This window comes from Sus scrofa, chromosome 14 (genome assembly GCF_054392235.1).
Source record: "Sus scrofa isolate SSC_HxYL_T2T_F1_AM1 chromosome 14, Sscrofa_HxYL_maternal_Yorkshire_Landrace_v2.0, whole genome shotgun sequence".
In the NCBI taxonomy this organism is placed as follows: domain Eukaryota; kingdom Metazoa; phylum Chordata; class Mammalia; order Artiodactyla; family Suidae; genus Sus; species Sus scrofa.
The window spans coordinates 20,094,580-20,238,369 of NC_139396.1; the positions used below are offsets into that span (position 1 = coordinate 20,094,580).

Here is a 143,790-nt window from a genome sequence, read left to right on the forward strand (position 1 = left end):
AGTACACAGAATAGTTACCAAAGAGAATGAAAGAGAGAAGTGTTGCAGTTCTCATTGTGGCTCAGAAGTTACGAACCTGACTAGTATCCACGAAGACTTGGGTTCAATCCCTGGCCTCTCTCAGTGGGTTAAGGATCCAGTGTTGCCCCAAGCTATGGTGTAGATCGCAGATGTGGCTTAGATCCAGCATTGTTTTGCTGTGCCTGTGGCATGGGCCAGCATCTGCAGCTCCAATGATTCAACCCTTAGCCTGGGAACTTCCATATGCTTAGGTTGCAGCCCTAAAAGAAGAGAGAGGGAGGGAGAGAGAGAGAGAGAGAGAGAGAGAGAGAGAGAGAGAGAGAGAACCTGTAAGAAGACAGTTCTGTACTGCAGACCACTAAATGCCTTGGAAATATTAAAATGGATGAACACTGTGTAAGTCACTCCCTTCAAGTGGCCAAGAAAACACTCTCTGAAAGTACCAAACATATACCATTTTCAAATTTAGAGTTAGAAAAAAAAACCCTTAGAAATCACAAGTAAATTGGTCAGGAGTTTAGAAATGCCTTTCCTACACAACTGTTAGAAAGAAGAGGAAAGAACCTGGGCCTGGCTTCAAAATTCAATGCCTTTCTTCAATAGCCACCATTTTGCATGCAACTTTTTTTTTTTTTTTGGAAGGAGCAAGAAACATTTAGCAGACAGTAAAGCTTGAAATTCAAGAGATTTGCTTGCAATCCTCTGAAGTCTTCACCTCTCATCTCCCTTGACCAATTTCCTACCAATCTTCTTCTATGAAACACAAATACTCTTTCATTTTGACACATAAACCCAGTGCTGAATGATAGCTCTTCCAAATCCCATATCATCAAAAGAGGCTGAAGGGGTGTGTGTGTGTGTGTGTGTGTGTGTGTGTGTGTGTGTGTGTGTGTGCAACTAGGGTGTCTTCTATTGGAGCCAAGTGGCACATTCAAGAATCTTTAATCCAGTTAAGGATTCTTACAATGAGTAATTAAAAATTTAGTTTACTGTGCTATACTTTTTTTTGAAGAGTTGCCAGATAAAGTACGAGATCTAAGTTTAATAATAAATTTCAGATAAAAATGAAAAAATGTTCAGTAAAACTATGTCCAAAATATTGAATGGGAAATGATTATACTAAAACACAACATATTGTTTACCTGAAGTTCTAATTCATTTGGGTACTTACTATTTTAATTAAATACACCTGACCATCTTATTCTTTCCAAAACGTTTGATTTTAAGGGGTGTAGAAATTCTTGTTCTGGAAGTCTACTCCCATCTAGAAAGGAATCTCATTAATGTAAGAAGAGAGTCATTGTAAACATCTGCAAATGTATTGAAAATATATTAAGTTTTAATCAGAGAAAACCCTGCATTTTAAAAAATGCAAATATATTGCATTCTAAATTCTTTGCATAACACATCTATGGAAGGATTTAAGTAAACACTAGCTCCCTGTGGGAAAGAGGACTGGGTGGACAGGGGAAAGAGGTGGGAGGACGCATGACTCAACACTGCATATTCCATTTTGCACAACTGGATTGTGATCCATGAGAAGGTATTATTAGTTTAAAATATTAAATTATTTACAGGGAAAAAGTTAAATATTTAACAATAATAATTTCTGGTCTTGGACTTGTGGGCTGCACAACCACGTTTTTGATGCACTGGGGCTCTCCAGAACAAAGGAATATTAGGCTGGTCCTGCTGGATATTGGTTGGAGCACAAGGACTTCTTCATTAGGAATTATATACCTACAGCCATGCACATATTGGATCTGCTGAGACGATCCTAATTTCAAATACTTTGTTCCATGGCACCATCACTACAGAAGTGTTTATCAGATGATAAATTGTGAATTTTGTTCAGAAAGTCTAGCCTCTGTTGAAGTAAGTTAAGAGCCAGATAGGAAGCAGAGTGGGTTGAGGGACAAAAAATTGTGTTGATGGATAAAGAAGTGAAAGGAAACATCAAGTCAAACCTTGGTGTTTGACTCTGAAAACCAATTCATAGATTGCCTGAAGAGGCACTCAACAATTTATGAGTGATTTTTTTTCTATTTCTTTAATTTTGTATCTATATGAGTGATAGATGTTCACTAAATTTATTGTGATGATCATTTTATGATTGTATGTAAGTGAAATCATTAAGCTCTATGCCTTAAACTTTAAAAAAAACTGAAAAAAAGAGAGCTAATGGATTGAGTTAAATTTTTTTTTTTTTGTCTTTTGTTCTTGTTGTTGTTGTTGCTATTTCTTGGGCCACTCCCACCGCATATGGAGGTTTCCAGGCTAGGGATTGAATCGGAGCTGTAGCCACTGGCCTACGCCAGAGCCACAGCAACGTGGGATCTGAGCCGCCTCTGCGGCCTACACCACAGCTCACAGCAACGCTGGATCGTTAACCCACTGAGCAAGGGCAGGGACTGAACCCGCAACCTCATGGTTCTAGTCGGATTCGTCAACCACTGCGCCACGACGGGAACTCCGGATTGAGTTAATATGAATGTATCAATATTGGCTCACTAGTTGTGACAAATGTGCCGTAACAATATAAGATCTTAACAAGAGGGGAAATTGGGTAGGGGGATACGCAAAGTCTTTGTATTATTTTGCAACTTACTCATACATCTAAAACTCTCCCAAAATAGAAGATTGATTTAAATACAAACATAAACAAATGAATGAAGAAAAATGTACTGGAAATCATTGAAACGTCGCTTGTGATACGGGAACTTCATGGTATAGAAATAATTTTTCAGTGGAGTTATTTTAAAAGTTAATAGGGGAGTTCCTGGTGTGGCTCAGTGGTTAATGAATCCGACTGGGAATCATGAGGCTGCGGGTTCCATCCTTGGCCTTGCTCAGTGGGTTAAGGACCCGGTGTCGCGTGAGCCGTGGTGTAGGTCGCAGATGCGGCTCGGATCCCGTGTTGCTGTGGCTCTGGTGTAGGCCAGCGGCTACAGGTCCAATTGGACCCATAGCCTGGGAACCTCCATATGCCACGGGAGCAGCCCTAGAAATGGGGAAAGGACAAAAAAAAAAGTTAATAGGAAGGTCACGTGGGATCAAGGCTGGGTTGGGGCGGGGTCAAGGCGTGGTGGGGGCGGGGTCAAAGCCTTGGCCAGGGCGGGGGCAGGGTCCAGGCCCAGGGCTGAGTCAGGCCAGGTTCAGGCCCAGGTCCACAACACTGACAATGGTCTCAGAGGCGAGGCTTCGGCAAGTAGGAGGCCAGCCTGCCGCCCTCCTCTGGCTGCAGCTGGTGCTGCTGCCGCCATGGTCGCCCACCACCACCCTAAACCTGCGAGGGTCCTGGGCCGACCCCGGCCCAGCTCCTGCAGCCGTGCGAGCGGTGGAGGGTGGGCCTCTGACTCCGGAAGCACAGCCATTGGCCTGGGCAGCCACAGGTGCGTGGGGGCCTCTGTGTGGGGCTGAGAAGGTGGGCCTGCAGGGCCTGAGGGGGCTTGACTGTGACCAGGGCTTGGTGCCCAGGGTCACTGAACCTCTTCTTTTGTTTGCGGTCAGGTCCATCTAACCAGGCAGCCCAGAGACCACCTTAACACAGGTGGGTCACAGGACCCCTACTGAGGGGCCTCTGGGATGGAAACTGCCCCAGGACCCTTGTGGGGCTGTGCAAGTGGGCACTGGCAGGGTCCAGCCTGAGGCTGGGTGGAGGAAAGCCCAGGACTGCTGAGTGAGGAGCCCTGAGTCCCTGGGGCCCAGGCCCTAGAGCAGGATGCCTGCTCTAGGGGCCCTGGCCTCACCCCTGCCCTCAGGTGTGGGTCCCAGAACCATGGCTGTCTTCATTAGCCCACTCCCTCTTATTTATTTAATTTTTTGGCCACTGCATAGAGTGTTTTTTAATCAATTAATTTCTTTTTTCCGCTGCTGGCTGCAGCTTAATGTGGGATTCCCAGTTCCTGGACCAGGCATTGAACCCTGGCCGTAGTGGTGAAAGCACCAAGTCCTAACCACTAGACCACCAGGGAACGCCCACCCCTCTTATTTATAAATGGAGAATCCTGAGTCAGAGGCAGGGAGGGAGTGACTTTCCCCAGGTTGATGCTGAAGCTCAGTCTCTGTGGACATGCTCTGAATTGAATCTCAGAGACAGAGTTGTGGGTGAAGTAGAAAAGAACAGCTTTATTGCTTTGCCAGGCAGAGGGGGCCACAGTGGGGTAACAGCCTCAAGGCTGTGTGCCCCCACCTCGAGGGCTGAGTGAGGTTCAAAGAGCAGGGCTTGATCAGCTTGTAGACTTTCTTCGGATTGGTGGGTGGTGAGGTACTTGGGAGTCAACCTCATCCACCTTCTGGTTCCACCTTGTTTGGGTCTATGTGCTTGTGTGCAGCATATAGGTAACTTCTTCCACCTGGTGGGGTTTCAGTATCTGCAAAACATTTCCAAGGACATGGCTCAGAATATTATCTATAGTCCTTGAGGAGGAGCTAAATATTCTTACTCTGTTTAATCGTTAAAATATTATTTTGCTTTGCTTGACTATTTTCCTTTCTTCCTGCACTTTTCCACTTCTCCAGGTAAATGTACTCTGTGACTAAAGTTTTCTACAGAGAAAAGGCAGGCAGAGGACATGGGTGGGGGTCTATTAGGGGAGGGCCTCATGGGGTCCTGCTAAGTTACACGGTCACACATCACCACAGACTCCTGCCTGCAGATCTGCTTCTCTAAGATACTGGGGCAAAGTGGAGGGGCACCAGCCCTTAGAAGCTATGATTTGAGTGCATAATGTTGGCAACTTCGGAGACCTTGAGTTGTTGTGGTGTGTTAGTTCAGGGAAATAAGGCCTGGCACATGGCCAGCCCTTTGCAGACTGCCTCAGTGATGTCCAGCTCAGCGGAGATGCTGCCATGAGCTGTTGCCACCTTTGGTCACCCTTGGCATCTCACCACAGCCCTGGGCCTTCATGCTCAGAAAGCCTGCTCCATTGTGCTCTGCTGTCAAATTCTCAGTGGCAGCTGGTAAAGGCAGAGTCCAGGCAGCCGTGTCATTTTGGCCAGGCCACTGGACACTTGCCCTTGGTTTTCCCATCTGTGAAGTGGAGGGGGCCTCCCTGGTAGTGGCATTTGGGGTCTCACCCATGTCTCTATTGTAGGTGGCAGGGGAGTCTCCACAGCGTGCGGGAAACCCAAGGTGATGTGGCGGATCTCTGGTGGTCAGGATGTGGTGGCTGGCCAGTGGCCATGGCAGGCCAGCCTGATGTACCAGGGCTTGCATGTCTGTGGAGCTGTCCTCATCAACTCCCGCTGGCTGGTTTCTGCTGCCCACTGCTTTCTCAAGTGAGTCCTCTTTCCTAGGGTGCCAGCAGAGGCACTGGCAGGGGAGGAGTGAGGGTGTCCCACCCCAGCTCCTCTGGGCTTTCCTCTGGGGCTGTCTGTGGCCCACAGGTCCATGTCATTCCTGCCTTTGACCTGTGTACCTTCTACCTGGACTGTCCTCCTGGCTCCCTTTCCCAGACCCTCCCCAGACTCTGTCCTCAGCCCCTGGGCCTGTCTCCCAATACAGATGTGCCCCAGAAGAGTAGCAGTGTCCATTCTGGCTGCCATGCAGTGTGGACCAAGCTCAGATCACAGTTTCTCAAGGTCCCCACATTTCCAGGTTTCTGAGTCTAGGCAGGGACATGGGACCTCATGTCTGGCAAGCAGCTGAATGGCTCTACTTTTTACTCTTGCAAAACTGTGTGGCCAGGAGGAATCATGGTCACTAGTGTGCATGTGGGAGATGTGGTGCCAGGCTGTGCGGGTGGGAGATGGGGCACCCTGGGAGAGTGATGTGGCTGCTCAGGAGTCTGACACACCTGGCCCTCCTGGGTCTGCTCAGTGCCCAGCTTGTGAACAGATGAGGAGGCATCCCCAGGGAGTTGGAACATCACAGCCCAGGTCTGGGAGCTGGAGCTTTGGGAGCTCAGAATCTGATCAGCACCTACTCTACGGGAGCAGCTGTGTTCAGGGCAAATGCAAGGTTCTGTTTCCTACACTCAGTTGCTCTTTTACCTTACAGATCTTTGGCAAGTGCTTCTAACTGAGCAGAGAAACAGCTATTGGGCAGGAGGGTGGTTAAAGAAGGGAGGGGTCAGGAAAATTGTGGGGCCATAAGGTGGGTTGTAGGAGCCTTGGGAAGGTAAAAGTAGAGCTGGGATCAATCCAGAACATCTCCTGTAAACACTCCAAGGGCCTTCATTTGATGAGCCCACCAAAGACCTTTCCAGCACAAGGATTCAATGCTCCTCTGATTCTTGGATATGGTGGAGAAACCATATGTCTGAGGTTGTAAGTAGAATATCAGTCTCAAGAAAGAAGTGCTCCTGAACTTTAGGAATGCAGAGACCAAGGCTGGCACCATGGGGGGGTGCAGGGGTCCAGGTGGATGTCAGCAGTTAGATTAATGTGCAGGGGAAGAGACCTAGCCCACACTCAGGGATGATGGTGACAGCATGCTCCTCCTCCTCCAGAAAATCCCATGCTCCAGAGAACTACCGGGTCCTGTTAGGAAGCACGCAGCTGTTTGAACACACTCAGCACACCCTGGAGATGTCTGTGAGCCGGATTGTCATGCACCCAGACTTTGAGAAGCTTCATCCCTTCGGAAGTGACATAGCCATGTTGCAGCTGCTCTTTCCTGTGAACTTCACTTCCTACATCATCCCTGCCTGCCTCCCAGCCCCTGGCTTGCAGCTGCTTAATAATGCATCCTGCTGGATAACTGGCTGGGGGATGCTCAACGAGGAAAGTGAGGGGGTAGGGGAGAGGCTGGGATGGGAGGGCAGATAAGGGGGAAGCGGGGAGGAGGAAGAAGGGAAGGAGGACAGAGGAGGGGAGGAGGGAAGTAGGGGTGCCCAGGCAAAACAACCGCTGGACCTTGGTCCACTGTGCCTCATTTCCAGAGGACTGAACCATTCTGGTTCTAGTTCTGAAAGTGTGTGATTCTAAAATTCAGTGTTCCCTAAGTGCAAAGCTCTGAAAATCTGGGAATCTTTGACTGTTGGATGTTAAGAACTCAGGTTCTTGGAACCTGTCAGCTTCTTGATTTCAAGGCTTTAATCAACTATAGATCTAAAATGACTTGATTCAACTCAGAGGTCATGCTTGGGGCCTGGCCCCTTCTAGGCCACGGAGGAACCAAGATTTCCCATTGGAGGCACTTAGGAAAAATGGAAAGAAAACATATTTATGACTTCTGACCTGTGAGCCTCCAAGGTCAAGTTAGAATGACTACAACTTAAGAGTGTTTCACTCTTTGAACCTCACTTTGCTCTTCTCCCAACCCAGGTCAGCTGTCTACTTTGTGGGTGTATTAGGTGAACTGAGTAACAGAAAAAGTTTGTGTTTTTCTGAGATTGAAAGGGAAGAAATGCAGGCAAAAACTCATGAGTAAGAGTCTTTATTAAAGAAAAGAGTGTTTATGGTTTGGCACAAGCTTATGTGGCAGAGTTAGGGGGAAAAGAATGTGTATTTGCAATTATTTGTAAGGTTGTAATTTGGTAGGTGTTTCTCAGGATAGGAGATCAGGAGAGGCATTTTGATCAGAACTTGTCTTCACTGGGTGGGATGTGCCAGCATTGCTGGCCCTTCTCAATAGTGTATCAGTAACAATCCCCAACCACAGGACAGACAACCAGGTCCCCAGCATTGTCACATACACACACACACACACACACAGTCTGGTTCTTCCTTGAGGACAGGGACTCTGTCTTTCTTGTTTTAATATCCCAGCCTATGCCCCAGGGCCTGGCAGCGGGGTAGGTGGCAATGCTGCCACCCTGGTCCTGTAGACCACCCGTTCTTGCATGGACCTCCAGACTGGTCTGCTAGCTCCCACCCTGTGTGCCCTACTTTAGTCTCCACACAACTGCCTGAGTGTTTGCTTTGAAGCAGGTGTTGTGCCAGTTCCCTGCTCTTTATCCTCAGTGCCTTCTCATTTATGCTTAGAAAACTGTCCAAATGTCCCACCTTGGCTCTCAGGCCCTGTGCAATGTTGGCCCCCATTCCTCTCTGCTCAGCTCCTACTGCACCCTCACCCACGCCATCCCAGCCACCAGGCCCCTTCCTGCCTTGAATATCCTGAGGCTGTCCCCACCTCAGGACCTTTACCTTGGCTGTTTCCCCAGCCTCACAGGCTCTCCCTGCTAATCTGGGTGACTCATTTCTTTGATATACAACTCAGCTCCTCCTCTGAAGAGTTTTCCTTGATGTGAAACCTAAAACAGGCAATGCATAATGTCACATTTCCCTGTTGTATTTCCTTACCACACTTCTCAGAGCTAAATAATCCTACTTATTTACTTCACTTACCCTGTTTCCCCAACTAAAAATGTTCCCCTCTATCACTAGTGTCTAAACAATAGCTAACCTGAAGACAGATGAATAAATGAGTGATTGAATGAGAGGATGGATGGGGGATGGATAGGAGGGAAGATGAGTGCCTGGAGGGGAAGATGGTTGAGTGGGTGGGAAGAGGGATGGAGAGAGTGGATATATTGATTGATGGAGGGAGAATGGGGAGATAGATCCAAAGATGGATAGGCCAGCAGATAGATGGAAGGGTGAGTGGATGAATGGGGCATGAGACAAGATGGGTAGATGATGGACGGAGGAATTAGTGGAGGGAAGGAAAGGTAATGACTGACAAATGGAAGTGGAAAGGATGGTTTGTGAGAGGGTAGGTGGGTTGGTGAATGGTTGCTAAGCATCAGTGATTGGCATGCATTGGTAGGATTTGCCTGGGTTGGTGAATGGTTGCTAAGCATCAGTGATTGGCATGCATTGGTAGGATTTGCCTTTTTTCTTTATGGACTACGAGTGGTGTGGTCTATTGCTATGAGAGAGGTGGTGGGAATAGGATGAGTTTGGAAACGTTTGAGAAACAGGGGAGGCCTTATTAGGCATAGGTAGAAGACTGATAGAGAGCTGAAAGCTCAGCTTTGCTGAGAAAACCCTATGATTCAGGGGTGGTGGTGAGCAGTAAGGCAGAAGAGCCTGTAGCTAAGCTCTAGCAAACTTCACTGACTTCCTTCTTATCCTCACAGCGCCTCTGCCCACACCCTTCCATCTCCAGGAGGCTAAGGTGGGCCTCATTGAGAACCAGTTCTGTAATCTGGTATATGGACACAGGCTCAGCAAGAACTTCTCTGTGTATGAGGAGATGCTGTGTGTTGGGGACTTCTCTACAGGAAAGGCCATCTGCCATGTAAGTGAGGTCATTTCCCTTCTTCCCTGGCCTGTTCTCAGGGCCTCAGTTTCCATGGTGGGAGGCTGTGTTGCCTCCACTCTCTTTGTGGAGACCCCTGGTACCTTCTGTTTCGTCCCTCTACCTATGTTCCCAGGCTCTATCTCTTGGTAGTGTCCCCCAGGCTAGCCCCTTCCTCAGCCCATTGCACAGGAGGACATCTACTACTGGCAGGACACTCCAGCAGCATCTATTCTGGAGGCATATTTTAAAACCCTTATTGAAATATACATACAGAAGAAGACATTCATACTCTTTCCCTACGTGTGTAGTTGGATGAACTTTCACAGTGCTACACCCCAGGTGGCCAACACTCCTCTCCCCTTCTTGTCACCAACACTCAATGGAAACTCTCATCTTCACCTTAACACTTTATATTAGATTCTGAATTTTCCATAAGTAGAACTTATTTCCAGTTGTCAGATTTTCACGTCTTAACATTATGTTTGTGAGGTCCATCCACACTGTCACACGTAGGTATAGTTTGTTCAGCCTCATTGCCCTGCAAGACACTATCGTGTGAATTGAATTCGATGGGCAGTTCTGCTCTCGATGGATATTTTTGTAGCTTCCAAGTTTTTCATTTCATTTCACTTCCAGAGGTTTTCTATTTGATTTCACAGAATCCCCTGAGGAGAATTGTTAGATTAAAAGCTATCTGCATGTTCAGCTTTGGCAGATGTTACCAAACATCTCCGGAGGGGTTGCACCAGTTCCACACATTCCAGCAGTGGCTGAGAGTTTACAAGCTCACCAACACTTGGCACTTTCCATCCTTCCTAATGGTGATGATTTATTGTGGTTTGCATTTTCCTGATGACGGATGAAATATACTTCCGTACGTTTACTGCCGTTGAATATCTTCTTCCTAATTTACCTTCCGTTTTTTTCCCCCTGTGTCTTTTTCTTTAGGGGCTCTTGGTACATGTGTCTATTATGTACATTCCAGACATGAGTGTACTGTTGAATTGTGAAGATGTCTATCCACTCTCTGTAGTGTCCTATTTTAGAAGTGGGCAAACAGGCCCAAAGAGGGAAAGCACTCCCGTAAAATAAGGAGGGCCTGCGTGTTCTGACTCCAAGCTTCACCTGGCCTCCAGGCCTTCACCACATCCCCTCAGGGCCCAGCACCCTGAGCTGGCATTGGGTGCCAAGCTCTTACACAGATGGCATTGTGGAGTGGAGGGCAGAGGGTGAGGGTTCTGGAGTTAGAGGCACTGCTCTGCCCTTGGGTGGTCTTTTCACCATCTGAGCCTGTGTCTTATTCACGGTGTAGGAGTCTGAGGCCTCCTTCATGGGACTGTTGAAAGGGTGGTGTAGGGGGTTGGATAGTGTCCCCTAAGTTTGTATCCATTTGGAATCTCAGAATGTGACCTTCTTTGGAAATAAGTCTTTGCAGCTGTGATTAGTTAAGAATCTTGAGATGTGACCATTGTAAATTTCAAGTGGGCCCTGTACCAATGACTTGTGTGAAGAGGGCTAGACACAGAGACACTTGCTTTCAGATTTCCAGCTTCCAGAACCATGAGAGGATACATTTGCATTGTTTTTATAGTTACCCAGTTTGTGGCACTATGCCTTGGAACCCCAGGAGATGCACACAGGAGGGACAAGATGACTGGGATTGTGACTTTGGCCTAGCCCATGAGAAGGCCACATGGATAGATATCTTCATGGCAGGCCAGTGAGCTGCTGGTAGAAGGCAGACCCATATTTCTTGGTTCCCAGTTCTTAAACAGTAGTATAGAGTTGTAGCTGCCTGGCCTGGTCTGGCCTCCTCACAGAGCCAGCTCCACCCAGAAGTGGAACAAGTGTTCAGCCCCCACCCTGCCCAGTCCACATCCGGCTGTCACCATGGACCTCCCTTACAGCCTTGTCCACCTCCCTTCTCCTGCAGGAATTATGCCAGTGGAGCTCAAGGCCAGAGCCTTGTGTCTGCTCACCTGCTGGATATTCGTAGTGCCCCTCGACCCCACCCTTCCTCTGGTTTCTCTCCTGAGCTGGACACTCGGGAGTCCCAGCAAATGACCCCCCTCCTGCCTCCCCTTTCACCTACCACCGCCTGACTGAGAGATTCCACCTAGATTCATCTTCTGCCATGTCACCTGCTCTGGACCCCACCCTCCAACCTGGGGCTCCCACCTCTCCCCACAAGGGCCCCTCCCTCTGCACAGGGGGTCCAGAAACAGGTCTGAGGAGAGAGAGCCTGCCAAGGCACTCAATGCTCAGACTGTGGGGCAAGACAGACCTGGTTCCATTGACTGGGATTGTGGCCTTAGCTAAGTCTCCTCACCCATGAAATGGAATTGCTCATGGCCTCCACTGAAGAAGGTTCCTATAGAAATGCAGCACTGTGCCTGGCATTCAGTAGGTACTTAACAAGTTTTGGCTTCCAGTCTCCTGACCTGGTTTGCCTCCCTCTCTCTGGATTGTACCTGGCTTAGACCCAACCTCTTGCTGAAGGTGGAATTCACTGCTCCAGCCCTGCCCAACACAGACACACACACACACACAGACACACACACACACACACACACACACACACACACATACATGCATGCACATGCATACACATGCAAGAGTGCACACGCAAGGTTTGCTTTGTATCTACAGTAGTGCAAACTGTAGCTCACGTTTCATGTGATACCTTAGATTTGGGGTTTCTCCCTTCTTCCCTTCCTTTCTTTCTTCCTTCCTTTTCCTTCCTTTCTTTTATTCCTGCCCTACCTGCAGCATATGGAAGTTCCCAGGCTAGGGGTTGAATGGAAGCTGCAGTTTCCAGCCCTTGCCACAGCCACAGCAATGCCAGATCTGAACCACTTCTAGGACCTATGTCACAGCTTGTGGCAATGCCAGATCCTTAACCCACTAGGCAAGGCCAGGGATTGAACCTGCATCCTCATTTGTACTAGTCAGGCTCTTAACCTGCTGAACCACAATGGGAACATCTCAATTTTTTAAAGACCTCCAGAGTCCACCTTAAAGAATATAGAAACAATAATGAAAAGTCAGGTAGCGCAGTTAACCTTGGAGGAAATTTATTCGTTTAGTCGCATCACCACCTCTCAAGGGGCGCCCCCTGAGGCTATGAGAGCTGTACCGACATCTGCCCTAGAAAAGTGGATGCAGCAGAACAGATGGTCCCAGAGGAGGCTCTCTCCTGCCTTCTGAGAGCTCTCCAGGGGTCAGGAGGCTATTGGAGCCTGACTCAGAATCCGTCATCATTTCCGCAACTGCATGGGTTCCCTGTGTGAATCCCTGAGGGCTGCAGTGAACAGGGAAAGGCCTTCCACTGGCCTCACACAGCTGGGAGGGGGTCCACCGTGCAGAGGGCTGAGGCCACCCCAGGTGGGGACCACAGAGGGGAAGGGCTGAAGTAATGATGGCACGTTCCCAAGAAGGTGCCTTACTTGGAGCTGCTGTGACAAATCCCCTCCAAGTGAATGGCTAAACCCACGGAAATTTATCTTATATTTCTGGAGGTCAAAAGTCTAACATCAAGGTGTTGGCCAGGTGGGTTCCTTCAGGAGGCTTTCCTAGGGGAGAATGTTTTCTTGGTTTTCCCAGCTTTTTAGAGGCCACCCTCATTCCCTGGCTCACAGCATTTCCGTCCTCAAAGTGCAACACCTCTGCCTCTGCTTCCGTCACATCTTCTGCTCTGACTCTGACCTCCTGCGTCTCTCTTTCCTTATGAGGATCTTGATTACATTGGACCACCCAGAGAATCCAGGAAAACCTTCTTAGCTCAAGAGCCTCAACTCCATCACTGCTGCAGAGTCCCCTTTGCCACATGAGCTAATAGCCACAGGTTCCAGGGGTGAGGATGGGCATCTCTGAGGGGTGTTTTTGGCCAGCCACACCATGTACCCTTCGCTCTCCTTCAACCTGCCACTTCCCCCACCCCGCCCTCTCAGCTGGAGATCTTGCTTGTTTCACTGAGAACCCCAAAGCAGCCAATCAGACTAGAGTCATTCGTCCTGACAACCCTACACACCGTCTATCCCAGCGTCTTCCCTCTCTCCTCAGCCTCAAGTTCCATCCCTGCCATGCCCAGAGTCTCTCCTGCTCCATGTCCTCTGACGCCCCTTCCACGGCTCCTGTGTAAATGCGCACCATCTACTGCTCAGTTTCTTTACCTCCCTTCCCCCAAAGACTCCTCCCAACAGTCCTGAATCTAACCCACTCCACCTAGGAGTGTCCCCAGCTTGCTATCCAAAACCTCAAGGCCACCATCCCCAATAGCTTGTCTCACCAGAACCGCCTGTGGATCTGAGTCCTCCTCTCACTTGGCACTTAAGCAAGTCTCCCTCCTGTTTCCTGGGCCCAGGCACTCACCAGATGCTCTGCTCTATGCCTGGTCCCCTCCCCTCCCACCTCTAAATGCTGGGGCCCCAGGGCTCCATGCTCAGCCTGCTTCTATCCCTCTGCACTTCCCCCCATGGTTAATGACAGAAAGGCTCAGATTTGACAGGTCCTATAGGCAGCTTCAAACTATTGTTCCAAATCTGACTGTTCTTACCACCTGGCCCCTCTCCATCAGTAATCTCTCCTGTAGCTGCCTCCCAGCTGGTTCATTCTCCACACAGCACTGGACTGATCCAGGCACTAGACATGACCTAGACAGTTCTCCATGGGGATCAAATCCTACCCTCTGCCATAGGCCCTGAGACCCCTCGTCCCATATACTTTCCTCACTCCCCACATGTCACTGCTCTTCCTCCCACCCACCTGGCATATCCCTCCTTCCCTGGTCTGCACTTACTCCTCCCAGTGCTCCTGCTTCAGAAAGTTCAGTTGTTTCCCGCTTGGAAACTCTGCCTTGTGTTTCCTAGTGCAAGAAGAGTAGCCTTTCACCTCCACTTGATGAAGTGCCCTTCCCTTCCTGTCCTGACCCTCCCATGGCTTGTTTCCACATGTCACATCTGCCAATGGCAGGCTGGTTGGCTTATTTACAAAAGCACCACAAAGGAGGAGACCCTGTGCCCAGGGCAGAGGCTTCCTGGCTGCTTGCTGCACATGTTGGATGGGTAAGTGGAGGAGCAGCAAGCGTGACTATGGCCCCTGCCCCTCTACCCCCAGCCACAAGGACCAGACCCTCCCTTTGGCTGATGACATGAGATTTCCAACCAGATGGCCCTGCCCTGAGAGCATGAACTCTAGTAAGTCCCAGCAGATTTCTTTCTAACCCCCACCGACTCCCTGAGCAATACAGGTTGCCTCCGCCAGGCCAGGGTATGGGCATCTTCTGAAATTGCTCAACCAAGGTGTTGAAAGTAAACCAAATGACTAAATGAATGAAAAATGAAGAGGGTCCAGGTAAGGGGTGTGCTGGTGCAGCCCAGGGTCTTGCCAGAGCTGAGGTCTGCAGGGGCTTGAGCTGGCCAGGCTCCACTCCCAGACCAACTCTCTTGGGCACTGTGGGTGTAGCTGTCCCTTCTCTTCCTTGGACAGTGCCTTGTCAGGGATATCCAGGCTGTCTCTGGGCACAGGGGTCCATATGATCATAGACTGAAACCTGTGATTGTCCTGAGGGTCAATCAGGAGCTTCCTAAATCATGATGCCATTGCCTCCCTGCATGGCTTAAACAGGCTGGTCTGCTGTGGGATGCTGGTGTTTGGACCTTCCCAGAAGTCCACCTGAGGGACCGTAGATGGCAGAGACTCCTCTGACCTAACTCAGTTGCTCACAGTAACTTCCCTCTCTTTCCTAGGGCGATTCCGGGGGGCCCCTCGTCTGTGACCTCCTCAGTTCATGGGTTCTGGTGGGGCTGGCCAGCTGGGGCTTGGACTGCCGACATCCCACCTACCCCAGCATCTTCACCAATGTCAGCTACTTCTCCCATTGGATTGACGAGATCCAGAAGTGCACACCCCTCCCTGAGCCCATGGCCCCTCCTCCTCACACCCAGGTTCCATCCCAGTCTCTGCAGGCTGCTGGCTCGCCTGGGCCTGGCACAGCCTTTGTGCCTTCAGAGACCTGGACCCTGCTGCTGTTTGTGCTCTGGGTCCCGTGGCAGGCCTGGTGCTGACCCGCCCAGCTCCTGTGCTCCTGTCTCTGCCTCAGAGTCCAGTCTCTTCTCTGGAAACTGCGGCCCCTCCCCCACCAGCTCCATCAGCTTTCCATGGCCCCATCTTGGCATTTCCGTCCAACAGTGGCCACCCCACAAACCAAGCCTGCAATCCCAAATAAACAAATGAAAGACTCCTCCTGCTCCTGCCTTGGGGCCCTACAGCCCCTCCTGACCTCCATCCGTACCTCTTCCATTGAGGTCCACTGTCTGACTCCCTGGACAAGGAAACAGGCCCTGGCAGAGAAGCTGTCTCAGGAGGAAGGCAGGGGTGAGGATGCTGGTGGAGCCCAGCTGGGGACAGAGAGGGTGTCTTCACTTGCAGGCTCCATCCTGTGGTGGGAGTGTACAGGCCTTCAGAGAGAGTATATCAGTCAGCTCCAGCTGCCATCACAAATCCCACGGGCAATGGGGCTTAAACAACAAGAATGTATCAAGTAACTGTTGAGATCAAGATATGCGCATGGTTGGTTTGCCCTGAGGCCTCTCTCCTTGGCTTCTAGATGCCCATCTTCTGCCTGTGCCCTCACATCAGCATCCCTCTGTGTGTTTCTGGGTCTAAATTTCCCCTTTTTATAGGGGCACCAGTCATATTGTATTAGGGGCCACCTTAGTGACCTCATTTTAGCTGTTTCTTTAAAAACTCTCCTCTAGGTGTTCCCGTTGTAGTGCAGCAGAAATGAACCTGACTAGTATCCATGAGCGTTCATGATTGATCCCTGGCCTCGCTCACTAAGTTAAGGATCCAGTGTTGCTGTGAGCTGTGGTGTAGGTCACAGACAAGACTTAGAACTGTCATTGCTGTGGCTGTGGTGTAGGCCTGCAGCTGCAGCTCTGATTTGACCCCGAGCCTGGGAACTGCCATATGCTGTACCTGCACCTCTTGAAAATGAGCAAGTTCCCCTAAAAAAAGGACCCTTAGCTACATCCGTGGACCATCCTTGATATCTCCTGCCTGCTGCTGAGTAGGAAAATGTTGGGGATCCAGAACTCCTCCAATGACTGGTGTGCTAGCAATAGCTTCTGTGACAGCAGGAAGCTGCTCCCCCCCAGGCAGAGGCGGTCAGGGGACCGTAGGTGATGGCTCTGTGCTCTGTGCCCCCTTTCAAACCCTTTGCATCCCTGCCATCTGAGGAAGGCAGGCAGTGCCTGGGAAATCACCCTGGTTACAGATGCGTCACTTGGCCTGTGTGGCAAGAGGTCACCCGTGAGCCAGAGGGCCCGAATCCCCTCTGGAACACACTGCTCCATACCCACCACTTAAAAATGCCCTTCAAACAAAGCACATTGGCTGCACAATTGTAACAGCTGTATCGTTAAGATATGATGTCTGTGATTTAGAAAAGGGTTACTCCTTGCCTTGTTCTTAGAGAAACATACCATGATTTGGTAAGGAGAAGAACCCAGACTAGGCGGCCCACAGCCTCTGTCAAGTGTGTTCCTTCAGCCAATGCTCTGGTTCCATGTTGAGGGTTTTGGGGTTGAGCCTTTCCCTGTTGTCAATGGGCAGGCTTCCCCTTGGTGTATATCATATGCAAAGGTTGCCCAGCACCTGCCTCTATTTCAGACAAGCTCCAGTCATGCTGCCGCTGGAATTAGGAACCTCCTTTACCCACCCTGTGGACAGTGGTCATTTCTCTGATTCTGTGAGTGTATCATCCATTAAACCACTATTGATTTTATTTATTTATTTTTTGTCAAGTTAGGCTCCACCTACAGCATATAGATTCCCTGGCTAAGGGTCAAATGTGAGCTACAGCTGATTCTATTGAATGAAATTTCTATTAATTTCTCTTTCATTCTTTTTCTTATTCTTTTTTTTTTGTGTGGGGGGGTGTACTCTCAACATATGGAAGTTCCCAGGCTAGGGTTGGAATTGGAGCTCCATCTGCTGGCCGATGCCACAGCTACAGCAATGCAGGATCAAACCTACATGACACCTACACCACAGCTCATGGCAGCACCCGATCCTTAACCCACTGAGCAAGGCCAGGGATTGTACCCATGTCCTCATGGATAGAAGTTGGGTTCATTACCTCAGAGCTGTGACAGGAACTCCCTCTATTTCATTCCTTTTATGGCTTGAAGAACATTAGTGTAATTCCTCATTTACAGTCCAAGCACCTTAATGTTAATCTTAGACTTTTTTCGGTTTTGTTTTTGTTTTTTTTTTCCTTTTTTGGGGGGCCACATTCATGGCATATGGAAGTTCTTTGGAACAATGCTGGATACCTAACCCTCTTCCCCACAGCAGGAAATCTATTCCTGGTCTTTTTAAAATCCTAGGTCTTGCTCTTCCTAAAGCTATTTGGGTGTTGATGCCAGTAGGCTGGTGAGGTTAGCATCAGGAAGTTTGACAAGATGCAATACTCAGAGTTCCCATCACGGCTCACTGGAAACAAATACGAAACAAATCTCCACCTTGTGGATGTTGGTAATTTCTATGATTCTGTGAATGTATTGTCCATTAAACCACGGTTTGATTATTATATTGATTGACTGGTTGTCATTTTAGGGCCACACCTGCAGCATATGGAAGATCCAGGCTAGGGGTCAAATCAGAGAATGCCAGATCCAAGCCACATCTGTGACTTACACCACAGCTCATGTTAACACTGGATCCTTTAACACATTGAATGAGGCCAGGGATTGAACCTGCATCCTCATGGACACCAATCAGATTCTTCATCTGCTGAGCCACATGGAATCTCCCTAAAATATTATTTGGTTATGGTCTGTTCAACTTTCATTTCTGCAATTTCTATTGCATTCAATTTTGTCTTTTCTTTTTTGGTCTTTTTATGGCCACACTCTTCAACATATGGAGGTTCATAGGCCAGGGGGCTAATCAGAGCTACAGCCACAGCAACACCAGATCTGAGCTGCTATGTGATCTACACCACAGCTCAAGCCAACGCAGTATCCTCAACCCACTGCGTGAGGCCAGGGATCAAGCCCGCATCCTTACAGATGCTGGTCAGATATGTTTCCGCTGAGCCATGATGGGAACTCCCAATTTTTTCTTTTTTTTAAGGCTGTGTTGTGGCATATGAAAGTTTCTGGATAGGGGTCAAATCAGAGCTGCAGCTGCTGCACTATTCCACAGCCACAGAAAAGCAGGATCTGAGGTGTGTCTGACACCTACACCACAGCTGACAGCAGTGACAGAAACCAAACCTACTAAGTGATGCCAGAGATCAAACCCATGTCTCCATGGACACTAGTCAGGATTCTTACAGCTGAGCTACAACAGGAACTCCCATTATTTCATTTTTTATGGATTGAATAACATTAGAGAATTCCTCATGTACAGCCCCTGCACCTTGACATTAATTCTAGACTTTTCAGGGGTTTTGTTTTTGTTTCTTCTTTTTTGGGGGCTGCACCTGTGGCATATGGAAGTTCCCAGAGACAACCCTATATCCTTAACCCTCTTCACCACAACAGGAACACTACGCCTGGTCTAGTGAAAGTCCTAGGCATTGCTCACTTGAAAGCTACCAGGGGGTTGATGCCAGTGGGCTGGTGAGGGTGGGACCACTGAGCTTGACAAGATGAAATACTCCACCCAAGACATTAATAGGCCATGAAATTCCACTCCCCATTCCCTTTGCTTCATCCTCATTGGGACTATGAGGCATCTGCTTTCACCATATTGTACACTGCAGAAATCCAGCTGAGACTATTGGATGTTCTCCCACCCACAAGGCAGTGAAGCAGAAAGTCCCGTCCTGACAGACAAGCCTTTTCTTCTCTGGCTAAGCCACCCACACGGGACACCCTGGATGATTGGAGTATCACCCCAGCCTGTCATCTGGCCACTTCAGAGAGGCAGAGAGAAACTCTCTAGAGGTAAGGGCTGCCTCCAGCCTCCATTCTCATGACTGGTGAGTGTCCAGAGGGCGGAACGGCACAAAAGCAGCTCTCCATGTCCAGTTCCTCAGCAGCAGCCAGGCCTCCACACTGAGCCCGCTTTCTAGACTTGGCAGCTTCCAGGGGGCCTGAGCTGAGGCCCATTCTCTGGGGCACGGGGGCCTGGGAAGCTTGCTGGGCCCTCTGCCCTGCAGTGCAGACAAGCCCCGAGGCAGGGACAGGGCTCTGTGGCAGCCCCCAGGGCAGCCGGCTGTGGTGAAGGCCCAAGAGGAAGGCCAGGCTGGGGAGCTCCTCCTCATCCTCACTGAACCCGTGACCCAGCCCTGGGGCTCCACTAAGAGGAGAGGCCTCCCTGAGAACCTTGCTGGCCCTGGGTCCTGATGGAGGGCCCGAGCGCTTGGTGCCCTGGCGAGGAAATGGCTGTGCAGTTCCAGCCTGAGGGGGCTCCTGATATCCTGGAGAGGGCACAGAGCCTTTGTGCCTGAACAGGCCCCTGTCTGTTTGGGGGTGCCTTAGATGGCCATGGAAATCCATCTGGGGTGTCCAGGTTTCATCTCTGACCCCAGGCTGTGGGCCTTGCTCGTTCCTCTGGGCATCTTGTCGGGCCACAGACTCTGAAGATCTTGAGTCCAGGTGGGGTGCCCTGTGATTGGGAGTGGCTGGCACCCCGTCGTCCTCCTCCAAGGCCAGGACTTGTGTCTGCACCAGCTGGTGGGAGAGAGGCGGACAGTGACTGCTCTGCACCCTCCAGGGAGAGCCGGGGCTTATGGGCAGGGGGAGGTGAGATGGGACTCACATCCACAGACAGAGCCTGTGGCCCTCCTGCCTTCCTCCTGCACCTTCTCCCCAGCAGGGTCCTTGCCCTGTCCCCGGCTCCCCTCTTCCCCTTCCATTCCTCCTGCCCTGCACCCACCTGGGCAGCCTCCCGGGTGCAGGGCCTCTCCGTCAGGGGAGGGAGGGACAGAGCCTTCAGGGCCTCCTGCTCTAGGGCCCTCCCCGGCCCTGGCTGACCTGGGTCCTTTCCTCCTGGATTTCCAGGGTCACCTGGGTTCCCACCCTGCCCCCAGTCTCCCTAGTGTCAGTCCCTCCCCTGGCCACCTCTTCAGGGGAGAGTCCTTCCTCCTGCTCCTCAGCAAGGCCTGAGAGATCTAGCTCTGGTTCTGGGGTAAGCAACTCTGGCAGGAATCATGGGTGAATGAACAACTCCACCTGGAATGGAAGGAAGAGGCTGTGAGCAGCCTTGGCAGGAGTGCCCTGGGAGGCGGGAAGGCTGGGGGGAAATCTGACTAGCAGAGGCCAATCCAGAGCCCCCCTCACAAAGGGGGAGCTTTCAAACTCCCATAGGTATTGTCTACTCTCACATAAACACACACACACACTCACAAGCAGGTGCACATGCAGACACATGGGCTCCAAAGCACAAACACATAGGCACCGACACAGACACACAAAGGCCTACAAAGAGAGAGAGAGACACACATGTACAACTTACACATCCACATATACACATCCTATGCACCAAAGTACACTCAGACACACAGGAAGACACACAGATATCAGGGTCAAGGACCAGAGCATAAATCCCATTATCCTGGGCCAAAGCCAGAACTAGGGTGCGAAGAGCATCTCTCCCTGGAATCCTGGAGTCTCAGACTCCAGGCCCAGCCCACCTTGGTGTCAAAGTCCTCCTGGGAACACAGCTTGTCCACGTAGCTGAGGATACCCGGGTCTGGGAAGCAGCCGTCCTCGTCCTGTGGCAGCTCATATCCATCCTCTCGACATTCCGTATCTGACTCCCCTGTGGCTGAGGGGCCAGGACCCACCAGTGCCTGCGGGAGGTCCCCATGCTCCCTGCGAGCCTCAGGGGGAATCTCCTTGGGGGCCTTGTGCTCCAGCAGCTGCCAGGCTCTGCGTGGCCTTGGGTGGGTGTGCTGGACCATGGGGCCGTGTTTCCTTGGAGCACAGGCTGAGGCAGAGCAGGAGGAAGGGAAAGTGAGGGGACCCAGCGACCAGAAGCTGACCCCTGAGCAGGCACAGGGGAGGGCATTGTTGTGGGGCAATGGATATGCATGTGGGAAGGGGGAGGAGCAGCCAGAGCCTCAGGTTTTGTGGGAGGCCAGATTCAAGTCAGGGACAGGTAAAAGTCAGGTGTGAGAACGTGTGGAACATCTAATGATCAAGGGTCTCCCCACCAGCACACTTGTTAGGTAGATTTCACAGGGGCCCCTTAGACAGGGAGGAGGGTGATGAGGTTCTAAATGGACCAGGTCCACACCCCAGAGGGGAAAGGGGTGACTGAGACTCCCTCGGGGGCTATCCCTGTTGAAAGACCAATGCCCCCTTGAGGGAAAAGGACCAATCTGGGAACAGGGACCAGGCCTAGGCCTCTCTTACCTGTGCCTTGACGTCCAGCAGGAAGGTGATTCACAGACTGAGTGCCCATTTTGCGGGATGTGGGTTCCTGAGGAGCCAGCTTTGGTGGAGCTGGAGGAGGCATGCCCTGTGCCCGCGTTCTGCAGGCCACGTTCCCCATCCTGATCTCATCCTCTGCCTCAAATTGCATGAACCTGGGGGGTGTTGAGGGACAGGCCCCAGTGAGAAAACCACCTGGGCTCTGGAGCCCACCCAGGGCAGCAGGACCGAGGGGGTGAGGAGAGGGTGTCCTTGGGGCTGTCAGGGCCCTGTGAGGTGCTGTCGCAGCAGGGAGCTGCTCTGGTGCAGGTCCAAGATCTGGGCCTCCTCCTGCCTGACCATCCCTGGAGCTGGAGGGCATGGCCCAGCAGAGACCCAGGTCAATCTCTGGGACCAGGCTTAGGGACACCTGGTGGGCGGTGTGGGCCCCTGCTCATGTGCCCCCGGACCTTGTCTGACCCAAACAATGGAGATGGCCAGTGGCCTGGTCAGGCACGTATCCCCACAGAGCCCTTGCCCAAACCCAGAACCTGGGGCTGGGAGGGAGAGTGCGGGAAAGCACGCATGAGACAGGGCCCAGCACAGGCTGGAGTGGGGATCCTACCCTTAGAGGTGAGGCATCTCTTGCCACTGAGAGCTAGCTGCTCCTTTGGTTTTGTTTGGAAACTAGGAGGTTCACATGCAGAAATGACAGGGAGGGCCAGAGACCCGTGGGCTTCCCCAGGGATGGCCAGTTGCCCATTCCAGCCACTGCTGATGAGGAGAGGCCTACCACATGCTAGGTCAGTGATGGCCAGGCACCCAGCATGAAGGGGTGCCAGGCTGCCGGGTGGAGTCCTCACCCCTGCACAGCCCCCATGCCTTCAGGGGACCCCCTCCTGGGCTGCCGTGCTCCCCAAGGCCATCCTGAGGCCTCCCCACATCAGCATCACGGTAGGGCAGAGCTCCTGGGACAGACAGGCTGGAAGAGCCAAGCTCTCCAGGTGGCAGAGGGGATTCTGGAGGCCAATAGGATTTGGGGATTCAGGGAACAGGAGGTGTCAGGTGCCAGCCTCCTCTTGCATCCTCTCTGATTGCTAGCACCAGAGCCAGATCCTGCCCTGGGGCCTGCCCATCACCCACCACCCACCCCACCATGTCGCCCATGGCCCAGGACCCTGACTCACTTTGCTGCCATTTCATAAAAGGCCATCCTCTCAACGGTGCTCATGTGCTGCCATTCCTGCATGGCCTGCCGCATGCCCTCCTCCAGCGTCATGGTGGGGTTCAGGCGAGCCAGGGTGCGAAGCACTGGGCTGTAAGCCCTCAGGGTCAGTCTCTTGGTACAGCCCAGCCCCCAACTGCCCAACCCCACCCAGCTCCAAGGCCTCCATGGGCCCCACCCCTGCCAAACCCAGGCTCAAGAGGGGGAGCCGAGGGTGTCTGGAGAGCAAAGACAAGCCTTCCTGGTGCCTGGTGCCACCACCTCCCACTCACCAGAGGATGCTTGTCCACTCCCTGGCTATAGCTGGGACCCTGTGGCTGGGGGGGTTTGCCATCTCATATAAAATGCAGCCGCATTAATGAGGGAGGGAAGGCGCCAGTCTACCTGCTAACAGGTCTGAGAAGTCCAAGGATTCTTCTGCCCAGGTCTCTGCACTAGATGGCCTAGTCCCCCTTTTCGGAGGGACCTCGGGTCTAGGAGGGATGTTCCTGCCAGGCTCACACCTCTAGGATAGACCCTTGCCCTTAGGACAGCTCGACCACCTCCCCGTTCACACTGGACTTCTTCAGAACAACAAGGACTGGGCATGCAGAAAGCTCCGTCCTGGGCCTGAATGTCCTAAGCCTTATCTGAAGTGATACCCACTGGCTGCCATAGGCCCAGGTCCATGTTGAAAGGAGGTAGCACCAGAGAAGCAGGTCCCATTCACACTCTGGCTCCTCACATCTGAGCAGGACCCTCTCGGACTGCTCTCCTGCACTCAATGTTATCATGGCAGTGCAGAAAGTGAGACAACTGGTCTTGCATGGTGGTGGTAGCTGAGCTAAGGCACGGACGGATGTCATGCACTGGACGTGGGACACATCTGAGTGCAGACGTGCCTCCTCATAGCATGGACATTGCTGTCAACCCTCCTTCTCTCGAGGTGAAAGGATGCCTGGAAACCTAAGCAGGGAGTCCATGCCAAGGTCCTGTATATGCGAAGGCTCCAGCTGAGCTAATGAGGGCCTGAGAGGTCACTTACATGAGAAAGCAGGAGAGAGCTTCTGCATCGGGGCTCTGGGGCAGGTGGCTGCGGGCCAGGGACTTGAAGCGCTGCCAGCGTCGGAAGTTCTGATAGACGCTCTTATGGTGAGACGCGTCCTCCTGAGGGCCCGTGTGCTGGGAGGCATGCAGGCTGCCTGCCCCAGAGGTGCCATGTGGCCACGGCCCAGAGCTCCCTGGGGGCAGGATGAAGGCCATCTGGGCAGCTGGTGGTGCCGCTTGAGGAGGAAGGCCTGGGGCCAAGCCTCCCTTGCCAGCCTGAGCTGCTGCAATAGCTGGGGCAGCCACCCCGCTGTCCCCCACAGGGCTTGCTATGCAAAGGGGTGCAGGACACAAAGCACTCCCCAGGAGGGCCTTGGAAGCATTCCCATTGAGGGGGGCCTGAGGGCGCCCAAAGGCCTGAGACTGGTGGGGCAATGCTGACCTCCCTCCTGACCAGACTGGGACAGGGATGTTGCCAAGCCCTGGGGCAATGGGGCCATGGTCAGCAGGAGTCACCCGAGGTGTCATGGGGTGAGCTGGCTGCAATAGGGTGCTGCCAGGCAGGAGTAATGGGGCCATGGGCGGTGGCAGGTGCTGCTCCCAAGCCAGCTGGGGTTGGGAGCCAGGGGTGGGGGGAGGATAGGAGCGTGAGGCCACAGGGGGCATGACCACATCCGTGCCCAGCAGTGGAGATGCTGTGGAGAGAAAGGAAAGGGGTGAATGGAAGAGGAGAATGGGTGACATGGACGGAAGCTCTCTGGGGACTCAGAGGGCACACCTCAGTGGGAGAGGGCATTTGGCCTGAGGAAACTGTGTGTTGTGCAGATGTCATGTTGGGCTTTTCATGGTCTTCATCACCGCACCATGTTCCCTGCCCCTGTCTACCGAGAAATGCTCAGCTCAGCAGCAGGGATTGGAGAGCCTCCCTGAGGAGCTCCCTGACACCTCGTCCTCACAGGCTGTCCCCACGTCCTGCACCTAAGAGGCCATCTACTCTGAGCATGCCCCTCAGCAAGGTCACTGGCAGGTAAGGGCCTTCTCCAAGGTCCTTCCAGGCACCGTGAGGCCTTTGATGGACCTCCACTGTCTAAAGTCGAAGGGCCTCACATCCTCCTCAACCCTTCCTCTCGGGATGCTCAGAACACATCTGTTCTGTCTTTCTTTCTTGACCTCACACAACACCTCTCAAAGGCTGCGAAGATCACTCTGCACACAGAACCCTTAGACAAACGCAGAGCAGCCCCACCAAGCATGCACCTGCCTCTCCGAACCACTCAGAGTGGACACTTCACGGGGGCTAAGGTGTGCCACCCCATCCCGATGGCCCTGAATCCCTCCCACCATGCAGTTCTGCTCCTCAGAGAGAAGTCTGAGAAGCTGGTGTGTGTCCCCTGCATTTTTGCCATTTCCCATCCAGGGTTGGCTTCCGAAGAGGAGCATGGGTCCAGGGCGGCTCATGTGACTTGGGTCATGGGAGTAGAGGCTGCCTGGGGTCCTTCCCCTTCCAGCTCCCAATAATGGAAAGTGAGGACAACCTGAGAAGCAGGCAGGAGTCAGGTGCCATTGTGAGAAAACCGCCCATTCAGGAGAAGGTTGTACATACCACGAGGCACCGAATTGACCTCCACAGGTATTCTAGGAGGTTTCAGAGTAGCAGACTAGATCATCTTCCTGCTTCTGTGCTACACTGCTTCACCCCCCCCCCTTTACAAAGGAAGCAGCCTTCATAGGCATTCCACCTCCACCAGCCTCTCTCCACATGCAGTAGTAGTGACTTGAAATAGGAACACACACTTCATCTCAAAGTCAGGCCTCAGCTTCTGCCGTGAGACACCTGACACACTGTGCCATGTCTGCAGAGACGTATTTCCACAAAAGGGAAACCAATACAGAACACCTCAGGCCCACGAGTCCTAGCTTGGGTGAAGTCACCTGGTTGCCCATCCCTTGTGGAATCCAAGGCCACAGTTGCCTGACCTGAGAAGTGAGTTCTGGGCGGGATGGAGGGAAACATTCTGGGTGGTGGCAGCGAGAGTCACATCCTGCCCAGCTCAGAGCAGACCCTTTCCTGAGCATGTGGCCACAGACAACACCCACCAGCACTGAATCGTTTTCTGACTATACCCTCCCATTCCACGCCCCCATTAGCCAGAGTATGCTCCAGTTCCAACCCCTTAGAGAGGTCTGGTGAGGCGAGCTTCAGATGCCTGAGGACCACAAGGCGGGGCTAGGCTTTCCCCATGACCCACCCAGGGCCAGCCACAGGACACTGGCTCCACACACGTTCCAAGTGGCTTGTCTCCCTTCTAGAAACCGCCAACCTGCCTGCTGCCATCCTGCCTCCCCAGCCAGAGCAAGGCCTCTTGAACCACCTCCAAGCAGCTGTCCTCCCCAGGGCAGCCTCAGGTTTCTACAGGCTCCCCAGCTGAGATGTCCCTGGGGTGCAGTGCTCTTGCCTAACTCTCCTTCAGTCCAACTCCATGTCCACAGTGAAGGGTCCCAACGGAAACCCAGGGTTTTGAGGGAGGCACTTTCTCTTGGAAAACAGCCCCTGTCTAGAGGCTTACGGCCTTCTGAAGCCATTCCCACAGGCATGGGCCTGGACCACCATGGGCTGGTAGCATCAAGAGCAGGACCTTACTAATGTTTCTTTGTGCCGAAAGACCCAGTCTATCAACCATTTGTCACACAGCCTACTGTCCAAGACCAGAAATCTTTACTACTTTTTCCTGTATTATTACATTGCTGGTAAATATTTTATGTTTTACCTTTTAAATCATTTAATGTAACATTTGAACAAATCATACTTCTCAGGGATCACAATCCACTTGTGCAAAGAAGAATATTTATATAATATATAGCAGAAAGGATTCTTTCCACTAGAAATCAGTGTTAACTGTTTCACTAAAATGTTTTTAGAGCTGTTTTTTGCAAGTAAAATTGAATGCAATCCACTTTTATTTTTTTACATAGTATATATCTTTTATTTTTTATTTTTTTCATTGTTTTATATATTTGTAAAAGTCTTTATTGTCCAGCTTAAGGGAGGACAGCTGGTGTTTCAGACCTGATTCTGCCTTTGTTATTATTATTTTTTAATAGTTATTTCCCCAATACAATTTTTTTTCTACTGTACAGCCTGGTGACACAGTTACACATACATGTACACATTCTATTTTCACACATTATCCTGCTCCATCATAAGTGACTAGACATAGTTCCCAGTGCAGCACAGCAGGTTCTCATTGCTAATCCATTCCAAAGGCAATAGTTAGTATCTATTAACCCAAGCTCCCCAACCACCCCATCATTTTCATTTAAAAAAATATTTCTTTCTTCCTGGTTGAAAATTAAAATATTCACAGAGAACTACATCTTAGACTTGTGATGGAGCATGATGGATGGAACTAGAGACTCTCATTCTGAGTGAAGAAAGTCCGAAAGAGAAAGCCCAATACCATATGATATCACTTATATCTGAAATCTGATATATAGCACAAAGGAACCTTTCCACAGAAAAGAGAATCATGGACTTGGAGAATAGACTTGTGGTTGCCACGGGGAGGGGAAGGGAGTGGGAGGGACTGGGAGCTTGGGGTAAATAGATGCAGAACTTTGCCTTAAAGAACTAAAGGTCCTAGAGATCAGTTTTTCCCCTTCTTATTTATTTGTCCTTTTGGGGGCCACACCTGCTGCATATGGAAGTTCCTAGGCTAGGAGTCACATCAGACCTGCAGCTTCATGCCTATGCCACAGCCACAGCAATGTGGGTATTCAACATGGACAGCTGGTTGGTAGGTACGTTGCACCTGTTTGTATTCATGGTTTGGATGTGTATAGAGTTGGAGTGTTACCAGCTAGGGTTCTTGGCCTTCCTTAATCAAGAGCAATTGATAAGATGCCAGAAGAGAAAATCAGGAAGGCTTTATTCAGGACACCTGCTTCAGCAGAGAGGTGCAGAAGCAATCACCAGGTTGCCTTGTTCACCTGCTCACTGAGCAGGGGTGAGCTAGTTCCTTCTATGGGGTGAGGGTAGGGGCATGTCCAGGGGTTGGGCCAGGGGGGTGGCTGAGGTGGTTTTCCCTCCCCTTTAGTGGTGGTGCATGTAGGGGGTGTGCATGGTACCCTGCTTTTGCTCTCTGTTCTTCAGAAGTGGAAGTTTTTTTTTTCTCACAATTTGTCCCAAATGAGCAAGCACATAGTTCTTTCTCATCCTTTATACTTTTGCTGTATTTCATTCTCCAGGAGATGTTTGTCCAGGTGCAACCACTGCAGCCCCTGCAGCCAAGGGTGCCAGGTCCCAACCTGTATCCGTAAGAGAGGCAGTTGGATATTCAAGGTATATAGGACTTTGTCTGTAAAAATTTAGACTATGTGTATATCTAGGTATGTAAATTTAGGTGGCCTGTTTGTACAGTTATCAGGCTGAGTGTAGAAATGTGCATGTGTGTCCAATACGTATTTATTTACACACACACACACACACACACACACACACGTGTGATGTCCTTTGCTTACATAACTGAGGTGAGAGTTGAGGATCCCACTCAGAGTGTAAGTGGATTGTGTGGATTCCATATTCATATGGAAGGGTGTGGACTTCACTGGAACTGGTTCATACTAGCTTGGGAGAGTCAGCTCTGTGTTTGGTAACATCAGGTTGGTAGTTTGAATTTTCTCGTGCTTGGAATATTTAGACCATGTAGATACCATAAATGAAGTCTTACCTGACTTTCCTAGAGATAAGCATTTACCAGCACACTGCTCATCTTTGTCTGGATGTATGTATGTGTCAGGCAAGAATTTTCAGGCATCAGTTTATATGTACGTATGGGACATTTTATGTGAATTGTGAGTGGGGGATCTGGGGCTTCTATGTGTGTACTGACCCTTCATTCTGAATCACTGCATTGCTCCTGTCAGGTTGAGTCATTCTTTCGGGTCAAAGAATTCCCCCCTCCCCCAGTGCTGGTGACTTCCAGTGGAAATGATGCAGATGGATTTAGGGGCATCTGTACCTTAGGCGGGTGGACACGCCTTCAACATTTGTATGGTCCTAGAATCTGGGGCCCTAGAAGGGTGAGCCTGGTGGACAGATGGCCATGTAGAGCAGATCCTTCACAGGTGTGTGGTTGGCATGACAAGCAGCAGTCAGGAAGTCATGGGGATTCATGGATAAGTGATAAGGTGGGCAAGTGCTCTCTCAGGAAAATCCCCTGAGAATCCGTTGGGCAGTCACAGGTGTTTCTGGCTCTTCTGTGGCACAGCTGGTAGGCAAGGACACCCTGCACATGCAGTCCAGGTGGTTCAAGTCTCTAGAGCCATGTGTCCCTGTGCCCAGTTGCCCCAGGAGGGTGCGAACTATTGTGGGTCAGGCTGGTAAGCTGTATCAATAATTCTCCACCAACCTATCTGTATGGAATCCTAGGTCCTCAGGGATAGGCAGGACCTCAGGGATCAGTGAGCTGACAAGGACAAAGGTGGGGAGGGCTTGTCTCTAAGGGAGGCTTGAGGAGTGAGGCCTGGAGAGCCTGGGGAGTCCTACTCTGAGGAGATATGGCTTCAATATTCCCAAACCCTTTAGACATGGTCATTGTTCTTTTCTGAAGGTTCAGGATTCTTCTGGCAGCAGGAAGATCATCCCAGTCTCGTGGTTCTCAGATCGGATGACTTGAGCCTTTTTTCCTCCTATTCTACCTCCAACTGCAAACCCATCAGGGAGGCCCATGATCACTGTGTCCACTAGCTGACCCTACAGCCACCTCCTGCCTCCCCTGGATCCATCTGTTTTGACGCAGCCCATGGATTCCATGCTGGGAACTGCTGGTGACAGCTATAGCTCTCCATTTGGCTTGGGATGAGTTTTCAGTCCCCATTCTTTGGGATTTGCTGGTTCAGCCTTTTCCCCAGTCCAAGAGTCCCTGGAGTTGGTGGTGGAGCATCCCAGGCCTTCTTGTGCATCTGCATCTCTAGGTGCAGTGCTCAGAGGGAAGTTCATAGCAACACAGGCCTTCCTCGACAGAGAAGAAAAATCTCAAATTGAAAACTGAACCCACCACCTAAATGAATTAGATAAAGAAGAACAGACAAAACCTAAAGTCAGCAGAAGGAAGGTAATCATAAAGATCTAAGAGGAAATCAATAAAGTAGAGATTCAAAAAACAATAGAAAAAATCCATCAAACCAAGAGCTGGCTCTTTGAAAAGATAAACAAAATAGACAAACATCTGGCTAGACTCACCAAGAAGAGGAGAGGGAAGAAACCCAAATAAACAAAATGAAAAAGGAGAAGTCACAACTGATGCTACAGAAATACAAAAAAACATAGACTACTATCAATAATTATATGCCAACAAATTCAACAACCTAGAAGAAATGGACATCTTTCTAGAGACTTACAGCCTGCCAAAACTGAATCAAGAAGAAATAGATCAACTGAACAGACGGATCACTAGAAATGAAATTGACTATGTCATAAAAACATCCCCTACAAATAAAAGTCCAGGACCATATGGCTTCACAGGAGAATTCTACCAAACACACAAAGAGGAAATCCTACCCTTCCTCCTTAAATGTTCCCAAAAGGTTGAAGAAGAAGAAACACTCCCAAAGACATTCTGTGATGCTACCGACATGCTAATTCCAAAAACAGACAAAGATGCCTCCAAAAAAGAAAATTATCAGCCAATATCCTTGCTGGATACAGATGCAAAAATTCTCAACAAAATTTTAGCTAACCAAATCCAGCAACATATCAAAAAGATCGTACACCATGACCAGGTGGGATTCATCCCAGGTTCACAAGGACCGTTCAACATACACAAATCAAACAATGTCATACACCACATTAATAAAAGTCAGAAACCACATGATCATCTCAATAGATGCAGAAAAAGCATTTGACAAAGTCCAACATCCATTCATGATCAAAACTCTTACCAATGTGGGTCTAGAGGGAACATTCCTTAACATAATCAAAGCCATTTATGACAAACCCACAGCAAACATAACAGTCAATGGAGAAAAGCTGAAAGCCTTCCCACTAAATCTGGAACAAGACACAGATGCCCACTCCCACCACCACTGTTATCATAGTGCTGGAAGTCCTAGCCACAGCAAGCAGACAAACAAAAGAAACAAAAGGCATCTGAATAGGAAGAGAAGTGGTAAAACTGTCACTGTATGCAGAGGACATGATACTATATATAGAAAGCCCCAAGAACTCAACCCAAAAACTACCTGAACTGCTCAACAAATTCAGCAAAGTAGCAGGATATAAGATTAACATTCAGAAATCACTCGCATTTCTGTATACAAACAGTGAAATAGTAGAAAAGGAATACAAAAATATGATACCTTTTAAAGTTGCACCCCAAAAAGTCAATCATCTGACCAAGGTGGTGAAAGACTTATATGCTGAGAACTATGAAACATTAAACAAGGAAATTAAGAAGATGTAAAGAAATGGAAAGACATTCCATGCTTCTGGATTGGAAGAATTAATATTGTAAAAATGGCCATACTACCCAAAGCAATCTACAGATTCAATGCAATCCCTATCCAGTTACCCACACCATTTTTCAGAGAACTAGAACAAACTATCCCAAAATCTATATGGAACCACAAAAGACCCAGAATTGCCAAAGCAATTCTGAGGAACACAAACCAAGCAGGAGGCATAACTCTTCCAGGCTTCAGGCAATATTACAAAGCCACAGTCATCTAGACAGAGTGGTACTGGTATCAAAACAGACAGACAGACCAATGGAACAGAATAGAGAACTCAGAAATAAACCCAAACACCTACGGGCAATTAATCTTTGACAAATGAGGCAAGAACATAAAATGGGGAAAAGACAGTCTTTTCAGCAAGTACTTCTGGGAAACCTGGACAGCTGCATGCAAATCAACAAAATTAGAACATACCCTCACACTATGCACCGAAATAAACTCAAAATGGCTGAAAGACTTAAATGTAAGACAAGACACCATCAAACTCCTGGAAGAGAATATAGACAACACAATCTCTGACATCAACCTTACAAATGTTTCTCAGGTCCGTCTCCCAAAGCAACAGAAATCAAAGCAAAAGTAAACCAATGGGACCTAATCAGCAAGCTTCTGCACAGCAAAGGAAACAAAAAGGCAACTTACAGAATGGGCGAAAATAGTTTCAAATGATGCAACTGACAAGGGCCTCATCTCTAAAATAGACAAACAACTTATGCACCTCAACAGCAAAAAAACCCAACAACCCAATGGAAAAATGGGCAAAAGACCTGAAGAGACATTTCTCCAAGGAAGATATACAGATGGCCAAGAAGCACATGAAAGAATGATCAACATCGTTGATTATAAGAGAAATGCAAATCAAAACTACCATGTGATACCACCTCGCACCAGTCAGAGTGGCCATCATTCATAAGTCCACAAGTAACAAAGTCTGGAGGGGGTGTGGAGAAAAGGGAACCCTCCTGACCTGTTGGTGGGAATGAATGTAAGCTGGTACAGCCACTATGGAGAACCGTATGGAGGGAGATACCTTAGAAATCTATACCTAGAACTACCCTATGACCTGGCAATCCCACTCTCAGGCATATATCCAGACAAAACTTTCCTTGAAAAAGACACATGAACCCACATGTTCATTACAGCACTACTCACAATAGCCAAGACATGGAAACAGCCCAATTGTCCATTAACAAGTGATTGGAGTAGGAAGATGTGGTATATATACACAATGGAATCCTACTCAGCCATAAAAGAGAACAAAATAATGCCTTTTCCAGCAACATGGATGGAACTAGAGGCTCTCATCCTGAGTGAAGTAAGTCAGAAAGAGAAAGGAAAATACCATGTGATATCACTTATATCTTGAATCTAATATATGGCACAAAAGAATCTTTCCATGGAAAAGAAAATCATGGACTTGGAGAATAGATTTGTGGTTGCCAAGGGGGAGGGGCAGGGAGTGGGATGGATGGCGTGCTTGGGTTAACAGATGCAGACTATTGCCTTTTCTTTTTTTTTGTCTTTTTGCTATTTCTTTGGGCCGCTCCCTCAGCATATGGAGGTTCTCAGGTTAGGGGTCGAATCAGAGCTGTAGCCACTGGCCTACACCAGAGCCACAGCAACGCGGGATCCGAGCCGCATCTGCAACCTACACCACAGCTCACGGCAATGTTGGATTGTTAACCCACTGAGGAAGGGCAGGGACTGAACCCGCAACCTCATGGTTCCTAGTCGGAGTCATTAACCATGGCGCCACGACGGGAACTCTGACTATTGCCTTTGGAATGGATTAGCAATGACATCCTGCTGTGTTGCACTGGGAACTATGTCTGCTGACTTATGACAGAGGATGATAATGTGAGAAAAAAGAATGTATACATGTATGAGTAACTGGGTCGCCATGCAGTATAGTATAAAATTGACAGAACACTGTAAACCAGCTATACTGCTAAAACACAAAAATCATTATACAAACAAATATTTAAAAAGTAAAATAAAATAAAATACAATAAAAATTTCTCTGAGGAAAAAGAAAAGAAAAGAATATCCTTGGTTACCAAAGGAGACAGGTTGGGAGGAGACAGCATGGGGCTTAGGGTTAGAAATGTTGTAAAATTAGGTTGTGATGATGGTTGTACAACTATAAATATAATAAAACTCAATGAATTAAAATATAAAATAATTAAAAACCATGTTTTAAAAAATATGAGAAGGCAGAATTTCATTATGCCCGTAACCACAATTCATTGTACTGACATTTTAGTGGGGATGGATAATGAATGGGGCAATCTGAGCCACTAGGCATCCACTTGTACTAGGAGAAGCAGTAACTGGGACGTCCAAGTAAGTGATATTGGCACTCCAAAAAAAAAAAAAAAGTAACTGAGTAAATCTGAAGATCTAATTGGGTTCATTAAAAGACTCATGTATCAGGGAGCATCCCACCTGGCAAACAGAGAGCTCCTCCAAGGGGTTACACACTATGAAAGTCTTTTATAGTAAGAAGGGTGGGACAAGGGGAAAATGACATCAATAGGAAAAAAAGACAAAGAAAGAAAAGTTGACTGGAGAAAAGTAAAAGTTCAGGTGATGTTGGCTTCTTATTGGCTACACTGTAGCATTTTTTTAATTGGGAGGGTTTGCTTTTGCATAAGAAGGCAGTCTTCCCTCCTCCTGCTGGGGTAGAAACCAAGTGAACTTCCTGTTTGGGAATGCAAGGTTCCTAGCTTCCTGCTGGGGTCAGTAATTGACATTCTCCTTTTAGGGTAATTACCACGAAGGGTAAGGTGTGAGAGCTCCCTCTACAGGCCTTCTCAACTCCAAGTTGAGTTAAGGTACCGTAAATTCATGTTCACAGCTCTCCTTGATCTTCAAAGATCAAGATCTTTCTCTGAAAGGGTCACTGATCAAAAGTCAGGTTTTCCAAATTCAGTAGTCCTCACCTCTCAGCGGCAGGAAGCCTCCATCCTGGGTAATGTGTCCCACATAGATGGGAAAGTGTACAGACCAGAAACCACTTAAGGCCACATTTGAGGAACAAGTAAGGACAGGAGGGAGAACTGTCAGGCATTTTGTAAGCATCACAGATCATCTCAAAGTGCTGTCACCTTTATAACCTTTCCAGGCCTCTGTCAGAACTGGATCCAACGTCTTGGTCAAAAGCATCCTGGCTATCATTTTAAACACTGACAGATCCTCCCTCTGACAACTGGCATGCTCTGGAAAGGGCACAGAGCTCTGCCTGAGGACATCTCCAACATTGACTAGGTCATCATGGGTAGAAACAGCATAACTAGCTTGAAAATCCCTTCTCAATTGTAAGCATAACTCATCAACACACAAGATTTGATTGGGATTGGTTTAGAGATATCATTAATCAGGACAGTGTCACAAAATGGGACATTATTACCTCATTGTCATGGTGCTTTCCTTGTTGAGATAAAAGTAGTAGTGTAGCAGGTCTGAGAGCATTGCAATGTTTAAGATATAGATGAGGTGGTGAGAGCACAAGGATCTCATAGGAAGTTAATCTACCTGCAGGAAAACACTGAGTCATTTCACAGTTAAGAAGACTGGAGAGTGTGTGGCATTTGCCAAGGCTTTCGCTAACTTTGCAGGTCTGGCTGTCACTTCAAGACAACGGAGACAGGCATGAGCAACAGAATCAAGTTGCATGCTACAACAGGCAGTAGGGCTACATTTACTACATGCTTCCATAACTCCCAGGGCCTAGTTATCCCTTTCCTGCACAAATAAAGTAAAATGCTTGAATAGTTGAATAACCCTAAGGCAGGTGGCTCTTGTAGCAGTAGTTTTCACTTTAGAAAAGCCTGCTCATGTTTATCTTCCCAAGGATGGGGTTAAGGAACTAGAACTTCAGTAAGTTCATAAAATTTGGAACCCAGAGTTTGCAATAACCAGCTAAATCTAGAAATCCACAATGCTGTCCCTCAGTTGTGAGCCTGGGAATGTCCTGTGTGAGCTTAATTCTTGTGGAAGTCAGCTGAATTCCTTTAGTGTTTAGATTATGCCCTATATAATGTCCAGTGTTCAGATAACTGAAATTTTCTCTATGTGCTCTTTTTCAGATACCTATTGCAGCAAATAAAGGGAAGCTTTTATGCATGCCTCATAGAATTGTATAGTGGCAGAGTACACCATGAGATCATCTGCATCTTGTAAAATGGGTGATTTCTCAGGGAACTAGAAAACACTTAAAACGTTAGCTTTTTTCTTTTCCTTTTTAGGGCTGCACGTGCCACACATGGAGATTCCCAGGCTAAGGATCTAATTGGAGCTACAGCTGCCAGCTTACACCACAGCAATGTTAGATCCAAGCTGCATCTGTGACCTATACCACAGCAATGCCAGATCCTTAACCTACTGAGTGAAGCCAGAAATTGAACCCACAACATCATGTTCCCTAGTCGGGTTTGTTTCTGCTGTGCCACAATGGGAACTCTATAGAAGGTACTTAAATCTTGGTGAGTTACTTGGGGGAAGAAAGAAGGGGCCTCAGGAAACACTTGAGGCAAAACCGTCCAGGTCTACTCCTGATGGTTCCAAGGAAAGACACATAGACATAGATATTGGCTGTTGGATCTACAGGGATGCTGAAGTCATTTGAACAAAAGTCTACAAAAGTAAACCATTTCAAGTCAGTTAAAACTTGTGGCAGAAGGGTGTCCAGTTTTGGAACAACTGGTAAATGGAGGATGACTACTTTATTAATAGCCCCCAGCTCCTGGGCAAACACCTATCCCATTAGGTTTCCAAATAGGCAAGACTGGCCTGTGGCAGGAACTCACACAGGACATGAGAAACCCCTGAGCAAATAAGCCTCCTACAATGAGTGTGAGGCCTTGTATTGCCTTAGGCTTTAACGGTTATGGAGGAAACTTAGGGAGAGGTTTAGCCACATCTATCTGAATTCTTATAGGTTCTGCATTTTTTATTCTTCCAATGTCAGGGTCAGAAGTAGCCCACACATTTTCAGACATCTCAATTCAATTAGAGAACTTTTGTTGAGCTTCTTCCTCTTTTATCTTCAGGACAGAGTATAAGGGATATAAATGATCAGGGTTGGGGATGATCAAGAAATTTTAAGGTGAGATCTCCATCACAGGGAAAACATAGTAGCCCTTTTACATTAGAAAGGAGATCTCTGTCACATAGATTAACTGGGCTATAGTGCATAGCAAAACAGAATAGTGGCTGAGATAAAAGTTCTCTCTGAAATTATTAGATACCCGCACTCTGGAAACATCCTTCTTACTCTGAGGGGTGTACTGTTTTATGAGGATGGGATTTAAAGTAGAAGGCACAGCTATGGTCGGGGTAGCATGTTAAGAGTTGGCTATGTTTACAGTTAGGCTTAGGGTTTCACGTAGATTTCAAATGAAAGAATGAGTGGGGTTTCAAGTACTGAGTATAGCTCTTGTATCAACTAAAATTGAGCCAGGTTTTCTATTAATTTTCATTTTCCTTTCTTCTAGGTTGTTTCAGGTAATTGCTGGTAATAGAACCTCTGGTGTTCTGTCAACTATGGTAAGGGTTGATGGGGGAGCCCTCACTTTGAGGTAGGTATGAGAGTAGCTCCTGTGAAGAGTCTGCACAAGACCTTTGAGGACAGCTTTTTTTTCCCAGTGGCTAGCTGATTACAAATGAAACACCAACGCTGGGTCACTGAAATGATCATGGACCCCTAGGAGGGGGTCATGGGCAAGGTGCAAGTATTCTTTTGTGTCTCTTCCCTTGGATCTGTTGGAGATATAAAGCTCATAGCTTGGTGGTTTTTTGTTTGTGATCTTGCTGCCAGGTCCTTTACAAAATGCTCAACTAGCGTCAGGAGTTCAGGTAGGCCTATAGCCTCCCATCTTCTTTTCTGTCTTTTCTGTATCAATCTGCTAATCGCAGAAGTTAATCGATTCATGAATGGGGAAGCTGAAGCAGTCTGAGTGGCCTTTTAACTGTATGGAACCCCAAATGCTATAAAATGAGATTCCACAAGGCTCCAAAGGCTGCCACAAATTCACCCTTCTTTGTGGCTATGATTGAATAGTTGACCTATTGGTGTGAACTGGGAAGATTTTAGGAATGGCTCATAAAATGTTAGTTGTTGGAGTTCCTGTCATGGCTCAGTGGTTAATGAATCCGACTAGGAACCAAATGAGGTTGCAGGTTTGATCCCTGGCCTTGCTCAGTGGGTTAGGGATCCGGCATTGCCATGAGCTGTGGTGTAGGTTCCAGATGTGGGTCGGATCCCTGTGTTGCTGTGGCTGTGGCCAGTGCCTACAGCTCCAATTTGACCCCTAGCCTGGGAGCCTCCATAGGCCATGGGAGCAGCCCCAGAAATGGCAAAAAGACAAAAAAAGTTATTTGTTATTTTTCAAGCCTGTTCAGGTTGAGGCTCTTGAATATCATCCTAGAGGTCACTAACAGTTCACTGTATGGCATCCAGGGGCTGAGTCACAATAGAGGGGTCTATTTTGGGAAGGGAAGCAGGAGGCTGTAGGGTCAGCTGGTGGACACAGTGACCATATGGCTCCCTGTTGGGTTGATGGCTGGATGTGGAATAAAGAAAAATAGGGTCAGGTCATCTGATCTGAGAACCAAGATCTTGGGATGAACTTCCCGTAGATAGAAGTACCCTGAACCTTCAGAAAAGAACAGGGACCATGTCTAAAGGTTTGGGAATATCAGAGCCATATCTTCTCAGAGAAGGACTCCCCAGGCTCTCCAGGCCTCACTCCCAAGCCTCCCTTAGAGACAAGGCCTCCCCACCTTTGTCCTTGTCAGCTCACTGACCCTAGAGGTCCTGCCTATCCCTGAGGACTTAGGTTTCCATAGAGATACAGTAGTGGAGAATTGTTCATACAGCTTACCAGCCTGACCTACAATACTTTCCAACACCCTTGGGCAGCTCTAGAGACTTGCACAATCTGGACCCCATGTGCACGGTGTCCTTGCTTACCAGCTGTGCCACAGAAGAGCCAGAAATACCTGTGCTTGCTGAACTGAATCTCACGGGGTTTTCCTGGGAGAGCACTTGCCCACCTTATCACTTATCCATGAATCCCCACAACTTGCTGACTGCTGATTCTCATGCCAACCACACTCCTGTGAAGGTTCTGCTGTACAGGGTTAATGCCATCAGCCTCACCCTTCTAGGGCCCCAGATTCTAGGACCATACAATGCTGAAGGTGTGTCCACCTGCCTAAGGTACAGACACCCCTAAATCCATTTGCATGATTTCCACTGGAATTCACCAGCATTTGGAGGAAGGAATTCTTTGACCTGAAAGAATGACTCAACCTGACAGGAGCAATGCAGTGATTCAGAAAGAAGGGCCAATGCACACATCAAAGGGCCCAACACCCTGGATGCCCCACTCACAATTCACATAAAATGTCCTATATGACAGGAGAACTCACCTAAAACAGTCAACAATGAAACAGATCTCTTCTGTCAGACAGAGCTGGAGTTCAAAAGAGAAATAGTGAAAATACTGAAGGAATTAAGAGAAGATATGAACAGTAATGCAGATATCCTCAGAAAGGAACTAGAAAATATAAGGAGGAGCCAAGAAAAACTAGAACATTCATTTGCAGAGATGCAAACTGAACTAGGGGCAGTAAAAACCAGAATGAATAATGCAGAAAAACGAATCAGTGATATGGAAGATAGAATAATGGAAATCACTCAATCCGGTCAACAGACAGAAAACCGAATCAAAAAACTGGAAAGCAATATAAGAGACCTATGGGATAATATAAAGCAGGCCAATCTACGCATAATAGGAATTCCAGAAGGAGTAGAAAAAGATAAGGGGATGGAAAATATATTTGAAGAAATTATCGCTGGAAACTTCCCAAATCTAAAGGATACTGGGTTCAAGATACAAGAAGCACAGAGGGCCCCAAACAAACTGAACCCAAACAGACCCACACCAAGACACATCATAATAAAAATGGCAAAAGTTAGTGATAAAGAGAGGATCCTAAAGGCAGCAAGAGAAAAACAGAATGTTACCTACAAGGGAACTACCATAAGAATATCAGCTGATTTCTCAACAGAAACACTACAGGCCAGGAGGGAATGGCAAGAGATATTTAAAGTGCTAAAAGGAAAAAAATATGCAACCTAGAATACTCTATCCAGCAAGAATATCATTTAAAATAGAAGGGGAAATAAAAATTTTTTCCAACAAACAAAAACTTAAAGAATACAGCAACACAAACCCCAGGTTAAAGGAAATATTGAAAGGGCTTCTCTAAACCAAAAAGAAAGGAAGGAAAGGGAAGAAAAAAGAAAAGAAAAAAAAAGAAGAAGAAGAGGAAGAACTAGGACTGAGGAAACCGCAATCAGAGAGCAGTCACTCAAATAAGCCAGCATACAGATTTAATCATGAACATGCTTCAAACATAATAAAATTAAAAAGAAAAAAATAAAAAAGAGTCATCAAAACCATAAAATGTGGGCAAGGGATGTTAGGAAGTAAATAACCCTTTTTGTTTGTTTGTATGTTTCACTTCCTAATTTTAATATAGTAATGAAGAGTTTGAACTTACAGGACCATCAGGCTAAAACACACAATTATGGGAAGGGGTTAGCATACTTAAAAAATAGGGCAACCACAAGCCAAAACCAAATATTGCATTTGCAAAAAAAAAAAAAATACACTCAAGCAGATAATAACAGGAGACCATCCATTCAAAAAAAAAAAAAAAAAAAAAGAAAGGAAGAATGGAGAACCATAGAATCAACTGGAACACGAGGTTCAAATGGCAATAAATAATCATCTATCAATTATCACCTTAAATGTCAATGGACTGAATGCCCCAATCAAAAGACACAGAGTGGCTGAGTGGATAAAAAGGCAAAAACCTTCAATATGCTGCCTACAAGAAACTCACCTTAGGACAAAGGAGACATATAGATTGAAAGTGAAAGGGTGGGGAAAAATATTTCACGCCAATAGACATGACAGAAAAGCAGGAGTCGCAATGCTCATGTCAGACAAAATAGACTCTAAAACGAAAGACATAAAGAAAGACAAAGAAGGACACTACTTAATGATTAAGGGATCCATCCAAGGAGAGGATGTTACTATCATCAACATATATGCCCCAAACATAGGAGCACCCAGATACATACAACAAATATTAACAGACATAAAGGGAGATATTGATGAGACTACAATCATAGTAGGAGACTTTAATACCCCCTCACATCAATGGACAGATCCTCCAGACAGAAAACCAATAAAGCAACAGAGATCCTAAAGGAAACAATAGAAACGTTAGACTTAATTGATATCTTCAGGACACTACATCCAAAAAAATCAGAATACACATTCTTCTCAAGTGCACATGGAACATTCTCAAGAATCGACCACATATTGGGACACAAAGCTAACCTCAACAAATTTAGGAACATAGAAATTATCTCAGGTATCTTCTCTGACCACAACACCATGAAATTAGAAATCAACCATGGGAAAAGAAATGAGGAAAAAACCTACTACATGGAGACTAAACAACATGCTACTAAAAAACCAATGGGTCAATGAGGAAATCAAGAAGGAAATTAAAAACTACCTTGAAACAAATGATAATGAAGACACAACCTCTCAAAATCTATGGGATGCTGCGAAAGCAGTGCTCAGAGGGAAATTTATAGCAATACAGGCCTTTCTCAAAAAAGAAGAAAGATCCCAAATTGACAACTTAACTCTCCACCTAAATGAATTGGAAAAAGAAGAACAAAAAAGACCTAAATTCAGCAGAAGGAAGGAAATTATAAAGATCAAAGAAGAAATCAATAAAATAGAGGTTCAAAAAACAATAGAGACAATTAATAAACCCAAGAGCTGGTTCCTTGAAAAGGTAAACAAAATTGACAAACCCCTGGCCAGACTCACTAAAAAGAGGAAAGAACCCAAATAACAAAAATTGTAATTGAAAAAGGAGAAATCACAACGGATACAGCAGAAATACAAAAAACCATAAGAGAATACTATGAACAAGTATACGGCAACAAGTTTGACAATCTGGAAGAAATGGACAATTTTCTAGAATCTTACAGCCTGCCAAAACGGAATCAAGTAGAAACAGACCAACTGAACAGACCAATCACTAGAAATGAAATTGAAGATGTCATAAAAAGACTCCCTACAAATAAAAGTCCAGGGCCAGATGGCTTCACAGGCGAATTCTATCAAACATATAAAGAGGAACTGGTGCCCATCCTCCTTAAACTCTTTCAAAAGGTTGAAGAGAAGGAATACTCCCAAAGACATTCAATGATGCCACCATCACCCTCATGCCAAAACCAGACAGAGATACCACCAAAAAAGAAAACTACCGCCCAATATCACTGATGAACATAGATGCAAAAATTCTCAACAAAATCTTAGCCAACCGAATCCAACAACATATCAAAAAAATTATACACCATGACCAGGTTCACAAGGATGGTTCAACATACGCAAATCAATCAACGTCATACACCACATTAACAAAAAAAAGTCAAAAATCATATGATCATCTCAATAGACGCAGAAAAAGCATTTGACAAAGTTCAACATCCATTCATGATCAAGACCCTCGCCAAAGTGGGTATAGAGGGAACATTCCTGAATATCATCAAAGCCATTTATGATAAACCCACAGCAAATATAATACTCAATGGGGAAAAACTGAAAGCCTTCTCACTCAAATCTGGAACAAGACAGGGATGCCCACTCTCACCAATAATCGTTTTGGAAGTCTTAGCCACAGCAATTAGACAAACAAAAGAAATAAAAGGCATCCATATAGGAAGAGAAGAGATCAAACTGTCACTGTATGCAGATGACATGATACTATACATAGAAAACCCTAAGGACTCAACCCCAAAACTCCTTGAACTGATTAATAAATTCAGCAAAGTGGCAGGATATAAATTAACATTCAGAAGTCAGTTGCATTTCTGTATACCATAAAAAAAAAACTTAAGAAAAGGAATACAAAAATACGATACCTTTTAAAATTGCACCTCACAAAATCAAATACCTCGGAATACACCTGACCAAGGAGGTAAAGGACCTATGTGCCGAGAACTATAAAACTCTAATCAAAGAAATCAAAGAAGATGTAAAGAAATGGAAAGATATTCCATGTTCAAGGATTGGAAAAATCAATATTGTAAAAATGGCCATACTACCCAAAGCAATCTACAGATTCAATGCAATCCCTATCCAATGACCCAGGACATTTTTCACAGAACTAGAACAAACAATCCAAAAATTTATATGGAACCACAAAAGACCCAGAATCGCCAAAGCAATCCTGAGAAACAAAAACCAAGCAGGAGGCATAACTCTCCCAGACATCAAGAAATACTACAAAGCCACAGTCATCAAAACAGTGTAGTACTGGTATCAAAACAGACAGAGAGACCAATGGAACTGAAGAGAAAATCCGGAAATAAACCCTGACACCTATGGTCAATTAATCTTTGACAAGGGAGGCAAGAACATAAAATGGGAAAAGGAAAGTCTATTCAGCAAGCATTGCTGGAAAACCTGGACAGCTGCATGCAAAGCAATGAAACTAGAACACACCCTCACACCATGCACAAAAATAAACTCAAAGTGGCTGAAAGACTTAAATATAAGACAGGACACCATCAAACTCCTAGAAGAGAACATAGGCAAAACACTCTCTGACATCAACAGCATGAATATTTTCTCAGGTCAGTCTCCCAAAGCAATAGAAATTAGAGCAAAAATAAACCCATGGGACCTCATCAAACTGAAAAGCTTTTGCACAGCAAAGGAAACCCAAAAGAAAACAAAAAGACAACTTTCAGAATGGGAGAAAATAGTTTCAAATGATGCAACTGACAAGGGTTTAATCTCTAGAATATATGAGCAACTTATACAACCCAACAGCAAAAAAACCAATCAATCAATGGAAAAATGGGCAAAAGACTTGAAGAGACATTTCTCCAAGGAAGATATACAGATGGCCAGCGAACACATGAAAAAATGCTCAACATCGCTGATTATAAGAGAAATGCAAATCAAAACTACCATGAGATACCACCTCACACCAGTCAGAATGGCCATCATTAATAAATCCACAAATAACAAGTGCTGGAGGGGCTGTGGAGAAAAGGGAACGCTCCTGCACTGTTGGTGGGAATGGAAACTGGTACAGCCACTATGGAGAACAGTTTGGAGATACCTTAGAAATCTATACATAGAACTTCCATATGACCCCGCAATCCCACTCTTGGGCATCTATCCGGACAAAACTCTGCTTAAAAGAGACACATGCACCCGCATGTTCATTGCAGCACTATTCACAATAGCCAGGACATGGAAAGAACCCAAATGTCCATCGACAGATGATTGGATTGGGACGATGTGGTATACATACACAATGGAATACTATTCAGCCATAAAAAAAGAATGACATAATGCCATTTGCAGCAACATGGATGGAACTAGAGGATCTCATACTGAGTGAAATGAGCCAGAAAGACAAAGACAAATATCATATGATATCACTTATAACTGGAATCTAATATCCAGCACAAATGAACATCTCCTCAGAAAAGAAAATCATGGACTTGGAGAAGAGACTTGTGGCTGCCTGATGGGAGGGGGAGGGAGTGGGAGGGATCGGAAGCTTGGGCTTATCAGACACAACTTAGAATATATTTACAAGGAGATCCTGCTGAATAGCATTGAGAACTATGTCTAGATACTCATGTTGCAGCAGAAGAAAGGGTGGGGGAGAAAATGTAATTGTAATGTATACATGTAAGGATAACCTGATTCCCTTGCTGTACAGTGGGAAAATAAAAAAAAAATATTTAAAAAAAAGAATATTATAAGAGACAAACAAGGTCATTACATAATGATCAAAGGAGCAATCCAAGAAGCATGCATAGGGATGTTAAATACATATACACCCGAAAGACGGTTACCTCAAAACATAAGGCAACAGCTGTTAACCTGACCAAGGAGGTGAAAGACTTCCATGCTGAGAACTCTACAACTTCACTCAAGACACATAAAGAGGATTCAAAGAAACAGAAAGATGTTCCACACTCCTGGATTGGAAGAATTAATATCATTTACATGACCCTCCTACCCAAATCAATCAACAGATTCAAGGCAATCCCTATCAAATTACCCATGCCATTTTTCACAGAACTAGAACAAACAATCCAAAAATTGATATGGATCCATAAAAGACTCAGAATTGCCAAAGCAATCCTGAGGAACACAAACCAAGCAGGAGGCATAACTCTCTCAGACTTCAGACAATATTACAAAGCTACAATCATCAAGACAGTGTGGTACTGGTACCAAAACGACATACACTCCAATGGAACAGAATACAGAACCCAGAAATAACCCCAGACACCTATGGTCAAACAATCTTTGACAAACGAGGCAAGAATACAAAATCAGGGAAAGACTGTCTCCTCCCCAAGTGGTATGGAGAAAGCAGAACAATGCCACATAAATCACACTCTCATACTAGAACTAGAACACACTCTCATACCGTACACAAAAATAAACTCAAAATGGCTTAAAAACTTAAACATAAGAGAAGACATCATAAAACTCCTGGAAGAGATCATAGGCGAAACATTCCCTGACATCAAACATTGAAAGGTTTTCTTAGGTCGGTCTCCCAAAGCAACAGAATGAAAAAACAAAAATAAACCAATGGGAGCTAATCAAGCCCACAAGCATTTGCACAGCAACGGAAACCTTAAAAAAAGAAAAAAGACAATCTATGCAATGGGAGAAAAGAGTTTCAAATAATGTAACTGACAAGAGCTTAATTTCCAAAACATACAAACAACTTATACAACTCAACAGCAAAAACAAAACAAACAAACAAACAAAACCCAGTTGAAAAATGAGGAGAAGGGGACTGGATTAAGATGGCAGGACAGAAGGAATGGAGTTCACCTGCTCTCTTCAAAACAACAAAATTACCACCAAATGCTGAACAACCTTCAACAAAATGGATTGGAAACTTTCAAAAAAGATATCCTACTCCAAGAAACAAAGAGGAGACCACATCAAGATGGTAGGAAGGCCTATTATGTGACATACACAAGCCCATGAGCATCATGTGGGCAGCACACAGACTGGAAAGGAACTGTGTCACAGAGACCCACCTACAGGAGCGAGAGTTCTGAGTCCCACATTGGATCCCCATACCTGGGGGTATGGCATTGGGAGAAAGAGCCCCCAGAGCATCTGGCATTGAGGGTAGTAGGGCTTCTGTGCTAAAGCTCCATGGGACTAGGGGAGACAGAAACCCCATTCTTGAAAGGTACACACAGGCTTTCATATCCACGGGGTCCCAGACAAAGTAGAGACTCCATGGGAATCTGGGGAAGGCCTGACTGCAGTTCTTGGAGGATCTCCTGGGAAAACAGGGAGTGACTGTGGATCACTGCTGGGGAAGGACACTGGAAGCAAAAGTCTCAGGAGTGCTCACTGGCATGTGTTCCTCTAGAGGTGGCCATTTTGGGAAAATCCGGCCCCACCTATCAGCGCTGAGAAGCCCCAGGTCAAACACGAATCCAGGTGAGATCACAGCCCCACCCATCAGTAAACAGGCTGCCTAAAGACACCCTAATCACACAACTGCCTCTAATCTCACCCAGAGCAAAGACCCATCCTCCAGAGGGATAAGAAGCAGCTCCACCTACCAGTGGGCAGGCACCCGTCCTTTCCATCAGGAAGCCTATAGCAAGCCCCCATACCAACTTCAGCCACAAAGGGTGCAGACTTCAGAAGAAAGAGGGGCTACCACATTGTTTTCTGGAAAAAGGAGACCACACCAAAAACCTATAAAAATGTAAAGGCAGAGAACCATAACCCAGAAGAAGGAGAGAGAAAAACCCCAGAAAAACAGCTAAGTGATCTGGAGAGTATCAGCCTCCAGGAAAAAGACTTTAGACTGATGATCATAATGTGATGCAGGGCATTGGAAACAGATGGGAGGCAAAGACTGATAATTTACAGGAAACACTGAGCAAAGAAATACGAAATTTAAGACTGAAGCAAGCAGAGATGAAAAATACAATAACTGAAATATAAAATTCATTAGAAGCAGCCAACAACAGAATACATGAGGCAGAAGAATGAACAAGTGAGGTGGAGGACACACTATTAGAAATCACTGATGTGGAACAGAAAAAGAAAAAAGATTGAATAGATTGGAAGACAGTCTAAGAGAACTCTAGGACAACATTACATGCACCAACATCTGCATTATAGGGGTGCCAAAAGAAGAAGAGAGAGAGAAAAGGCCAGAGAACCTATTTGAAGAGATAATAGGCCAAAACTTCCCTACCATGGGGAAGGAATCACTCACTGAAATCTAGGAAGCACATTGAGTACCATATGAAATAAACCCAAGGAGGAACACCCCAAGACACATATTCATGAAACTGGACAAAATTAAAGACAAAGAGAACATATGGAAAGCATCTAGGGAGAACAAACACATAACATACATGGGAATCCTGAAAAGCTTTTCAGCTGATTTTTCAGCAGAAGCTCTGCAGGCCAGAAGGGAGTGGCACGATATACTTAACAAGATGAAAGGAAAAATCTCCAACCAAGATTACTCTACCCAGCAAGGCTTTCATTCTGATTTGAAGGAGAAATCAAAAGCTTTACAGACAAACAACAGTTAAGAGCCTTCAGCACCACTAACCCAGATTTACAACAAATACTGAAAGAACTTCCTGAGGCAAAGAAAAGGCCACAACTAGAAACCAAAACACTACAAATGACAAGGATCACCAGTAAAGGCATAGACACAGTAAATGTAGGAAATCATCCACGCTTCAATATGCTACCAAATCCAGAAATTGGGAGAAGAGGAGGGTACAAATGCAGGACACTGGAGATGCACTTCCAATTAAGAGACCAACAACTTAAAACAATCAGAGAGAGAGAGACGCCTATCTCAAAACTTCAGGGTAACTACAGGACCAAAACCTACAATAGATACACACACAAATAAGAGCAATCAACTCAAATACAATGCTAAAGGTAGTCATCAATCCACAAAAGGAGAGAACAAGAGAAGAAGGGAAGAAAAAAGAGCAACAGCAACAAATCCAAAACAGTTAATGAAATGGCAATAAGAACATACAAATCAGTAAATAGCTTACATGTAAACGGACTAAATGCCCCAACCAAAAGATCTAGACTGGCTGAATGGATACAAAAACAAGACCCATACATATGCTGTCTTCAAGAGACCCACTTCACTTTCTAGGGACACATACAAATTGAAAATGAGAAGATGGAAGAAAATATTCCATGCAAATGGCAATCAAAAACACTGGAGTAATGATACTCATATCAGACAAAATAGGCCTGAAAATAAAGAATACGATAAGAGACAAAGATGGGCATTACATAATGATCAAAGGACCAATCCAGGATCACTTCAATATATAAGGCAACTGCTAACAACCTTAAAAGGAGAAATTAACAACAATACCATAGAGCAGGGGACTTTAACACCCCACTTACTGCAATGGACAGATCATCCAGACAGAAAATCAACAAGAAAACTCAGGCCCTAAATGAAGCATTAGACCAGATGGAATTAATAGAGAGTTATAGGACATTCCATCCAAAAGCAGCAGAATACAATTCTCAAGTGCACACGGAATTTGCTCTAGGAATGATCACATTCTGGGCCACAAATCAAGCCTTGGTAACTTTAAGAAAATGGAGATCATATCCAGCATCTTTTTCCAAACACAACGCTATTCAACTTGACATCAACAAGAAAACAATTGCCAAAAACCACACACACACAAAGACATGAAGGCTAAACAACATGCTACCAAACAACCAATGGATCATCGAAGAAATCAAAGAGGAAATTCAAAAATACCTAGAAGGAAATGACAATGAAAATAAAACACTCCAAAAACTATGGGCTATAGCAAAAGCAGTTCTAAGAGGGAAGTTTATAGCAATACAAGCATACCTTAGGAAACAAGAGAAAGCTCAAATAAACAACCTAACTTCACATCTAAAGCAGCCTGAGAGAGTATAACAGACAAGACCTAAAGATATAAGAAGGAAAGAAATAATAAAGATCAGAGCAGAAATGAATGAAAGAGAAAGGAAGAAAAACATAGAAAAGAGCAATAAAAATAAAAACTGGTTCTTTGAAAAGATCAACAAAATTGAAAAACCCTTAGTCAGACTTATCAAAAAAAAAAAAAGAGGACTCAAATCCATAAAATTAGAGATGAAAAAGGAGAAGTTACAAAGGACATCACAGAAATAGAGGATCCTAAGAGACTACTACATACCAATAAATCTATACCAATAAAAGGGAAATCCTAGAAGAAATGGACAAATTCTTAGAAAACTACAATCTTCTAAGACTAAACCAAGATGAACTAGAAAAGACGAATGGACCAATCACAAGCACAGAAATTGAAACTGTGATTTAAAAAATTCCAAAAAATAAAAGTCTAGGACCAGATGGCTTCACAGGGAATTCGATCAAACATTTAGAGAAGAGATAACACCTATTCCTCTGAAACTATTCCAAAAACTTTCAGAGGAAGGAACGCTTCCAAACTCATTCTAGAAGTCCACCATCACCCTGATAGCAAAACCAGACAAAGATGCCACAAAAAAAGAAAACTACTGGCCAATATCTCCAATGAATCTAGATGCAAAAATCCTCACCAAAATACTAGCAAACCAAATCCAACAGTACATTGAAAGGTTTGTACATTATGATCAAGTGGGATCTGTCCCAGCAATGCAAGGATTCTTCAATATCCACAAATCCAACAGTATGATACACCACATTAACAAACTGAGGAATAAAAACCATATCATCCTCTCCATAGGTGCAGAGAAAGACTTTCACAAAATGCAACACCCATAAAATCCCTTCAGACATGGGTACAGAAGGAACCTACCTCAACATTCTAAAGGGCATATATGACAAACACACAGCTAACATCATTGTGCATGGTAAAAAGCTGAAAGAATTCCCTCTGTGGTGAAGGATGTCTGCTCTCACCACTAATATTCAACATAGTTTTGGAAGTCTTGGGCATGGCAATCAGAGAAGAAAGTGAAATAAAAGGAATCCAAATTGGAAAGGAAGAGGTACAACTCTATTTGCGGAGGCATGATACTATACCTAGAAAATCCTAAAGATGCTACCTGAAAACTGTTAGCATTCATTGATGAATTTGGAAAAGTCACAGAATACAAAATTAATACACAGAAATTCATGGCATTTCTACATACTAAGAATGAACGATCAGAAAGAGAAATTCAGGAAACAATCCCATCTACCATCACATCAATGAGAATGAAATTCATAGGAATAAACCTACCTAAAGAGACAAGAGACCTGTACTCTGAAGACTATAAGACACTGATGAAAGACATCAAAGGTCACACAAACAGATGGAAATACCATCTTTTTGGATTGGAAGAATCAATATTATCAAAATTACTGTACTACCCAAGGCAATCTGCAGATTCAATGCAATCCCTATCAAACTACCAAGGACAGTTTTTGTAGAACTAGAAGAAAATATCTAAAAGTTTGTTTGAAAGCATGAAAGACTCAGAATAGCCAGACATCCTGAGAAAGCAAAACAGAGCTGGAAGAATCAAGTTCCCTGACTTCAGATTATTCTACTAAGCATCAAAACCATATGGTACTGGCACCAAGACAGAAATGTACATCAGTGGAACAGGATAGAAAGCCCAGAATTAAACCCACATGCCTACAGTCAACTAATCCTATGGCAACAGAAGCGAGAACATACAATAGAGAAAAGACTGTACCTTAATAAATGATGCCATGAAACCTGGACAGCCACATGGAAAAGAATGAAATCAGAACACTTCCTAACACCACACACAACAATAAATGCAAAATGGATGAAAGACCTAAATAGAAGACGAGATAACATAAAACTCTTGAAGGAAAACATAGGCCAAACACTCTCTGATATAAACCAAAGCAATATCTTCTCATTATCCTAGAGTAATAACAATAAGAACAAAAAAATCAATGGGACTTAATTAAATTTAAAAGTTTCTGCACAGCAAAGGAAACCCTAAACAGAACAAAAAGACAACCCAAAGAATGGGAGAACATATTTGCAAATGAAGAGACTGACAAGGGGTTCATCTCCAAAATTTATAGTTACCCCTGCAGCTCAATTACAAACAAGAAAATAACCGCATCAAAAAATGGGCAGAAGACCTAAACCGACAATTCTCCAAAGAAGACATAACAGATGGCCAAAAAACACATGAAAAGATGTTCAACAGCACTAATTCTTAGAGAAATGCAAATCAAAACTACTAGGGGAACTACCTTACACCACCCAGAATGGCCATCATTAAAAAGTTTACAAACTGGAAATGCTGAAGAGGGGTGGAGAAAATGGAACCCTTATCATACTTTTGGTGGGAATGCAAATTGGTGCAATACTATGGAAAAGAGTGTGGAGATTCCTCAGAACACTAAAAATAGAATTACCCTTGATCCAGCAATCCTACTCCTGGGCATCTCTCCAGAGAAAACATGACTTGAAAAGATACCTGTACTCCAATGTTCATTGCAGTACTAGGTACAATACCCAAGCCATGCAAACAACCTAAATGTCCATCGGCAGTGGAGGAGATAAAGAAGATGTGGTCCATATACACAATGGAATATTACCCAATCATACAAATGAATGATGGGAGTTCCCACAGTGGCCCAGTGGTCATGAATCTGGCTGGTATCCATGTAGATGCAGGTTTGAACCCAAGCCTTCTTCCATGAGTCAGGGAGCTGGCATTGCTGTCAAATGTGGAGTAGGTCATAGATGTGGCTGATGCCATGTTGCTTGGACTGTGGTGTAGACCAGCAGCTGCAGCTGTGGTTTCCCTAAATGGAAACTTCCATATGCCCTAGGTTTGGCCCTAAAATGCAAAAAAATAAAATAAAATAAATCATAAAGAATGAAATAATGCCATTTACAGCAGCATGGATGGACCTAGAAATTATTGTTCTAAGTGAAGTTAGTCAGACAGTGAAAGACAAACATCATATGACATCACTTATAGGTGGAATCTAAAAAAGGGATTCAATGAATATCTTTGCAGAGCAGAAATAGACTAACAGCCTTTGGAAAACTAATGGTTTCCAAAGGAGACAAGTTGGGGAGTAAGTGGGGTGGGCTGGGTGTTTGGGATGGAAATGCTGTAAAATCAGGTTGTTATGTTTGCTGAACAACTATAAATGTAATAAAATTCAATATAGCCCTGGGAACTATGTCTAGACAACTTATGATGGAGAATAATGTGAGAAAAAAGATATATATGTAGGTGAGACTGGGCCACCTTGCCATAGAGTAAAAAATTGACAGAATCCTGAAAAATAGCTGTAATGGAAAAAAACATTATAATCTAAAATCAATGAATTAAAAATAATAAAAAAACAAACAAATGAATACATACATACATACATACATAAACTTAGAAGGTTTTGCACAGGAAAGGAGACCCTAAACAACAAAAAAAAGACAACCCATGGAATGGGAGAAAATATTTGCAAATGAAGCAACTGACAAGGGATTCATCTCCAAAATTTATAATCACCTCCAAAAAAATGGGCAGAAGACTTAGACAATTCTCCAAAGGAGACAGACAGATGGTCATAAAGCACAAGAAAAGATGTTTAACATCACTACTTATTAAAAAAAATACAAATCAAGATACAATGAGGTACTCCCTCATACCCACCAGGATGGCCATCATCAAAAAGTCTGCAATAAATAAGTGCTGTAGAGGATGTGGAGAAATGGGAACCCTCTTAACAGTGTTGGTGGGAATGAAAATTGATACAGCCACTGTGGAAAACACTATGATCATGTCTCAAAAAAACTGAAAACAGAATTATCATATGATCCAGAAATCCCACTCCTGGGCATCTATCCAGAGAAATCCATGACTTGAAAAGACCTAGGCACCCAAGTGTCCACTGAAGCACTTTACAATAGCCAAGATCTGGAAGCAACCTAAATGTCCATCAACAGAAGAATGGATAAAGAAGAGGTGGTACATAAACACCATGGGATATTAGCCATTAAAACGAAAGAACTAATGGCACTTGCAGCAACATGGACGGATATAGACAGTATCATGCTAAGTGAAGTTAGTAAGACAGTGAGACACCAATATCATATGCTATCACTTATATGTGGGATCTAAAAAAATATGGATACAACTTCTGTGTAGAACAGAAAATGACTCGTAGACTTTGAAAAACTTTCCGTTACCAGGTGGGATTCACCCCAGGTTCACAAGGATGGTTCAACACACTCAAATCAAACAATGCCATGCACCACATTAACAAAAAAGTCAGAAACCACATGATCATCTCAAAAGATGCAGAAAAAGCATTTGACAAAGTCCAACATATATTCATGATCAAAACTCTTAATAAAGTGGGTCTAAGAGGGAACAATCCTTAACATAAATAAAGCCATTTATGACAAACCCGCAGAAAATATAATACTCAATGGAGAAAAGCTGAAAGCCTTCCCATGAAAATATGGAGCAAGACACGGATGCCCACTCTCAGCACCAATGGTATTCAACATATTACTAGAAGTTCTATCCACAGCAAACACACAAACAAAAGAAATAAAAGCCATCCGAATAGGAAGAATAGTGGCTAAAACTGTCAAGTGTAAAATGATCACAGTAAACCTAGTTAATACCCATTACCACAAAGAGTTACACATTTTCTTTCTGTGATAAGGACTTTTTTTTTTCCTTTTGGCTGTGCCTGTGACATGCAGAAGTTTCTGAGCCAGGGATTGAACCTGCGCCACAGCAGTGACCTGAGCCACAGCAATGATACCACTGGATCCTTAACCCACTCTCCACTAGGGCATCCAAGGACTCTTAAGATCCATTCTCTCAGCTACTCTCCAGCACACAACGTGGTATTAACTGCAGTCACCATGCTGTACATTACCATCCATGATTTATTTATTTTATTTTACTATTATTATTTATTACTCATCTGTAATTGCACAATGACCATAATAATCCAATTTCACAGGATTTCCATCCACAGCCCAAGCACATCCCCCCACCCCCTAAACTGTCTCCTCCGGAGACCATTATTTTCTGTCCTTTATTTATCAATCTGCTAAAAGGGAAGCTGAAGCAGGCTGAGTGACCTTTTAAATGTATGGAACCCCAAATGCTACAAAACGAGATTCCACAGGCTCCAAAGGCTGCCACAGATTCACCCTTCTTTGTGACTATGATGGAATTGTCCACCTATCAGTGTGAGCAGGGAAGATGTTAGGAATGGCTTATCAAAAGTTACTATTTTGCAAGCCCGTTCAGCTTGAGGCTCTTGAATATCATCCTAGAGGGCACTAACAGTTCACTGTATGGAATCCAGGGGCTGAGTCAAAATAGAGGGGTCTATTTTGGGAAGGGAAGCAGGAGGCTGTAGGGTCAGCTGGTGGACATGGTGAGCATATGGCTCCCTGTTGGGCTGATGGCTGGATGTGGAATAAAGAAAAATAGGGTCAGGTCATCTGAGAACCAAGGACCTGAGATGAACTCCCCATTGTTAGAAGCATCCGGAACCTTCAGAAAAGAACAGGGACCATGTCTAAAGGTTTGGGAATATCAGAGCCATATCTCCTCAGAGAAGGACTCCCCAGGCTCTCCAGGCCTCACTCCCCAAGCCTCCCTTAGAGACAAGGCCTCCCCGCCTTTGTCCTTGTCAGCTCACTGACCCTAGAGGTCCTGCCTATCCCTGAGGACTTGGGTTTCCACAGAGATATGGTGGTGGAGAATTGCTGATACAGCTTACCAGCCTGACCAACAGTAGTTCCCACCACACTGGGGCAACTGGGCACAGGGACACATGGCTCTAGAGACTTGAACCATCTGGACCCCATGTGCATGGTGTCCTGGCCTACCAGCTGTGCCACAGAAGAGCCAGGAATACCTGTGCTTGCCCAACTGATTCTCAGGGGGTTTTCCTGGGAGAACACTTGCCCACCTTACCTCTTATCCATGAATCCCCACGACTTCCTGACTGCTGCTTGTCGGCCAACCACACACCCGAGAAGGTTCTGTGCTAGAGAGTGATCTGCAATCAGCCTCACCCTTCTAGGGCCCCAGATTCTAGGACCATACAAATGCTGAAGGTGTGTCCCTGCCTAAGGTACAGATACCCTAAATCCATCCACATGATTTCCACTGGAATTCACCAGCATTTGGAGGGAGGAATTCTTGACCCTAAAGATTGAATCAACCTGAGAGGAGCAATGCTGTGATTCAGAATGAAGGGCCAAGGCACACATAAAATGGCACACTGCCCAGGATGCCCCACTCACAATTCAAATATAATGTGATATACACACACACCAATGATGCCTGAATATTCTGGCTTGCCACATAATTAAGTCATAACACACAGATGAGTGATATGCTCTAAATGCATTTTTGAAGCTCTTCAAGAAACTCAGGTGACATTTCAGATGTGATATCTGCATGGTATGAATATTCCAAACATGAGCAAACTCAAATTACAAAGCTGAGGTAACTGAACACAGAGCCGATTATCCCAAGCTAGTCTGAACCAGTTCCAGTGCCCTTTCATATATGCATGTGCACACAATCCACTTACACTCTGAGGAGGACCTCAACACCCACCAGGGGATGTAAGCAAAGGACATCACACATACGTATGTGTGTGTGTGTGTGTGTGTGTGTCTTCTGAGCACACATGTACCTTTTAATCCTCAGTGTGAATCACCATACAAACTGACCGCCTAAGTTTACATATCTCAATAGACACAAATTCTAAAGTTTTACAGACAAATTCCTACACACCTGGAATTTTCCACTGCCTCTCCTACTGAGACAGGTTGGGACCTGGCACCCTTGGCTGCGGTGGCTGCGGTGGCTGCAGTGGCTGCAGGGAATGCACCTGGACAAACATCTCCTGGGGAACAAAATACAGCAAAAGTATAAACAATGAGAAAGAACTCTGCTTGCACATTGCGGACAAATCATGAGAAAAATACAACTGCCACTTCTGAAGAACAGAGAGCAAAAGCAGAGGACTATGCATGCCCCCTACATGCACCACACTAAAGGGGTGGGGTGGGCAAGCCCCCTCAGCCACCCCCCCGGCCCAATCCCTGGACATGCCCCTATCCTCACCCCATAGAAGGAACTAGCTCACCGCTACTCAGTGAGAAGGTGAACGAGGGAACCTGGTGATTGCTTCAGTGCCTCTATGCTGAAGCAGGTGTTCTGAATAAAGCCTTCACTGGGTTTCTCCTCCAGCATCTCATCAACTGCTCTTGATTAAGGAAGGCCAAGAACTCTAGCTGGTAACACTCCAACTCTATACACATCCAAAACATGGGCCTGAATAAAACAGGTGCAACCTACCTACCAACCAGTTGTCCATGTGGAATACCTACATGTACAGGCTCACCAAAACCAGCAAGTCCTCAGTTGTCTCATGCATAGCCCATATGCCATGCCATAGCCCTAAAACACAGCCAATCCAGGACTCCTGAACACACACACAGCCTACACCGTTTCTTGGTTTCCAAACACACAAACAGACTTCTCACACCTCTCAGAATACATACCACATAAGCTCCAGGAACTCAAATACACACACAGCCACAATTAGCCTACACTGACTAAGATACATATACAAATGTCAAACACCTATGGACACACACATCCAGATATTCCCAACCCTTGGACATACAGATGCCCCAAACACTAGGCGTGATGCCACCTCTTCAAAATACAACCACCCTCCTCCTCCCCCAACATAGACACCAAAGGGCACTCTAAGTGTATGTGTGTCAAATGTATGTATGTTTTTGCCCTCCCCTGGATAGACACAGACAGACCATCTCTTAGTACCTATTAACAAACACATTAGCAACAAACACATAACACCTTAGCATTCTCCAAAGGAACATACTTTGCACACTCCTAACAACTCCAAGCCATGCGAACAAGACTTGGGCAGTCATGCACCTGGTGATAGACCTACAAACATGGATATGCAAGTAAGACCCATGGACATATCTCCAGAAAACCACATATGAGATGACTTCCATCTATCAAATGATAAGAGGAGCCAGCTCACACACCTGCATCTACTAACACATAACCATAGCCCATATTTCTCCTACACATCAATGCAAGTCTCCAACTCCCCTGAATAAACACAGAACCTCATCTCTACATTAGAAACACACATACGAACTCCTGGAAGAGCACATAGGCAAAGCATTCTCTGACATCAACCTCATGAATATGTTCACAGGTCCTTCTCCAAAGGCAACATAAAGAAGAGCAAAAATAAACCAATGGGACCTAGTCAAACTCACAAGCTTTTGCACAGCAAAGGAAACCAGCAAGAAAACACAAAGACAACTTTCACAATGGGAGAAAATAGTTTCAAACAATGCCATGGACAAGGGCTTCATCTCTAGGATACACAAGCAACATATGCAACTCAACAGCAGAAAAGCCAACCACCCAATGGACAAATGGGCAAAAGACCTGAAGAGACATTTCTCCAAGGAACATACACAGATGGCCAACAAGCACCTGAAGCAATGCTCAACATCCCTGATTATTAGAGAAGTGCAAACCAAAACGACCATGAGATACCACCTCACACCAGTCACAGTGGCCATCATTCATCAGTCCACAAATCGCAAGTGCTGGAGGGGCTGTGGAGAAAAGGGAACCCTCCTGCCCTGTTGGTGGGAATGTAAGCTGGTACAACCACTATGGAGAACCACATGGAGGTACCTTAGACATCTATACCTAGAACTACCCTATGACCCCGCAATCCCACTCTTAAGCATACATCCGGACAAAACTTTCCTTGAAAAAGACACATGCACCTGCATGGTCATTACAGCTCTATTCACAATAGCCAAGACATGGGAACCCACCCAAATGTCCATCAACAGATGATTGGAGAGGGAAGATGTGGTATATACACACAATGGAATCCTACTCAACCATAAAAAAGGACATGAGGCCATTTGTGTCACCATGAATGGAACTAGAGACTCTCATCCTCAGGGAAATAAGTCAGAAAGAGAAACACAAAGACCATAGGACATCACTTATAACTAGAATCTAATATACAGCACAAATGAACATTTCCACAGAAGAGAAAATAATAGACTTGGAGAATGGACTTGTGGCTGCTCAGGGAGAGAGGGAGGGAGTGGGGGGGATTGGGAGCTTGGGGTTAACAGGTGCAAACTATTGATCTTGGAATGGATGTACAATGAGATCCTGCTGTGTGGCATTAAGAATTCTGTCTAGATACTTACACTGCCACACAACAATGTGATGAAAACCTGTGCATACATGTATGTGTAACTTGGTCACCATGCTGTACAGCGGAAAAAAAATAAATGAATAAATAAATAATAAATAACAAAGAAACACACATGTGCACTTCCCCAAATATTTAGGCCTAAAATGTCCCTACTGAAAAATACAAGCACATAGCCCCAGCAAATATTCTACCAAATGACCGTGCCCCTTGAATACACACACAAACTCATACACACAACTCCTCTCCACAAGCCCCAAATATACCCACAATTACCCAGGACACTACAAATATGGCAACGTATAACCCCTATGCATTTAGTTCCAAATACACATATAATACATGCTCTGCATATACATAAAATCACACTCCCCCCTCCACCCAGCCTTCATGCAAATACAGAAGCACAGAAACACAGGACAGCCACCTATGGAATATTCACCAGTCTCATAAAAGTTTCAGACTTGCCCTAAACACATCAAAAGACACACACACAGTTCCTGAAAAACTGCTACACAGAAAAGCCAAGAAGCATACAACATGCTACAAATACACAAATAATCATCCTAAAGATAAGGATAGATTCGGACACTTAAAATACATGAAAAGTCCCACTGGGGGTGAAAGACAAGGTTTATGAGTTTGGGGAACTGGTGTAAGCTGAGGAGCACTCAAGGAATGGAACCCAGCTATGATCTACACTAACTTGAAGGAAGACCAGGGGCCTGTATGTGTCAGACATGCTGAAGCCACAAACCCCCATACTTAAAACATAGGACAACAGATAGGAAGAGTAAATCCTGTTGCATGAATCATGGAGTTAGTAGTCCTTGAAAAGCAGCATTTTTTCACATACCCAAGACAGAAATATAGATGACAGGGGACAAAACTAGGTAAATGGGGATATTAGCTGGAAACCTGAGATGAATTGCCATATTGTACATGTTACCACACTCCTGGTAATACACACAGGACTTCAATAGCATTGTTGACTGACCTGGTTAAGCCATGTAGGGGCAAAGTGAGGGACAAAAGATGTAAGCCTTGACATCTGCCCCAAAATGAGGAAGAAGGCAGACTTCTCCCTTCTTCTCTTTTCCTTGGATTATAGAAATGGAGCTCTCTTGGTTCTTGGGGCTGCTCTGCTCCCTTGCCAGCCTGCTTCTCTCTCTCTCACAAGTGTCTTATGCTAAAAAACTCGCTCATTGCCTGCTGCTTTGTCTCAAGCTGAATTCATTCTGCAATGAGTCAGAAAAGCCTGAGCTTCATGAGTCCTGACACTGGGAGAGAGGTTTTTCCTTAAAAGACAGTGGTTTTGAGGAGTTTGAGTCATTCTTTTGTGGCACAGAAGGTTAAGGATCCAACTTTGTCACTGCAGCCATCCAGATCGCTGCTGTGGCATTCAATCCTGGGCCTGGGAACCTCCACATGTGGCAGATAAAACCAAAAAAAGAAAAAAAATAATCATTGTGTTCCAGTCCACTCCTAACCTGGGATCCTGGGTTCAAGTGCCAAGCTACCGTGCAGGTTGATTCAAGTCCCACTCTCAATTTTGGCTGGGTTGAAGTCCCAGCCACAGAGTTTCACTACATTCCCCACATATACAACATAAACGGATTGTACACCCAAACAAACAGACCCCCGTAATGACCAAACATGGCCCTTATGCATAGGCAGATAATCCAAGTCCACCTTTAGACACACAATCCCAAAACTCATGGGTGAAAACACCACGTGCCAAATATTCCCCTGAACACCAACTTACAAACACCTAAACACCAACTCCTTGAGTGTGCCTCTGTTACATCTCAAAACCCTTCAAATATAACACTCACCCTTAAAAACGTTCACCAAAACACAGGCATGAACTCCCCTTATACACACACATCCATAGACCTAACCATCCCAGATATCTGACCACCCACCAGACTCCCAACAACCTATTAAATATGTCTGAACCCCATCTAGGCTTGTGCATCATTCATGATTTACATCAGACTACAAAGAGATGGTGAGCACTACATTCAGGAAAGTTGTCCCCACCATGGACCCAAGCATGCCTTTTGAATATGAGCATTGACAGTAATTTTTATGTTCTGAAGGAGACACCAATGAAACTATGATCATGTACCTTGGCTCTTCACTGATTTTCCAGTGACCTGCGCTACTTCCTGGGAAGTGCATGAGGGTTTTCCAATTGGAAATGTTTCTGTCTAGCTTTCCTACTCTTGAGAACTGCATGCTGGAATGGCACACATTTGAATGGCCCACAAACTTTATGCACCTGCCTCTGGAGGCCCTGTAATCACTCAAGTCTTCATGCAGCCCGACCCACAGTGCTGCCAATAAACTGTGGTGAAACACTGCTCCGGACCTTAACTCCATGCTGGCATGAACCCACACAGAGGAGGGCCCAGATATCCTACAGAGTGAAAAAGAGTGCTGAGGGCTCACACCCAACACGTGAAAAGTCCCCATATGCCTTACCAGGGCCTTCACAGAATTAAGCAGAAAGGCCGCCATGACTGACCCCACCCCCAGGCGGGCCACCCATTGGGAAACCACCCTCTGCCCTCATGCATGTGCTACTGGCTTCCCAAGCAGACCCGCCTCAACAGATGCTAGGAGCGGTTGGTGGAGGGTAGTCCCTGCACCTGACAGCCCTAGCCACTAGCGGACATGTGCATGCTTGCTGGCGTGGGATGTGTGAATACCTAGCCCAGGAATTCTTGCAAGAGAGGAATATAATGGAGAATTGACATGCTCTGGGAAGTTTTTTTGATATGTCTTCTCATTGCGATCTTTCTGACCTTCTCCTCTTCAACCTCTCTCTTGTGAGATGATCTCCCACATTCAAATTGCAAACTTGAAAACTGTCCATTTAGATATGATCCCCATGAAAGAGTTTGGAGAGCTCCAGCCTAAGCACGGTATCCTCAATTTGGGCCAAGGGCATTCATGCCCTTTGGGCTGCAGTTCCTTAGTTTTGCTTACTGTTTTTTCTAGAAATATTAGGTCCTTTTACCTAGCAAGCCTTAGGGTTCCATTAAAAAGAATTTCTAGCAATGAATTGTAGACATGGAAAACACTCTGAGAGAAATTTCTCCTGTTTCCATGCCTAGAGCTTTTCCAAATGCATTTGTTCTACTTGAATGTTTTGCTCTCAGTGTAGTTAGTTAATGCATGGAAGTTTTTCAATAAAGGTTGATTCATAGGTGTTTCCTTTGTAAGGTTTTGGTTATCCTTGTGAAGTAAACTTGACAATCTTGGCCAATTACAGCACAGCAGGTACTTTGGGAACAATTGTACTCTCCCTCTCTACTTCTTTGACTACATCACAGAATTTCCGTTGGCAATCAACCAACAAATAAATAGCAGCAGATTCAACTTACTGACCTGACATTGTCATACTTTGCAAAGAAATGTGAACCATCAGGACTGTTCTCTGGTTAGCTGCAATGTTGGAGCATTTCTTCATCAACAGGATACCTCTCATAAGCCCTTACATCTAACAACACCCAGAGCTCCCAAGGGCACAGACTTGAAACGTCCACAAGACACAAACCTGGAATCTCTCAGTGCCTTTAAATTTCCATCAGCAAGTGGGAGATTACCTGTCTTCTGATGCTTGTGATCCATTTCCAGAGATGTTTCTCCTCAGCTGTCAGTGCCTGCCCTGAAGCTCTCTGCAGGAATAATCAGAGATAAGGGTCCAAAAGACATTGAGACACCCACATGCATGACTGGTTTTCCCTAATTACATTTCATCTAATTTGATTATCTCTGCCTCTAGGATGTAGGGTTTTGAGGTAGTAAACAAAAATTGATTGCAGAATTGGGAATGTCACTTTTCCACAATGTGATTTTCTATCAGGGTCCCTGAGAAGATGCATTCAAATACTATATCAGAGCTATGAGTGAGGATCTTATAAATAATCGGTTGAATGGCTGAACAAGGGGAGGAGACAACAAGGAGCCTGCCCTTCTTGAATGCCTGGGTACAATGCTTGCCTCACCAATCCTCTCATATGAAGTTATTGGTTGAAAAACATTTAAAATTTTCATTATAAGAGCTCAAATACAGAGAAATATTTCCAAATTGTTTATTTTTTCAATCCCCCATCAAGAGGTACTTGATAGAAAGCTCACCATGATATTGCTTGAAATCCTCTCACCTCAGCTTCTCACTCTCTTTTGAGTCCATTTTTCTTTGCAAGGGCTAAGAAGCTTCTGAAGCATCTTCCCAAGTCTTTTTCTCAATGTGGGACACTCCTTATAAACCTCTCTTGCCTTCCCCGACACCCTAACATCAGTAGGAATTGTAGTGGTGCTACAGCAGAGAATGAATTTCACCTCCCAAGAGATTTGGTTGCAGTCCTATTAGGTTTCCACCCCTTATCTCCCTTGGCAAGTTTCCTAATTGTCCTCTCTTCTCACCACACAAAACATGAATACTCATTCATATCATTAGGAGAGTGATAAGGTGACATTAATTCCCAACATGAAAATAAGAGTCAGAGAACTGTTTCTCATTTGTGTCTCTGTTTTGTTTTCTAAGGGATGCAGATGGGACCATAGGTAATGATGAGCCTAGATTCTAAAGTGGAAGGCTATGGGATGCAGACAGGAAATTCACAAGCTTATAAGCAGGGCTTGCAAGCCAGGTCTTAGATGGGATTGGCTTTGTCCAAAAGGAGAGTGGACATTGGTGGATAAAATACTGGCACTCTCTCAAGGTGCACATGCATTTCACGGGTAGTTGATTTTTTAAATCCTAGAAATACAAGGAGTTTCCAATGTGGCTCAGCAGAAATGAACCTGGCAAGTATCCACGAGGATGTGGGTTTGATCCCTGGCCTCCATCAGTGAAATAAGGATCTGGTGTTGCCTTTAGCTATGCTGTAGGTCACAGACACAGCTTGCATCCCACATTGCTGTGGGTGTGCATAGGCCTGCAGCCGTAGGTCCGATTTGACTCCTATTCTGGAACTCACATATGTTGCAGGTCTGGCCCTAAAAAGGAAAATAAATAAAAGACCAAAAAAAAAAAACCCAGATCTCTGGGATATTTAGTACATTAACTTGTCTTCTTGTCCCTTATTTCTGTCCTTAACCCCACGAAGCACAAACACTCAATCCTATATCCTGCCTCTTCCATTGACATTTCATCCTGCAGATTTGGGGTCCCTTTGCCATTTTATTTTGGGTTGGACCAAAATGCACATTTCAGTTTCTAGTCCAAGTTCTCATCCTCTCTAGAACTGCTCACTACTAAGCGCCTAATATGTTACCCTTTTTGGCTAGTCTTGCCAGATAAATGCTGATTCAAAGTGAAAGGTAAATTTCAGATAAATAGGGAAAGAACTTTCAGTAAAGATATGTCCAAAATGTTGCATAGGACAGAGTTAAGGCTAAAGGCAGGCACTGTGTATAGGAAATGAAAAATTCAAATGGAGCTGGATATTTACTTTTGATATTGCCTGGCTTTGAACACTCTGTTCTTTCAGTTCCTTGAATTTCAAGAAAATGTAGAAACTCCCATAATAAAGGTTAGTCCAGTAACAGAGGAGCCACAATGGCAGTATGAAGGCGACAAAAATAATATACTCAGATATACGGAGACAAGATTTAATTTTCTATTTTTCCTTTTTACTTTTTTTCAAGATGAACTCTTACCTTATAACTGTTAAGTTCTCCATTGCAGTTGATTTACACTGATTTGTCTATTTCAACTTTACAGCAAAAGGACCCTGTCATACAGACACACACACATATATATACACATATATTATACATATATAATCGCTTTCTCACATTATCCTCCAACATTTTACATCCCTGTGCACATTTTAATTTTCAGAGACAAAGAAATAATTTTTGAAAAGGAAAATGGATTGCATTCAATGTTCCTTGCCCAAAAGATCTCTGAAAAGATGTGAATGAAACAGGTATCTCTGATTACCAGTGGGAACGAGGACGGAGTGGACAGGGGAAAGAGGGGAGAGGAGGACTCAACACTGCAAATTCTATCTCGCACAAATGGATTGTGATCCCTGAGAAGGGAGGATTTGTTGAAAATATTACATTCAATCATTAAAAAGGTAAAACATACAATACTTACCAGCAATGTCATAATATGGGAAACACGTCAGACTGATCTCTGGTCTTGGACATGTGGGCTGTGCAGTGGCTTTTTGGATAGGCTGGGCCTTTCCAGCACAAAGGAACATGAGGAAGGTGGGTCCTGCTGGATGCTGGTTGGCACACAAGGACGGTTTCCTTAGGAAAGACGGACACACACCAATCACAAATGGTGGGTCTGCTGAGAGAAGCCAAACCATAAACATTGGGTTCCAGGTGGCCATGAAAACCCACGTGGTTATCAGATGATAAAAGGTGAATTTTGTTTAGAAAGTCTGGCCTCTGGGGAAGGAAGCCAAGAGCCAGGACGGAAGCTGAACAGGTTGAAAGACAACAAACAAGTTGATGAATAACGAAGGGAAAGGGAACATCAAGACAAACCTCGGTGCTGTGACTCTGAAAACCAACACATACATTGCCTGACGAGGCACTCGACAATTGTCTGGCCCCTGCATAAGGTGGAAGAAACGTCTGGTTCTTGCCTCCCTGCAGAGGCCAGCATGGAATGGCACCCCACCCCCACCCAGGCTCACCTGCCCTCGGCCCCTCCCCCACTGCAGGATGATTGGAGGCCCGCATTCTACTGTTGAGATTCAAACTTGGGCTCCTTTACTTGTGTCCTGAGCATCTGTTGGGGCAGGTCCCTCACTGGGTCCTGCTCTTGACTGTCCACGTTGAGGCCACCAGCCTGTGGTGGTCCAGGCCCATGCCTGTGGCAATGGCTTCAGAAGGCCGTAAGCCTCTACACAGGGGCTGTTTTCCAAGAGAAAGGGCCTCCCTCAAATGCCTGGGTTTCCGTTGGGACCCTTCACTGTGGACATGGAGTTGGACGGAAGGGGAGGAAGGCGAGAGCACTGCACCCCAGGGACATCTCAGCAGGGGAGCCTGTAGAAACCTGAGGCTGCCCTGGGGAGGACAGCTGCTTGGAGGTGGTTCAAGAGGCCTTGCTCTGGTTGGGGAGGCAGGATGGCAGCAGGCAGGTTGGCGGTTTCTAGAAGGGAGACAAGCCACTTGGAACGTGTATGTAGCCAGTGTCCTCTTGCTATTCAATTTTATAACAAAACTTACTAATTTCAACCAATAGAGGTGAGTCGTTTGAAACAGGAAAAGATTAAATTTTAGAAAATTTGTAAGAAATGACATCTTGTGGAGTTCCCACGGGGGTGCAGCAGGTTAAGCATGTGGCATTTACACAGTTCCAGCTTAGGTGGGATTCAGTCCCTAGCCTGTTTCTCTTTGCTGCAGATACAGCCAAAAAAAACCCCAGAAAACCTGACATTTCATTGTACTCATGCCTACAGAATCTAGGCAGAGAGGCTGTTTTCACAACTAGACAATTAATTGTTATTCCTAAGCCATTCATTCCTTAACAGTTCTAATCTTTTATATGTATTAATCTCTCTTTAAGAAACATAAGAATCTTGCCAATACCTACGGTTTTATCAATGAACCCATTTTATCAACTGTCAGTGCCATGGCTATACATGTAAGAAATCTAAAATATATATGTGTGTATTGCATATCCCGAGTTTGCTATTTTTCTGCCTTTTGCTTCTTAGGGCCACACCTGCAGCATAGGGGAGTTCCCAGGCTATGGGTCTAATCAGAGCTACAGCTGCTGATCACAGCCACAGCAATGAGGTATCCAAGCCATGTCTATGACCTACACCAGAGCTCACGGCAATGCCGGATCTCTGACCCATTTAGTGAGGCCAGGGATCAACCCTGCATCCTCGTGGATACCAGTCAGATTTGTTTCCACTGTGCCACAACAGGAACTCCTTGGGTTTGCTATTTTTCATATCACACTCTCCCTCCCTCAATCAATCCAATGGTGCTGGGGGGTGATCAGTCTTGACACAGACACCTTTCCTGGGTTCCCCTCACAGAGCCCTGTTCTGGACCCCATACCCACTTCAGCCACCCCTCTCTCCACACTCCTTTCTGCAGTGAGCTGCTCTAGGCCCTACCAGACAGCTGCTAACATACTCTACATGGATGAAACATCGCAGTAGGTTATGTGACAGCAGGTTATCTGGTAGAGCTGCATGAACCAGAGGGACTCAACTCTTGGCCAAGCTCAGGCTGCACACACCCCAAACACTTTGCTTCCTGATAGCAGTGCCTTTCAAACAAGATTCTTCCTCAAGTCCCAGAGAATAATGCAGACATGGGTGCTAGCTGCATGTACATTTCATAAGAAAGGACTTATGATCTTAGACTAAATCTAATCACACATTCTAAAATTCATCAACCAATAAATGAATCACCTGGGGGACATCTACAGTACAAATACTTTCATCTCAGTCTTTCAGAGGTTTCTTTAAATAGTTTTGGAATTTATTTGACCAGGGGGAGGGGTTGGTCAGGGGATTTAGAAAGACCCCATCACACATTCCCCATCGGACAACAATGTCCTGGAAGGCAGCAACAATGGCTTCCTGCCACCAGCACAAGAGCAACAAGACTAGGGTCAACTCTGCACCCCCTGAAAACATGCCCAGTAACTGGTAGAGAGTATTTATGCTCCAAAAATATGAGACTTCCTCCCCCAGTACGAGGATACTCTAAGAATCACTCACAGAGCCCCATCCTCTCAGTTTACAATAAAGAAACAATGGCTGGAAGAAGTGGAGTCATTGGACCAAGGTCACCCAGTAGCTTGGAGTCCAAGTAAATAAATTTATTTAGCAAACAAGGGTCTGGAAACCAGTGCAGTAAAGTCCTCATCATCAGAGTGACTTTATCATTCCTCAGCCAGCCAGCCATATATTTGTTCTATTAAACTTTCACCACACAGCCTTGGCTTTAATATTGTCACATGCATTCCTCTTCTCTCCCCAGAAGAGTGATGCTCTTTGAGGCACAAGATTCCCTCCAAATTCCATGTTAACAGTCCAGGAGAGCCTGGCTCTGCTGGGTGAGGAAGGACCACCACCTGACTGAGTGCTGCTGGAGGCAGCAAGCCAGCTGAGCAATGCCTCAGGTCCTGAGTGGACTCACTGGGAAGGCTGGTCTTGGCACTCGGCAGGGGCTGTCGCAGCAGCTGCATGTCTGTCATATCCACATTAGGTGTCCAGGGCTGATTGAGGGGCCAGAGTGTGGGAGGAGGCTGAGTGCTGGCTGTATAATTAAGACCTAGGAGAGGTACAGAACAACACCCACACACTCACTTCAACCCTGGGAGAAATCCTGAGACCAAAGTGAACCATGAAGGTCAAGGGTGGATGCTGCAGGAATAAGGGGATAAAGCTCTGTCTTCCTCATTGAGCACCCTTGCTGGGTAGATCTCTCCTCTGGGACTGTGACCCTCTCTCTGTAAACCAAACTGTCACCAGTCTGAGGTCTTATGTGAAGATGGATCTTCCACATATCAAATTAGGTTCTAGGCTTAACAAGAGTCTTCTTGGCACATACTTAGTGGGATGACATTAGTGATGGGGGCCAAAACCCTGCTGTAAGCCATGGTGCTCCATGGCCTGCAGGGTCCTTCGGTGGGGGAGAACTGTGGTCCAGTGACTGCAGGGGCCTACTTGCCATGGGCAGAAACCCAGGATGTCAGTCATCACATATGTGTTTCATCAGAGGGGTCACGTGCTTCATGGTAGGCGAACCAGGAAGGAGCATGTGCTAGGAGCTAGGATGCAAGGGCAAGGCTGTCTGAGAACCTCAGTTACTGATCGCAGCTGCATTTTCCACGGGCCACATGCTGTTGGAACTAGACTTTGGTGCAAGCAAGTTTAGAGGGGTTCTCCATAGTGGGATCTGTGTTCTCTCCTGATGGCACTCTGCCCATGCCAGCCTTGTGGTGTGAAGACAGAATGAGGATTGGGTGGGCTCAGTTTCTCAGCTGTGAAACCTGCATAAAAGGAGCCGAACCTCAGATATTCACGCTTATGGACTGTCAGTGAGACCATGCTCCTTGCCTCTGATCCTTTCCTGCTTCCTCATCCTATTTCTTCACCAGTGAGCCTGAAAAGTAGGCATGGATATAGGAATGGAGGATGGAGGCTCCAGCCCAGCAGCACAGTGGTGCTGACCAGTGAGGCATGGAAGTCCTCATGTGTTGCCGAGGCTCATCGTCCAGCATAGATGCAGGCAAAGCCCAGTGAAGATTTCAAAGTCAAGAGGAGAGTGTACTCAGAAGGCTGTGCCTGGACATCTCTGACTCTAGAATGAAGCTTGCTCAGAGGCAGAGGGGAAACCAGTTAGCTGGTTAGAGAAAAGCCTTTAGCTCTGCCACTTAAACTAACAAACTTACAAATTACCTGACAGGCTTTGGGACAACATGAGGAAGCCTCAGAAGACTAGGGTCAACTTCCTAGCAAGTTTTGTTCTAACAAGAGGGGGAGGAAGCCCTGTATTTTAGCAAATAGCTGGGAGAGGAGGAACGAGCCAAGTGAAAAGGCAGATGAGGCTGGCAGCCCCGGGCAATCTTCAAAAAATTACTGGGAGAAACCCAGGGGGAGCGAGGAAGCTGTTGATGGGAGGTTCTGTTCCTGGTGGGGGTGGGGGGTTGCTGTTCTGCTGCAGAACTTGGAAAGCTGAGTCAAGCCATGGTGCTTGATTTAGCTTGGCTTGGTCTTTCTCAGGTGGAGCATTTGACAGGCACCTGCAGAGCTCTCTCTGGACCCCAGAGAGCTCAGACTACAAATCATCATTAGCAAAAGGTTCACAGCTTAGGTTAAGAAATGAGAAGGGACTAGGTCCATCTTCAGCAGATGAAGAAACCAGGAGGCACTCTTTTCTGCACAGAAGCCAAAGACAGCAGCCTTAAAATGTCTTGGGCCAGTTTGAAGAATTATAGGGAAAAGAGCAATGGTTGTAAGGAAAGCAGGGCCCTTAATTTTGTTTGGAAGTTGCTTATTATAATTGCGGATTCCATCGTCACCTGGGGTGTGGGAACCCTTGAGAATAGAAAAGGGGAATTCGGAAGTTTTAACGCACAGCCTATACATGGTGAAGAGACAGGAAATGCCATGAAACCTGAAGGTGCCACCAATGCAAGTTACACACTTGTTAGCTGACAGTGGGGCTTTGGATGCCATTTTTCAGGGCGAAAGGCAGTCTGTCTAAAGGGTAGAAGGTGTCCCTAGAACATAGAAACTCTGTGTCACAACCCATTGACCGGAGACAGCTTTTAATTGACCATGGATGTTTGAGGCTAGAGTCTGGTGAAATTATGCACTTTTAATGGCAACTTGGAGGAGCTGAACCAGGACATGCGCTGCTCTTTTCTCTCTTTGATTCCTTGTCCATCGTCCTCCTCTACACACTGCAAGCCATCTGCCATAGTCTGTAACTGGTGACAACTGTGCAGATTTAAACTGCAGGAGAGGCATCAGGCTCTGCAAACTCCGCATTTCCAAAATCGCTGTTTGGACTGTAAGCTGACCAAATAGACACATTTAGGATTTGGGCTCCTGTTTCCCAGCCAGAAATGCAGGCCTGGGAAAAGATGCTTCTCTATCTTGACACAAAGCTTTGTCTTGACAATTCATTGGAGCGTTGAGAAAATGGAACACAGAAGTCTCAGAGTTGGTGCAGCCCAATTTGGAAGCACGGGGAGGCTCCACATCCATTCCGGGGAAAATGAATTATGCTGCAGGTTCCGAAGAAGATCCTGACATTATCAGGAGCCGCTCTCACTAGGGCCCTCTGGTCAGGACCAGCCAGAGGAAGAAAAAGGAGGAGAGAAGAGATGCTTTTCAGGTATCTTAGGTCTTGAGTTGATGATGGGAGGGAGCTGGGTGAGAAATTTTACAAAGTTATAACACATTGTTACGATCCCTCACCTCGTCAGCTCCTGTCTGCTTGACAAGGACAATATCCCTTCAGGAAAATATGAAATAAAATGGAAAGTGGCCTCACGATGAAGTTACCTGAAGCAATGGCCTGATATGTTACAGAGTGTTGGGAGCAACATTAAAAAGGCATTTGTAACTGGCCACCTCCATGGCTCCAAGTGGAAGCTGACGCAGGCCTTCTCAGTCCCAGGGCTTTTGTGAGAGTTGGCCCCTCATGACCACTCTTGGAAAGCCAGGCCTGGGACCCTGGGGACCTCACCTGGGAAAAATTCCTTTTAAAGAGTCACAGCCCCTCTAACATGGACATTCTAGCAAGAGTCACGTCTGGGCAGAGGGTCAGAGGCATTCGCACCTGTGAGAGGAGGAAGGAGGAGCCCAGCACCAAAGGGGGCTGGAAGTTGGCGACTGTCCCCACAATAATCTAATTATTACTCTGCTCCTGTCCCCTCCTGAATAACTTTTTTATTGAAGTAGAGTTGATTTCCAATGTTGTGTGTCAGGTGTGCAGAAAAGTGATTCCATTATACCCCTGCATGTGTATATCTAGTCTTTTCCAGATTCGTTTCCATTACAGGTTCGTAAAAGATGCTGATAGGTTGTCTATTTGATATTTAGTAGTGCTGATAACGTCCTCAATCTACCATAACTGGGCCCATCTGAATGACACCCAACGCCCCTCCTTCCTGAAGGCTTTCCTCTCAAGCTGGATGCCTGTCAAGATTCCTGTGCTGTGTGACAGCCCTCTCACTGCTGGCCCTGCAGTCAGCCCCTTCTCCACTTCCTCTAGCTGTCCTCCCACCTCATCACCATCCACCCCGCCTTATTCCCACCTCATTACCGACCTCCCACCTCACCACCACCCTCCATCTCATCGCCAACCTTCCACCTCATCACCATCCTCCCATCTCACCACCACCCTCACATCTCATCTCCGTCTTCCCCACCGCCCCCTCACTCCCTCAGCACCACCACCTGCTCCCCACTGGCTCTTCTGACGCCCTGGACTCCTCTGCTCCCCTCCTCAGGCCTCCTTCTTCTCAGCAGTTCAACTGTCACCTACAAAGCCCATTAACAATTCCCTGCTCATCAAAGTACAGTCTGGGAAATAAAGCAAAGTCTACCTTTTCTTTTCCTTTGTGCTTGGCCGGGTTTCAGTTGCTTGCAGGGCGCAGTGCAGAGACACCACGCCTGCACTGCAGACCCCAGTTAGGGAAGCAGCTGCGCCAGCCGTTAAAAGACGGTTCCTGAGGAAACTAAGAGCAACACCGCGATTCAAGATGGCAGCGGACTGTGAACTCGGCTGTGCCTGGGATTGGGTGTGAGCCGTGTGCCCCCGCCTCCCTGCCGAGGCCCCGCCCCCCGGGCACATTGCCTGCCGAGGCCCCGCCCCTCGCGCTCGGCCTGCAGAAGCCGTGCCAACCTGGCACACGGCCGGCCGAGGCCCCGCCTCCCCGGAATGGGGTCTTCCGAGGCCCCGCCCCCCCCCGGCACAGGCCCCGCCGAGGCCCAGCTCCCCAGGCACACGGCCTGGCGAGGCCCCGCCTCCCTGGCACGCGGCCTGCCGAGGACCCCCTGTCCGCGCGCTGCTGGTCGAAGCACCGCCTCCCCGCGCGCGGCCTGCCGAGGCCCCGCCCCCCCAGGAAACGGCCCGCCGAGGCCCCGCCTCCCCCGCTCAGCCCGCAGAAGCCGCGCCCCCCAGTCACATAGCCTATGCCGAGGCCCCGCCCCCAGGACACCTCCTGCAGAGGCCCCGCCCCCCCGGCACAGGGACTGCTGAGGCCCCGCCTCCCTGGCACGCGGCCTGCCGAGGCCCCCCCTGTCAGCGCGCGGCCTGCCGAAGTCCCGCCTCCCGGAGCGCCGCCTGCCGAGGCCCCGCCCCCCCAGGTCACGGCTTGCCCAGGCCCTGCCTCCCCGCATGGCCTACCGAGGGGGGATTCCCCCCCCCACCCCGCCCCGCACAGGGCCTGCTAAGGCCCCGTCTTCCCGCGTGTGGCCTTCCGAGGCTGCCCCCCGCCCCCCGCCACCCCACGCCGCCTGCAGAGGCTCTGCGCCCCCCGCCGAGCCCCAGCCCGCCTGCCTTGGCACCTCGACCCCCCCCCATGGACTGAGGAGACCCTGTGAAGCTCCCAGGCCCGCCTGGCTGCAGAGTGCCTGCTTGGAGCTCACAGCCCCCTGTCTTCGGATGATGGAGAATGCTTTTCTTTCCTTCCCTGGGCGGAAGCCACGCGGGCAGGTGGACCCTTGATGCGGCCCAACTGGAAAGTGTCAGGAACACAACCTCCACCTGGTCTCTGTGCCTACTGCTGGAAGCTACCGTGTCCAGCTCCCTTGGCCCATCCCCAGCTCTACCCACAGTGGTTACCCTCTGCTCCCCACTGCTGGCCAGGTCCCACCTAGGCCACCATCCTGGGGCCTCTGGCCGCTCACAGTCCCTCCATATACCTGCCACCTGCAGTCCCTCCCTGCACCTGCTCCCTCCAGGCCTCTTCCACCTTGTCCTCTGTCCCCCACAACCACACTGTTCCCACCCCTCCCTCACTGGTCCCCAGCTTCAGTCTCATCCACTCAGGTGTCCTTTCCTCCTCCTGGTCCCTCTCTGGAGCACACTGCCAGGTCCACCAGCAACACTCGGTCCCCATCTCTTGTTTGTTTTCTCTTTTCTCCACTAGAATGTAAGCCCCAAGCAGGGATTTTACTCTCCTTTCCTCTTTGCTGTGTTCCCAGTACCTCGAATAGTGTCTGGTGTGAGCTGAATGCTCCATAAACACTTGGTGAGTGAAAGGTGATGTGATGTGATGTGACAAGACAGTCCTGATTGGGAGAGGAGAGAAAGGTGACCAGTGGTGAGCAGTCCTCAGGGAAGTGCTGACCCTTTCATGAGTGGGATGTTGGTGACAAGGTAACCAACTTGGGCAGAAGACTCAGAAAGGTAGAGAGGGTGCCCAGGAGCTGAACAGAAGGAATGATGTGTTTACATTCAGACTCTCCCTGAGGAGTAGATGGGAATGTTTTGATTGCTCACCAGAGAGTCAAAGGGCATCTAAATAAATTGCTGACAATTTTGCTAAGTACAGTGCTTTTCGCTTGGTAGATGCACAAGGCAACTAACATATATAGCATCTACAGCTTAAAAGCAATACTACCAGAATTATATAAAACTATATTTGAAAGTTTCTTTTAATAACATCTTGGGTGTATTTTTTTAAAGTCTAATTTTGTTCTGCAAAAGGGTTGAGGTGTTGGTTCCTAGTAAAATAAGTCTACTTCCTCAATGTCTTTATTCCCATATACTAGATCTTATAACTACACTGGAGCTAAAAATTGCAAAACATAATTTCCACATTTGGCCGATAAAATCTAATGTACATTTAGAGTGTTATACTTTGCAAAGCCAAAGGAAAAGAATGTAGGTTATGGGACCTGGATACTTGGATTTGAAGAGTGTATCCGACATCCTAGCCATTCTGAACCTTGGTTTCATCAACTGAAAAATGGGAATCCTGTTGTGTCTAGAACCAGTATAATTTTAGTGACTAACAGAGTGTGCTACGGGTAGTACATGCTCTAGAGTGCTGCTAACAACCTATACTTTCTCAGTTACTAAAATCCCAAACAAAATGGCCTACCTAATCTTGATGCTATTAAACAATTTTTAGGGGTTGTGATGCTATCACAACTCAAAAATTCTTTTAACTCTGAAAACCCAAAACATTCATAAAAACCATCCAAAAAGTTTTTATGCAAATGAGTCAGCTTTGAAGTGGAGAAGATATAAAGCACATATTGCATTATCTCCTGAATACTTTCATAAAGAACAGGGCTTCTGAAGTTCCCAACGTGGCTCAGTGGAAATGAATCTGACTAGCATCACTGAGGACACAAGTTGGGTTCCTGACCTCCCTCAGTGGGTTAAGGTTCCAGCATTGCTGTGAGCTGTGGTGTAGGCTGCAGATGTGGCTTGCATCCCTCATTGCCGTGGCTGTGGTGTAGGCTGGTGGCTACAGCTCTGATGCAACCCCTAGCCTGGGAAACTCCATATGCCACAGATGCAGCCCTAAGGGGGGAAAAAAAAAAAAACAGACAAAAACAGGGTTTCTGAAATGGCATGCAAGTACCTTGTTACACAATTCCATCCGAGTTTCTCAGAATTACATTATTAATTCTTTTTTTTTTCAAAAAGGACTTTAGAACCATAGGATTTCCCTAAACAAATGACCTTGTTCTACAGATGAGGACGTGAAGAGCAACTCCTACCTGGTTGTACAGGCAAGACCTGGCACAGTCTCTAGACTGCTAATTCATTCCTCTGTCATCTGCATGATGGCTGGGGCAGCCAGTAAACCAGACAAAAAGAAAGCCATGGAAGGGAGACAGGCCAATAATATCTTTCAGATGAGCCTTGCCCACCTCCAGTCTCCTGACACAAGCATTTCCGTATTGCAGATCTTCTCACACGTGGCTCACCCACCAGCTGTGGATAACTGCCCTGAACATGGGGCCCTGGCTCACCCTCCACATCTGAACAGCCTAAAAGGATAACAGGTCATGCACCTGGAGAAAGCATCACTCCAACACACACTGTAGGTGCCTTGCGAGGAGGATAAAAGCCAGGGCTTGAGGAGCCAGGGAGTGGGGAGCTCATTCCCAGAGTGCTCAGAAGAAGGAAGTGCTCAAGGGACAGGAAGTGTACAGTATGTTCTGGCTGGCAGAGGTCTGCCCTGGCTTCCACATGGTTCACCACTGGATCTTCCATCTGGTGGGAAGATGTTATTGATTTTATATACATACACATACAGTTGGTTCTCATTAGTCACAGATTCCATATCAGAGAATTCACCTATTCACTAAAAATGTATTTGTCACCCCAAGTCAGGGCTTGGGGTGCTTCTGCTCACATGTGGACACACGCAGACAAGAGAAAAATTCATCTACCTACAAATGCATTTCCAGCTGAGGCTGAACAAAGCGAAACTCTGCCTTCCTGTTTCCACTCATACTGTAAGCAAATGCCCCTTCTCTGGTCTATTTAGTGCCACATTTCCCCACATTTTTGTGGTGTGTGTGTGTGATTTAACTCTTTCAAATGGCCCCCATGTTTGGTGCTGAAGTGTTGTCTAGGACTTTATGGGGGGGAAATACATTGGTTAGATACATTTTGTTTACACATAGGATTACAGTGCAATTGGCTGTGAGTTCAGGGCCAATGAAACAACAGTGTATATTAAACAAGGTGTCTTTAAACAGAAACACACATAAAATAAGCTTTTGTATTTATCAAGAGACAAAAAAGTGTGACCAGAGGCTGGCAGGGACCTAACCCTGAATTTCCCATGGGTGCAGTGGTTCAGTGTTCACTGATTCCATGTTTGTGGTGACTACAGACCCCAACCACATGACAATGAGGACTGAATAGGTATGTATATACCCATGCACTCATACATAGATGTGCACTCATCCATGTCCGTGTAATGATGCAAACACGCATGGGGGCATATGGCATGTGGCTCCAGTCATGGTTTCATGAAGAGACTGTCATGGTTCTATAACCTATATTGTGAAAGCAGGAAATTTCAGGAGATGAAAGTGAAAAAAGAAACGCACCAAGACTCTGTGCATAAACCATTCATCAGTGGCCTGAATCCAGGATAAGACTTGAATGAGATGGGCCATTCCACATGGCTTTGCAGGGAGATTTTATATCTTCCTGATAACAACTCTGACTCCATCAGGCCTGTGAGAGTTCCAGCACACAAGCGATTTTAATGCACCTAGATGGTAATACTTTTCCCCAAATTTCAATATTCTAAATATTTTAAGAGTCACAAATTATTTGCTCCCAAACAGTTTATATGAACAAACTTTCAACAGTAATGATCTAAGCAAAATGTGCATCCCATGGGCATGACATAAAAAAAGAGGCTTTTCCAATTGTCAACCTTTTGAAGCAGCATTATCATCCTTGCAGTTCCCATAGCAACATGTTCCATTGCTTGGGTGACAGTGATCTTGTGCTAAACTAACTTGGAAAACAAACGGACATTTCCTCCTGAGTGTCCTCACATCTCACAGTTGCCTCCAAGCCATAGAGAGTTGATGTACCCAGTGCAGCTTTGTGAAGAGTTATGAGGACATTTCATAAACAAGTTTCCAGGATTTGGCCTGTTAAAGCAGTTTTCAACTTCAAGAGCTTTCCAACACGAACCACATCGTCCTTTGTGTTATGCCATGGAGATTGTCCCAGCTGCAGAACAGATGCCAAGGGAAGACATGCCATCTTGGGTGGATTTGCAGCAGTTCCACAAAGGACCTGAGGGAGAGGGTGGGATGGAAGATGCCCAGTCCTACCGTCACCAACTCAGGCAGCAGGAGCCACTCTGGGAAAAGTGGATGAGATGCAGCAACCATGAAAGGCCAGTTTCTCCTTCCACAAACCACGTGGGAGAGCCACAATGCAGGACGGTACTCCCATGTTGGTTTCATCCTATCCATATTTTCATGAGTATGGAATCTCATAAGGGAAGGTCTCATACATGCACAGGGGTGGAAGAGATAGTTATAGGAGTGGAGGGGCTATTTCAAAGTACATTTTAGCCCAGAAACCTAGAAAGGACTCCATGCTTTCTCCCAATGCCTCTCACAACTGGTTTGTTTGAATGACACATGTAGTCAGGACATTTCTTGAGAAAAAGTGGAATGTAGAGAATGGAATGTCAGTCAGTGGATTTGCAGGCACAGACACACTGTCCTAGTGCATATTTTTCTCCTGAAATAATCAAATATAATTTAGGCACTTTATAATTAACCCAAAGGGGGCTTTTAACAAAGAGCACAGAGCTCTAAGTTGAAAACGTACACTTGCAGAGTGTGTCCACAGCCAACTTTGTTTTTCAAAAGGAAAATGTGTCCTCTCACTGCTTGAATTCAACCAGAAGGATGTGAACCAGGCTTAGAGAAGGAGGCCTGGCCTCTCGGGTCCCTGAGATAGTGTAAGGCTGAGTCCTATGGGAGAAGACAGGGTCTCATCTCTCAAATTGTAATGGTTAGAGAAGCCAACTGGTGGACTTTTAAATAATTATAAAGGAAAGAGAAGTAATTTGAGAATAAGGCAAGAAACTATAATGAAATCCTAAAACCTGATAGAGACCATACACTCCATGTGAAGGCTAGAATGAGCAGTTCCAAATCACAGAGGGCTAAAGAAGGCGGGGAGCCTTCTCACACCTGCTAGAACTTGTCACATTTCAGGCTATGTTTTCTCTGCAGAGAAGTAGCAATACTACAGGACTGAGGAAGGTGGAAGGCACCTCCCCTTCCTAGTACCGAGTACTGTGACTTCCTCCTTGATTTCTGTTTCCAGTGACTCAGTCAGTCCTAAAAGGCTCCTGCATACTGAGTGCCCAAGACATTGCAAATAAAATCAGACGCCATGGTGGTGCATCACTGGGCCTCAGGGTGCAGTGTGCTAGCTTTTGCTTCCCTAAAAGCCAAGATCATTGCTACGAGCCTAGGTCATTGCCATGAGCATACTTCAAAGCTTCTTCAGCATTCTTGCCTCTTCAATACCTCACTCAGTCTGTCTATTCAGACACTATTCAGCAACGCAACATCTGAGCCATACCTTTGACATACACCACAGCTCTCGGCAACACTGGATCCCCCACCCAGTGAGCAAGGCCAGGGATAGAACCCGAATCCTCATGGATACTAGCTGGATTTGGTTCTGCTGTGCCACAGTGGGAACTCCCTGAAACCCAGGTTTATATCCTGTTAGATTCTCATTCTTACTCTTTTTCCCTTGGTATGCATTCATGTTCATATTCTCACTCTCTCTCTCTCTCAAAAAAAAAAAAAAAAAAAAAGGAAAAAAGAAAGAAAAAAAGGAGTTCCAATCATGGCTCAGGGTCCACTGAACAACATCCAAGAGGAGACAGGTTTGAGCCTTGAGCTTGTTCAGTGGGTTAAGGATCCAGCATTGCCATGAGCTGTGTTGTAGGTCTCAGATGTGGCTTTGATCCTGCATTGCTGTGGCTGTGGTGTGAGCTGGCAGGTATAGTTGGGAATTCCCTGAAACCCAGGTTTATATCCTGTTAGATTCTCATTCTTACTCTTTTTCCCTTGGTATGCATTCATGTTCATATTCTCCCTCTCTCTCTCTCTCTCTCTCAAAAAAAAAAAGAAAAAAAAAAGGAGTTCCCATCATGGCTCAGTGGTTAACAAATCTGACCAACATCCATGAGGACACAGGTTCAAGCCCTGAGCTTGTTCAGTGGGTTAAGGATCCAGCATTGCCATGAGCTGTGTTGTAGGTCTCAGATGTGGCTTTGATCCTGCATTGCTGTGGCTGTGGTATGAGCTGGCAGGTATAGTTGCCATTCGACCCCTAGCCTGAGAACCTCCATATGCTGTGAGTGCGATCCTGTGGAAAAAAAAACAAAAAAACAAAAAACAACCACAACAAACAAATGTATATACATACTTTCTGTTTTAAATATATATATATTTTAGGGCCTTTAGAAAGTTCCCAGGCTAGGGGTTGAATCGGAGCTGCAGCTGCCAGCCTATGCCACAGTCACAGCAACAGCAATGCTGGATCCCAGCCACAATGGCAACCCATACTGCAGCTTGCAGTGATGCTACATTCTGATCCTTAATCCACTGAGCAAGGCCAGGGATAGATCCCACATCTTCATGGACCCTGTCGGGTTCTTAACCCACTGAGCCAATTTAAAGTATGGAATTCCTGAAGTCCATACTTTAAAATCCATACTTTTTATTCAAACTTCCTTAGTTTTCACCTCATGTGTTTTTTCTGTTCTAGTATTCCATTTATGATACCAAGTTACTTTTAGTTGTCATGCCTCCTTAGGCCCCTCTTGGGCTGTGACAATTTCTCAGACACCTTGTTTTTGATGACCTTGACAGTTTTGAGGATGCTGGTCACTTAGGTTGTAGAATGTCCCCCGCTTGGAATATGCCTGATGTTTCTTCATGATTAGATGCAGTTTATGGACTTTGGGGAGAAGATCACAGAGGTAAAGTGCCATTCTCTTCACATATCAATGATACACATACTCTAGGAAGGACTTAGCACTTGTGTTGTTGACCTTGACTCCTGTTAGATTTTTCCACTGTCTTTTTATTCCCTTTCTATATTGTCCTTTTTAACAATAAGACATGATAATCAGTCTACAGTTAAAAGCAGGAAATTGTGCTGCACGTCCTGAGAACAGAGTACCTACATAGGTTATTTAGAATTCTTCTGTACAAAATATTTTTATTATTCCTTATTGATTGTCTGAATGATTAGTCATTTATATATTAATAGGGATTCATAGCCATTTATTTTATACTTTGGGTTATAAACCAATACTATATTACTTATTTTCTTGGTCAAATTGCTTCACTTTGGCCATTGGAAGCTCTTTCAGTTGGCCCATGTACACCTCATTTTTTTTTAGTAGTTTCTGACTTTCTGTTTTAAATATTGTTTGCAAATACATTGAGAACCACTTCAAATACCACAGTAGTTTTTTGTTTTGAAACATCAAACATCATTTTTAAAACCTCAGTGGAGGAGTTCCCGTTGTGGCGCACTGGTTAACGAATATGACTAGGAACCATGAGGTTGTGGGTTCGATCCCTGGCCTTGCTCATGTGCCTTAAGGATCTGGCATTGCTGTGAGCTGTGGTGTAGGTTGCAGATGTGGCTCAGCTCTGGCATTGCTGTGGCTCTGGCATATGCCAGTGGCTACAGCTCTCATTTGACCTGTAGCCTGGGAATCTCCATAGACCACGGGAAGCAGCCCTAGAAAAGGCAAAAAGAGAAAAGAAAAAAGAAAAAGAAGGAAAAACCTCAGTGGAGAATAATGTTATCCTCATCAAATATCAACACTGGATATTCCTCTTTTTCACTCCTGATATTCCATGTTTCTTTCTATTATCATTCCCCTTCTGTCTCAAGAAGATCCTTTAGGAATTTTCAGATTAGATCCACTGGCAGCAAATTCACTCGGTTTTCCTTCATCTGAGAAAATCTCTTTTCACTTTCATTCCTGAAGGATATTCTCACTGGATACAGAATTCTGTTAACAGTTCCTTTCTCTTAGCACTTAAAAAATGGTGTGCTATTTCCTTCTGGCCTCCATGGCTTCTAACGAGAAATCACAGGAATTAGAGACATTCTGCCCCAATAAGCAATGTGGCATCTCTGTATGGATACTTTTTTAAATTTAATTTTTAAATATTTTTTGTCTTTCCTAGGGCTGTACCTGCGGCATATGGAGGTTCCCAGGCTAGGGGGGTCAAATCAGACCTACAGCTGCCGGCCTACGCCACAGCCACAACAATGCCAGATCCGAGCCACCCCTGTGACCTACACCACAGCTCAGGGCAATGCCAGATCCTTAACCCACTGAGGTAGGCCAGGGATTGAACCCGAAACCTCATGGTTCTTAGTCAGATTTGTTTCCGCTGCGCCACGATGGGAACTCCTCACACAGCTTCTTGAATCTGCAGATTATGCTTTTCCTCAAATTTGTGAAGCTTTCAGCTTTTTGTCAGCCCTGATCTCATCCTCCTCTCCTAAATATTAGATATACTGTTGTTGTCCTACCAGCCCTTCAGATTCTGTTTCCTTCTTTAAAGTTTAATTGTGGGAAAGAACACATATAAAATTTACCATCTGAACCATTTCCAAGTATTCAGTTCAGTAGTGTGAAGTGTATTTACAGTGTTGTGCAAACAATATCCAGAACTTTTCATTTTGTAAAACTGAAACCCTATACCCATTAAATGGCATCCCATTTCCTCCTCTCCTTAGCCCCAGCAACCATCAGTTAACTTCTCTCAGTATGAATTTGACTTCTCTACACACCTCATATAAGTGAAATCACACACTATTTTGTTTTTTTTGTTTTTTTGTTTTTTTGTGACTGGCTTGTTTCAGTTAGCATAATATCCTAAAGGTTCATTCATACTGTAGCATGTGTCAGATTGTTCTTCCTTTTTAAGAATGAATACGGAGTTCCCTTTGTGGCTCAGTGGTAACAAACCTGACAAGTATCCATGAGAACTCAGGTTTGATCCCTGGCCTTGATCAGTGGGTTAAGGATCCAGCGTTGCTGTGAACTGTGGCATAGGCCAGCAGTGCAGCTCTGATTCAACCCCTAACCTGGGAACTTCCATATGCCACAGGTCTTTTGCCTAAAAAGAAAAAACAAACAAACAAACAATAAAAACCCAAAAAACCTACCAAGTGTAATGAATAATATTCCATTGCATGGATATACTGCATTTTTTGGTCATTTATCTGTCTATGGACACTTGCGTTGCTTCCTTCATCTGCCTGTTGTGAACAGTGCGATTATCAATGTGGATGTGCAAATACCTCTTCAAGACCCTGCTGTTAATTCTTTTGGAAATTTCTCATTGTGGAGCAGCAGAAACAAATCTGATTAGTATCCATGAGGATGCAAGTTCAATCCCTGGCCTTGCTCAGTGGGTCCAGGATCCAGCATTGCCATGAGCTTCAGTATAGGTCATAGATGTGGCTTGAGTCCCTTGTTGCTGTGGCTGTGGCCAGCAGCTGTAGCTCTAATTCAACCCCTAGCCTGGGAATTTCCATATGCTGCAGGTGAGGCTCCAAAAACAAAAACAAAAAAAAAATAGAAGAATTAATAAATTTTACAGTTCACATTTCAAAGACTACAAAGAGGTCCAGTGAAAAGTTGGCCTCTATTCTGTCCACAATCCTTCTAGTCCCTCTATCAGGTAACCACAATCATGAAATTTTTCAGTAGTTTTTCCAGACATATTATGTATGATGCATAAATAAGTATTATTTATATTATTTTCCTTTTACACAGCTAGTGGCACTCTCTATGCTCTATTTTTCATCTTGCCTTTTTTTTTTTTTTTTGGCTGTGAGTACAGCATATGGAACTTCCCTGGCCAGGGATCAAATCCACGCCACAGCAACAACCTAATCTACTGCAGTGACAACGCCTGATCCTAACACGCTGTGTCACAAAAGAACTCCTCATCTTACCTTTTTTAACTTAATAATATATCTTAGACATCTTTCCATTACTATACATTAAAAAGCATCCTTGGGGAGTTCCTGTTCTTGCTCAGCAGTAACAAACCCAACTAGTATCCATGAGGACTCAGGTTTGATCCCTGGCCTGGTTCAGTGGGTCAAGGGTCCAGCGGTGCTGTGACTGTGGCATAGGGAACTTCCACATGACGTGGCTGCAGTCCTTCAAAAAAGAAAAAAAAAAAAAAAAAGCACGCCTGTTCTTTTTTGAGGTAGTATGGTTTTCTATTTGATAGGTGTATCAAAATTTAGACAGTCTCTTATGGATGGACATGTATGGTGCTTCCAATCTTTTGCTATTTAAACTATGATTCAATGAATAACTTTGTCATGTCATTTTTTTTTTTCTTTTTCTGGAGCTGCTCCCATGGCTTATGGAGGTTCCCAGGCTAGGGGTCTAATCTGATCTGTAGCCACTGGCCTATGCCAGAGTCACAGCAACACCAGATCAAAGCTGCATCTATGACCTATACGACAGCTCATGGCAATGCCGGATCCTTAACCCACTAAACGAGGGCAGGGATCAAACCCACAACTTCACGGTTCCTAGTGGTATTCATTTCCACTGTGCCTTGACAGGAACTCCCTGATCTCCATCAGAGCATCAGAGCCCATTAGCAGGTGTCTGCAATGGAGTAAATTTAGGCACTGGCTGAAAGCAAGTGACAGAGATGCCAAGGTGGTGGAATGGAACTGCTAGCTCAGCGAGGGCACACAGGCCCTGTTCCCACACACTGCTCTCTGTAGAAGTATTAAGAAGAGGCTCAGGGTGGCCCTGGCAAGGGGTCAGAGAGCCATGTCTCCCCCTCCCTCAGGCCCACACCTGCATCCTCCAACTTTGTGGCCTTTCTGGCTGGTCCACCCTGGATTTAGAGCCTACACAGCTTCAGTGGAAACCCTCCGGAGCTTTCTTATGGTCCAGACCCTCTGAGGATGCCATCCACATATGCGGCTCTCCAAGCTCTGGCAGAAATAACCACCATCCTCTCTGAGCCCAGGACCCACTTCAACAGCCCTCACTCATCCAAGACCAAAGTTTCTCTCAGCCTTTAGTAAGTTTTTTTTTGGCTGGTAAGAATGTGAAGTTGAGGAGTTCCCGTCCTGGTGGCAGCAGAAACAAATCCGACTAGGAACCATGAGGTTGTGGGTTCAATCCCTGGCCTTGTTCAGTGGGCTAAGGATCCAGTGTTGCTGTGACCTGTGGTGTAGGCCACAGATGCACCTCAGATCCCTTGTTGCTGTGGCTGTGATGTAGACCAGTGGCTACAGCTCCGATTCAACCCCTAGCCTGGGTACCTTCTTATGCCATGGGTGTGGCCCTAAAAAGACAAAAGACAAATAAATAAAATAAAATCATAATTACAGAATTCAGGCAAGGGTCTGATCATGTAAAGTTACATAATCATGCATTGATTGATTGATTTTGCTTTTCATGGCCATACCTGGGGCATATGGAAGCTCCCAGGCTAGGGGTCAAATCGGAGCTGCAGCTCCTTCCCTACACCACAGCCACAGCCACACCAGATCTGAGCCATGTCTGTGACCCACACCACAGCTCACGGCAATGCTGGATCCTTAACCTACTGAACGGGGCCAGAGAGCAAACCCATATCCTCATGGATACTAGTCCGGTTTGTTACCACTGAGCTACAACAGGAACTCCAATATAATACTGTATTTTAAAAATTTATTTTACTTTATCTTATTTCATTTTGGTCCTTTTAGGGCCATACTCACAGGAATATAGAAGTTCCCAGGGTAGGGTTCGCATCCGAGCTGTAGCTGCCAGCCTATACCACAACCACAGCAACACCACATCCGAGCTGCATCTGCAACCTATGCCACAGCTCACTGCAACTTGGGATGAACCCACTGAGCAAGGCCAGGGATTGAACCAGGGTCCTCGTGGAGACTAGTCAGGTTCATTACCACTGAGCTGGAAGGAAGGGAACTCCAATAATGTATTTTAAAAGCAAATAAATTCATTCACTGCGAGTACATTAAATGTCAGGCCGTACACTGGGTGGGTACAGTGGTTATATGCACAGTGATGCAAGAGACAAACACTCCACTCCTAGGGAAGAGTCTAGAGGAGAGAAGAACTGACATGACACACAGATCCTATAAATCATTTAGTTGCAGGTGTGCTGAGCACACCTGTAGCTTGGGGGGAAGTGCTACTCAAATTAAAGCACTCAACAGGCACTTGGTGCAGCCAGTATGGGAGTTCGACCCGGTGAGCCCAAAGAAGGTGCCACTCGTGGGGAAATCGTGGCCTTCCAGGAAAACTCCAGAAGGGAAATTCCAGAATATTCCAAAAGACACGGGATCATTAAGCCAAAGGGGTGAATCCTGTTCACAGGTGCCCAGCACAGGCCAATCCCCAGGAGCTCCAGATGCACGGGCAGCCAGAGGGGCAGAGGAGTGGGAGACTTTCAGAGCGACCCCTCCAAAGGCCGCCGAGGTTACCACTTCGGGGTCCACAAACGTCCTCTGCCAAGTGCGTATTCAGAGCCACCCGACTCCCCCTCCCAGATTTGGGAAACTCAAGTCCAGAGGGGATGTAAAGCATGGTCACGGCAGGACCATGAACTGCGCCCTGCCTCTTGCTTGGGACTGCACGCGCTACCTTGTCCACTTGGGCGGCGCAGAGCAGGTCTTGGGCTTCCAAAAAATGAGAAGACGTGACGCCACTCAGGCAAACCCAACTGCGCCTGCATGGTGCCCGCCGCCCTAGGCGCTCTGGCCAGGTCACACCTTCCCGGTGTTTCTGCCCCACAGGCCAAGCGCCGCCCCGCCCTGCTTCAGCCCCTCATGCCCAGCCCCGCCTCCCACTTCCGCCCCTCAGGCCGAGCCCTTCCAGGTTAATCCTTGCCAGCCGTCCTCTTTCAGGTCCCAAAAGCTTGCCAAACCCCCTTCTGCTTGGCCTTCCACTGGTCTCTGCCCTGCCCCTTGGCTCTTGAGTTGTCCTGACACTCGGCAGACCCCTGCCTCCTCCCTCACACTGACATTCATCCTCGCTCTGACCTTTGCCCTTGCACAGACCAGCTGGACCTTGGGGTGTCCCTGACCCAGCACCTTTTGAGCCCTTGCCCTGGTGCTAGCCCTTACGCAGAACTCTTGCCCTTGCACAGACCAGCTGGACCTTGGGGTGTCCATGACCCAGCACCTTTTGAGCCCTTGCCCTGGTGCTAGCCCTTACGCAGAACTCAGTCCTTTTCCTCAGCCTTGCCCTAATCAAAACCCTTGATTTTACAAACATCAGACATTTACCCTACCCTTGTCCCTACCTGACCCAGGCACACTCTAACACACACTTCACCCTAAACTTTCCCTAGCCCTGACTCCCACCTTCACAGTCGCCTTCACAATGACCTCCAGCTTCCCTCCTGCCATGGCACTGGCCCTTGCCCAAAACCTGGTGCCTCCCTTGTCATGGCACCCACCCTGGCTCTTACCCCAGCCTTGGTCCTGATACCAGGACCTCACTCTGGACTTGGTTGTGGCCCCGGCCAAGATCAGATCAGAGTTAGCATAAATGATAACAATGTAAATGTAATGTAAAAGCAAGTGTCATGGTCAAGTTCAGTGTCAGAGCAGTCAGGGTGGCAGACAGTGATGAAGATCAGAATGAGGGTGAGTGTCCAGGGTAAAATTCTAGATCAGGTAGGGGTCAAGCTAAGAGGATGGTCAGGGTCATGGTGTCAGAATCAGGTTCAAGGATCAGTGTGAGTACAGGTTGAGACTCCATCGGAGAGGATCCGTAAGAGGATGAGGTCAGGGTAAGGATCATGGTTGTCAGGATGAAAGAACGATTGAAAGTTGGATTCAGGTTGGCAGTGAATGTCCAGTTCTGAGTAGGATTCAGTCAAGGTGAGGGCGAGGCTGATGTTCAGGATTAAGCATCAATGCAGACTTAGAGTCAAGATCAACCATGAGGATAACTGCCAGGATCAGAGTGAAGGCCAAGGTCAATTAGAAGTCAAGGTGGGGTTCCTTTCCTCTTGCTGCTGGAAGGAATCAAGTCCTCCTCCACCTCTCCCTCCCCACCACCAATTACACTGGCCCAATCTGCATAATCCAGGATACTCTTTCGATCTCAAATATGTACCCTTAATCACATGGCAAAGTCCCTTTTTTGTTTAAGGCAATATATTCATAGGTCAGGACATGGGCGTCCTTGGGGGGACATTATTGTGATTATCAGAGATGATCAGGTTTAGTCAAAAATCAGGTTCAAGGTTAAGGTTCAGTGTGATATGATGGGTCAAATAAAGGTGATCAGACTGAGGAGGAACATTCACCATAAATATGAAGGTCAATGTCAGTGTGAAATTCAATTTCAGGATCAGGGTCTAGGTCAGCTTTAATGTCAGGATGGGGTTAGGGTGTCAGTGATGAGGCTCTGTGTTTGGATGAAGACCCAGGTCAGGGTGAAATTGAGGTCCAGGTCAAAATCAGGATTAAGATCAGGGTCATGGTCAGGCTTGGGGTACAGATATTTCTTTCACCTTTGGCGTAGTGTAGTTCAGCACCAAGGCTCAAGTTCAAGGGCAGGGTAGGTTGGTATGATAGTCTTTACCAAGGTGAGGATTCATTCTAGGGGTAGAGTTAAAGGTCAGAATCAGATGGAGAGCAGCGAGTGGTTCATTCATGGTAATGTTCTGGGTCTCGATCAGTGGGAGAGAAGTTGTCATTGTCAAGGGTAAGTCAAGATCAGGGTTATAATGAACATCAAAGTGTCAATTAGAGGGTCAGTGTTAAGGGGAAGATGAGAGCCAAGTTCATACACAAGGTTAATTCTAGGTCAAGCAGGGTCAGAGTTTGAGTGAGGCTGAGAGTCAATGCCAAGATCCAAACCAGGTATAGGTGGGGAAGGAGTTGGCAAAGAATTGAGTGAGGGTGAGTGACTATATGTCAGGGTCAGGGTGATAGGGTCAGGTTCAGCATAAGGCTCAAGGCCAAAGTGAGGGTCAATGTCAGGGCGGACTAAGGTTTAGGGTCTTTGTGAGTGGAACTGGCCAGGGATCAGCAGTCAGGGTGTGGGTACAGCCTCACATTTATGTGGAGATGAGAGATAACTAGAAATTGAGCTAGACTTAAGGTTAGAGTCTACAGATGTGGCTGGTCCAACAGGCAGAGGCCAGATCCTTAAAATATCTTTGAAGACCTATGAGACACTCAGACTTTACCCTGAAAGCAACAACTGTGCTTTGCCCTCTAAAAATCTGGAAGGCAGTGACTGTGGCAGTGTTAGTTCTCTGTGAACTCTGTGCTCAGAGGAGTTTATCCACATGGGAACAAAATGAATGTTTTAAACTAAAAGATTGCTAAGTTTCTCCATTTGTCTGCTTTTGTATATCTGTGAGCCAATACCACACTTCTTATTTATTACAGCCCTGAGTCTTGGGATATGATACGCTAAGTCCTTTCATCTTTCTCCTTTTCTTCTGCTTCTGCCTCCCCCTCTTAACCCTTTCATTTCCGCATATATTTTAGAATTGGCTTACCAAATTATTAAATAAGAAAAACAAGAGCCAGTTCGGATTGTACTGGATTTACTGAATTAACAAATGATTTTCAGGAATGTCTGTCCTATTTGCCTGGTGTCTGAGTAAGGAGGTGGCCTGTGTGGTCCTGGCTCATGCTTATCCTGAGGGTGACGTAACCAGATTAAGATGTAGAGGGTCACGGAGTTCACCTCGTGGCTCAGTGGTTATTAACAAACTCAACTAGGATCCATGAGGATGTGGGTTCAATCCCTGACCTTGCTTGGAGGGTTGGGGATTCGATGTTGCCATGAGCTGTGGTGTAGGTTGCAGATAAGGCTCAGATCTGGTGTTGCTGTGGCTGTGGTGTAGCTGTAGCTCTGATTTGACCCCTCGCCTGGGAACTTTCATATGCCACAGGTTTGGCCCTGAAAAAGAAAAAAAAATGTGGAGGGTCACTTACTGGGTCCCCAATTTGAGCCATCCCTGGGCCTTGACTTCTGTCATCTCACCTTCAAGTGGGAGCTTCAAAACATGAAGCACCTAGAAAGTCCCCAAGACTAAGGTGGCCATGAATGGGGCTACCTTCCAAGTGACCAGAGACAAGCAAGGTCCAGGAGACCATGCTACCTCAGGCACGTCCCTCAACAGGAGCAGAAGAGGGGTACACATCAGGTAGGACTATTTGGGTTTTATCCTAAATCTCAAAATTTAACTACTGCTTAATGCCTCTGAGAACAAAATCAAACCACACTTTCCTCCCCACTTGGGTTTCTGACATCTCACACTCAGTGCTCCCCCAGATGGCTCTACCGAGGCCGTCCCTGACCAAGAAGGTGGCAGCTAGAGAAGCAGCACGGTGGCAGACACAGCAGCAGCACTCACTGCCTCCTTGGATGGACCTGTCAGCAGCACACAGATGGCAGCTGACAGCACAGGCCGCAGGTGCCCTCTTCTGGGGCTGGATGTCCTCATCACCCAGCTGAGAGTAGGACCAGGTGCAGCCTGTGGCTGAATCAGGCCAGAGCTGGGGAACAAGAGGCCTGGGTGGTTCTGGTGGGGAGCACGCTGGCGGGGCCTGGCCCAGCATCTCAGCCCTCCAGGATGAAGGGCCGAATCAGCTCCGGGTTCAACAGCGACTCCTCCAGAGGCTGGTCCACGTGGAAGTCATGGACGTGGGGGGGTCCTGGGTGGGCCTTGGGGGTAGGTCCCCCTGGGCGGTGGGGAATCGGCAGCTCCGAGGGGTGGGCCGGCAGGGGAGCTGTGAAGAAGTACTGGTGCAGGAGGGCCTGAAGGCAGCAAGCAAGGGACAGCAAAAGGAAACCAGTCACCTCCCCATCCCAGCTTCAGCTCACTTCCCTTTGAGGGGGAGATATGAATATGGCCCTGAAGAGGCCTTCCTCCCTCTGCTCATCAGTGCAGCTGACTCCAAGCCTCTGAGTGCTTGCTGCCCAAGCACTGCTCCAGGGACCCAGGATGCAGCAGCAAACAGAGCAAAGAGGAGAATAAATCATATAAAGTAGTAGGAGAAAGAGCACATTGGATGATGAGTGCTGTGGGGGGTGGACAGTGAGGAGGAAAGAGGAACAGCGGAAAGGCTGCAGACCTGAAGATGGGCAGGGGAAGCCCCCGGGAAGTGGCGCTTGAGAAGAGACCTGAAGGATGAATGAGTGAGGCCCAGGGACATGGAGGGGCCCCAGAGCAAGTGGAATGGAAGCTGCCAGGGTCACCAAGGGGATGGCCCCTAGTGTGTGATGCCTGAGGGTCACAAGGACCTGAGTTTCTCCTCTGAGAGGGAGCCACAGGAGGGCCCTGCAGGGGAGGGTGTGACAGCCTCCCTGGACAAGATCCCCCTCTCCGCCAGGGGAATGGGCAGGAGGGGAAGCTTACCATGGGGTGGGGGCGGGGGGGTGACCTAGACTGGGGACAGCAGCAGGGAGCTGAGAAGGGGTCGGTTGGCCTCAGTACACTCTGAAGGCACTGCTGACATGGGAACTCACCAGGGTATGAGTGCCAAGGGCAAGAAGGGGAGGACAGGTACACCCGATAGAGGCTCTGATGCCATCCCTGCCATCAGCGGGTGGCCCTGCCCTCCTCCCCTGCCTTCCAGCCACAATCCACCTGTCCTGGGTTCTCCTCTCCAGGCCTCTGTTCATTATTTCTCTTGGGGAAACAGCTCCCTGTGCTTAAACCAATCCTTCTCCAGGAAGCCTTACGTGACCCCAAAGTCAGTCCCAACATCACTCTTCAGGGCTGTCACAGACTGGCTGCCCTGCCTCACCACAGGCTGGACACCCCACAGACACGAGCTACGTCTGTCTGTTCACTCTGCACCAGGGCCCAGGACAATGCCTGGCGTGTGCCAGATGCTGAGTAAATACTTATTGAAGGAATAAAGGCATGAAGAGGTGAGTCACTAATAACCTGGAGATGTGCTCTTCTGCAATGTGGGCATGCCCTTCTAATGGGCCACCCCTGGCCACCACAGCCCCTCTGGGGTCTGCTCAGGAGAGGCTCAGCTGCTCCACACCCTCCTGCACTGGCTCCGGGGGTTCTGTCCCAGCCCATCACGGGTTCTGGGGGACCTCAACCTGCTGGGTCACATGAGCACGAATGAGGAGGCTCAGGGCACTAGGTGTCGCCTACCTGGGAGGCTGCAATGCGCTGGAGTGGAGGGTAGAGGAGGAACCGCCCCAGCAGGTCCAAGGCCTGGGGAGAGGCATCGGGCAGCACCTCCTCCAAGGGCACGGGTGCCTGCTCCTTGAAGGAGATCTTGTTGTAGTCAGGCAGCTCTGTGATCTCCTGGAGGAGAAGCAGGCCCATTAGCGCTGGCACCCGCCCTGCCAAGCCCCTGCTTGTACCAGGTCACTCTGTCATCACGCACTCAATCCGTCCTTCAGTCCTTCCTCCACTTCTCGGGAGCCCACTCTGTGCCCAGCTGGGTAAGAGCTGCGTGAGTGCCAGGGACAGGTCGGAACAGACAGGGGATGGGACACGGACCAGCTCTCCTGCCTCCAGCAGGGCAGGAGGAGCCCCTGAGCTGAGCCAGGACAGAGAATGGGAGGTCAGGGAGTTGTGGGGCTACAGGAGAGAAGGTGTGGGCCAGGGGACTCACTAGCTCTTGGGGGGACAGAGGACACCTGTCCCACCCCTCCCCTCCATAGGGCCCTACAAACCGGCCAGACTTGAGGGCTGGGGGTGCCCAAGATGCGAAGCACACAGCAAAGCTGTTCGATGTCATTCTCCCCTGGGAAAAGGGGGGACCCATTCAACAGCTCCCCCAGGATGCATCCCACGGCCCTGCAGATACAGAACACAAACATCTCAGAGACCTCAGCACAGCCACAGATCTCCCCGCACCAGCACTCACACCTGACACCAGGGTCAAAACACCCACAAAGTAGCCTAGAGGCTTCAGAGTGAAGAATACAGACCCCCAAACCGGGAAAGACCTCAAGTCTAGAACGCAGAACTTATGCCCCTTCCTCTGCAGCTCTCAGGCCTCAACCCCTCAGCAGTTCTAAGACCTCTCAGAGCCTCCCATTCTGGACATACACCCTGTCCTCCCATCCCAGGAAGACCTCCAAAACGGCCCCCAAATCTCACAGTCTCAGCAAATACAGACCATCCTACCCTAGAGAACTGTTCAGGGCCTTCCCATCCAGGGCCCCAGGCCTTGGGCTAGCTCAGGGACACTGTGTCTCAGGGTGTCACTCCCTGCAAGCAGACGTTCCATGGCCGGACCACCTCCCCAACCTCCACCCAGAGACCTCCTCCTGGGACAGCCACTCCCATCCCACCTGACCCCCACCCAGCTCAAAACTCTCATGGAAAAGAACAGTGACCCGAACTCCTCAGAGATACTCTAACCAAGCAAGACACCCCCAGGGCACCCCTGTATGTTTAAGCTCACAGCAGGAGAACAGCCCCTAATAGCCTGGAGACCTCAATGCCCAGTGGGAAAGAACACTCGAGCACCCGCACCCCACCCCTGCCCAGCCCACAGGAGGCTCACCACAGGTCAACACCCTGGTTGTACTGGCGGGCACCATACAGGAGCTCAGGGGCTCGGTACCACCTGTGAGAGGACGGCAGGTGGTCAGAGCCAGGTCACCGGTCTGTCAGGAAGCTGCCTGCCCCAGAAGGTCACCCTGGCCCCCACACCAGCTCCGGGAGCACTCTTTGGACAGAAGGTCCAGAAGCATCTCTTCCCCAGTGGGAGGGGTGGGGCCTGTCCATTGCCCGGTCCTGCCTGGGAACTGGTCCTCCCTACCTGGTGGCCACCTGGTGCGTGTAGAGGCGGCTGCCATCTGGGGAAAAGACCCGGGCCAGGCCAAAGTCCGCTATCTTGAGCTGGCCCGAGGCGCTGATTAGCAAGTTGGCTGGTTTCAGGTCCTGAGGGCACAAAAAGAGGCATTGGTTCCTTGTGAGCCCCCATGGGACCTCGGGATAAGAGAGCTGGGCAGGCTGAGCACCCGGGTCAGCCCAGGACCGCACCTCCTTCAGGGCTATACCCCTGGCCACTCACACATGGGCCTGCCCCCTTTGTCCCCTCTCCAAGCATGCCCTACATCATGGTCCCCCAGGTCCCACCCCAGCCCATGCTGGAACTGACCCGATGCACAATGTTGTTGGCATGGCAGAAGGCAACGCCTTTGAGCAGCATCTGCAAATAGCTCTTGACCTGTGCCTGGGCCAGCGGCCTCTGGGCGTGGCGCAGCACCTCAGCCAGATCTGACAGCATGTACTCAAAGGCCAGCACAAAGCCTGCACCGTGCGGGAACACAGCCTTCAATTGCACAACCTGTGGGGGAGGGGGGAGAAGCATCCCATCAGCCCCCAGACTCACGTGGCTCACACCCTCTGTGGAACTCTCGGCTCTTGCCCCAACAGAAGACCAGGCAGAGAAGGTGACAGGAGATCTGAGCTTAGAATCAGGGAGCTGGGTGCTCTCATGTGCTCCCCTCTCCCAACAGAAGGCAAGAACCTACTCTAATGCTCCAGTAAAGGCGCAGGAGAAAGGAGGTCTAAGAAAATCCACTTAGGGCAGTGTCTGGTCCCCCACCCAGCCTACGAACTGGAAAATCACCTGGAAACACACACACACACACACACACACACACACACACACACACAGGTCTCCTCCTCTTTCTTCTACAGCCATTAACTCCCAGAACCAAGAGAAGGCACTGGTGGTCACATCTCCCAGCGCTGGGACAGCAGGAGATATGTCACATATACTTCCTGAGGGCCCACAGGTCACAAGGGCCAGGCTGCACAGCAGTGAGCAGGAGCAAGAGCGAGGGGGTCCTGATGGGCTTTAAGGAGTTCGGGGGACAAATGACTGACAGGCATAAGAACAAATCTATTGGGTATCTTGATGAAGGTTCTGATGAAGACAGAAGAGATGGGCTGGGCTCACTTATGCAGGGATCTGGGAAGGAGTTCTGGGCAGGGGGACAGTGAGCACAAGGCTCCAAGGCGAGAACAGGAAGGAGGCTGCTCTGTACTCCTGGAGCCTAGACGTACTTGTCAGGCAAGAGAAACTTAAGTGTTGAATGAAGAGAAAAAGAGACTGGAAGAGTTTCTGCCCTGGCCCAAGGGAAAGGAATCCGACTAGGAACCATAGGTTGTGGGTTCGATCCCTGGCCTTGCTCAGTGGGTTAAGGATCCGGCACTGCCATGAGCTGTGATGTAGGTCGCAGATGATGCTCGGATCCCGCGTTGCTGTGGCTCTGGCATAGGCCAGCAGCTGTAGCTCCAATTCGACCCCTAGCCTGGGAACCTCCATATGCCCCAGGTGTGGCCCTAGAAAAGGCAAAAAGACAAAAAATAAAAATAAAAAAAATAAAAAATTAAAAATTAAAAAAAATTAAAAAAAAAAAAAGAGAGAGACTAGAGGTGGGTGACAGCGGACAGTGACAATTCTTTTGGAGTGAAAAGAAGCCACTGGGGCTTTTCAAGCCAGAGAGTGGATAACTTCAACTACACGTTTTGACTGTAGAGTGGGGTCAGGGAGGGGGTTTGGGGGGCAAAGTCATTCTGATGAGAGGTGAAGATGGCCTGGGCAAGGCTAGAATGATATCTGGAGTGTTTTAAAGATAGAACTTCAGGCCTGCTGATGCACAGGACACGGGACCCCATGGGCCCTCCACCTCTCCCACGCACAAGCTGCCGCCAAGTCCTTTTTCCTTCCTCAAAAAATGAGAAGGGGGGAGTTCCCATCATGGCTCAGTGGTTAACAAATCTGACTAGGAACCATGAGGTTGCAGGTTTGATCCCTGGCCTCACTCAGTGGGTTAAGGATCCGGTGTTGCCATGAGCTGTGGTGTAGCTCACAGAAGAGGCTTGGATCTGGCATTGCTGTGGCTGTGGTGTAGGCTGGCAGCTGTAGCTCTGATTAGACCCTTAGCCTGGGAACCTCCATATGCTGCGGGTGCAGCCCTAAAAAGCAGAAGGGAAAAAAAAAAAAAAGAGAGAGAGAGAAGGGCCATATTACTGCTTTTCTGATTTTGAGAGTAGGAGACAATCACTTTACAGATTGAGACAAACACATAACATTCAGATAATACACAAACTCATAAGCAAAAAAAATCGCAAAAGAAAAATCCTATCACCTACTGTCAACCTCACAAGTATATTCCACCAGACTTAGCAACAGACATGGCACATACAGACATATATGCACAGGCGTATACAAAATACTTTCGCACAAAACCAGGATGACACATGCAGTTGTATAATATGGTTTTGGCACTGATATAGCACGAACATCTCCAGAGGATAAGAAGCAAGCCAGAGTATCACCCACTGTTGGGTGGGTGGACCTGCCCCTGGCATTCCCCAGGAAATTACACACATTCTCTACTCCGGACACAGTCAAGAGAGAAGTGCACAGAGAGAATGAGGCTGGGCGGGTGCGGTCTCTCCTCCTGTACCCACAGCCCCTCCAGGGCCCATCACAGCACAAACGAGGCCAGGAGGGTCTTGCAGCCTCTGTCCTGTCTCGAGAGCCAGGTCAGGGTCAGGGTCAGTGTTCGTCACCAGTGCCCAGCAGAGGGCAGAGCCTATGGGGGCCCCAAAGTTAAAATGTACTGATTCCCCAATCAGAGGAGAAAACTCAGAAGGACAATGTGGAGTTCCCATCATGGCTCAGTGGAACGAATCTGACTAGGATCCATGAGGTTGCAGGTTAGATCCCTGGCCTCATTCAGTGGGTTAAGGATCCGGTGTTGCTGTGAGCTGTGGTGTAGATCACAGACAGGGCTCAGATCCCACGTTGCTGTTGCTGTGGCTGTGGTAGGCCGGCAGCTACAGCTCTGATTAGACCCCTAGCCTGAGAACCGCCATATGCTGTGGGCGTGGCCCGAAAAAGACCAAAAAAAAAGAATGACAATGTACATAAAGCTGTTAATCCAGCCTGGAGAACACAATGGGAGCTCAGTAGGTGGCAATTATCACTATCATTAAAAATCATTAAAAGTTTTGAGCAAAAAGGGATGTTAGTGAATAAATAAGTACACAAAGAAATAAGTGGGTGAACAGAGAGGGAGTGAGTGAGGAATGAAATAACTGGGAGGGAATATGGGTGAACAAGTGGACAGGAAAGGGAGTAGTGAGGGGTGAGGAAGCAGATGACAGCAAGTCCCCAGGGTGGAAGTGAGTGGATAAGGGCAGGAACCCCAGCACAGGGCACCAGCCCTACTCACATACTGACTGTCCTCAATCTCCTGCAGGGCCTTGATCTCCCGCAGGGCCTGGTTGGGGATGCCATCCTCCAGCCGCCGTAGGGCCACCTTCTTGAGGGCCACGATCTCTCCAGTCTGTTTGGGACAGGACGCAGACACTGCTACCCCATCCCGGGCTGGGAAAAGGAATGGGATGCGAGGCTTGAGGCCCTCGTGAGAGTGGAACGCACCCCCTACCCCATTCTGGAGGGATATCAGGGCCAGGAGTCGCAGCGCTGGGAAAACAGCTCAGAGATAACCACACCAGCTCACAGGGAACACTCGCCATCTAAAAGCACCGCTGACAGCTGGCCGCACCCCACCCCGCCAAGGGGGCAAGAGATAGGCGGACGCCACAAAAAGCTGAGGGGAGGCAGGAGCAATGGCCCATGCGTGGGTGGGAACATAGGGTAGATCTCAAAGGAACCGAAGGAAGGACTGGGTGCTCACCTCCACGTGCTTGGCCTTGAAGACGATGCCATGAGCGCCCTCCCCTATGCGGCCCAAGATGCAGTACTGCTCCATGGCCCTCTGCCTGGCACTATTACGCTCCAAAGTAACAACCTCTCCCGTGCACAAGCAACCGGACCCTTCCGCGGAAGCCTGCCCCGCCCTCTGCGCCCAGAGGCGGCTGCCTAGCAACGGCGCGGGCACGCGCTCCGGGACCGGGAGGCCAGCGCAGCCAGGGAAGGCGGCCCTGGGCTCGTCTGCGCCTTCCCCTAGGCGCTCGCCATCACGGCTCAGGGCGCTTCACTCAAGGGGAGTCAGTCACACGAGTGCAGACAGGGCCAACCGCAGCAACGGTCACCGTCACCCCTTCTCAACCCTGCGCGGGCATCACATGACGAGTGACGCCAGAGCACGCACGGGGCGGGGCCCTGCAGCCCCGGGGCAAGGCTGGGCGCAGGTGGGGCGGGGCTGCGTAGGCGGGAGGGTGGAGCTGCTCAGCGGGCGGGGCGGGGAGCTGGCGCGGGGCTGAAGGTAACCGGGAGGGGCTGAAGGTGACGGAGGAGGGGCTGAAGGCGACGGGGGCGGGGCTGAAGGCGATGGGGTAGGGGGGTGGGGGGGTGCCCGGCGGGGGGAGTGGGTGCCTGGCGGGGCCTGCCCCTCCCCCTCCCTGAGCAGGCTTAGAGGTGCCAGCCGCCACCTCTGAGAACATAGAGGTGTCATTTCCCACCTATGAGACACAGAGCCGATGGTGACTGAAGGGAGATGTCTCGGGTCTGTGTCCTGGCAGGAGGATCAACAGGCAATTTGTGGAGAAAGATTTTTAAAAATGCAAATTCTGACCCAGAAAGTCCATGTCTGAGGGCTTCTCCTGAGGAAACATTTGGAGGAATTTGCAGCTGAGTGATTTTTAGGAAGTATGTACCAAGGATGTTGACAAAATATACAAGTAGCTTTTAAACTTCTGAGAAAGTGCTCAGCCTCATACACAATAAGGTAAATGCAAAATAATCTACAATTTTCCACCTATCATTGGTTCAATATCTAACAATGCATTGGCCATGCTGTGGAAATATATATATAGGAGCGTTCATATATTGCTGATGGGAGTGTGATTTGGCAATGCTGATCAAATTATAAATGCATATCCCCTTAGACCAAGCAAGGTCACTTTGAGAAATTCCCCCACCTAACACATTGCACATGTATTAAATGACATAGCAGGAGTTCCTGTCGTGGCACAGTGGCTAACCAATCCGACTAGGAACCATGAGGTTGCAGGTTCGATCCCTGGCCTTGCTCAGTGGGTTGAGGATCCAGCATTGCCAGTGAGCTGTGGTGTAGGTCGCAGACGCGGCTTGGATCCCGAGTTGCTGTGACTCTGGTGTAGGCTGGTGGCTACCGTTCCGACTTGACCCCTAGCCTGGGAACCTCCATATGCTGTGGGAGTGACCCCAGAAAAGGACAAAAAAAAAAAATTGACATGGCAAAGTTATTCATTGAATCATAGTTTAAATAGCAAAAGATTGGAAGCACCATACATGTCCATCCATAAGAGACTGTCTAAATTTTGATACTCCTATCAAATAGAAAACCATACTACCTCAAAAAAGAACAGGCGTGCTTTTTTTTTTTTTTTTAGGACTGCAGCCACGTCATGTGGAAGTTCCCTATGCCACAGTCACAGCAACACTGGACCCTTGACCCACTGAACCAGGCCAGGGATCAAACCTGAGTCCTCATGGGTACTAGTCGGGTTTGTTACTGCTGAGCAAGAACAGGAACTCCCCAAGGATGCTCTTTAATGTATAGTAATAGAAAGATGTCTAAGATATATTATTAAGTTAAAAAAGGTAAGATGAGGAGTTCTTTTGTGACACAGTGTGTTAGGATCAGGCGTTGTCACTGCAGTGGATTAGGTTGTTGCTGTGGCGTGGATTTGATCCCTGGCCAGGGAAGCTCCATATGCTGTACGCACAGCCAAAAAAAAAAAGGCAAGATGAAAAATAGAGCATAGAGTGCCACTAGCTGTGTAAAAAAAAAACAATATAAATAATACTTGTTTATGCATCATAATATGTCTGGAAAAAATACTCGAGATTTCATGATTGTGGTTACCTGGTGGAGGGGCTAGAAGGATTGGGGACAGAATAGGAGGCCAACTTTTCACTGGACCTCTTTGTAGTCTTTGAAATGTGAACTGTAAAATTTATTAATTCTTCTTTTTTTTTTTTTTTTTAGGGCCTCACCTGCAGCATGTGGAAGTTCCCAGGCTAGGGGTCGAAATAAAGCTACAGCTGCTGGCCACAGCCACAGCAACAAGGGACTCAAGCCGCATCTGTGACCTATACCGAAGCTCATGGCAATGCTGGATCCTGGACCCACTGAGCAAGGCCAGGGATCAAACCTGCATCCTCATGGATACTAATCAGATTTGTTTCTGCTGCTCCACAATGAGAAATTTCCAAAAGAATTAACAGCAGGGTCTTGAAGAGATATTTGCACATCCACATTCATAATCGCACTGTTCACAACAGGCAGAATAAGGAAGCAACGCAAGTGTCCACAGACAGATAAATGACTAAAAAAATGCAGTATATCCATGCAGTGGAATATTACTCATTATGCTTGGTGGGTTGTTTTGGTCTTTGTTTTTTTGTTTGTTTGTCTTGTCTTTTTAGGCAAAAGACCTGTGGCATCTGGAAGTTCCCAGACTAGGCGTCGAATCAGAGCTGCACTGCTGGCCTATGCCACAGCTCCCAGCAATGCTGGGTACTAACCCACTGATCAAGGCCAGGGATCAAACTTGAGTTCTCGTGGATACTTGTCAGGTTTGTTACCACTGAGCCACAAAGGGAACTCCCTATTCATTCTTAAAAAGGAAGAAAAGTCTGACACATGCTACAGTATGAATGAACCTTTAGGATATTATGCTAACTGAAACAAGCCAGTCACAAAAAAAAAAAAAAAAAAAGCGTGTGATTTCACTTATATAAGGTGTGTAGAGAAGTCAAATTCATATTGAGAGAAGTTAACTGATGGTTGCTGGGGCTAAGGAGAGGAGGAAATGGGATGCCATTTAATGGGTATAGGGTTTCAGTTTTACAAAATGAAAAGTTCTGGATATTGGTTGCACAACACTGTAAATACACTTCACACTACTGAACTGAATACTTGGAAATGGTTCAGATGGTAAATTTTATATGTGTTCTTTCCCACAATTAAACTTTAAAGAAAGAAACAGAATCTGAAGGGCTGGTAGGACAACAACAGTATATCTAATATTTAGGAGAGGAGGACGAGATCAGGGCTGACAAAAAGCTGAAAGCTTCACAAATTTGAGGAAAAGCATAATCTGCAGATTCAAGAAGCTGTGTGAGGAGTTCCCATCGTGGCACAGCGGAAACGAATCTGACTAAGAACCATGAGGTTTCGGGTTCAATCCCTGGCCTACCTCAGTGGGTTAAGGATCTGGCATTGCCATGAGCTGTGGTATAGGTCGCAGGGGTGGCTCGGATCTGGCATTGTTGTGGCTGCTGTGTAGGCCGGCAGCTGTAGGTCTGATTCGACCCCCCTAGCCTTTGAACCTCCATATGCCGCAGGTACAGCCCTAGGAAAGACAAAAAATATTTAAAAATTAAATTTAAAAAAGTATCCATACAGAGATGCCACATTGCTCACTGGGGCAGAAAGTCTCTAATTCCTGTGATTTCTCGTTAGAAGCCATGGAGGCCAGAAGGAAATAGCACACCATTTTTTAAGTGCTAAGAGAAAGGAACTGTTAACAGAATTCTGTATCCAGTGAGAATATCCTTCAGGAATGAAAGTGAAAAGAGATTTTCTCAGATGAAGGAAAACCGAGTGAATTTGCTGCCAGTGGATCTAATCTGAAAATTCCTAAAGGATCTTCTTGAGACAGAAGGGGAATGATAATAGAAAGAAACATGGGCTGTCATGAGTGAAAAAGAGGAATAGCAAGGGTTAACATTTGATGAGGATAACATTATTCTTCACTGAGGTTTTCTCTCTTTCTTTCTTTCTTTCTTTCTTTCTTTCTTTCTTTCTTTCTTTCTTTCTTTCTTTTTCTTTCTTCTGTGTGTGTGTGTTTTTGCCAATTCTTTCTGTGCTGAGACATGAACTCCTGGGAGCCTCCCCACTCGCCGACCCCTGGCGCCACCTAGTGGTTTCATATTCACTTGGAGCGGGCTGAGGGAAAAAGGTGAAAAGCAGAACATAAACTCTCTTGATTAGTTACTCAAAATGTGTTCTGCAGACCAGCAGCACTGGCCTCTCCTGGAAGCCTGTTCCAATGCAGATGCTCAGCAGCACCCCAGACCTACTGAATCAGATGCTCTACTTTAGTTTTTTTTGGACACGCCCATGGCATGTGGAAGTTCCTAGACCTTTGATCAAATCTGTGCCAAAGCAGCAAGCCAAGCCACTGCAGTAACAACACCAGATCCTTAACCCACTGTGCCCCAAGAGAATTCCAGACTCTGTATTTTTTTTTCTTTTTCTTTTTAGGGCCACACCTGGGGCATATGGGGGTTCCCAGACTAGGTGTCAAATTGGAGCTGTAGCTGCTGGCCTACACCACAACCACAGCAATGCCAGATCCGAGCCTCTTCTGTGACCTACACCACAGCTCACAGCAACACCAGATCCTTAACCCACTGAGCGAGTCCAAGGATCAAACCCACAACCCCATGGTTCCTAGTCAGATTCATTTCCACTGTGCCACAATGGGAATTCCCAGACTCTGTACTTTTAATAAGGCCTCAAGATGACTCAAATGAACATTAGAGGTCAAGAAGGACCACTTCAGGAAGTCCCCATTGTGGCTCAGTGGTAATGAGCCCAACCGGTATCCATGACGATGTGGGTTCAACCCCTGGCCTTGCTTGACGGGTTAAAGACCCGGCATTTGCCAAGAGCTGTGACGTAGGTCACAAACACAGCTTGGATTCCAAGTTGCTGGCTGTGACATAGGCCAGCAGCTACAGCTCTGATTGGACCCCTAGCCTGGGAACTTTCAAATGCCCAGCGTGCGGCCCTAAAAAGCAAAAAGGACCATTCTACAAATTCCCCTTTGTGAAGAGGAGAAAAGCCTACTCCAGTGCCTGCATTTCCCTCAGCTGATGTAAGAGGTGACAGCTCCCATAAAGGATGAGCATTAAATACATCTGCAGCTAATGCTTTAATTAATGGTAGTTAATCTTTCAGTTCCCCTCCACAGCCGCTCATCTCCCCAAATTCAGTATTTTCTCAAGCACTAAAATTAAATCAGTGGCTTCTCACCACTCTTAGCATCCATCAAGTAAATCAAGCAATAAACCTCTCTAAGTGTCCATGGTGTGTCATCTTCTGGGGACAAGGCCATGGACCAGGGCTCCAACTTCAGGAATCTGTGGCTGCTCTTGTAACAGTAGCATGTAGAGGCTTAGTGCAGGAAATAAGCAAAACTATCTGTTGTGGGTTTCTCAAACTGTTCCTCATCAGCTGAAGGCCATGACAATTGCTGAGCGTTTCTGTTGGAATGGGGTACTACTGATCCGGGAGAGACAGCAGTGACTGATGGCTTGAAGCAAGATCTTAGTCTGCTCGGGAATTGAACCTGGGCAGCCTTGTTGAAAAACCAGGAATCCTAGCGACTAGACTAGCTAGTGGCTAAAAGTAGAATTGCCCTGATTCTTGCCCCCTGTTGAAGGCAAGAATGTTGCAAGGAGGCAAATACTGTGAAAACAGGTATAAATTTTATTGTTAGAGTCACAGTACATGTGGGAGAGCACACAAAGGAGCAGTTTATTTAAGTCAAAAGCAAAGAAGCAGTACACACCCTAAAGAGGAGTGTAGGTGTGGGTATCCCCCTGCGTGAGAAGCACAAGCAGAGAGGTGATTTAAATCACATACACAGAAGACTTCTTCCAGGTCTTTGTTTACCTTTAGCCAATTACCTTGTTTTATTTCCCACACCTGACTGGACACAGGACCCTCCCCAATTTGCGTGCGCATCTTTTGGCAAAGATGGATTCCAGAGCAAAGGGTGCCGGGATGGTATCAGGACTTATTATAGCCTGGTGCCCCCTCCCTTTTTGACCCCTAGGAGTCTCACTGCACGGTGTGTAATTGGGGAAGTCTCCTTGACCCCAGGAGATTGAAATGGTCATCTTATCTTTTTACTCCAGCAGAGCTCAGCTCCTGCAATTAACTTTCTCCTTGAAGTGTCAAAGAGAAATAAGGCCCAATTTACTCCACCTAACAAGTCCTAGCCATTCTCAGCCCAGGGACCCATCTACCTCCTACCTCATCGCTAGTACCCACCTTAGAGGGAGCGCCCATGATTTAATGAGATCATTAGCCTGCTACCTATCCCTAAGTCATTAAGTCCTCAATAAATGCTCATCATTATTAAGTCATTACACGTACAATGAGTCTTACTAGCAGCACTGTGAGAATTACACATGAAGACACCTAGATTCAGAGAAGTTAAATAGTTATGTATTTAAGAATCCAAAGTGCTACAAAATAGTGCTGAAGCCTAGATCTGACTCCAAATCTTCTATATCTTTTAATCCCAGAGCCCCCTGTAGTTTTTTGGTGCTACAAAACTGTTCCATTCAGTGCTGTGTTTTCCCTTAAGCAGCTCTAGCACATGCTATGTGCCCTGAAGTCATTTTTAATGAGTTAAGGGAGAAAGACTTGGATCCTTTTCTTATTCCAGAATTGATATGGCTAGAAGCCCCTGGAGGGCTACAAGATAGCATCCTTAATCCCTTGTCTGGTCAGGCTGCTATTTCTTTCCTGTGGGCTCTGGATGAGGGGGAGTTTCAAGCATAAATTGAGGGCATTAATGCATTAGTCCTCAGACTTTTGAAGAAAATACAATAGTCAAAGTTTAATAAGTACTTGACATGTGCCAGAACCTACTGAAGGCACTTTACATAACTCTTTGAGGCAGCGAATGTAATGATTTCTGTTGTTCACATAAGAAAAAAATGAAGTTTAGGGAGTTCCCGTCATGGCTGAGTGGTTAAGGAATCCGACTAGGAGCCACAAGGTTGTGCATTTCATCCCTGGCTTTGCTCAGTGGGTTAAGGATCAAGCATGGCCGTGAGCTGTGGTGTAGGTTGCAGACACGGTTTGGATCCTGCATTGCTGTGGCTGTGGCGTAGGCCAGTGGCTATGGCTCTGATTAGACTCCTAGCCTGGGAACCTCCATATGCCACAGGCACAGCCAAAGAAAGAAAGAGAGAGAGAGAGAGAGAGAGAGAGAGAGAGAGAGAGAGAGAGAGAGAGAGAGAGAGAGAGAGAGAAAGGAAAGAAAAAGAAAGAAAGAAAGAAAGAAAGAAAGAAAGAAAGAAAGAAAGAAAGAAAGAAAGAGAGGAAGGAAGGAAGGAAGGAAGGAAAGATGAAGTTTAGAGGATTTTTTCTAAATTTTCCAATGTCAGGGAGCAAAGAAGGGGTGGAGCCAGAATCACAACAAAACATACCTGACCCCAATTCCACATGCCACCTCTTGGAAGGAAAGGGAGAGGAGTGGGTTGTGGAGAGAAAGGGAGAGAAAGGAAAAAGTGGTGTTAATTTTAGCCAAGTGTGAGAAGCATGGGGTCCTGAGGGTCTTACATGGGCCTTAATGAAGATGTGCATGAAAATAAGCTTTTTGGCACTGGGAACTATATCTAGTCACTTATGGTGGAGCATAATAATGTGAGAAAAAAGAATGTATATATGTATGTGTGACTGGGTCACCTTACTGTACAGTAGAAAATTGACAAAACACTGTAAACCAGCTATAATAGAAAAAATAAAAATCATTAAAAAGAAAAAAAAAAAAAAAGAGGAGTTCCCATTGTGGTACAACGGGAAAGGAATCTGACTAGGAACCAGGAGGGGTTTCAGGTTTGATCCCTGGCCTCGATCAGTGGGTTAAGGATCTGGTGTTGCTGTGAACTGTGGTGTGGGTCACAGATGCATCTCGGATCTGATGTGGCTGAGGCTGTGGCACAGGCTGGCAGCTGCAGCTTCAATTGGACCCCTAGCCTGGGAACCTTCATATGCCGTGGGTGTGGCCCTAAAAAGAAAAAAAAGAAAAAAAGAAAATAAGCTTTTTGATTCCCTCTCAATCACCCTCAATTTTCATCTCTCTCTCAAACAACCTTTTGTCCCTTCTATTTTCATGTATGGCTGTCATGATTTTTGAAAATTTGCCATGATTCTTAGAATACTAACCTCAAATAATCAACAGATATTTATGGATTTATAACCATGTTACAAATTCTGTCATTTCTTGTGGGAAAAACATTAAATAATGTGTGTCTAACATACTTCAAGTGAATAAAATACATAATTTGGGATAGACCAATTCATTGTCAAAAGTCTTTGGAGGTAAAGATAAAACTTCCTTAATTTTGTTGCCTCTGTTTCTGTTATTCTCTAAAGGAATCTGGAGCCTTGACTTTCTCCCATGAGGCTCACCGAAACTTCTTTTCTTGTTGTCGTCTTTTTAGGGCTGCACCCGCAGCATATGGAAGTTCCCAGGCTAGGGGTGGAATTGGAGCTGTAGCTGCTGGCCTAAACCACAGCCACAGCAACAAAGGATCCTTAAGACACTGAGAGAGGCCAGGGATGGAACCCACATTCTCATGGATACTAGTCAGGTTTGTTACCACTGAGCCACAACAGGAACTCCTCATGGAAGCTTCTTGAAAGTCATAAAGGAATAGTATTTGTCTTGTTCATGGAATTATCTTCAGGACCTTGCCTAATATCTGGCACCTCATAGGTACAGTGGTACTACTTAGCAATTAAGGGCACAGACCTCCAGGAGTTCCCCCTCGTGGCTCAGGGGAAATGAACTTGACTAGTATCCATGAGAACACAGGTTCGATTCCTTGCCTCACTCAGTGGGTTAATGACCCAGCCTTGCTGTGAGCTGTGGTATAGATTGCAGACACAGCTCAGATCTGGCAATTCGACCCCTAGCCTGGGAACTTCCATATCCTGTGGGTATGGCCCTAATAAACAAAAAACAAACAACAACAACAAAAAAGAGCACAGACCTTGAAAGCCACTTAAGAAATAAAATATGAGCCAGAGAAAGACAAGCATCAGATGATATCACTTATATGTGGAATCTCAGATATGATACAAATGAACTTATTTACAAAACAGAAACAGACTCAGTCATAGAAAACAAACATAGTTACCAAATGGGAATTGGGGGGATAAATTAGGAGTTTGGGACTAGCAGATCCAAACTACTATATGTAAAATAGATAATCAACAAGTCCCTACTGTATAGCACAGGGAAATATATTCAATATTTTTTAATAAACTATAATGAAAAAGAACATGAAAAAGAATATATATTCAATATACATATTGAATCTCTTTGCTATATACTTGAAACTAACACATTTTGAATTAACCATACTTCAATTTTAAAAGTCAATCAGCTTTTAACCTTGAAAAAAAATGATTGAGTCACATATGTAATTTTATTTGTTTGTTTTTTGTCTTTTTAGGGCCATACCCTTGGCACATGGAAGCTCCCAGAGTAGGTGTTGAATCGGAGCTACAGCTACTGGCCTGCACCACAGCCAGAGCAATGCTGGATCCCTGACCCACTGAGAGAGGCCAGAGGATGGAACCTGCACATCATGGATACTGGTCAGATTCATTTCTGCTGTGCCACAACAGGAACTCGGGCATACGTAATTTTAAATTTATTTAAATTTAATTTTTTTAATTTTATAATTACCATGTTAAAAAGGTAAGAAGAATCAGGTGACATTGATTTTAATACTACTTTTTTTTTTTTTTTTGTCTATCATCTTTTTAGGGCCACACCTTTGGCATATGGAGGTTCCCAGACTAGGGGTCCAAGCAGAGCTACGGCCGCCGGCCTAGGCCACAGCAACAGCAACGCAGGATCCAAGCCTCATCTTCGACCTTCACCACAGCTCACAGCAACGCCAGACCCTTCACCCATTGAATAAGGCCAGGGATTGAACCCACAACCTTGTGGTTCCTAGTCGGATTCATTTCTGCTGCACCACAACAGGAATTCCCCAATAATACGTTTTCTTTTGCCCCAAATGTTATTGTTTCAATTATGCAACAGGTATAAAAATCATTGATCTGATTAAACAAAATTATTGTAAGGCAGGACAAAATTTTAACATAAACTTTTCTCTGCTGTTTGAACCATGATTCCCTCTGCTTTAGTGTGCATTGTGCATCTGCACTCTTCATAAGCTAGATCCCCTTAGAAGCCACAGGAATGTCTGCTCACCAAAAACAAAACAAACAAACAAACCAAAAAAAACTCACCAATTTTCTCCCAGCTCCAGCAAGTTAACTCCTTAGGAGATAACATTCCGGTCTCAATTCTCTAAGAGGGCACGATGACTCACTGCTTGCCGTGTTCAATTATGTAAACTGTCAATGTGTTTGATCTATAACCCCTTGTCCCACAAACTTACCTCACTGCACCTTAACCTCTAGTGGGTGGAACAGTCCTCAGAGCTCTCTGAGACTGTCTCCTGGGTTATAATCCACAGGTTGGCTTGAGTGAAAAATTCCATTTCATTCTTAGATCAGCTGTTGATTTTTTTAAATGATTTTTATTTTTTCCATTATACTTTGTCAATTTTCTACTGTACAGCAAAGCGACCCAATCGCATGTACATAAATATATTCTTTTTCTCATATTATCCTCCATCATGCTCCATCACAAGTGACTAGATATATTTCCCAGTGCTATATAGCAGGGTCTTATTGCTTAGACATTCCAAAGGCAATAGTTTGCATCTATTGGCCCCAGATTCCCAGTCCATCCCACTCTCTCCCTCTCTCCCTTGGCAACCACAAGTCTGTTCTCCAAGTCCATGGTTTTCTTTTCTGTGGAAATGTCTATTTGTACCATACGTTAGATTCCAGATAAAGTGCTGTCATATGGTATTTGTCTTTCTCTTTCTGACTTACTTCCCTTGGTATGAGAGTCTCTAGTTCCATCCATGTTGCTGCAAATGGCGTTATTTTGTTCTTTTTTGTGGCTTAGTAGTATTCCATTGTGTATGTGTATGTGCATATATACATCACATCTTAATCCAAACATCTGTTGGACATTTAGGTTGTTTCCATGTCTTGGCTATTGTGAATAGTGCTGCAATGACCATACAGATGCATGTATCTTTTTCAAGGATATATGCCCAAGAGTAGGATTGCTGGGTCACTTGGTACTATGTTTAGTTTTCTGAGGTATCTCCATACTGTTTTCCATAACGGTTGCACCAATTTAAGTTCCCACCAACTGTACAGGAGGGTTCCCTTTTCTCCACACCCTCTCCAGCATTTGTTATTTGTGGACTTACTGATGATGGCCACGCTGACTGTTGTGAGATGGTACCTCACTGTAGGTTTGATTTGCATTTTTCTAATAATCACTGACATTGATTACTTTTTTCAAGGACAGAGCTATTTCACATCCTGTGTTTTGTGCTGAGGGTCCAATATACAGTGTGTGTTTTACATTCACAGCATACCTCAGTTTGGATTTTCTGCATTCGGTGCCCAAAAGCACATGGGGCTTGCAGCCACTGCATTAGACATAAACACCCTTACAGCCTGTTTCAGAGGAGGAAAGAGGGCAGCAGTTTACTGCCGAAACTGGCTTAAATCCCAGGGCTGTGCCTTCCAAAGGGTCTGGACTTGGCCTCCACTCTTGAGGAAATGGGCATGAGGTTGGTTTCAGGGACCAATTAAAACATGGGCAGGTCTCCGCCCAGAGAGCCCTGGATCCCTTGAGCTCTGGATGCCTCCTTTTGTGGTATTGCCCACCACTCATCTCATTTCTGCTTCCATCTATCCTTGCCTATTACAAGGCTTGAGTTTCTCCCATTTCTTTTTTCTTTTTTTGCTTTTCAGGGCTGCACCGGCGGCATATGGAATTTCCCAGGATAAGGGTCTGATTCGAGCACGCTTACACCACAGCCACAGCAACGCTGGATCTGAGCCCCATCTGCAACCTACACTACAGCTGGCGGCAATGACAGATCCTTAACCTACCGAGAGAGGCCAGGGATCAAACCCACAACCTCATGGTTCCTAGTAGGATTCGTTTCCACTGCGCCACGGCGGGAACTCCTGATGCTGAGCCTTTTCAAGCAGAGCACGTCCTTCATGGACACACAGCTTTGGAGAAAATTTCTGACCAGAACTGATGCAAATGGAGAGCCGTGTAGGACTGGGAAGCATTCTGGGTGTTTGGTCTGCTTCTCCTCTCTGCAGGAAGGAGACAGGCCAGCCAAACTCGCCCTCAGAGCAGACCAGGAGGATGGTGCCCATGTGTCTCTGAGCTTCCTGGACTGCAGAGCAAGAACCAGGTTGCTGAGATGGAATTCTCCAAGAGACCATCAGGAAAGTGCCATGTGGTATTTCAGGGCTGTCCTCTTGGCAGCTTTTTTTTTTTTTTTGTCTTTTTAGGACTGCACCCGCAGCATATGGAAGTTCCCAGGCTAGGGGTCCAATCAGAGTTGTAGCTACCAGTCTACACCACAGCTACAGCAATGTGGGATCTGAGCCTTGTCTGTGACCTGCATCACAGCTCGCGGCAACACTGGATCCTTAGCCCAAGCAAGGCCAGGGATCAAATCCGATCCTCATGGACACTAGTCCAGTTCGCTACGCTGTGCCACAACAGAACTCCCCTGGCAACTTTTTTCCCCCTTTTGCCATGCCTGGGGCACCTGGAAGCTCCTGAGTCAGGGAACAAACCCACACCACAGCAGCGACCCAAGCCACAGCAGTGACCACACTGGATCTTCAATCACTAGGCCGCCAGGGACCTCCTTGGAAATTTTCTTTTTCTTTTTTTTTTTTTCCTTTTTTTTTTTTGTTTTTTTGTTTTTTAGGGCCACACTCATAGCATATGGAAATTCCCAGGCTAGGGGTCTAATCGGAGCTGCAGCCGCTAGCTTACACCACAGCCACAGCAACACCAGATCCAACCATGTCTGCAACCTACACCACACCTAACAGCAATGCTGGATCCTTAACCTAGTGAGTTAGTCCAAGGATTGAATCCACAACCTCATGGTTCCTAGTCAGCTTCATTTCTGCTGTGCCACGATGGGAACTCCAGAAATTTTCGAAAATACTTCCCACTCTACTTCTTAATATCAGGATCTTTTCAAGGCTCCTCTTGCTACTTAAATCTTTCTGCTCAGGATATATTTTGGTGGAAATAATTTTTCTTTTTCTGAGGCGATCCCAAATTAATCCAGCCAGAAGAAAAACAAGACAATACTTTGGAGCTTGAAAGGAAACAAGGGAAGGTGGTTAAAATGTGATCCTAACTAAGGACCCACCCTGCTAATCACCCAAGTGAGATCAGCCAACTCTGCTGTGCAGTTTCCCCCTTCTCCTCTCCTGGTACCTGCAGGTTGGGGGCAGTTCTCAACCTATCATGCTTTCTATTTCCCTGGCTTTACATGCTGCTCAAACCCCCACCACTTCCTCAGTCCCCTGGGATTTAGGAGGATTTAGGAAAAGGGGGCCCTGATATTCAGCATAAAACTGTCTAAACCTTGACTCATGACCTTCTGTGTGCTTAGTAGGCATAGCAGCAGCTTTCCTTTTTTTTTTTTTTTTTTTTTGTCTTTTTAGGGCCACACCAGTGGCATATGGAGTTTCCCAGGCTAGGGGTCAAATCTGGGGCTGTAGCTGCTGGCCTACACCACAGCTATGGCAAGGCCAGATCCGAGCCACATCTGCGACCTCCACCACAGCTCATGGCAATGCCAGATCCTTAACCCACTGAGCGAGGCCAGGAATCGAACCTGCATCCTCATGTTTCCTAGTCGGATTCAATTCCACTGCGCCAGGATGGTAACTCCCATAGCAGCAGCTTTCATAGCAGCTCTTTTGGCGATTAAAATGCTACAAGCTATAATTCGGAAGACTGCAAAACGGAAGACCAGTACCAGGTTTCTTAGTAACTGAGGGACTCAGCCTGAAGTTTACTACTGGGGACTGTTTGCTCTACAGCATACAGGCCGGAGGGGCGAAATGGGAGGGCAAAGGGGTCGTTTCCTTTTCACTCTGTAACTAATTGATTTGCCCTCGTGCGCCTCAAGATGACACTCATTGATGGTCTGTGCAGTATGGCCTACGCTATTTTGCAGCTGTGCTGGGCAGTATTACATCAAGTTCCTTACTCCCTGATGTAGCACGCACCATCTTGCAAAGGCCTAGAAGCTCCGCGCTCGGAAAACGTGCGCTGGGAAGCAAAGCCGGAAGAGTGCGGCCGCAGCGGCGCTGCTCGCCGAAGTCCAATCAGAGAAGATCCCATCAAGGGAGGGGAGCCTTACAAAGTGTTAAAAAGGGCTTTAACTGGGTGGGTCGCTCCAGTGCGTCTACAGGACTCGGGGAAGGAGGGAGGCAGTTCTTGGTCATCAGGCGTCCCTTGCTCATTAGGAGACCCTTGCTCGTCAGGAGACGCATCCTAGTCATGTCTTCAAAGGGTGAGTCCTTGGCGGAGTTCCATGGTGGCTCAGCGGGTTAAGGGCGTGGTATTGTCACTTCTGTGGCCCTGGTTACAACTGTGGCATGGGGTCCATCTCTGGCCCGGGGAACACTGACATAGCCAAAAATGAAAAGAAAAAAAAAAAGTGAATCCTTAGCAGGAGGGCCTGCGTGGGCAACGGGCCAATGGTAGGTGAGGCTGGGCAGCGGGTCTGGGCAGGGCTTACCTGGAGTGAATTGAAGTTTTCTGTTTGCTGTGACATTTGGTGCTGAGACTTGGAAAGGCGGAAAGCTAACCAAACCAGACCCTAAAACGGCCTTGGAGAAGGAGCTCAGGGTGGCCTTTGTCACCGGTGGCGGTACAGTGCATTTTCTTTTTTTTTTTTTTTTTGCCATTTCTTGGACCGCCCCCCTCCCCCACCGCGGCATATGGAGGTTCCCAGGCTAGGGGTCCAATTGGAACAGTAGCCACCGGCCTACACCAGAGTCACAGCAACGCAGGATCTGAGCCGCTCTGCAACCTACACCACAGCTCGCGGCAACGCCAGATCCTTAACCCAGGGATCGAACCCGCAACCTCATGGTTCCCAGTCGGATTCGTTAACCACTGCGCCACGACGGGAACTCCATGCATTTTCAATTTACAAGTGTGGAAAATTCCCCCCCACAGGGAGGGGCAGTGCTCCAGAACTCCAAGGTGGGGAGAGAGGGGAAGGGAGCCTTGCTTGGCCTGGTATTTTGCTCATTTTTTCATCATGAAGTCAATTCCATTGAGGGCTGAGCCAGTGGCGAGTCCATCTTGGGGGCCCAAGTCTAAGACTGAGGGCGGGGGAGCTTCTTCAGATCACAACGGGAAATGCAAATGTTAATGTATAGAAATTCCCAGATGTTAGATTTTTCTTAGATGACATTTCCTCGTATTCGTTTATTTATTTATTTTTATTTCCTGGTTGTAGTTTTTGACATCTCCTAATATCTGTGTGTTTGGGGTCCTTGTTTAGGTGGCAGATACATGTTTGTAGGGGTCTTGACCCATCTGGGCATACCCAAATACCCAGGCCAGTATCTGGACCTGTGCATTGAGTTGTGATTATAGTTTATATGGCAGATGCCCCCAAAAGGTGTTCAGGGTGCATTGACTTCTGCGGTGTCTGAAAGACATGTGGCTGGGAGCCCTGATTTGGGAGCCGGTTCTGCCTCCATATTTCATGAGATTCCTGGGGCAGGGCGCGGTGGGGGGGGGCGGGGGACCAGCAGCCAAATATTCGGAGCAGTCCTGGGAGAGCTCTGCAAAGGGGCCTAAGCTTTATGCCTGGAAACAAAATCCTTGTCGGAAGGCTGCAGGTTCTACACTGACCTGAACTTCCAGGAGCAAGTCAGAAGGGTGCGTGGAGGTGGATAGGTCAAGTGTGAACCTAAATGTGAGGCCTGAGACCAAAGTCTCTTTTCTTATTCTCTATCTGTCCCGCAGAGCCCCAAGATGGCCCAGAGCCCCAAGATGGCCCAGAGCTTCAAGATGGCCCAGAGCCCCAAGATGGCCCAGAGCCCCAAGATGGCCCAGAGCTTCAAGATGGCCCAGAGCTTCAAGATGGCCCAGAGCCCCAACAAGGCCGGAGGCGCAAGAGAACCAGGTTCAACAAGAACCAATACAAGATTCTTATTGATGCCTTTGAAGCTGACGCTTACCCTGATATTAACGTCCGAGTAGAACTCGCAAATCAAATACAAATTCCTGAGCCAAGAATCCAGGTAAAAGCATAAATCTGTGCTCTTCCAGAGGAGGGTGGATCTGGGTGAGGAATCAATGCATGTATTTTAATACTGGCTTAAGAAACTCTTAATCCTCTTAATATCCATGTGAGGTGGGCATTATCATCCCCATTTACCAGATTAGGAAAACAAAGGTGTCATAATTTAGGTTACTACTTTGGCAAGGGGTAGAGTCTAAACTGGCTTCTATGGGTTATACTGTCAAATATTTACTATATTAGACTTTGAAACTGAGAAACTTCAAAATATTTGCTAATTTATTAAAAATAACAATAATAAACTCATTGCTTGTTAATTTAAGTAACTATCTTTCAAGAAAAGCAACCACAGGAATTCCTATTGTAGCTCAGCAGGTTACAAGCCTGACTATTATTCATGAGGACATAAGTTCCATCTTTGGCCTCACTCGGTGAGTTAAGGATCCGGCGTTGCCATGAGCTATGGTGTAGGTTGCAGACTCAGCTCAGATCCTGTGTTACTGTGGCTGTGGTGTAGGCTGGCAGCTGCAGCTCCAATTTAACCCCTATCCTGGGAACTTCATATGCCATACCTGCAGCCCTAAAAAGACAAAAAAAAAAAAAAAAAAAAAGACAAAAAAAAGAAAAAAGAAAAGAAGAAAAGCAACTACATTATCAAAGCCAGAAAACTGATGTAGTGAGAGGAATGGTAGTACAAGCAGGCTTCTCAGTTTGCTTTGCATTCCCTTTGCTGCAGCAGGTCTGGAGCCCTCCAGGAATCACTGAGAGAATAGGAAGCAGGCAAAAGAGCAAAGGCATATCACATTTGGGTGTTGTATTGTTAAAAAAAAAAAAAAAAAAAAAAAAAAAAGGGTTTGACCTCACAGGGATTTCCCCAAAGATGGCTGGAGGTCTCGGGGGTCCAGAACCCTTTGGACCTCTGGGTCTCAGCCTTGCCAGCACGCTGTAATCCCTCTTAGATGGGGGAGGGGGGTGAAGAGTGGGGTCCTTGTTTCAGCCTCCAGGAGGTCTGCAGGATGAGTCTGGGCGCAGCCTAGGAATTGGGAGTTTTACCTCTCCCCCCACCCCCAGCTGATTGAAGTGTGAGGTCCTTTGAGAACCATGCTCTAAATGAAATTCAAGTCTCTGGGAGTAGAGCTGAAATATCCACAGGTTGTTTGGAAAGCCTCCCAGGTGGTTCTGATGTGCAGCTGGGATCGAAGTCTCTGTTCTGGACCAGTGCTTTTCAATCCTAGACGAACAAGGTCCCATCGCAAAGTTTGATCCAGACTCTCTGGGAGCTGGGAGCGTGTCCCCTGGCATTATAGAACTGTTAGGTGACTCCAGCATGCTGCTCACCCCTAGCCCTTCACCCTACATTGACGGCTGGGGTTCAGCCTGGGCCCGGGGAGTTCTGCTATCTCCTCAGGTGGTTCTCATGTGCAGCACCATCTGAGTTACCCCCTAGCATTCTGCAGCTCCTAGAGTCCCCTAGTCCCACCATTTCTTATCCAGTCTCTTTCAAGTTGTGTGATAAAGATGGTGGAATGAATCTGAGGCCACTGGAGTAGGAACAAAGATCCCTTGAGTTTTTCTAGGTGTCAGGTGCTCAAGAGTTTGATTTTTCAAAAAAAAAAAAAAAAAAATCTATGTAACCCCAGAAATAAACCACAGCCCAGAGGGAGGAGGGTTACAGAAAACACCGGGTACTGATAAGGAGCGATAAACTTGGATGGTGAGGGCTGTGGGGAGTCCTATTTTTTGAAGTGGTAACTGGGAGTTCCTGCTGTGGTGCAGCGGGTTAAGGATTGAGTGGGTCCCTACTGTGGCGCAGGTTCCATCCCTGGCCCAGGAACGTCTGCATGCTGCGGGTGCAGCCAAGAAAACAAAGGTGGTAACTGAATTTTTCCAAATTTTCATATCTTTCCTCTGAAGCACCTCCCCACCCCCGCCCAGGTGTTCCTAACTTTACAATGCAGTGAACAAGGATATAGAAAAAACTTTGTGATGACCCTAAGCAGGTGACTTTTAGACTTGAAAGCCTCCAGCAGCCTCTTATCAACTGACCTGGGGAACCTCACTCTGAGGGAGGGGCAGGCAGCCCACAAGGACTTGATCACAGCCAGAACTGACTTGCCTGTCATTTCCTATCAAGCATCATATGAGCCAGTACAACTTCATAACCACTTGCAGGCAAAAGCCTTGGCCCCAGAAGTTCAGTAAATGGTCCTGGGATTCCTGTTACAGTTTAAGTAGCTCCTGGAGCCAGATGGGAAACCCTGAAGTTCCAACAGCTCAGCTGCGCATCACTCAAGGGGCACCTGGGAGGCACCCTAGTAAATCCAGAGGGGCTGGCAAAGTTTGCTGGTTGAAGATCAGATTAACATTTGCAAGGGCCCTGGGGAAGAAAAGCTGGATTAGTTCAGGTGCAGTCAGCACCCTGGCTGGAGCTGGGCTTGACCTGGGGGCAGGGTGTGTACAGCAGGGTACAAAGCTGGAGTTTGTAGGACTGGGCCTTTGTCTTATAATTTTCATGGAGGAGTTTTTTTTTCTTCTGAATTGGGAAGAAAGCAGGTGTGGAAGTTTTGTAGTTCCCCTACTGCTCAGTTCTATCTTCTGGGCTTGCCTGGTAGCTGGGCCTATCAAGAGGCTGCTGTTGTGTTCCTGGAGAGCAAAGGCGAGGCCCTGGCTGAGCTGGAGCAGGGTGAGGGGTGGGAGAGCCCACCAGGAAAGGGGAGTCTAGTCCTAAAGTGGAACCACATCTCAAAGCAAGGGGGAGGCCTGCCTGGAAATGGGGAAAGAGGAGGACCGCCTGTGTTTGGGCAAAAGATAGGAGCAGGACTGACAGGTGTCCTGTTCGCAAGACTCACCTGGCCTGAGGTAAGGTGGGGAGAGGATCCACAGAGGAACTGATATTTTAAGATCTACTCTCTCAGCAACTTTCAAGTTCATGTCACCGTGTTATTAGCTATAATCACCATGTTGTATATTAATTAGACCCCCAGAACGTGTTAATCTTATGACTAAGAGTTTACACTCTCCGACCAGCGCCTCCCCATTTCCACTGGCAGGGGTGGGGGGGGGGGGGTTGGATTCTTTGAAAGGCCATCTGGATTATAGCAGGTGAATTGTAGTTGGCAGAAGAGAAGGGGCGGGAGTGAACATACAAGCAAGAACTGGAAAACTGGGCGTTCCCGTCGTGGCTCAGTGGTTATCGAACCCTAGTAACATCCATGAGGATGACAGTTCCATCCCTGGCCTTGCTCAGTGGGTTTAAGGGTCCGGCGTCGCCGTGAGCGGTGGTGTAGGTCCCAGACATGGCTCGGATCCTGCGTTGCTGCGTCTGCGGGCATATGCCAGCAGCTACAGCTCCGGTTTGACTCCCCCCGGCCTGGGAACCTCCATATGCCGCGGGTTCGGCCCTTAAAAAAAAAAAAAGGAACTGGGAAACTGACGAAGACAGGGTGGGGGAGGACCAGCGTTCCTTCGCAGCGGCTTCCACACTGTGTCCTGGCGAGAATCCGTGTGAGGGCGTGCGCATGTGCACTTGCATAACTTTGCTTTGCGGGCGATTTGCCCGGAAGGCAAGTTTGGGCCACACAGTGAATGGGTGGAATCAGCCTAGCCAAGGACTTGACTTTTATTCTAAGCTTTAGTGGTTTTGACACTTGTTTGACCTTAGGTCACATATTACTTGGTGGTGATGACTTCACAACTGGGCTTAACTGGAAAATGTCTCTTCCTCTCTCCCCTCGCCTCCCCCTGCCCCCGATCCCCACCCTCACCCCACCCTCACCCCACCCCACCCACATCTCAGGTCTGGTTTCAGAACAGGAGAGCGCGAATTTCAATGAAGAATGCCCAGAAGATGAAAAAGCCCCACGTCGTTCCAGGACCCACTCAGGGGGAGGTCGGTGCCCCAGTTCAGCGTGGAAACGGCGACCCAGTTCCAGGATCCAGCCAGGGCGGACTTTATGCGCCAGTTCCAGAATCCAGTCAGGGTGGACTTTATGTGCCAGTTCCAGGATCCAGTCAAGGTGGACTCTATGCCCCAGTTCCAGAATCCAATCAAGATGGACTTTATGCACCAATTCCAGGACCCAATCAAGGTAAATTCTGTGCCCCCAGCTTCTCTTGCCAGCAGGGTCCTCTGGCAGCCCAGAGAGATGCCAGCCACTTCTGGAATCCAGAGGATATTCCCGGTCAAGCTATTTTCTTGGGGTATTTTGGTAACAGGGGTGTGAATATTGCCTTGCCCAACACAGAAATTCCAGCTGAAGAGCCTTCTGGAAACCCAAACTGCTCTTTCTTCTCAGGCTTCAGCCCCACTTTTCTTACCACTTCCCAACAGCCCTTTTCATGGGCAGAAGCTGGCAGTGCAGATTTGGGGGGCCTTGGGATGCCACTGGCTGGGAACCAGGCGCTGCAGGACTGGAGGCAGCATCCTCCTTCTGGTGAACAGCAATCATGGTGGAACCAGCAGCCTTCACCTCCACCTCTGCCAACAGCTGTGCGGGAGCCACAGGTGCCACCCCAGCAGCTGCTGTCCCAGAACCCTGAGGCCTGGGAGCCACCACAATCCCATTCACCCCTTCTGCCATTTCCAGCCTCTTCATCCCCTCAGCCACGTCTGCCCCAGGCGCATCTCGCTTCTCCTCCACGTCTGATCTTGCCTCAGGCCCATCCGGGAGAGGTACCTGTGGGCCATAGGAGCCGTTTCCATCCCTACCTCCAACAAAGGACCTTGGTGGGACACCGTAGGGCATCCCAGGCCTCAGCCCCTGAGGCTATGGGAGCAACACTTGAAGCCCCTACGACAGCAAAGTGATGGAAATAACCTACTAAGTACGTGTGAGTTGATAGGAGACATTAAATCAGCTAAGGCTCATCTATACCTTTAATACTATGCAAAATTGAAGAGGCATTTGAAGAATTGTGTTCTTTCCCTTGGAGAGGTCTCCTAGCCATACTTCTCAGGAAATGAAGACGTCAGGATGGAAGGGCAGACAGTGCAACGGATATGGGCAGGCAGAGGACCCAGTGGGTTTCCTTAGATGAAAGGGAAACAGAGCTTTAAAAGCCCATCTGTCCTGTCTTTTATGGTTGAACAACATGGAGCACTTCAATTATTTTACAAACTGTGGAAGGGATGGAGGGATAGGGTGAGGGCTGATTTGTAGACATATATCCAGTCATCAATAAAAAGATGATGGCTATTTCTGTGCATCTGGAATGGATCCTCCCCCCACCCTCCTTTTTTTGGTCGCACCCACAGAACGTGGAAGTTTCCAGGCCAGGGATCAAACCCACACCACATTAGCGACCTGAGCCATAGCAGTGACAACACCAACATCTTAACCTACTGAGCCACAAGGGAACTCCAAATCCTCCCTCTCCTTTGTCTGCACAAGGGCCACTTCCCTCAGCCAGGCCATGGTGCTCCCTGACCAAGTCCCTGCTCCTCCCTGTGTCCAGCCCAGAGTGGCTTCTTTTCTGGATGCCGAGCATGTCCCTGTGCCATGGCAAAAGTTTTCTGAAAGCAAGCCTGCCTCTCCCAACTCACCATGCAGGTTTAATACAAATCCCAATTCCCAATGTCAAACACATGGGTGTGCATAAAGAAATTGGAAGATGAATGAAATGCATCTCCTCTCTAGTTCACACCGTGTACCTACCCGTCCACACCGAGAGGGTGGGAGCGCACCTGTGAGGAGGAAGTCTGCTCAGCCAGGGGAACTGACGGATCGCTCGAGGTTGGGGAGATCTTGAAGACCCCTCTCATTCATCTGGGAGACCATACTTTGGGGTTATAGAGCCGCCAAAGTTAGCTTTACTGTATATAAATGGGGATCCAGTAGACGTCAGAGATGAACTCCAGAAGACTTAAATTGCCCTGCCCAGTCTCAAGAAAAACCAGGGTGGGGGTGGTAGGGTACAGTCTGTAAGGTGCAGTGGCTTCTTGGTGAGCTCAGATGGACTGGTTTATCCTCCTTTGTCGGGCCTAAGGAGGACTCCCAGCTCTTGGCCCCCGCCTCACAGCCTGAAGAGTCTAAAGTTGGATCTGTGTCATCAGCACCCTGGATTTGTTTTGTTTTATTTTTGGCCCTGCCTGCAGCATGTGGAAGTTCCCGGCCCAGGGATCAAACCTGTGCCACAGCAGCAACACCACCAGATCCTTAACCCACTGAGCCACTTGGGAACTCTGGCACCTTGGGTTTGACTCCAAACTACTCAGGGGTTCGTCATAGACATCTTTCTGGCCTACAATCCCATCTCCCCACCCACACCCATTTCCCTTCCCAAATGACAGTGCTAGGTGAGGAGGGGATGTCACTCCCACTAGACTGAACTGGAGGGCAGAGCCTCAGGCTGCCCTGTGTCCACAGACGTCTTCAGGGAACTGCCTCTGTGTGTCTGTTCGGAGGGGGGCATATTCTGGTTTCCCAGGCCTGGGCCCAAAGGGAGAGGAGCAGGACCACATGGCAGGGGACTTGACAGCGGTCCTCTTTTCGGGTGGAGCAGAGTCCAGTCTTGGCTGAGCACTGACCCAAACAGAGAGGTTTCTCTCTGGCCCTTTGTGTGCCCCTTTAATGCCTTAAATGTGTGAAATCCACATTGGAACAAATGAATAAATATCAATGTGCTGAGTTGTGGTAGGGACTAGATTAGAGAGAGAAGACATTGATTCTTGCACAAATTGTTTAGTACCTGCCTCCAGCAAAGTTGGCCATGGAATCTGCCTGGGCTAAGATGCTTGAGGAGTGACTTTCTTTTCTCTGAAATACGACAGCATTCCCAAGCTTCCTGTAATGCAAAAGAAAAAGTGTCGCTTGCTTTTTGTTTCTATTCTTTTTTCTTTCTTTTCTTTCTTCTTCTTCTTTTTTTTTTTTTTTTTTTTTTTTTTGGTCTTTTTAGGGCCGAACCTGGGGCATAGCGAGATTCCCAGGTGAGGGGGGTCGAATCGGAGCTGTAGCCGCTAGCCCACACCCCAGCCACAGCAACACCAGATCTGAGCCATGTCTGCAACCTACACCACAGCTCATGGCAACGCCCGATCCTTAACCCACTGAGTGAGGCCAGGGATTAAACCCGCATCCTCATGGATACTAGTCAGATTTGTTTCCTCTGAGCCATGACATTGTTTCTATTTTTCCTATAGACTGTGCAGGAAATTTGTCCTCAACAGAGACAAAGTCTTTAGGGAATTGGTACTTGGTAGGAAATGATTTAGGACTTAGAACTGAAAGGCTGGCTTACCGAGGTTCCATGTCCCTGGTCTCAGACCAGCAACTCCCTGGCCAGCTGCCCCCCTTCCTCTCCACCAGCTCCTGCATGCCCATCTGCCAGGCAACTGATCTTAGCCTACAGAATAGGGGCATGAGCCTGAGGGAAGATGGGCTTCAGTTCTGGCTCCCATGCTTTCTAGATATAGGGCCTGGGCAACATTTCTTCTTTTAGAGCCTAGCTTCCTTTTGCTTTTTGTATTTTTATGGCCACACATTTGGCACATGGAAGTTCCCAGGCTAGGGGCTGAATTGGAGCTGCAGTTGTTGGCCTATACCATAACCATAACAATGCCAGACCCTTAACCCACTGAGCAAGGCCAGGGATCCAACCCAAATCCTCATGGATACTAGTCGGATTCATTTCGGCCGCACCACAATGGGAACTCCGAGCCCAGTTTTCTTAATTACAGGGCAGCATGTGAATACCCAATGTGGCTAAATGAGGTTTCCAAGTATAAAAATAAACACAGAAAAGAGACTGCTCTGCCATTAATACAGGATAGTTACCACGGACACAAAGGCAGGAGTTCCCATTAGGACTCAGTGGTAAGGAACCCAGCTAGTATCTGTAAGGATGCAGGTTTGATCCCTGGTCTTAATCAGTGGATTAGGATCCAGCATTGCTGTGAGCTGCAGTGTAGGTGGAAGACGTGGCTCGGATCCCACGTTGCTGTGGCTGTGATGTAGGCCGTCAGCTACAGCTCCGTTTTGACCCCCCCCCCGGCCTGGGAACCTCCATATGCCATGGGTGCAGCCCTAGGAAAGAAAAAAAAAAAAAAAAAAAGCAACACAATTTAAAATAGTGAAGTGCCATATATTACCTGTTATATTGGCTTAAAAATGAATATACTTGTTATATATGGTCAAATATTTAAGGATATGCATGATAGAACTTTTTTTTTTTTTTTTTTTTTTTTTTTTGTCTTTTTAGGGCCGAACCAGAGGTTCCCAGGCTAGGGGTCTAATTGGAGCCATAGCTGCCAGCCTATACCACAGCCACAGCAATGCCAGATCTGAGCCGAGTCTGTGGCATATACCACAGCTCATGGCAATGCCAGATCCTTTATCCGCTGAGCGAGGTCAGGAACTGGAATTCTCATGGACACTAGTCAAGTTCATAACCTGTTGAGCCACAATGGGAACTCCATAGAGCTTTGTTTATAATGGTAAAAATTGGAAAAATTAATGAAAGAAGAACAGTTAATTATATGGATCTTCTAGTACATGAACTATTACGCATTCATTTCAGTGTCCTTAGTGAACTGTTTTCAACATCTGAGCTAGAACCATTTAGTGAATTAAATCTCCCATTTTGCAGGGCAAGAATCTGAGCAATTAGCCAAATCCCAGCTTCCTTCTTTCTCCACGTCACCAAATCTCTCCAGCTAATTATAAATGCCTTTAAGGGCATATCAACACTGTTCAGATAAGTCAAGTGAAACTTCTGGATGTTCCTTGTCCTGGTTTGGTTCAGCACACATTTGGGGGTGGCCAAAGACGTTTGCTAAGAAATGGCATCTTTGGGTTTTGTGGGCCAAACATCAAAACCCAGGGCGCCTCCCTCTGCTTTCCTACCCCCAGGAAACACGTCCCAATCCCCAGAATGCATTTCCCTTCTGGGAATCCCCTTATCTATGCATCTTTGCAGTAGCTCTGCATTGTCTTCCTGGCCCCCTTCCTGGAAGGTGGGGGAGAGGGGGATGACAGAGCAGGGGGGGAGGTTGGAGGCCAGCAGCTCACACCTGCATTCGGTTTCAAGGGAGACATGGAGGATGGGAAGAGGAAAGAAGGTGAAAAAAGACCCCTAAGAAACTCAGCTGTGGGCATTGTGGGTTTTCTGGGGAACATATATGGCAGCTTTGAGTGGTAAACACACACTGTAACTGCCTCTGAAGCCCAGGTTTTGCATTGGGATCTGCCAAGTGAGACAATCCGATGACTCTAGAAACCCATTCCTGCTTATCTCACAAATTAGAATGTTGGGAACAGGCTTGTGATGTAAGTGTTATGCAAATGCGAGACACATGCGCTTTTGTGCGATGGGTTGGGAATGCCAGTTCAGAATTTTCAGAACAAGTTTGCAGTCAGTTTAGAAGTCAGCAAATGAAAAGGTGGAGTGGGGAAACATTTATCCCATAGACACAACAGGTCTCCATTTCAAAGTTCTTTCTAAGAGCTGATCCCGATCTCTTATATCTGCTAAACCCAAAGTAAAAGTATGTATTCCTCATGAGGTGCTTCCTCAACTTTGGGGGCCTTTCTCATCTACCTGCTTCCTTTCTTCCATCCCTGGACATCCAAATCCCTCTGTGGGTTTGGCCTGGAGAAGCTACCAGAGTGTCTTCCCCACCCTTTTAAAATCTTCCCTTTATTTCTTTTCATTTTTTATTTCTTTTTCTTTTTTTATTTTTTATTTGTCTTTTTAGGGCCGCACCCATGGTATATGGAGGTTCCCAGGCTAGGGGTCTAATCGGAGCTGCAGCTGCCAGCCTTTGTCACAGCCACAGCAACACCAGATCCTAGCCACAACTGCGACCTACACCGAAGTTCACGGCAATGCCAGATCCTTAACCTGCTGAGCGAGGCCAGGGTTTGAACCCTCATCTTCATGGACGCTGGTTGGTTTCTTAACCCACTGAGCCCCAGTGGGAACTCCCTCATCTCTTCATTTTGAGTGAAGGCAAACATTCATGAGATTATAATTTCCATCATCTCCTCTCATCCACAGAGATTTAGGGGAGGGGAGCCTAGGATGGATGGATAATCAAACTGATGAGTGGGGCCTTGAAAGCATTTCTTCCAGTTGGCACAGAAAATCTTCCTTTCTGGGATCTTTCTAGGGATATACTTAGAAATACAGACAAAGATGTAAGGACACAGATGCTCATGGTGTAATTTTGATACTGGCTAAAAGAGAAATAATTGAGTAAAGAAGGGAAAAGTACAATAAGGTAAGATTAGTCCCTTGAGTACATCAAACTCCCCTCCCCCCAGGATGTCCCTTCTACAAGGACCTCATGTCTCCTCAGAGAGCCTTGTTCATTCAGGATACATGTGTTGAATGAATTAACTGCCCCCAAAGGAATCTCTTGCACCCTGTATTTGTCACTGGGAGTATGGGAGCACACCCTAAAATCTGTGGGGTGGCTAGAGAGGGCCCATTTCCCATGTCTCTCCCTGTGGTCCTGGGCATGCTCACAGATGAACAGGAAATTCTCAGAGGCCACAATTTGGATGATTAGATGCAGTTAGAGCCACTGAGTAGGCAGACTATTCACCCACGAGGCTCAGGGTGGAGAGAGTGAGGCATTCCCCTGGAGGCAAAATTTAAAGGGATGCCAAAAGTCTCAGTAATCAGCATGGGTAATATTTTAATGTGATACACACAAAAAAAAAATGGTACTGGAGCCCCTATTGTAGCTCAGCGGAAACAAATCTGACTAGTATCCATGAGGACACATGTTTGATCCCTGGCCTTGCTCAGTGAGTTAAGGATTCGGCGTTGTCATGGGCTTCACTGTAGGTCACAGATCTGATGGCTTGCAGATCTGGCATTGCTGTAGCTCTGATGTAGGCTGGCAGCTGTAGCTCCTATTCAACCCCTAGCCTGGGAACATCCATATGCTGCAGGTGCAGCCCTAAAGGACAAAAAAAAAAACAACAAAAAAAAATGGTACTAATACATCTCACAGTGCCAGGCTGAGCCATATCAGAGCCTCAGGCAAACAAGGAAATGTGCCTCCCTATTTATGTGTTTTTATGTTTTATGTGCCTTTGTTAAATTTTTTTTTAGAACACTTTCCTTTTTTCTTTTTTTTTTTTCTTTTTTTTTTTTTTTTTTTTGCCTTTTCTAGGGCCACTCCCGTGGCATATGGAGATTCCCAGGCTAGTGGTCCAATCGGAGCTGTAGCCGCTGGCCTACACTACAGCCACAGCAATGCAGGATCTGAGCTGCATCTGCAACCTACACCACAGCTCTCAGCAATGCCAGATCCTTAACCCGCTGAGCAAGGCCAGGGATCAAACCCACAACCTCACGGTTCCTAGTCAGATTCGTTAACCACTGAGCCACGATGGGAACTCCTTTTTTTAGAACCTTAAAGCAATTGGAAAAATAATGAGAAATTGCAAAGTAGGTTATTCAATATCTAGCTGAGAAATTAAGTGAACAATAGTCCTGGGGTGACATCAAGGGCAAGTGTTAATATGTCCCTGAATGAGGAAACTCTGGAAAAGCTCTTCTGAAGATGTGCTTAAGAATGAAAGCATGAAAGGAGTTCCTGATGTGATGCAGTGAGTTAAGAATCTGAATGCAGCAGTTTGGGTAGCTTCGGAGTTGAGGGTTCCATTGTTGGTCTGGTGCCGTGGGTAAAGGATCTGGTGTTGCTGCAGCTGCGGTATAGGTCACAGCTGTGGCTCGGATTCAATCCCTGGCCTAGGAACTTCCATATGGCATGGGTGCAGCCATTAAAAAAAAAAAAAAAAAAACATGAAAAAAATAAAAGCACGACACCTCACACCTGTTAGAATGGCTATCATCAAAAAGTCTCCAAATAACAAATGTTGAGGATGTGGAGAAATGGGACACTTGTGTATGCTTGGTGGCTATGTAAATTGGTTCAAGCTCTGTGGAAAACAGTATGGACGTTTCTCAGGAAACTAAAAATAGAACTACCTTATGACCCAGCAATTCCACTCCTGGGTATATATCTGGAAAAAAAAATGAATTGGAAAAGAAATATGCACACCAGTGTTCACAGAAGTATTATTTACAGTTGCCAAGACCTAAGTGTCCATCCACAAGTGACTGGATAAATATTTGGTTATATGCACACAATGGAATACTATTCAGCCATTAAAAAGAATGAAATTTTGGAGTTCCCATCGTGGTGTAGCAGAAACAAATCTGACTAGGAGCCATGAGGTTGCAGGTTTGATCTCTGGCCTTGCTCAGTGGGTTAAGGATCCGACGTTGCCGTAAGCTGTGGTGTAGTTCACAGACGCGGCTCAGATCCCACGTTGCTGTGGCTCTGGTGTAGGCCAGCAGCTACAGCTCCGATTAGACCCCTAGCCTGGGAATCTCCATATGCCGCAAGTGCAGCCCTAAAAAAGAAGAAAAAAAAAAGTGAAATTTTGTCATCTGCAGCAACATAGATGTAGTTGGAGGGCATTATGCTAAGTGAAATAAGTCATACTAATATTAATATTATATGATGTCACATATATGGAATCTAAAAAATACAACAAACTAGTCAATATAACATAAAAGAAGCAGACTCACAGGTAATAGTAATTACCAGGTGGGAAGGGAGGAGCAATATAGGGGTGGGGGAGTGGGAGGTACAAAACATTGAGTGTAAGATAGGCTCAAGCATATATTGTACAACAAAGGGAATATAGCTGATATTTTGTAATAACTATAAATGGAAAGTAACCTTTAAAATTGTATAAAAATTAAAAAAAAATTTTTTTAAATAAAAAGTAATACATTAAAAAAAGACACATGCCTCCAGGAACATGATTTGCCTTGAGCAAGACCTCGCAGACACAACAATGAAGTTTTCCCACCTCAAGGACTTAATATGAGAAGAGCGATCCAAAAGATTGTAGATTTAAAAAAAAAAAACAGGAGTTCCCATCGTGGCGCAGTGGTTAACAAATCCGACTAGGAACCATGAGGTTGCGGGTTCGGTCCCTGCCCTTGCTCAGTGGGTTAACGATCCGGCGTTGCCGTGAGCTGTGGTGTAGGTTGCAGACACGGCTCGGATCCAGCGTTGCTGTGGCTCTGGCGTAGGCCGGTGGCTACAGCTCCGATTCGACCCCTAGCCTGGGAACCTCCATATGCCGCGGGAGAGGCCCAAAGAAATAGCAAAAAGACAAAAAAAATAAAAAATAAGTAAAATAAAAAAATACAAAAAAACCCCAAACTCAGTTTACGATGATTAACCACAGGGTTCCACTAGCTGGTTAAAGATCTAGTGTTGTTGCTGCTGTGGTGCCAGTTGGATCCCTGGGCCTGGAACTTCCAATTGCACCGAAAAAAGATGATTAACCATAATAAGTCTTTTAGAGGGGAAACTCTCATCTTCCAGGAGATACAAACCTCTAGATGGCGCTACAAACGATAAGAAGATATTAGTGAAAGAGGCAGAGCTTCTGTTTATTTATTTATTTTTTTTACTTTTTAGGGCCACAGCTGTGGCATATGAAAGTTCCCAAACTAGGGGTCTAATAGGAGCTGCAACTGCTGACCTAGGCCACAGCCAGGTCCGTCAGACCCAAGCCTCGTGTGCCAACAGCAACATCAGATCCAAGCTGTGTCTGTGACCTGTGCCACAGTTGCAAGGCCAGATCCTTAACCCACTGAGAGAGGTCAGGGATCGAATCCGCATCCTCATGGATACAAGTCGGGTTGGTTACCGCTGAGCCACAACAGGAACTCCGAGGAGACATTTGGCAGTGGAGCGGATCAATCGTCCCTGTTAGAACAGAGGCCTAAGTGGGAAAAAGGCAAGGGTTGCTTTTCATTGCAGACCAACTTTGAGGTTGGTGTTCTTTCACTGAGTGTAACATACTTTGTCAGTAGGAGGCTTCAACACTCTTGCTTTATGCCATTTGTGAGATTGCTATGGGGCAGTTACCTGAATATCTCATGAAGCACCGCTTTTCACCGATTGTGAAAAGAGCACGTTTTCACAAGGTGCTTTGAGAGATAGCTATCCCCATACTTGTCACAGTAAAAAATGTTTCTGCTTAATCACAAATACTTGGTGTGTTCCTTAGCTATGCACCCTGAGCAATGGATTCATTGTTTCTGATTAGAGTTCCTTTTTTTCTTTTTGTCTCCTTAGGGCCACACTGTGGCACATGGAGGTTCTCAGGCTGGGGGTTGAATTGGAGCTACAGCTGCTGGCCTACACCACAGTCATAGCACTGTGGGACCTGAGACACATCTGCAACCTACACCACAGCTCATAGCAATGCTGGATCCTTAAGCCACTGAGCGAGGCCGGGGATCAAACCAGCATCTTCATGGATACTAGTCAGATTGTGCCATGATGGGAACTCCCTGAATCTGGTTTCTTTAAGTAAGTCCCTGATGCTTCTTCCTCAAGCATGTGCTACACATTCCTGAAATCCTATAACCACCTACTGGTCTGGTCTCAGTCTTCATAGGAAGAAATAAAGTCAAAGATCATATTGCAGAATATTGCACTGTGCACAGACAGTATGGGCTGGGAAGGGGAGAAGCTGTTTTATTGTTGTTAATTGTGTGTGTATATATGTGTGTATCTGTGTGTGGTGTGTGTATGTGTGTGAGTGTATATATATATGTGTGTATGTGTGTGTGTGTGTGTATATGTGTATGTATGTGGTGTATGTGTATCCCAGTGAGAAATTTGTGTGGGTCCTAAAAGAAAACTTAAGTAATATAGCCACAAACCTTAAGACAGATTGATTGAAAGAGAAGAATTTTTAAGTGTATAAATCGGCATTACTCTGTAGCCCTTGTATGAAATATATCTTTTGCTTGCTTTCTCTCTTTCTGTCTTTCTTTCTTTCTTTCTTTCTTTCTTTCTTTCTTTCTTTCTTTCTTTCTTTCTTCTTTCTTCCTTCCTTCCTTCCTTCCCTTTTTTTTTGGGGGGGGGCACACCCACAGCATATGGAATTTCCCAGGCTAGGTGTTGAATCAGAGCTCCAGCTGCCAGCCTACACCACAACCACAACAATGCAAGATCCAAGCTTCATCTGCAACCTACACTGCAGTTCACAACAACGCCAGATCCTTAATCCACTGAGCAGGGCCAGGGATCAAATCGAGTCCTCATGGATCCTAGTCAGGTTCATTACCACTGAGCCATGATGGGAACTCTGAAATACATCTAAGTGCCAAAGAGAAAATATCTCTGACTTTAAATAAAAGGTTTGGTAGGAGTCCCCTGAACTTAGGGAATGCAACGGGTTAAGAATCTGGCGTTGTCACTGCTGTGACTCTGGTTACTGCTATGGCGCAGGTTTGATCTCTCACCTGGAACTTCTGCCTGCCTTAAGCGTGGACAAAAAAAATAAAAAAAGCTAAAATAAAATAGATCCAGGAGTTCCCGTTGTGGCTCAGTGGTTAACGAATCTAACTAGGAACCATGAGGTTGCGGGTTTGATCCCTGGCCTTGCTCAGTCGGTTAAGGATCTGGCATTGCCGTGAGCTGTGGTGTAGGTTGCAGACGTGGCTCGGACCCCAAGTGGCTGTGGCTATGGCGAAGGCTGGCAGCTACAGCTCCGATTGGACCCCTAGCCTGGGAACCTCCATATGCCACGGGTGCAGCCCTAGAAAAAGATAAAAATAAATAAATAAAATAAAATAGGTCCAGGTTTTTCATCTTTCTTTCCCATGCTATCTGCATAATAGGCTGCAAGTGCAGAAATACTGGGTCATGTCTATCCATCTGTTTGACGTCTTGGTGCGCCTTCAGTTTAGAGCTGATTCCTGGCCTGCTAGCTCCTTCTGAAGCAAGCTTCTCAAAGCCACCTGTTCAGAACATAATATCATTTATCTCTAGACCCATTTGTGTGAGAAAAGAGATATAAATGTGAAATAGGAGGAAATTATCTAATTAAGAGGCTTTTAGTTAAAGATCTAATTGGAATTAGATTTTTAGGATTTGCCAGCTTTCCTATGGTCAGTCCAGCATCTATGAGCTCATGGCAGCAGGAAAGATGGGTCAAAGTGATTATGCATGTCTTTCTCCATCTCTGAAGAAGAACACAAATGTTCCCCAAGATGTTATAAAAGTGGGAGCAGTGGTGGGGGGCATGCATTTTAGCTCTCCTGATGTATGGCTACCACCCCCAAACTCTAGAGTCACATCCAATGCCAAGGGGCACTTTTCATGCAGTATCTTTAAAGGACATCCAGTGTTCCCAACCTGGTGTCACCCTGATGAACAGCTCTCATTCCCTCTCCACAACTAGCTGTCCAGACCAAGTCCTTCAGGAATGGACTCTGTGTGTGATTTGCCTCGCAAGGTGTTCTCAGGGCATTCTCTCAGGAGTCACACGTGTGAGGGAAGCAGGACTCAGAGGCAGCTGTGGAGAAGGAGAACCTTGGTTGTGGAAAGGAACTGGTTGGGCTCCACAGTCTTGGGCCCTTCTCATACCTGGCAAACACCAGTTCTCCCAAGAAGCTGCTGTTATTTTTAGTCTTTTTTTTTTTTTTTTTTTTTTTTTTTTTTTTTTTGCTGTGCTTTTTTGCACAGCATATGGAGGTTCCCAGGCTAGGGGTTGAATCAGAGCTGTAGCCGCTGCCCTACACCACAGCAACGCGGGATCCAAGCCATGTCTGTGACCTACACCACAGCTCACGGCAACACCAGATCCTTAACCTACTGAGGGAGGCCAGGGATCGAACCCGCAACTTCATGGTTCCTAGTCGGATTCGTTAACCACTGAGCCACGACGGGAACTCCTGCTGTTCTTAGCCTTGAACTCGCGGTCACATTTACAGTCTCACATCCATTACTTCTCTGTTTCTATCCAGTCATTAAAACTTCAGTGGTAGTGATCTAGGAGAGCCAGCAGTGAGTGATGGCTTGAAGTGAAATATGAAATTCTCTGCTCAGAAATCGAACCTGGGCAGCCTGGATGAAAACCAGGAATCCTAGACATTAGGTCAGCTAGAGGCTAAAAGCAGAGTTGCTTGATTCTTGCCCCTTGTTGAAAGTAAGAATGTTTCAAGGAGGCAGAGTGTAAAAAGAGATGTAACATTTATTGTTACAGAGTTTCCGTTGTGGCGCAGCAGAAACAAATCCAACTAGTATCCATGAGAATGGGGGTTCAATCCCTGGTCTCCATCAGTGGGTTAAGGACTCGGTATTGCTGTGAGTTGTGGTGTAAATCAGAGATGAGGCTCAGATCCCTCAATGCTGTGGCTGTGGCGTAGGCCAACAGCAGCTGTAGCTCCAATTCGACCCCTAGCCTGGGAACTTCCATATGCCGGGGTTGTGGCCCTAAAAAGCAAAATAAATAAGTAAAAAATAAATAAAGTTTATTGCTAGAAGTACAGTATAACATGTGGGAGAGCACAAAGAGATACAGACCATTTATCTAAGGCAGGAGCACAACAGTAAGACACATCCAAGGACTGTGGGTATGGGCGTGCTTCTGAATGAGGAGCATGCCAGAGAGGTGATTTAAACCACTTAGATGGGGCAGTTCTTCCAGGTCTTTGTTTTCCTTTGGCCAATTATCTTGTTTGACTTCTCCCACCTGACCAGACCCAGGGCCCTCCCTGTCATGTGTGTGCATTTTTGGCCAACACGGATTCCAGAGTGGGGAGTTTAGCTCAGCTTATTATGGCCTGGCACCCCCTCCTTTTCTGGCCCTTAGGCGTCTTTCTGTGGATGTGTAGTTGGGGAAGTCTCCTTGACCTCAGGAGTGATTAATATGGTCACTTTATCTTTTTACTCCAGCAGAGCTCAGCTCCTGCCTTTAATTTTCTCCTTGAAGTCTCAAAGAAAGGCAAGACCCAATTTACTCTGCCTAACAAGTCCCAGCTGTTCTCAGCCCAGGGGCCCATCGACCTCCTACCTCAGTGGACTAACCAGGTATCCAGTTGAAGTTGACACCTCATGGGAAGGCTGTTTCTTCATGAGTGGTCCCGCCAGGGATGAAGATATAAGTAGAAGCCTCGCTGCTGTATCACAGCCTGATGGAATGTCAGGCTGCTGTGTGGAGCCAGCACAGGGAGCTTCTCCATGCTTGTCATCACTCGTGGCATCATTGGTATGTGCCATGGAAATCAGGGACCCATCTCTCTTCCCCTCTAATCCCACCTGCACTCACCTTTGGAACTGAGGAGCATGGAATAGATAGAGGGACTTGGCTGTGGCCACTGTGTGATGCTGAAGCCCCCTTTGAAAACTGCATTCGTTCATTCAGCCGTTATTTTATTTACTGTGGAATATTGGGTTTTTTGGTTTTGTTTTATTTTGTTTTGTTTTTTGGAGGGCCATCCCCATGGCATACAGAAGTTCCCAGGCTGGGGGTCGAACTGGAGCTGCAGCTGCCGGCCTACACAACAGCCACAGCAACACTAGACCTGAGCCATGTCTGTGACCTATACCACAGCTCATGGCAATGCCAAATCCTTAACCCACTGAGCAAGGCCAGGAATCAAACACCTGCCCTCATGGATACTGGTAGGGTATGACTCCTGAGCCACAACGGGAACTCCAACTGAGGAATATTGTTGAGTATGTACTAGTCTGCTTGGGCTGCCATAACAAAGAACCACAGGCTGGGCAGCTTAAAGAATAGAAATAATTGGAATTCCCGTCATGGCACAGCGGAAATCAATCTGACTAGGAACCATGAGGTTTCAGGTTCAATCCCTGGCCTTGCTCAGTGGGTTAAGGATCTGGCATTGCAGTGAGTTGTGGTGTAGGTCACAGATGTAGCTCTGATCCTGTGTTACTGTGGCTGTGGTGTAGGCCGGCAGCTATACCTCTTATTAGACCCCTAGCCTGGGAACCTCCATATGCCGTGGATGCAGCCCTAAAAACCAAAAGAAAAGAAATTATTCTCTTTCAATTCTGGAGGCTGGAAGTTCAAGATCAAAGTGTCAGCAGGATTGGTTCCTTCTGAGGCCTCCTTCCTTGGCTTGTAGATGGCCAACTTCTCCCCATGTCCCCACACGGCCTCTCTGGGCAGGTCTATGTCCTAATCTCCTCTCCTAATAAGAACTCCGGTCATACTGGATTAGGACCCGTTCTCATGATTTTATTGCACCTTAATTACCTCTTTAAAGATCCTATCTCTACTCCTCTTTTTTCTCTTCCTCTTCCTCTTTTCTTCTTCTTCTTCTTCTCCTTCTTTTCATTCTTCTTCTCTCTTCTTTCAGCCATGGGGTGCAGTGGCTTAATGTGGGATCTCAGTTCCCAGACCAGGGATCAAACCCAGGCCACAGCAGTGAAGGTACTGAATCCTAACCACTAGGCCACCAGGGAACTCCCTAAAGATCCTATCTCTGGAGTTCCCATCATGGCACAGCGGAAACAAATCCAACTAGGAACCATGAGGTTTCGGGTTCAATCCCTGGTCTCACTCAGTGGGTTAAGGATCCAGAGTTGCCATGAGCTGTGGTGTAGGTCCCAGATGTGGCTCAGATCTGGCTTTGCTGTGGCTCTGATTAGACCCCTAGCCTGGGAACCTCCATATGCCATGAGTGTGGCCCTAAAAAGACCAAAAAAAAAAAAAAAAAAAAAGATCCTACCTCTAAATATAGTCATATTCTGAGGTACTGGGGGTTAGGCATTTTCAGTCTATGAATTTGAGGTCGGGGGGAATGACACAATTTAGTCTATGCCAGTGTATCACTCATTACATTTCTCAATGCCCACTCTGTTAGGACCCACACTTCTATCTTTTGTTGTTGTTTTTTTCTCTCGCTTTTCTTTTTATGGGCACACCTGCAGCATATAAAGTTTCCCAGGCTAGGGGTCAAACTGGAGCTACAGCTGAGTCCTGTGCCACAGCTATGGCAACATCGAATCCAAGCCGCATATGGGACCTATGCCTCGGCTTGTGGCCATGCCAGATCCTTAACCCACTGAGTGAGGTCAGGGATCAAACTCGCATCCTCAGGGACATTATGTTGGGTTCTTAACCTGCTGAGCCAAAACAGGAACTCCAGGACCCAGGCTTCTGAAGAATTGCTTTTACACCTGCGTCCAACTTTTTTTGGTGGTGGGGGGGCTTAAAAAAATCAGTCTGCCTTCCCTTATGAGTAGTTTGACTTCTGTAACTATTGGTTGTGCCTAGAACTAAATTTTTGGCCCATGTTTGAAATAAAGCGGTGGATCTCAAGCTCAAGTATCATCAGAATTACCTAACTGTACAACTGGGCTCCACCCTCACAGTTTCTGACCCAATATGTCTGGGTGGGGCCTGAGAACCTGAATTCTGACAAGCTCCCACATATCCTCTGATTTTTTCTTTTTTTTTTTTGCTTTTTAGGGCTGCACCCATGGCATATGGAGGCTCCCAGGCTAGGGGTCTAATCAGAGCTACAGCTGCCAGCCTATGCCACAGCTGCAGCTGCAGTAATGCCAGATCTGAGCTTTCTGCTGCCTACACCAGAGCTCACAGCAATGCTAGATCCTTAACCCACTGAGCGAGGCCAGGGATCAAACCTGAAACCTCATGGTTCCTAGTCAAATTTATTTCCCCTGCGCCACAACAGCAGCTCCCTATCCTTAGCCTGTGAATTTTTGTGCAGGTGGGGATGTACTTCCAGCACTGCCCTAGAGCCACTCACTCATCTATTCCAGAAGCTGTCCACCAGGTGGCGCAGTAGAAGCGCCTGGGTACAGGCTGTCAAGTCCAGCTCTGCTCCACATGTTGAGCAAGGGGCTCCTCCGCACCAGGGGGGGCTCCTCCGCACCAGGGACCCTCCTCACCACCCAGTGATCTCCTCATCCTCTTTTACTTTAAATTGTTATGACCCAATGGCAGCTGTAAAATTTCAGACCTCAAATGTAATAAAATTTTAAAAGAAACAAACTGGTAATGAATAAAGCAGTAATGACCTATAAGTCTGTATTTAACACAGGACCTTTAGGGGCTAACATGATAAACATATGGCAAAATGGAGCAGGGGGAAATGAAAGGGTCTTACTTTTGCTATCCCGTTCTTATATTTTGTCTGCTAAAGTCAATAGAAAATCAATTTACTTGTGAAATTAATTTCCTAAACATCTGTCATCCTTCATCTTAACTCCTGATTTTTTTTGTGCCGTGTAATGTGAAGTATTTCTGTTTAAATTGTGCTTGCAACTGACAGCAAGATTAGCATAGTTTGCATGATGCAGTTACGTTAATCAAAGAAATTACTTACTATTTTGGGAGAAGGGAAGCTAGTTAAATATATAACTAATAATATATATATTAGAGAAAACCAATATAATGAAATTGTAATTTTGAGTGGTGTAAGTCAGGGAGATAATTAAAAGCATAAGTCATGAATAAATAAATGTATTAACTACATAGGAAGACCCTGAACTCACCTCCTCCAATAGACACAAGAAATTTATGGATAGGGAGTTCCCATCGTGGCTCAGTGGTTAACGAACTGGACTAGGATCCATGAGGACACAGGTTCAATCCCTGGCCTCGTTCATTGGGTTAAGGATCCAGCGTTGCTCTGAGCTGTGGTGTAGGTCACGGACGAGGCTGGGATCCTATGTTGCTGTGGCCTAGGCTGGCAGCTATAGCTCCGATTCGACTCCTAGCCTGAGAACTTTCATATGCTGTGGTGTAGCCCTAAAAAGACCAAGAAAGAAAGAGAGAAAGAAATTTGCAGATACATATGGAATAGTTTTCCTCTGCAAAGGACCAGAGAACAAGATAAATAGTGCCACCATTTAAAAAAAGAGAGAGAGAGTCATATTGAGACAGATAAGACAGGCAGAGACTCGGTCTCTCCTGGGACCCCACCCCAGGTGTAATGTCCCACAATCAGGAAGGGATCCCCAAAATATGGAGCTTTTTCTTGAAGAGTGAGGGGAGAGTGCCCCACATCAGGCACCACAAACCCTTGGTCTGGCACTGGAAAGATGAGACCCCACAACATCTGATTTTGAAAATCAACAGAGCTTAATTCCAGGAAAACCACAGAACTAGGGGAACAGAGAACCCCCCTCTTAAAGGGGCTCAAGTGCACACCCACTTGCCTTGTGATTTAGCCCAAAACAACCTAGAGAGTAAGTGAAGGATACATACTTACCAACCCTAAAGCAGCTGCCAGGGAAGCAGGAACCCGCACTGACTCTCTCCAAGGACTGAAAGGCTGCCTGGGTAGCATTTTGCAATCTCATTCTCGGTTGCGGATGACAGAGCTCACAGGCACTTTAAAACAAAGACTGTAATAAAAAACAAAGAAGGACATTACATGATGAGAAAGGAGTCAATCCAACAAAAGCATATAACATATGTAAATATATATGTAGCTGACATAGGCATACCTAAATAAAGCAAATATTACAGACATAAAGAGAAAAATTGACAGCAATACAATGATACTAGGGGAACCATTTTTTTTTTTTTTTTTTTTTGGTCTTTTTAGGGCCGCACCCACAGCATATGGAAGTTCCCAGACTAGGAGTCAAATCAGAGCTGCAATTGCCAGCCTACACCACAGCCACAGCAATGCAGGATCTGAGCCGCATCTGCAACCTACACCACAGCTCATGACAATGCCAGATCCTTAACCCACTGAGCAAGGCCAGGGATGGAACCCGAATCCTCATGAATGCTAGTCAGATTCGTTTCCACTGAACCATGATGGGAACTCCTACTAGGGGACTTTAATACCGCATTTACATCAATGAAGAGATCATCCAGACAGAAAAGGAATAAGGAAACACTGGCCTTAAATGACACATTAGACCAGATGCCTATATGCTTATATGTAGATATACAAGATTTCAGAGATGTACATAGAGATCAGTCCATTCCCAGAGAGCAGAAAACACATTCTTTTCAAGTGCACAGGAGATATTCTCCAAAATAGACCACATGTTGTGTCTCAATAAATTCAAGAAAACAGAAGTCATATTCAGCGTATTTTCCATCCACAATGGTATGAAACTAAAAATCAATTACAGGAAGAAAACTGGAAAAAAACACAAACAGGTGAATCCTAAACAACACGCTATTAAACAACCAATGAGTCAATAAGAAGTCAAAGAGGCAATCAAAAAAAATACCTCGAGAAAAGGTATTTCCCAGGATCTGTGGGATGAAGCAAAAGCAGTCCTAAGAAGGACTACCTGAAGATATTTTTTTCCTTTCATAATTTTTTTATTACTTAATGAATTTTACTACATTCATAGTTGTACAACAATCATCACAACCAAATTTTACAGCATGTCCATCCCCAAAACTCATTACCTCCCCCACCTCCCAACCTATCTCATTGGGAACTGGAAGTTTCTCAAAGTCTGTGGGTCAGCATCTGTTCTGCCAAGAAGTTCATTGTGTCCTTTTTTTAGATTCCACATGTAAGTGATAGCATTTGATGCTGGTGTCTCACTGTCTGACTGACGTCACTTAGCATGATAATTTCTAGGTCCACCTAAAGATAAATTTTTTTACACCTAAAGAAATTAGGAAAAGAACAAAGCCCAAAGTTAGTAGAAGAAAGGTAATAATAAAGGGCAGAAATAAATGAAATAGAGAATAAAACGATAGAAAAGATAAACTAAGAACTGATTCTTTGAAAATATTAAAAAAAAAGCTTGAGCTAGGCTAATCAAAAAAATAAAAGGTAGAGAAAGAGAGAGAGGGCTCAAATAAATAAAATCAGAAACGAAAGAGGAAAGGTTACAACCGATATCATAGCAGACTACCAGAAGCAATTACACTCTGGAGTTCCTGTTGTGGCACAGCAGAAATGAATCTGACTAGGAACCATGCGGTTGAGAGTTCAATCCCTGACCTGGCTCAGTGGGTTAAGGATCCAGTGTTGCCGTGAGCCGTGGTGTAGATGGCAGACATGGCTCAGATCCCATGTTGCTGTGGCTGTGGCATAGGCCAGCAGCTGTAGCTCAGATTAGAACCCTAGCCTGGGAACCTCCATGTGCCATGGGTGTGGCCCTAAAAAAAAAAAAGGAAAAAAAATTACACCCTAACAAATTGGACAGCCTGGAAGAAGTGGATAAGTTCTAGAAACACACACTGTTAGAACTAAAAAATGAATTCAGTAAAGTTTTGGGATGCAAAATTGATATATAGTAATCTGCTACATTTCTATGTACTAATAACAAACTATCAGAAAAAGAAATTAAGAAGACTGTTTCATTGCAATTGCTTCAAGAGAATAAAATACATAGGAATAAAATCTGTTTTTCTTTTTACGGCTGCACCTTTGGCATATGGAAGTTCCTGGGTTGGAGATTGAATTGGAGCTGTACAATTAAATTTTAATTTTAGATGGGCAGAATTTTTTCATGGGACATAATTATATTTAAAATGATTCATTGTTTACCTGAAAATCAAATTTAACTGGGGTTCTGTATATTATTATTGTTTTTTTTTTAGGAAGTTCTGTATTTTATCCAGCAGCTCTACTTGCAGAGGATTCTAGTGCATGCCAAAGTTTGGGAAGCGCTGGCATAGAGACTGTCTAGGTCAAAGGTCCCCTTTGGGCTTTTTCATAGCCTTTTTCTGGCTTTTTCAATAATGAACTCCAAAAGAGCTATTTCTTTAGATGCCGCTCACTTTTATCTCTCTGGCCTTTTTATAACCAGTGACTCCGTGTTCTACAGACTTCTTTTCCTGAATCGGAGTGCTAGCTTATCCAAATCAAAGAGTCACTGAGAATGTGGTTCTGTTTTCATCTTGTATCTTCCAAAGAGGATTTGAAATACAGCCTTTACTGGGGAGAAGGATGGTGGTCCCATCAGGATTTGCAAGCTAAACTGTTCTCGTCTCGTCAACTCTGTCCTTATGCACCTCTGACAAGTTGGATTAAGATTTGTTCTGAGGGGCATATATTTTATTGGGGAAGTAACAATTTTTAAAAAATTAAAAATAAAAAAAAAATTGTTCTGAGGGAGTTCCTGTCGTGGCTCAGTGGTTAACGAACCCAGCTAGCATCCATGAGGGCTTGGGTTTGACCCCTGGCCTCGCCCAGTGGGTTAAGGATCTGGCTTTGCTGTGAGCTGTGGTGTAGGTCTTGGACTTGGTTCAGATCCTGCACTGCTGTGGCTCTGGTATAGGCCGGCAGCTACAGCTCAGATTCGACTCCTAGCCTGGGAACCTCCATATGCCACCAGTGCAGCCCTAAAAGACAGAAAGACCAAAAAAAAGATTTGTTCTGATATTTGCATGGTTACCTGAAAGTATTATTATTTGTTCCCTCTGAGGCAGACTTGAGAGGGTCACTGTAGCCTCCTCCCAACCCCCCAAAAAAGTTCTCCAAAAGGAGCAGGAGTGTCAGGCATATAGCCATCTCCAAGTTCACTCTTGTGATCAGAATGCACCAAACAATCCACAAAACAGGACATTTCTGTTTGAACGACTGAAATTAAAAGATTGCAGCCAAACATTGAACTATAATTTATTTTACTATCAAAGAGACACATCACTGCGGAGGGACAGAGGGCTTAGATGTGCTGATGTGGCCCGTGGACTGCAATCCAATGCCAAGATGTACGGATCATCCTGGCCCCTTCACAGGGGTTTAGAAGGTCCGGGAAGGGGGTTATGATGCCTGTTTGTGGAATTCTGAAAGGCAGAAACAGGGCAGCTATAGGCCATAAAACTCTACTTTCTTTTGTGTTATGATTCCTACTCATCAAATGATAGGATTTGAGCCACGTGAAGCTATGTTAAGTGGTGCAAAATGGAGTCACCATGGCTAACATGACTTCCATGTTGGTTCTTTGGAAACGTCTGGTATCGGACTGCAGGTAACTTGGAGTGATGAACTATGAGTGTCACTGTAGATAGGAATTTGTTTGGCAACATTGGTGGAAAGACTTCAGTGCAACAACTGATAAAAACAAGACCTCCTGGCTCTTGTTCCACTTTTCCAGCAGACTTCTTCAGATGAGGACACCAGAGCCCAGCACCATGAGGGCTCTCTGCTGAAGGACCTCACTCCATGCTGCTGAGAGCTATTCCAGATGGACCTGCCAGAGGAGCAGAAGCAACTTTCCACCCACTCTTGTCAAGAGACCTATTGCAGGTCCAGAGACTCCTGTTCATTGCGACGTCTTATTTCTGGACTTCTCGCTGGAAAGGTTCATTACCCCTTTCCTGTTTTCTCCCTACTATGACTAAGCTGTGCAGTGTGCTAATTGTGTGCAATAAACCAAGCAACTCGTGAATTGAACTTTGATTCTGTCTCATGTATCTTCAATCCCACGCCGCACCTCTGGGCCTCACCACTGTGCCCCGCAACAAAGTTGCCAAGATTAATAGGAAATTTGGGCAGAAGAAAGTCTGTGACCCTCACATTCATCTTTCTGTGTTTCTGTTTTCTCACCTCTTCTTGTTCAAGTCTCTCTGTCTTCTCACTCATTTATATTTCCTCTGCCTTTTCATATCAATGGCTTCTCAGTTCTGACAGGGGTTAAAGATGGCCTTTCCAGGAGTTCTCATGATGGCTTAGAGGTAACGAACCTGACTAATATCCATGAGGATCAGGTTCGATCCCTGGCTCTGCTAAGTGGGTTAAGGATCCAGCATTTCCATGAGCTGTGGGATAGGTTGCAGATATGGCTTGGATCTTGCGTTGTGGTGGCTACAGCTGTGACTGGCAGGCTGCAGCTCTGATTCGACACCTAGCCTGGGAACTTCCCTATGCCGTGAGTGTGGTCCTAAAAATACAAAAAAAAAAAAAAAAAAAAAAAAGACAGCTTCTACATAAAAACTGCTTGAGTCTACCCTACATTATCACTTGTGGCTAACTCAGACAGGGGTGAGATGATGGTACATACTCTGACTAGAACATCAGTTTGCCCAAGTTTTTCTGCATCTGGCTCCATGCTCAAATCAGACAGGCCCAGTCATTCAAGAGCCATTTGATTCAAGGAAAGAAGTCCTTCCTGCTTAAAAATTATTGCAGAACATGCTCTCACTTTGATTCTGGGCTGGACACTGAGCTGTATGAAGCTACTAATGGTTAAAAGACAAAATCTTAAATACAAGAGGACCCTGAGGAGCAAGGCCAGGTGTTTTGAATTTGCTCTGAGACAATGGGGATAAAACTTCCAAAGGAAAACAAATATGTGCAGTGATAAGTGTCAGGCCTGCTTCTGAGCTCTTCCAGTTCCATGTGCCAAGTGTAAGACATGGTGCCTTGCAGACAAAATGTTTGCCTTGCTGAATAATGAATACCAGATACTAACTGAAATGGAGAATGATATTAGATACACAAAGTAGCCTTTTCCCTACACTTTCACCCTTTTTTTTTTTTTTTTTTTTTTTTCCCCTCTTTTTAGGGCTGCACCCATGGCATATGGAGTTTCCCAGGCTAAGGGTCGAATTGGAGATTGAGCCACTGGCCACAGCAATGAGGGATCCAAGCTGCATCTGCAACCTACACTACAGCTCATGGCAATGCCAGAGCCTTAACCCACGGAGTGAGGCCAGGGATTGAACCTTCGGCCTCATGTTTACTAGTCAGATGCGTTTCTGCTGAGCCACGATGGAAACTTTCTTACACTTTCACCCTTAAAGGATACTTCAACAGTCACTGATACCCTAACTGATAGGTTCCCAGGAGGATGGAACAGACAACCCCCCCCCCCAAATGTGGCTGTTCTCCTTGGAGACCTGCTGTGGACACCCTTTTCCAGAATATGGAGGCTCAAGTTGGGCAGCAAGAAACAATGGCCTGAGGAAAACAACTACCTGCATAGATTAACCGCCTACAAGGATTAACCGCCCTCTGTCCTGGGACTCAACCCCTACCCCTCCCTTGACCTTCTCCTCCTCCTTCTTTGTCATTCCTGCCACAAGTTCCCACCCTGAACTCCAGCCACAGATTCCAGCCACAGATCCTTTGTAAGCCTAGCAGCTCCTCCTCACAGTAGGCGCTGGCTCCCTCTTGAGCTCAGCCCATCCCCCCTCTCATGCCTTAATAAATCTCTCCTGCTTTACCAACTTGGCCTTGAGTTCCTCTCTCCGCACTAACACTATCATTTTCTAGAATGTTTATATTATACAAGTATAATTTTAAATGATATCGTATTGCATTACAGTCTCCTAAAAATGCTGAGACTAATAAAGACAAATTTTCATTTAGAACACAACTGTCGTGTATTTTTTTTTTTTTTTAGTGACTAGGAAGTCAGTTTCTCTTTCATAATGACAATTATTGCAAACACTTCTGGGAGTTTTTGCAATGTTTTCTTCGGAATGCTTCATTCAACAGTTCCCCATTTTCAAAGCCATCACTGTTTAACACTTTGAACAGAGTGTGAAATAACTGGTCTTTGGCTCTCACAAAAAGCACACAGCTTAGTAATGAGAGCCCCAAGTTTAAATATTTATTGGGCATCCCCTCAAAGGACTATAACACGACACTTTAAGAGTCCTTAAGGAAAAAGAAGCCACACAAAGAGGGAGGCTGAGTGTGAGAACCAGGCCCATCTGCTGGTGTACTGGGGTCTGCAGTCCTAGCCTCCAGCATCAGGAATCCAGCGGGTTTTCTAAGAGGTTTCTATTTCTGGCTCCTTTTACAAAATGCATCTCAAGGCAGCTTGATTAGCAGGGAAGTGCTTGAGAAAACAAAAGCAAAAGGTTCAGTAAGTGGAAGAGAGCCCGGGGCTAGTGCCCTCTGGGGCACTCTCCCTACCACAGTTTCTTAAGCTTAAAAGCCTCTGCTGTGGGAGAGGGTTCAGCTTCTGGGCTAGAGCTGGCTAAAGCAGCCAGCTGGGCTGCGCTGAGAGGACCAGGCTCCCCGCTAGAATATCTGTCCAAAATGCCCTGGTCTGCCTTCTTCTCTGCTTATGGAGATGCCTGCCCAATTCTGGCAGTGATAGGTGATCTTGAGAAAACAAACATCAAACAGGACACCAACTTGCTGTTTCTCAGGCAGGTTCAACAGCATCCCAGTCCATTTCACCCATGTCCTCCTCGCTATGACAGAGCCCCTGAGGGGTGACTTTTCAGTCTCCTGAGTCCTCCAAAAGAGGGTGCTGTAAGGAAAAGAAGTCTCAGTCTCCTTCTGAATGGGCTCCATCAGACCTGTGGCCTCCACTGTTTCTATGAACAGCTGAGGATCATTTCTTGGAATAGGGTCTGAGAAATTTTCACACACTGAGATAGAGGGCAGTCATGCATGAGTTAGCTTGAATTTTATGTTAACTAAAATCAAGTACACATCACGCATCTACTTTGATTATTAAAGAAAAGGGCACGGTGACCAGGAGTAAGGCATGTCCATGTTAAAAAGAAAGATTAAACATCTCTCCCCCTGGGAAGCCAGTGCTGATTCTTCTTTGATCAGAACACTCCCTGGCTAGGTGCTGAGACCATGCTGACTCACTGTATACATTTTGATCTGTGGGGGGGGGGGGTTGTTTTGTCTTTTTAGGCCATACCAGCAGCATATGGAGGTTCCCAGGCTAGGGGTCTAATTGGAGCTACAGCTGCCGGCCTACGCCACAGCCACAGCAACGCCAGATCCGAGCCTCGTCTGTGACCTACACAACAGCTCGTGGCAAAGCCGGATCCTTAACCCACTGAATGAGGCCAGGGATCGAACCCGCAACCTCATGGTTCCTAGTCAGATTCGTTTCCACTGCACCACAACGGGAACGCCTGTGTTTTTGTTTTCACTTTTTTCCAAAAATTTGAAGGAATGTATCCCTGACTTTTTTTGTTTGTTTCTCTTCCTTTTTTTTTTCTTTTGTCTTTTTGTCTTTTTTTTTTTTTTTGTAGTAATTTATTTTTTTTCCCACTGTACAGCAAGGGGATCAAGTTATCCTTACATGTATACATTTTTCCCCCCACCCTTTGTTCTGTTGCAACATGAGTATCTAGACATAGTTCTCAATGCTACTCAGCAGGATCTCCTTGTAAAACTATTCTCAGTTGCGTCTGAAAACCCCAAGCTCCCGATCCCTCCCACTCCCTCCCTCTCCCATCAGGCAGCCACAAGTCTATTTTCCAAGTCCGTGATTTTCTTTTCTGTGGAGATGTTCATTTGTGCTGGATATTATCTTTTTGTCTTTTTAAGGCCACACCCAAGGCACATGGAGGTTCCCAGGCTAGGGGTCAAATCAGAGCTGTAGCCACTGGCCTACACCAGGGCCACAGCAAAGCAGGATCCGAGCTGCATCTGTGACCTATACCACAGTTCATGGCAACGCCGGATCCTTAACCCACTGAGTGAAGCCAGGGATCGAACCTGCATCCTCATGGATGCTAATTGGATTTGTTAAATGCTGAGCCATGATGGGAACTCCATATCCCTGACTTCTTTAATGTTCTTTGTTCTGGCAAGATATAAAACTGTGCTAAAAACCCTGCTTCTCCAGATCAGCTTCTCAGAGTAATCTGGGAAGCGGGCTTCTAGGCTAGTCCTCAGTTTGGCTCAAATAAAGCTCTTCTCTTATTATAGATGGTTTATTGAGTATTGTAACTGACAAAATTCAGGAGTTTTTTTTCTCTATGAGCAGTTATTTTCTAGCAGAGGCTGTGTAGGTGGAAAATTGAGGTACATCTCAGAATTTTCTTTTTAAAAAGGAAGAAGAAGGATGATTGAAATTAAAAAGTTTAGAGACATGAGCCCACATCCTTCAACTAATGTCATCTCATTGTGGGCTTAATGGAGATAAATAAATGCTTTTGCTTCTATAGATTGACTTTCTATAGAAATTTGCTTTTGTGCAAGGGCTGAATTCATCTGCACAGGTGATGCCTTCACAAGTTCCGGGGTCAGGGGGTGACAGGAAAGGCAGGGAGCCAGGTGCAGTGCCCTGAAGTGGGAGGGTGGGGAGGACAGCACAGGTGGGCCCACTGCTGTGTCCAGGCCAGTCTGTCTCTGCCGTTAGGATCTCAGTGTGTGAGGCAAGTGAGGGGCAAACCAGAGGCTGGAGAAGCCCACATGTAGCAGAGGCAGCGGGCATTGCCAAGCAAAAATCGCAGTGGAAGAAGCCAAACAGATAAGGACATCTTTATTCAAGGCTATTGCAATAGGGAGAGAGCAGCCTGAGTCAATCTGAACTCAACCCCTCTAACAAAGGGCAGCAGGGCTTTCACTGCTGGCTGAAAGGGAGACTCAAGTTCTCTATTGGTTAATTGGCTTTAACAAAGGAAAAGCGGAGTTCCCTTTGTGGCTCAGTGGTTAATGAACCCCACTAGGATCCATGAGGAGGTGGGTTCGATCCCTGGCCTCACTCAGTGAGTTAAGGATCTGGTGTTGCCATGAGCTGTAGTATAGGGTGCAGACGTGGCTCAGATCCCGCATTGCTATGGCTGGGGTGTCGGCTGGCAGCTGTCGCTCCAATTCGACCCCTAAACTTAGAACTTCCAATGTGCCCCAAGTGTGGCCCTAAAAAGCAAACAAACAAAATAAAAACAAAAAACAAAGGAAAAGTGACTTTCTCTTGTCTTTCTGGCAAGAGGTAGTTGACCCAAACTTCTCTCTGACTGGTTAGTTCCAGATAATCAGAAGGGGGCAACACACCTGCCAAATGGCCACACATGTGTGTCGGAAGTGGCTGAGGACATAGCCTGGGCCAGTGGAGCTGCATCTGGATATGCTGCCTGGCTCCCTGTAGATGTGGCTTTCGAAGGACTGGATTCAATAATAGCTGTAATATTAACAGCCACGTCTGCAAACATGCTGCCCCCAGTGATGTTGCCTGAGCCCCAGGGCCTGGGCAGTTCAGATGAGGCCTGGGAGCAAAGTAAGCTTGTTATTTCTTTCTTTTTTTTTAAGCAAATTTATTCAGTTTTATGTATATACAGTTATATATATATGTATGTGTATATATATATATTTGGTTATATAAATATATATATATGCATACTTTTTCATATTATTTTCCATTATAGGTTATTACAAGATATTGAATATAGTTCCCTGTGCTCTGCAGTAGGTCCTTGTTTCTTATCTAGCATAGGTGTAGTAGTTTGCATCTGTTAATCACAAACTCCTAATTCATCCCTTCCCCCCTTTGGTGATCATAAGTTTGTTTTCTATGTCTGTGAGTCTGTTTCTGTTTT

General features: G+C 46.5%; 4 protein-coding genes across 23 annotated transcripts; 2 read left to right on the forward strand and 2 right to left on the reverse strand.

Annotated features, from left to right (window-relative positions):
• Positions 1–3,113: 3,113 nt before the first annotated feature.
• On the forward strand, positions 3,114–15,442 carry LOC100513889 (putative serine protease 47). The gene is made up of 5 exons (XM_084994477.1): positions 3,114–3,413; positions 5,118–5,301; positions 6,474–6,751; positions 9,048–9,208; positions 14,959–15,442. Exons 1-5 carry the CDS (start codon positions 3,203–3,205, stop codon positions 15,274–15,276), a joined length of 1,152 nt encoding a protein of 383 aa, XP_084850603.1. The 5' UTR covers positions 3,114–3,202; the 3' UTR covers positions 15,277–15,442.
• Positions 15,443–18,662: 3,220 nt separating this feature from the next.
• Positions 18,663–71,045, reverse strand: LOC146396396 (NUT family member 2G-like). 11 transcript variants are annotated; one of them, XR_014826364.1, is made up of 12 exons: positions 70,875–71,045; positions 63,927–64,084; positions 63,482–63,555; positions 62,624–62,818; positions 61,420–61,491; positions 55,303–55,414; positions 23,829–24,525; positions 22,767–22,895; positions 21,583–21,755; positions 20,859–21,154; positions 20,287–20,397; positions 18,663–19,896 (listed from the first exon to the last, which is right to left on the reverse strand). XR_014826364.1 is itself a non-coding variant. In XM_084994472.1 (10 exons), the coding sequence occupies exons 5-10, from the start codon at positions 61,442–61,444 to the stop codon at positions 19,162–19,164; spliced, it is 2,055 nt and encodes a 684-aa protein (XP_084850598.1). In that variant the 5' UTR covers positions 61,445–61,491; positions 62,624–62,818; positions 63,482–63,555; positions 63,927–64,084; positions 70,875–71,045; the 3' UTR covers positions 18,663–19,161. The 11 variants fall into 11 exon arrangements, 5 of the variants coding, with proteins under 5 accessions (XP_084850598.1, XP_084850599.1, XP_084850600.1 ...); XR_014826361.1 differs by lacking the exon at positions 55,303–55,414; XR_014826363.1 differs by lacking the exons at positions 62,624–62,818; positions 63,482–63,555.
• A 2,800-nt stretch (positions 71,046–73,845) lies between these two features.
• On the reverse strand, positions 73,846–95,885 carry CDK20 (cyclin dependent kinase 20). Of its 10 annotated transcripts, none has more exons than XM_084992951.1 (8): positions 95,514–95,885; positions 95,046–95,159; positions 91,952–92,140; positions 91,610–91,731; positions 91,352–91,414; positions 90,513–90,636; positions 89,983–90,138; positions 73,846–76,060 (listed from the first exon to the last, which is right to left on the reverse strand). In XM_084992951.1, the coding sequence occupies exons 1-8, from the start codon at positions 95,586–95,588 to the stop codon at positions 75,887–75,889; spliced, it is 1,017 nt and encodes a 338-aa protein (XP_084849077.1). In that variant the 5' UTR covers positions 95,589–95,885; the 3' UTR covers positions 73,846–75,886.
• A 14,035-nt stretch (positions 95,886–109,920) lies between these two features.
• LOC106505872 (uncharacterized) lies at positions 109,921–116,979 on the forward strand. Its single transcript, XM_021073754.2, has 3 exons — positions 109,921–110,035; positions 111,508–111,785; positions 115,581–116,979. Exons 1-3 carry the CDS (start codon positions 110,023–110,025, stop codon positions 116,589–116,591), a joined length of 1,302 nt encoding a protein of 433 aa, XP_020929413.2. The 5' UTR covers positions 109,921–110,022; the 3' UTR covers positions 116,592–116,979.
• Positions 116,980–143,790: the final 26,811 nt, after the last annotated feature.

Bases quoted from the DNA above. Each gene is read 5' to 3' on its own strand.
- LOC100513889 (XM_084994477.1), top strand. From the start codon at position 3,203: ATGGTCTCAGAGGCGAGGCTTCGGCAAGTAGGAGGCCAGCCTGCCGCC. The intron at 5,302-6,473 runs GTGAGTCCTCTT...CTCCTCCTCCAG, and splicing joins GCTGCCCACTGCTTTCTCAA to AAAATCCCATGCTCCAGAGA. The intron at 6,752-9,047 runs GTGAGGGGGTAG...TTATCCTCACAG, and splicing joins GGGGATGCTCAACGAGGAAA to CGCCTCTGCCCACACCCTTC.
- LOC106505872 (XM_021073754.2), top strand. The intron at 111,786-115,580 runs GTAAAAGCATAA...CCCACATCTCAG, and splicing joins TTCCTGAGCCAAGAATCCAG to GTCTGGTTTCAGAACAGGAG.
- CDK20 (XM_084992951.1), bottom strand. From the start codon at position 95,588: ATGGAGCAGTACTGCATCTTGGGCCGCATAGGGGAGGGCGCTCATGGC. The intron at 90,637-91,351 runs GTGAGCCTCCTG...CTGTATCTGCAG, and splicing joins AACCAGGGTGTTGACCTGTG to GGCCGTGGGATGCATCCTGG. The intron at 76,061-89,982 runs GTAGGCGACACC...CCTCTCCCTCAG, and splicing joins AGCGCATTGCAGCCTCCCAG to GTCCTTTGTGGAACTGCTGC.
- LOC146396396 (XM_084994471.1), bottom strand. From the start codon at position 61,444: ATGGATCACAAGCATCAGAAGACAG. The intron at 21,155-21,582 runs GTAAGAGAGGCC...GCTCTGCCTCAG, and splicing joins TGCTGGACGTCAAGGCACAG to CCTGTGCTCCAAGGAAACAC. The intron at 19,897-20,858 runs GTGGGCTGGGCC...CTCTCCCACCAG, and splicing joins AGGAGGACTTTGACACCAAG to CTGGTGCAGACACAAGTCCT.